The sequence below is a fragment of the Cajanus cajan genome, chromosome 3 (genome assembly GCF_000230855.2).
Source record: "Cajanus cajan strain Asha chromosome 3, NIPB_CcT2T_4, whole genome shotgun sequence".
NCBI lineage: Eukaryota > Viridiplantae > Streptophyta > Magnoliopsida > Fabales > Fabaceae > Cajanus > Cajanus cajan.
This window is the reverse complement of record NC_138519.1, coordinates 52468186-52612364: the sequence shown is the minus strand read 5'-3', so window position 1 is coordinate 52612364 and position 144179 is coordinate 52468186. Positions and strand designations below refer to the sequence as shown.

General features: G+C 38.4%; 3 protein-coding genes across 7 annotated transcripts; 2 read left to right on the top strand and 1 right to left on the bottom strand.

The window, feature by feature from the left end:
- Nucleotides 1-61679: 61679 nt before the first annotated feature.
- LOC145956315 (uncharacterized) lies at nucleotides 61680-62786 on the top strand. Its single transcript, XM_083071897.1, has one exon. The coding sequence runs from the start codon at nucleotides 61680-61682 to the stop codon at nucleotides 62784-62786; it is 1107 nt and encodes a 368-aa protein (XP_082928023.1).
- A 462-nt stretch (nucleotides 62787-63248) lies between these two features.
- LOC145956314 (uncharacterized) lies at nucleotides 63249-63647 on the top strand. Its single transcript, XM_083071896.1, has one exon. It carries the CDS (start codon nucleotides 63249-63251, stop codon nucleotides 63645-63647), a length of 399 nt encoding a protein of 132 aa, XP_082928022.1.
- A 986-nt stretch (nucleotides 63648-64633) lies between these two features.
- Nucleotides 64634-108406, bottom strand: LOC145955780 (uncharacterized). 5 transcript variants are annotated; one of them, XM_083070944.1, is made up of 5 exons: nucleotides 107784-108406; nucleotides 107429-107513; nucleotides 105552-105693; nucleotides 85670-85916; nucleotides 64634-70034 (listed from the first exon to the last, which is right to left on the bottom strand). In XM_083070944.1, the coding sequence occupies exon 5, from the start codon at nucleotides 68822-68824 to the stop codon at nucleotides 66806-66808; it is 2019 nt and encodes a 672-aa protein (XP_082927070.1). In that variant the 5' UTR covers nucleotides 68825-70034; nucleotides 85670-85916; nucleotides 105552-105693; nucleotides 107429-107513; nucleotides 107784-108406; the 3' UTR covers nucleotides 64634-66805. The 5 variants fall into 5 exon arrangements, 2 of the variants coding, with proteins under 2 accessions (XP_082927070.1, XP_082927069.1); XM_083070943.1 differs by having other exon boundaries at nucleotides 107689-108310; XR_014432474.1 differs by lacking the exon at nucleotides 64634-70034 and adding an exon at nucleotides 80388-81529 and having other exon boundaries at nucleotides 107689-108161.
- Between the last annotated feature and the right edge of the window lie 35773 nt (nucleotides 108407-144179).

Sequence of the window (144179 nt, the reverse complement as noted above, 5' to 3'; positions counted from 1 at the left end):
AGAATAACTGAGCCTGGAGAGGCTTGCCGAAATAATACTCCCGCAGAATAACCGAGCCTAGAGAGGCTTGCCGAAACAATACTCATCAGTTTGTACAGAATAACTGAGCCTGGAGAGGCTTGCCGAAACAATACTCATTCAGAATAATTGAGCCTGGAGAGGCTCGCCAAAATAATACTCCACATCAAAGAATAATTGAGCCTGGAGAGGCTCGCAGAAATAATACTCCCCAGAGAAACCTCAACTCAAGCTCACGGAACGAATCCCCAGCAAGAACTATCAAGCAAGATCGTCAAAATCTCCAATGGAAGTACGATCTCCCAAGCAGAATATCCAAGTCAAAGGACTTAAACTTCCTCAGTGAAGATAGCTCTCCAACTCAAGTGTTGAGTGAGGCTAAGCCTGTAGAGGCTTCCTAAATAATACTCTGGGATACATAAGATCCCTCATTCCCCAATCGCCTACTCAGAGGCATCCCTGCAAAAAGAGAAAAATCAAAAAATATCAATAAATATTCCCCAAGCGGAATCCGGCACTCAGCCGAACACTGAACCCCAAATCCCCAGTCGCCTACTCAAGAGGCACCCCTACAAAAGGAGAAAAAATAAATAAATATTCCCCAAGCGGAATCTGGCTTTTCAGCCAAACATCAAGCATCAAGATGATCTGCCTAACAAAAGAGGCCAGTCAAGAAATCAATGACAAAATCCCCAGCGGGTAACAGCCTACACAGAGGCAGCAAAAATCAGAAAATCCAAAAGAGATACCCGAATAAGGATAATCGGGATACTCCACCTACGTCAAAGGACGTCAGCCAAAAATAAGGCATCGCTCAACTCAGAGAGAGAGCATCTGTGTCTACACCCCAAGGAGTCAGAAATTCCCCATGGGTACCAACAATGCAATGCAAGTTGGGGCACAGGAACCTATGAATGACTGCACATCCCCTAGACGGATCCCTGCGTTATCCAGCCCTCAGCGGCACAAAATCAGAAAAACCGTCGAAGCAGCATCGTGGACTGTGGAGACAAAAATCATATCAAATCATTGCCGAAGTGATCAGAAGACACGGAAGCAGCCCCTGGAGAGGGTAAACTCACACTGCTGAATGTTAAGAGGCAGGACCTGGAGAGGGTAAACTCACACTGCTGAATGTTAAGAGGCAGGACCTGGAGAGGGTAAACACACACTGCTGAATGTTAAGAGGCAGGACCTGGAGAGGGCAAACTCACACTGCTGAATGTTAAGAGGCAGAACCTGGAGAGGGTAAACTCACACTGCTAAATGTTAAGAGGCAGGGCCTGGAGAGGCAATACTCAGCTACCTCATGTTGAGAGGTAAAGCCTGGAGAGGCAGTACTCAATCATCAGTGATGTTAACACTGGTGTCTAGCTTCCGGCTCGGGCGTCGAGTGAGGCTAGGTCTGGAGAGACAGTACTCAACCATCAGCGTCGTCAGAGGCACGTTGGTGTTCAACTTCCGGCTCGGGCGTCGAGTGAAGTTGACCCTAGAGAGGGTAAACTTAGCTACCGAGGTTGTCAGAAGCGCCGAGGTATGCAATAACCTGGAGAGGTTACTCAACAATTTTCCACCGGAAGACGCTACAAGTCAGAAGGTTGGCACATCACCCAGACAATTGGGTCAACTCCTTTACTTGTCAGCCGGTACACCAAAAGGCCGTCCGACTAAGTAAAGGGGGGGCAGCTGTAGACCCCTAAAATTGTCCGGGTCGGAAATAAAGCTTGAAGACTCTCGAAGACTGAAGGAAGATCAGCCAGAAGGACTCCTGGAAGGCCCTAGGAGGGTTCTCTGTAGGTCTAGAGGTCTTAGAATAGCTTAAAATAAGGAAGTGGAGGGAATGAAGCCCAATACGGCCGTACTAAACTTAATACGGCCGTATTAAAGCTTCAATATGGCCGCAGTGAACTCAATACGGCGTATTGAAGTTTCTGAAACTTCAATACGGCCGTACTGAAATCAATACGGCCGTATTGAAGCTTCAATACAGCCGCAGTGAACTCAATACGGCCATATTGAAATTTCTGAGCTTCAATACGGCCGTATTGAACTCAATACGGCCGTATTGAAGTTCAAAAATTTCAATACGGCCGTATTGATTCCGTAGCCCGTATTGCGCCTATTCCCTATAAATATGACGTCAATTGGACGTCATTCCACACTTTTGAACATAGTTTTAACCCTCTCCTTGAGTATTCTGGGGTTTTTGAGCAGTGTTCTGCCCTAGAAATCACTCGGAGAGTTGATCCGACGAAGTTCTTGAGCCTCGAGCCATTTTGCTTGAGGATCGAACCTAGTCGAAGGGAAATCCTCCGGATTTCCGTAGTCAAAATTTTATAGGAGGGAGCGAGCGGGCTTGTAGAGCGAGGGAACGCCAAAAAGCTTCCCAGTTTTACGAAATATAAAAGCACGCTTCAAAGGTTTCTTCTTAAAATCCTTCCTTTTACTGCTTTCTGTGTGCATATTTAAACTGTCATCATGTAGATAGTTAATTTATAATTGCTTAGAATAAATAGGGGTAATTTAGTAATTTTACACTGTTATTTTAGAAATAATCTGTCATAGGGAACCCGAGAGGGGCGCTGTGGGGTGCTAACACCTTCCCCACGCGTAACCGACTCCCTTACCCGACTCTGGTTGTAATGGCCAAAGTTGATTTATAAAATCAATTGCCTTATCCCTTTTTCCAATGTTTTGAGTAAAACATTGGTGGCGACTCCATGAACCCTTTTACTACGAAAACCACTAATCCATGGAGGGTCCCGCTTGGGATTAACATGGATTGGTGAGACTTTTAATAAAATTGCTAGTTTGACGAGGTCTCAGTTTGAGAATAAGTCATTCTAGCAATCCACATTTTTAAACAAATAAACGAGTCCAACCATCCTTCGCGAATGCCGAAAGCCCCTGTTTCGGGCCGGTGGCGACACATGTCACTTGGTATGTTGGAATGGGCGTTCCAAACAAGGATCCTTAGGCTTGTTTTATAATTTGGACGACCCGTTCCAGTTTAGGAACGGCCCGTTCCAGTTAAAGCTTTAACCCTCTTTTGAAGAGTTTGGAACGGCCCGTTCCAATCTTGGAACGACCCTTTCCAATCTTGGAACGGCCTGTTCCAAATTAGGGTTATTGGCTTTTTTAAGAACTTGGAACGGCCCGTTCCAAATTGGGAACGACCCGTTCCAAATTGGGAACGGCCCGTTCCGGTTTTGGAACAGCCCGTTCTAGTCTTCTAAAATTAGTTTTTTTGGGCTTTTGGGTCTTCTAAAGTCCTGTCTTATTGTTTGCATGCTTCGGGAGCTCCTTCCCTTTATAACAAAGGTCCATTTCCTTGTTTGTATCCCTCTGGACGAAATTGGGTGTCTACAATAGCATTAAACGCCTAGTTTATGTTTTGTTGTCTTTAAGTTTTGAAGCAATTTATGTTTTAAGCAATTTATGTTTTCAGCAATTTATGTTTTCAGCAATTTATGTTTTCAAGCAATTTATGTTTTCATGCCATTTATGTTTTCAAGCAATTTATGTTTTCAAGTCTTGATTAACTGTACACATTAGGCACTTGCTTGTTAATTTTCCTTTTGAAAAGATCTTTGTGAAAATTTCTTTGTGCAAGGCAAAGGTACAAGGGGGTTTAGAGATTTTTACTTTAAGAGGCTTGGTTATTAAGTGGCTCTTTGTAGCTCACCTCCCTCCATAGTTCAATTTGTACTCTTAGACCTCTAAGTGCCAAGTGTAGCACTTCAAAAATATTATTTTCTTAAAAACTATTTTTGTTTGAAAATACTTTTTGTTTAAAAATGTCTCGAAACTCTAACTATAGTGAAAGTGATGGCTCTCCAAAAAGTCTTTCTTATATCACTAAAGAGCTAAAATCACTTAAACTATGGAGGAAGTAAGAAGCCATTCAAAAAGAGAAAGATAAAATTGAAAGAGAGGCTCAACTTGCTATCCTAGAAGAGGATTTGAGAATTCTTAGACAAAAAGAAGAAAAACTTAAAGAAGAAATGAGAAAACAAAAGAGAAGGAGTAGGAGCTCACAGTATCAATATTCCTCTCCCATGAGAGTCTAACTATGGGAGAACACTATCAACCCCCCTAGGAGAACCATTAAACCTAGGGAAGTCAAAGTTGATCTTCCACAATTCTTTGGAAAAGATGACGTGGAAGTATATTTAGACTAGGAGATGAAAGTGGAGCAATTCTTGGCTTGCCACAAGGTGAGTGAAGAGAGGAAAGTCCCTCTGGCTACCCTTAGCTTCCAAGGGCATGCCATGTATTGGTGGACTACCTTAGAAAGGGAAAGGCGCCTCCATAATGACCCTCCTATCCAATATTGGAATGACCTTAGGAGTGCCATGAGGAGGAGACATATTCCATCATACTATGGAAGGGAGCTTATGAATAAGCTTCAAAGGCTCCAACAAAGAGATATGCCTGTAGAATAGTATAGGCAACAAATGGAGCTTTATATGATGAGGGCAAGTATAAGGGAAGAAGAAGCCACTACTATAGCTAGATTCTTGAGTGGTCTTAACTTAGAGATAAGAGACCAAGTGGAGCTACTACCCTACAGGGACCTAAATGACTTGGTCCAACTTTGTGTCAGGGTAGAACAACAGAAAATGAGAAAATCCTTTTTTAAAAGAGAAAGCTCCCACTCTTCATCCCTAAGGAAAGATCCCAAGAGGGAGGGAAAATCTATTGAAAAGAAGAAAGCTTTTGAACCCTCCAAGGATCTAGTTGGAGAAAAGGACAAAGAAAAAGGGAAGGACACTCCACACACTAGTTCTAGGACTAGTGATATTAAACGCTTTAAGTGTTTAGGTGATGGAAGAGCATGGGCCAAGGGTCCAACCACTAGAGCTATGGCCAGGAGATTACTAGAAGACATGACTGCTTCAAAGCTTAGTGGGCCCAATGGGCTTGGTGGGCCCAATGGGCTTGGTGGGCCTAGGGTGCTCCTCACTTGGGCTTTACTTGTTTAAACACCATGTTTTATTGCGCATACATAGAATAGGGATTTACTTTGTTTTGGACTTGTATTTGACCATAGATTAAGGTTTGTACACTTTGGGCTTATAATTGGGCTTCATGGGCCTTTGGGCTTTTGACACCCAATATTGGGCTCATTCTCTTGTAATTTTTCCTATTCATTGTATTTCATTGACCATTGTATTTAGGTCATTAGTTTAGGATTTAAGGAGGATTACTAGTTTAAGTGAATTAGGCAAAACTAGGTTTAATTTAGTATGCATTTAAGTTGAATTTTGAGTCACATGGATGGCGCCACCTTGGCTGAACATGTGTGACTCAAATTCAACCCTAAATGCACACTAAATCAAACCTAAATACACTTAGCACTCATGGATCCAGTCTTGCACATGTGTGTTAAGATTTGAATTCAAATTCAAAATTTGAATTCGAATCTTGGCGCCACATGTGAAGCCTCCACATTGGCGCCAAGTGTCTCCTAATTCCGGATGCATAAAAGGGTCCCTCCTCACACTTTGTATTCACTTTTGAATATATGAAATTTCTGAACATTCTTCAGCCAAATTTCCCTCAAGAGTCACCGAGAGATATTGCCTTCAAACCCTAGGAAAAGTACCTTAGTTCCTACCTTTTGAAGTGAGCAATCCTTTGTTCCTTAAGCTTGGATGCTTCCATCCATAGTTTAGGTAACCTTAGTCCGAAAACAACCTTCCTTCAAGTGACTTTCAATTCGGTTCTACATCTCCAAAGAAGAGGTCCAAGCATAGGTGAATCCAAGGAGGAGTACATCCATCACTTCTCCTAGTTTCTCCATCAATTTTGGTATCAAGAGCAAGGTTTCTTCATTGGAGATAAGTGTTCTTGAGTTTTGTACCATTTGTCTTGTGTCTTTGGTGTTCTTGTTTGTAATATTTTGAGTTTCTTTTCGGATCTATTAATTCTTGAACACATTCTATCCATATTTGTTGATTGTATTTTGAGTTTCATTCCACAATCAACACATTTAGGTCCTATTTGCTTGTGCATTTTTTGTATTTGTTTGAGTCTCTCATTTCCTTAGCATGTGTCTGTGATTGGACTTCATTACATTGCATTAGTTTTATTTTTGAATCCTTTGTTTTGTCTTAGAAAGTATGTGTAGTTCTTTATATGTTGATAATTCTTAGAATAACTTGTTTAGCCTATTTTTCTTTTGTGTGTCTTCTATTAGTCTCGGATTTTGCTTATATTCCTTGTGCCTACTTATATGTGCTTTTGCTTTACCTATTTGAGTTCATAATTTGCTATTATTTCTAGCAAATTTCTTAGTGTTAGGTTTCCTTTGTGTACTTAAGTTTTCAAATCACTTTCCATAATATTCTTGAAACAACTTTGTGTAACTTGAAAATTTTAAGTGATTCATCTTATTTCTAGTGCACTATTCGTTTTAGATTCAAATTTTAAGAGTTTGGTGGCTGGAAAACAGAGAAATACAGAGCATTATCATTCAAAATAGTTATAAAAAAAAGAGAACAAAAGAATCCAATCTAAAGCTTAAAACTAGTGCACTAGTTCATCAATTTTCACTTGAAATCTTTCAATCTAGTAGTTCCGGTTTCTATACTTTGGATTTGTGAAAAATTTGAAATCAAAAGGCAAGTATCTTCTCTGGAATATGCATTTGAATTTAGAAAAGGAAAAGAATTAAAAAAATATATATATATATAAGTATGAACAAGTAAAAGCCGAGAAGAACAATTAAGAAAATACACTTGATTCCACAAAATTTCTTGGACTACTAGTTTGTTTCTACTTGTTCAATCACTTCCAAATTTTTTTTGTTTTGTTAATCTACTCTAGTTCCTATCTAGGAACCTTCGTAATTGAGTGCTAGCTTTCTTTGGAGTCTTATTTTTTAGCTTTTATTTCTTGGCTATCTTTGAGTCTTGTCTTAAACACTTTATTCTTCAATTTTTGGTATAAGCTTGTTAAATTGTGCTTTTGTTGCTTGTCTTGTTTTCTTTGACTAAAAATTCTGTGCTGGAAGTGGCCTCAAATCCTTGCTTAAGGACCAAACATTGACTCAACTAAAAGTAGGAAAAGAATTGGACACAAAATACTTTAAAATTTGACCTAATTTAGTGACCAAAATTTCCTAAACCTACCTTCACAAGAGTGATCATTCCATTAATCTTGTGAGAAGCCTACATTCATCATATTGTTGTGTTATTTGTTCAGGGTCCAGGAGCAAGCAAAATCAAAGATTAGTGGCGGATTGGAACACTTAAACAAGTGTTGGAAAGTTTGGACAGCAAATCCGTCACTAATTGGTCACTAAAGCCGCCACAAATTTGTTTCTAGTGTAGTTTAAATTTTTGCAATTTCTCTTGTATTTTTAATCAATTTGTAAAGCTTGGAGGGAGTATTAAGAAGCTGGTCAGGTATATCTAACCCTTGGTAGCTCACTCACGTGTAGTACTACTGGAAGTGGCTTGGAAATTTCATATGTTTCAAGCTTCCACTTAGGGCAAAACGACTAGTTGCTTAATCTTGTTTCCTTTGAGTTGTTTGATCTTTAAATTGTTTACTTTATTGTCCTAATTCGACTAGCTTTGTGTAGAATTATTTGTTCACGTTTAGTTCACATTAAAAAACAATTGTGAAAAGCATTCAACATAAAAATCTTTGTGAAAATTTTTGTGGAATTGAAAATACCACAAGGGAGTTTAGTGATTTTCACTTGAAAAGGCGGTTATTAAGTGGATCTTAGTAGCTTACCTCCCTTGATAGTGCAACTTGTACACTTAGACTTCCAAGTGTTATTTTTGTTCCTAGAAAAGACCAAAAATATTTTATCTTTTGCATAGCATATAAACTTCTTATTGCTTAATGATGAGTCATAATTCTCAAAGTGATAGTGACATTGAATCTCCAAAAAGTTTTTCTCAAATTGTTAGGGAGGTTGAGTCACTAAAACTATGGAGAAAACAAGAGGTACTTCAAAAAGAAAAAGAAAATATTGAAAGAGAAGTACAAAATGTTGCTCTTGAGGAAGAGATCAACAAAATTAAGCAACAAGAAGCAAGACTTTTAGAAAAACTTAAAAAGAAAAAGAGTCAAAAAAGTTCCACTAAAAGTTCCAATGCCTCTACAAGCCAAGAGGATATGGGTAGCTTCAATGTTGATGCATATTACCAACCCATGCCTAGAATAGTTATTAAGGAAACGAAAGTTAGGGAATCAAGGGTTGATCTCCCTTACTTTCATGGAAAAGAAGATGTGGATGCCTACTTGGACTGGGAAATGAAAGCTCCCACTCTTCATCCCTAAGGAAAGATCCCAAGAGGGAGGGAAAATCTATTGAAAAGAAGAAAGCTTTTGAACCCTCCAAGGATCTAGTTGGAGAAAATGACAAAGAAAAAGGGAAGGACACTCCACACACTAGTTCTAGGACTAGTGATATTAAACGCTTTAAGTGTTTAGGTGATGGAAGAGCATGAACCAAGGGTCCAACCACAAGAGCTATGGCCAGGAGATTACTAGAAGACATGACTGCTTCAAAGCTTAATGGGCCCAATGGGCTTGGTGGGCCTAGGGTGCTCCTCACTTGGGCTTTACTTGTTTAAACACCATGTTTTATTGCACATTCATAGAATAGGGATTTACTTTGTTTTGGTCTTGTATTTGACCATAGATTAGGGTTTGTACACTTTGGGCTTATAATTGGGCTTCATGGGCCTTTGGGCTTTTGACACCCAATATTGGGCTCATTCTCTTTCTTGTAATTTTTCCTATTCATTGTATTTCATTGACCATTGTATTTAGGTCATTAGTTTAGGATTTAAGGAGGATTACTAGTTTAAGTGAATTAGGCAAAACTAGGTTTAATTTAGTATGCATTTAAGTTGAATTTTGAGTCACATGGATGGCGCCACCTTGGCTGAACATGTGTGACTCAAATTCAACCCTAAATGCACACTAAATCAAACCTAAATACACTTAGCACTCATGGATACGGTCTTGCAAATGTGTGTTAAGATTTGAATTCAAATTCAAAATTTGAATTCAAATCTTGGCACCAGATGTGAAGCCTCCACATTGGCACCAAGTGTCTCCTAATTCCGGATGCATAAAAGGGTCCCTCCTCACAGTTTGTATTCACTTTTGAATATATGAAATTTCTGAACATTCTTCAGCCAAATTTCCCTCAAGAGTCACCGAGAGATATTGCCTTCAAACCCTAGGAAAAGTACCTTAGTTCCTACCTTTTGAAGTGAGCAATCCTTTGTTCCTTAAGCTTGGATGCTTCCATCCATAGTTTAGGTAACCTTAGTCTGAAAACAACCTTCCTTCAAGTGACTTTCAATTCGGTTCTACATCTCCAAAGAAGAGGTCCAAGCATAAGTGAATCCAAGGAGGAGTACATCCATCACTTCTCCTAGTTTCTCCATCATTAGGGAGAGGCCACATTGCCTCCCAATGTCCCACAAAGAAAGTTATGATCATGAGGGGACATGACACTTATAGTAGTCAAGAAGAGACTACTACTTCTTCTAGTGATAGTGAGGAAGAAGCAAGTGAGCATGAGGAAAATGTGGAGGTTACTTTTCCTTTTGAAGGGGAGCTCTTAATGATTAGGAGACTCCTCAACAACCAACCAAGTGGTACTATATCAAAAAGGGAGAATATTTTTCATACAAGATGCAATGTTTCAAATAATGCATGTTCTCTCATTGTTGATAGTGGATCATGGTACAACTATTGTAGCACTAGGTTGGTTGAGAAGTTAGGCTTAACTACTAGTCCCCATCCTAAACCTTATCAACTTCATTGGCTTAATGAGGATAGTGACCTAGTAGTTGACCAACAAGTAAAGGTCAAGCTTTCCATTGGGATGTATGAAGATGAGGTGTTATGTGATATAGTACCAATGAAAGCTTGTTATATCTTGTTAGGAAGGCCATGGCAATATGATAAGAAAACCATGCACAATGGCTTTACTAATAAGATATCCTTTACACATAAGGAAAAGAAATTTGTGCTTCAACCTCTTTCTCCTGAACAGGTGGCTGAGGATCAAGCACAAATGAAACTCAAAAGAGAAGGTGAAAGAAAATTTCAAAAAAAAAAGAAGGAAAGAGAGAAAAAAAAAGTCCATGAAAAGTAGGGACAAAGAGAATTCTAGAGAGAAAGGAGTCCCCTCTCTAGAAGTTGTAATCAAGAGAAAAACATTTCAAAACAAACTCTCTTAATTAAACAACCCTCTTTTATCCTCTTATGTACAGGGACTCTAACTTGCACTACCACATCTAGTGGGCATGAGATTCTTCCAAAGAAGGTTAAAACTCTTTTAAAAGAATTTGATGATCTATTTCCTCCCAAGGGTCCAATGGGCCTTCCTCCTTTAAGAGGAATAGAACATCAAATTGATTTGGTGCTTGGGACTAGCCTACCCAATAGGCCAGCCTATAGGACCAACCCCCAAGAGACCAAAGAAATAGAGTCTCAAGTCCAAGATTTGTTGGACAAGGGCTGGGTTCGAAAGAGCTTAAGTCCTTGTGTTGTTCTAGTGTTGTTGGTTCCCAAGAAGGATGGCAACTAGAGAATGTGTTGTGATAGTAGGGCCATCAACAACATCACTGTGAAATATAGGCATCCCATCCCTAGGCTTGATGACATACTAGATGAGTTTCATGGAGCCATTATATTTTCTAAATTTGATCTTAAAAATGGTTATAATCAAATTATAATAAAAGAAGGTAATGAATGGAAAATCGTTTTCAAGACCAAGTTTGGATTATATGAATAACTTGTGATGCCCTTTGGGCTCACCAATGCTCTTAGTACATTCATACGTCTCATGAATCATGTCCTAAGGGATTGTACAGGTAAGTTTGTTTAGTTTATTTTGATGATATTCTTATATATAGTAGGTGCCTAAGTGATCACATAGGACACTTAAGGCAAGTTTTCAACATTCTTAGGAAAAACCATCTTTTGGTAACTTAGATGGTTGATAGTGATGTGATGAAGAGAGTCACCTTGCCCATGATCTAGGCTCATCAAAGGGGAAAAGATATGTGGACGTTAGGGTGAAGGATGATTTTGGACGTAAAGATGATGAAGGGTGTAGGTGAGGTGTATGGATGCTCAAGTAAGGTTGGCTCACTCCAAGTGAAGGTGGAGGCCACTCTAGGGTTTCACTCTCCAAGGGTGGAGAATGAAGGTGGTTAGCCGAAGTTAACCTAGTGACTAAGGAAGAGATGTTGAGGAAAATAATGCTCACTCAATATCATATAATCCAAAGTATTTACAAGGTGTGGTGCATTGGGTATTTATAGGAGTGGGAGGCATCTAGGGTTGCATTTGGAGAATGCATGGCCAAAATTCACAAGGCAAATGCACTCCAAATGAAATGCAAATTAACCCTAGATGAAACTTGGTGGCCAAGGATGGAATCTTTGGGTTTAGATTGGCTATATCTAGGTGCATGATAAGACCATGCAACCTTTGCCCTCCACTTGGGCCTAAGCCTTCCTAACACCAAAAATAGGTCCAAGAACACCAAAAAAATGCGTCACCTCCTGTTTTAAAACCCTAGCCCAAAATAAAAACCCTAATTATCTAGAGCACCCCATAATACAAGGGTAAAATGGGAAATACAAAAGAAAATAAATCCTATGATTAAGATACCCCAAAATACAAGGGTAAAATTGGAAATACAAGTAAAATAAATTTTATGACTAAAATACCCCAAAGTACAAGGGTAAAATTGGAATAAAGTAATAAAATTCTATACTACTCAAATTGGGCCTAGGAGATGGATCCATACAAGGTATCTCTCCATTCTCCTAGCCATGAACCATGTGATGGGTCTCACATGAAGTACCAAGGATGGTCCTCCATCATCCCCTCCTTTTTGAGAAGGATTTGACTTCAAATCTTTAAGCTCTTCCATTCCATTGATCCTTCAAAAAGATGTGAAACCACAATTAGGGAAGTAAAATACTAAAACTTAGCTATGAAATCCTTGTACACAATTTTTTGAATGAAAGTGTAAGGGTCATTGAGGAAGCCAAAAGGCATAACCATATAAGAAAATTTTCAAAAGTTGTGGTGACCCCATGTAATTCATTCATCAAATCGTCTATCTTAGGGATTGGGTGCCTAGATTTTATTGATGGCTTTCTAAATTGGTGCACATCCTTTATTGCCATCTTTCTTTGGCACCAAAAGAATGAGGATGGCACAAGGGTTAAGGTTCTCTTGAACCTAGCCCTATTTCTTCAAAGGAAAAATTCTTTTTTTATTTTCTTTTCTTTTTGTTTTTGTTTTTGCTTTTCTCCTCCTCATCTTTCTTAGCTTTTAATTTGAGTTGGTCCTCATTCACTTGAGAAGGTGATAGAGGACCCCACACAAATTTCTTTCCCAAGTGTTGGAAACTTATTTTATTGGTGAGGCCATCATGGATTGTTTGCTTGTCAAATTGCCATGGCCTCCCAAGTAATACATGACTAACCTCCAATGGCACTATGTCACACAAAACTTCTTCTTTATAATTGCCAATGGAGATTGGTATGCTTTCTTTTTGGTTAACTACAATACCTCTCTCCTCATTGATCCATTGCATTCTATAAGGTTTAGGATGAGGTTTTGTAGTCAAAGCTAACTTATCAATCAATCTAGTACTATAACAATTTGAAGTAAACCCACTATCTACAATGAGAGAACAAGTGTTATCTAGAATCTTGCATTTTGTTTGAAACAAGTTCTCTCTTTGAGATTGGTCAATGCCACTAGGTTGATTGTTAAGAAGCCTTCTAACCAATAATAATTCTCCTTCACAAGGTATAATTTCTTCCTCAGAATCTATGGCTTCTTCTTCACTACTAGAGGAAGAAGAAGTAGCTTCATCAAGGCTACTATAGTGGTCTTGGGCTTTTAAAACCATAGTTTTCTTTATAGGACATTGGGAAGCAATATGTCCTCTTCCAAGACACTTGAAGCACTTGATTTCACTTGACTTAGACTCTTTGGAAGGTGCTTTAAAAGATGATTTTTCTTTTTCTTTTTCTTTTTCTTTTTCTTCTTTGGGATAAGGTAGGGAAGAGTTGCCCTCCTTCTTAAAACTCTTGGAATAAGAGGGAGTGGATTCTTTTCGAAAAGGTTTTCTTGTAAGTTGATGCTCCACTCTTGAGCAAAGTTGAACAAGTTCATTCAAATATCTATATGGCAAAAGTTCAACTTTATCTCTTATCTCAAGGTTTAGACCACTTTGAAATCTAGATATTGTGGTCCTCTCTTCCTCCCTAATCCCAGCCCTCATCATGAGCAACTCCATAGATTGCCTATATTCTTCCATACTAGAGGACCCTTGTTTCAATCTTTGAAGCTTATCCATAAGCTCTCGGTCATAGTATGGAGGAATATGCCTCCTTCTTAAGGCACTACGGAGCTCATTCCAATATTGGATTGGGGGCTCATGATTTATTCTCCTTTCTTTTTCTAAGGAGGTCTACCAATACATAGCATGCCCTTGGAAGCTAAAGGTTTCTAAAGAAACCTTCCTATCTTCACTCACTCCATGGCAAGAGAAAAGTTGTTCCACTTTCATTTCCCAATCTAAATAATTTTCAACATTATATTTGCCATGAAATGGGGGAAGAGTGATGTTGGGTTCCCTATTGGAAGACTCCCTATGTCTATGTTGCCTTGGGGGTCTTTGATAGTAATCATCATTGTGATGACTACTATAGAAGATATCACTTGGAGGTTGGGTATGATGCCCTTCCTCCTCGGAACACTTAAATTTATCATATGCCTCTTTCCTTTTGAGGTTTAGGAGAAGTGACTCTTGGTTTTGAACCACTAGCCTCTCCTCCCACAGCTAGCCTAGCAAGCAACCTTTTTATCTCTTCATTATTTTTTTCATTTTCTATTTCTCTTCTTCTCAACTCTTCCTCTCTTTTTATATTTTGCTCTTCTTTTTTTCTTAGGTACTATTTTAGTTGCCTAAGTTCATCCCTAACACTAGACCTAGTACTACAAGATTTATGACCATGTACACTAGAATGATCACTCATGTTTGATCCAAAAGGTTTTCACAAAGTTGTTTTTCAAAATGGTTTGAAAAGGTTTTCACAAAGAGTGAGTGATAAAAAAGGTTTTCACAAATGTTTTTCAAGATGCAAGATAGGTAGGAAAAGGCCTAAGTGTACAAAGTGAACTATCAAAGGGAGGTGGACTATTAGGAATCACTTAATAACCAAGCCTTATCAAGTAATAATCACTAAGCCTTTTCCACTTTTCTCACAAAACAAGTTGGCACAACAATAAAGTGTGTGTGTGCACGTTCCCCCTAGTAGGCAAAAGCAAGCCTTCTAAATGGAATTGGACAAATTTTTTTGGAAAACTCTATGTGGGGGAGGCATTCATCTCAAGTTTTTTTGTTCCCTTTTAAAATGACCCTAAACAATGTGGATAAGGACCTATTCACTACTTTGGTTTACCCATTGGTTTATGGGTGGCAAGTAGTAGAATAGACAAGCTTTGTTCCTAGTTTTTCCCAAAGAGTTTTCCAAAAGTGACTAAGGAACTTAGCATCCCTATCGGACATAATAGTCTTGGGTAACCCATGCAAACGGACCACCTCTTTGAAGAAAAGTTTAGCAATATAGCTAGCATCATCTACTTTGTTGCATGGTTTAAAATGAGCCATTTTGCTAAAACGATCCATAACCATAAAGATATAATCAAACCCCCTTTGTGTCCTTGGGAGACCAAGCACAAAATCCATACTAATGTCAACCCAAGGGGAGCTAGCTATAGGAAGAGGGGTGTAGAGTCCATGAGGCATTACTCTTGATTTTTCTTGAAGGCAAGTGATACACTTGGAGCAATGCCTTTGAACGTCCACTCTCATGTGTGGCCAATAAAATTTAGATTTCAAAAGGCTTAGGGTTTTATCAAGCCCAAAATGGCCCATGAGACCTCCCTCATGACTTTCCTTAACCAAAAGCTTTCTAATGGATCCTTGGGGTATACAAAGTTTTCCCATTTTAAAAAGATACCCTCAAGAAGATAGAACCCATCAAAAGGCTTTTGAAGGAATTTGGTGAAGATGGATTGGAAATCTTGATCATCCTCATATAACTCCTTTATATTATAAAAAACAAGGATTTGAGACCCTAAGGAAAAGAGTAATGAGTGCCTTCTAGATAAAGCATCCGCCACCACATTATTCTTTCCCTTTTTATATTTGATAATATAAGGGAATTTCTCAAGATATTCAACCCCCTGGCATGTCTTTTGTTTAACTTATCTTGCCTTCTAATGTACTTAAGTGACTCATGATCGGTGTGTATGATGAATTCCATAGTCACTAAGTGATGCTCCCAAACTTGGAGGGCTTTAATAAGGGCATAAAGCTCTTTGTCATAGGTGGGATAGTTCAAGGTGGCCCGATGAAGTTTTTCACTAAAGTAAGCAATGGGGTGGCCTCCTTGAAGTAACACGACACCTATGCCAAAACCAGATGCATCGCATTCTAGCTCAAAGGTTTGAGCAAAGTTTGGGAGGGCTAGAATGGGTGCATTGGTGAGCTTTTCTTTAAGATCACTGAAAGCTTTTTCTTGGCCTTCACCCCAAATGAAAGGAACATCCTTCTTAACAAGCTCATTAAGAGGGGATGTAAGTGTGGAGAAGTCTTTCACAAATCTTATATAGAAGCTTGCCAAACCATGGAAGCTCCTCACATCTCCCATACTTTTTGGGGTGGGCCAATCTTGGATGACTTTTATTTTCTCAGGGTCAACTTACACTCCCTCTTTGCCAACTATAAAGCCCAAAAAGTTCACATTCTCTTTACAAAAGTGCATTTTTCCAAGTTTTCATAGAGGTGGTTGTCCCTAAGGATTATTAAGACTCCTCTTAGATGTCCAAGATGCTCATATAAGGATTTGCTAAAAACTAGAATGTCATCAAAATAAACAACTACAAATTTTCCTATGCAATCCCTAAGTATATGATTCATTAGACGCATGAAGGTGCTAGGGGCATTGGTGAGTCCAAAAGGAATCACTAACCATTCATACAAACCAAACTTGGTTTTAAAAGTGGTTTTCCATTCATCACCCTCTTTGATTCTAATTTGGTGATAATCACTCTTAAGATCAATTTTGGAGAATATGATGGCCCCGTGTAGCTCATCTAACATATCATCTAGCCTAGGGATTGGGTGCCTATATTTTATGTGATGTTATTGATGGTTCTACAATCCATGCACATCCTCCATTTGCCATCTTTCTTGGGCACTAAAAGAACGAGGACGACACAAGGGCCAAGGATCTTTTGAACCCATCCCTTCTTCAACAGGTCATCAACTTGAGATTTTATCTCTTTGGTCTGTTGAGGGTTAGTCCGATAGGCGGGTCTATTAGGAAGACTAGCTCCCGGTATGAGGTCTATATGATGCTCTATCCCTCTTAAAGGTGGAAGTCTACTTGGAACTTCTTGAGGAAATAGGTCATCAAACTCTTTCAAAAGTATTTGGACCTCTTGAGGTAGAGAATCAAGTTCATGACTAGTGGCAGTGAGTGTCTCTTTGAAACAAAGAAGGTATAAAGGTTGTTCAAGAAAGAGTGTTTTCTTAATATCATTTTTGAGAGATAAGTGACTCTTGTGAACAACTTCTTTAGAGGGGAAACGTGCCTCTAAACTTGATACCTCCTCTTTCATTTCTTTAGTCCTTGAAGAAAGACCTTTTTTTTATTTTTTTAATTTTTGTTTTTGTTTTCTTTGTTTTTCCTCTTTTTCCCTATTGGCTTTCATTTTGATTTGATCCCCACTCACTTGAGAAGGTGATAGAGGACACAAAATGATTTTTCTTCCTAAGTGTTGGAAACTTATCTTATTGGTGAGGCCATCATGGATGGTTTTCTTATCAAATTACCAAGGCCTCCCAAGCAAAACATGACTAGCCTCCAATTGCACTATATCACATAAAACTTCATCCTTATATTTGCCAATGGAGATTGGTATGTTTGCTTGTTGGTTGACTACAATTCCTCCTTCCTCATTAATCCATTTTAATTTATAAGGTCTAGGATGGGGTATTGTAGTTAAGGCCAACTTCTCAACCAATCTAGTGCTACAACAATTGCAACTTGACCCACTATCTACAATGAGAGAACAAGTGTTTTCTAAAACCTTGCATCTTGTGTGAAATAAGTTCTCTCTTTGAGATTGGTCAATATCACTAGTTTGGTTGTTAAGAAGCCTCCTATCCATGAGTAAGTCTCCATTACAAGGTAAGATTTCTTTTTCCAAATCTATGGCTTCATCCTTACTACTTGAAGTAGATGAAGAAGAAGTAGCTTCATCAAGGCTACTATAGTAGTCTTGGCCTCTTAAAATCATGGTTTTCCTTGTGGGACATTGAGAAGCAATATGTCCCCTCCCAAGACACGTAAAGCACTTGATGTCACTTGACTTAGATTCTTTAGAAGGAGCTCTAAGAGAAGATTTTCCTTTTTCTTGTTCTCTTTCTTTTTCTTTGAAATAAGGATTGGAAGAGGATCCCTCATTCTTAAAATTCTTTTAATAAGAGGGAGTTGAGTCTTTTCTAAAACTTTTGCTTTTAAGTTGATGCTCCACTTTTGAACAAAGTTGAACAAGTTCATTTAAATCTCTATAAGGCAAAAGTTCAACTTTGTCTCTTATTTCAAGATTAAGACCACTTTGAAATCTAGAAATGATGGTTCTCTCTTCTTCCCTTATTCCAGCCCTCATCATGAGTAACTCCATTTGTTGCCTACATTCCTCCACACTTAATGACCCTTGTTTTAACCTTTGAAGCTTATCCATAAGCTCACGGTCATAGTATGGGGGAATATGCCTCCTTCTTAAGGCACTACGGAGTTCATTCCAATATTTTATTGGGGGCTCATTGTGCAATCTTCTTTCTTTTTCCAAGGAGGTCCACCAATACATAGCATGCCCTTGGAAGCTAAGGGTTGCTAAAGAAACATTTTTCTCTTCACTTATTCCATGGCAAGAAAAAAGTTGTTCAACTTTCATTTCCCAATCTAAATATGTTTCAACATTGTCTTTGCCATGAAATGAGGGAAGAGTAATGTTAGGTTCCTTATTGGAAGACTCCCTTGATCTTTGTGTTCTTGGTGGCCTTTGATAGTAGTCATCATTGTGATGACTACTATAATGGCTATCACTTGGGGGTTTGTAGGGTGTTGACTACCCTCACTTTCACTTCTAGGGGGTCTCCCCCCATTGCCTCCTTGGGGCCTTGGGTTGGATCCCCCTGTAGACCCCTAAAATTGTCCGGGTCGGAAATAAAGCTTGAAGACTCTCGAAGACTGAAGGAAGATCAGCCAGAAGGACTCCTGGAAGGCCCTAGGAGGGTTCTCTGTAGGTCTAGAGGTCTTAGAATAGCTCAAAATAAGGAAGTGGAGGGAATGAAGCCCAATACGGCCGTACTGAACTTAATACGGCCGTATTGAAGCTTCAATACGGCCGCAGTGAACTCAATACGGCGTATTGAAGTTTCTGAAACTTCAATACGGCCGTACTGAAATCAATACGGCCGTATTGAAGCTTCAATACAGCCGTATTGAACTCAATACGGCCGTATTGAAATTTCTGAACTTCAATACGGCCGTATTGAACTCAATACGGCCGTATTGAAGTTCAAAAATTTCAATACGGCCGTATTGCTTCTGTAGGCCGTATTGCGCCTATTCCCTATAAATATGACGTCAATTGGACGTCATTACACACTTTTCCACTCAGTTTTGACTCCCTCCTTGAGTATTCTGGGGTTTTTGAGCAGTGTTCTGCCCTAGAAATCTCTCTGGGAGTCGATCCGACGAAGTTCTGGAATTCCGAGCACTTAGCTTGGAGATTCGAACCTAGTCGAAGGGAAATCCTCCGGATTTCCATAGTCAAAAGTTTTTAGGAAGGAGCGAGCGAGCTTGTAGAGCGAGGGAACGCCAAAAAGCTTCCCAGTTTTACTCAATATATAAAAGCACGCTTCAAGAGGTTTCTTCTTAAATCCTTCCTTTTACTGCTTTCTGTGTGCATATTTAAACTGTGATCATGTAGATAGTTAATTTATAATTGCTTAGAATAAATAGGGGTAATTTAGTAATTTTACACTGTTATTTTAGAAATAATCTGTCATAGGGAACCCGAAAGGGGCGTTGTGGGGTGCTAACACCTTCCCCACGCGTAACCGACTCCCTTACCCAACTCTGGTTGTAATGGCCAAAGTTGATTTATAAAATCAATTGCCTTATCCCTTTTTCCAATGTTTTGAGTAAAACATTGGTGGCGACTCCACGAACCCTCCTTTTACGAAAACCACTAATCCATGGAGGGTCCCGCTTGGGATTAATATGGATTAGTGAGACTTTTAATAAAATTGCTCGTTTGACGAGGTCTCAGTTTGAGAATAAGTCATTCTAGCAATCCACATTTTTAAACAAATAAACGAGTCCAACCATCCTTCGCGAATGCCGAAAGCCCGTTTCGGGCCGGTGGCGACAGATGGCGACTCCACTGGGGAAGCTTCGAGAGTCAGTCCCATTTAGTGACAGATTGTTTTTAATAAATAATAGTTGAAATTACTTCATTACCCCTCGCTTGTATTATAACATGCTTTATTACATGGCTTTAATAACTGTTGTTTGTTTAAATTCCGCAATTGTTTGAAATACAAACTGTACACAAACCTTTGCACACAACAGTTCCCTCTATACCCGGGGGCATGAGTGGTAATCCATAGGGAGTGGATGTTAGTACGGCCGGTTGATGGGTTTATAGGAGCCTATGAGACCGTTGTCGGAAAAACATCACTCAAGGTGATAACCATGAACTCGAGTCCGACAGTGCGTTGGAACTTTCCATCGACTTACGACGAGAGGAATTGGGTCCCTATAATGGGGGCACCTTGGGGGCCTTTGACCAAGTGAGAACAGTTAGATCCTCCTTGAATATGCACTTTTCTGCAGGAGACCCCCACCTCGTGATTCGCTCGTGACTGTTCGTGGATGAGTGAATTGTTTGTGCATTGACTATGTGACATTGTATGAGCATACATTTGCACCTTTTAAACATACAACATTCTTTTTTAAATAAAAAGAATAAATAGAAATAAAGATCTTCTAGTACATGGTGTTAACATCTACCTTCATTGCATTCATATAGGTAGTTTCCCTTTTCACCCAAAAAATATAAAAAGATACAAAATATTCAAAAGAAAAATATGTATTTACCCAAACCAAGCAATATCATGCATCATCTTAGGAAAATCCTAAAAACATGATAATGCTTAGTTCAATAAACACAATGCATGCATATTCAACATCATCATCTCATGCATATAGATTATGGAGGGATCTAGGAATCATTCATTTCATACATCCCTCCTAGTAATCCATTAATAAACATTAATAAAAAGAAAGAAATAATCGATGCGTATGTTCAAGATGGATCGCACGCCATTTGTTATTAAGTGTAAGCCAACAACCGCGCCAAGCGAGCGCACATCAACTCCGTTGTTGGTAATCAAGACGAACAAAGGGGAAGGTCCAACACCATTAAGGATCACAGTTCCAAGGCCTTTCCCTTACAAATCAAATAAGGTTGTGCCGTGGATATACGACATCCACTCTTCTGCCGACAGCGATATCTCCAACATCGCTGGACTTGGGGGCATGACTAGGAGTGGTAGGATCTACACTCCCGATGATCTTCATAACAAAGCCCCCAAGAATAATGAAAAAGAAGAAAATAAAACCGAGGAAAAAGAATCCGAGGAGGAGACTGACAAGCTGTTAAAATTTATCCGACAGAGCGAGTACTCCATCGTGGATCAACTTCATAGGACGCCAGCAAAGATTACGCTGTTGTCGTTGATCCTATGCTCCGAACCGCATCGGCAAGCTCTGTTGAAAGTCTTGAACGAGGCATACGTGTCGCACACTATCTCCCAAGACGAGTTTGAGGGGATTGTTAGTCACATCAAGGCTAATGATCACCTCACCTTCATCGATGAAGAAATCCCCGCCGAGGGATCAAACCACAACAAGCCCTTGCACATCTCTATAAAGTGCAAGGAGTATCACATCGCTAAAGTCTTGGTAGATAATGGATCTTCCTTGAATGTGATGCCAAAAAGAACGCTCAAGCAATTGGCAATCAAGGGAGTCCAAATGTGCCCGAGCAACATGATCATTCGAGCCTTCGATGGATCTAAAAGAGAAGTGGTGGGAGAGATCAATCTTCCAATCCAAATTGGACCCACTATCTTCAACGTCGAATTTCAAGTGATGGACATTACTCCAACATACAGCTGTCTCCTTGGCCGACCTTGGATTCATGATGCAAAAGCTATTCCTTCTACGCTCCACCAGAAAGTCAAGTTCATAGTGGGTGACAAACTGGTGACCGAACAAGCTAAAGATGACATACTCATCAGCAAGCCATCCAACATACTTTATGTGGATGCAGCAGAGGAAGCTTTAGAAACCGCCTTCCAAGCATTGGAAATCGCCAATGTTGAAACGTTTCCCCGAGAAATGAAGAAGGTAGCTCATACGCTCACAAAGAACGGATACTTGCCAAGACAAGAATTAGGCAAGGACTCCCAAGGAATCCCGGAGCTACCCATTATCAAAGACAATCCGGGGAAACAAGGGTTAAGATACAACCCTAACAAAGATCAAAGGACGAAGAGGAACCAAGATCCTTCTCGACGTTCTTTAAGCCAGATCTTTAGGAAGGCCGGTTCACAATCGTCAAGGCCGGTTGTCGTCATCGAGTGTCCTTTTCCTTCTAATAGGGATGTGTAAATTCGGTGACTATTAGAGATCACTCCTCGGGGATAGCCCGACCCCCGAGCCTCGATAGGGCACATGTTTCCATTATGATTATAATAAAATCATTCTTCATTAATTCTTTATTGCTTCTTTTCTTGCTTGCAATAAAATTCTAAACCACGTCATTTAACCCTGTTTGAATAAACATGAATGAGGTTAAAATCGTCTTAAAAATAATAAACCCACATCATTTTTATGTGGAAGTGTGTGTGTCAGCTTGGAGCACCTTTTCTTGGCATCAATAAGTGCCATCATGGATAAAAGAAATCCTAAAGATAATAAGCTCGGCAGGAAACCCAAAAAGGGGACTGCGCAAAAATAAGAGCAAAAGACCCGCTAGGAATCCCACAAAAGGGTGACCTAGGCAAAAATTAGGGTTACAAAATAATGAACAAAAACAAAAGCCCGCTAAGACATCACAAATGGGTGTTTTAGGCAAAAGTTAGGGCCGTCAAAAAAGAAAAACAAAATAAATCCATGATGGTACCATCAATTGAATTCAACAAGGGGCTCAAGAAAAGCTATCCAAGTTGTCAAAGCACAATCATTAATAACAAAGATGTGCTTAACCTCATAAGTGTTTAAACAAACAAACCTAAACACAATAAGCCTACCATGGCCAGCCATTCTTACAAAATCCATTTTTCAAAAATAAAATAATCCCCTCTAAAACACAAACTTTTGAAAATATATATATCCTTTCCTTCTTTTCTCTCTTGTCCCAACGATTTTTGAATAATCTAGTGGAAACATGGAGATATAGTGGTCAATAGGAGGGTTGACACATCTTCTAAAGAAAGGGAAGAATCATTTGGTTGATGACACCAAAATCAAATATGCATCATTCCTCGGTAACAGAAATCGGCAGAGCACAGTCCGTCTGGAGGAATGGCAAAATCCAAACACAAAAACGCATCGGTTAATTCTTTTGAAAAAAGAATCAAATAGAATTAGGTGCATCATACTGCATACATGCATACAGATGATAGGTGTACTGGAAGATCACTTATTCTCTGTTTATTGAAAAAACAAAAAAATATATAAACTTCAGAAAAAACAATACGCCCGTATCATGTTCAGTACGCCCGTACCAAAATTAGGGTTATGAACAAATTTTCAATTCAATACGGGCATACTGAAATGGATGCGGCCGTATTGGCCATAAAGAAATTTTCAAAGACCTCGTCATGAGGCAACTACATAAATTAGAAAAAATAGGAAAAATTGCTTGTGTATGACAGCAGCAAACAAAATGCAAAGATTCAGAAAATCAACAGCGTCATACAAAATAACTGAGCCTGGAGAGGCTTGCCGAAAGAATACTCTCAAAATAACTGAGCCTGGAGAGGCTTGCCGAAATAATACTCTCAGAATAACTGAGCCTGGAGAGGCTTGCCGAAAGAATACTCTCAAAATAACTGAGCCTGGAGAGGCTTGCCGAAACAATACTCATACAGAATAATTGAGCCTGGAGAGGCTTGCCGAAATAATACTCCTACAAAATAACTGAGCCTGGAGAGGCTTGCCGAAATAATACTCTCTCATAATAACTGAATTTAATTTCTTTAGCACTTTTAATTTCTGTACAGCAAAAGCCAAAAAAATGACAAAAAAGGCAAAAATACAGAAAAAGCCAAAAAACAACAGAAAAGGCAAAAATACAGAAAAAAGCCGAAAATGAAAGGCAAGGATATAGAAAATCCAACAAACAGATTGCACAGAATAACTAAGCCTGGAGAGGCTTGCCGAAATAATACTCCCGCAGAATAACCGAGCCTGGAGAGGCTTGCCGAAACAATACTCATCAGTTCGTACAGAATGATTGAGCCTGGAGAGGCTTGCTGAAAAAATACTTCCTCAGAATAATTAAGCCTGGAGAGGCTTGCAGAAACAATACTCTCTCACCATACAGAATAATTGAGCCTGGAGAGGCTTGCCGAAATAATACTCTCTCAAAATAATTGAGCCTGGAGAGGCTTGCCTAAATAATACTCCCGCAGAATAATTGAGCCTGGAGAGGCTTGCCGAAATAATACTCCTTCAGAATAATTGAGCCTGGAGAGGCTCGCCGAAATAATACTCTTTCATTATAACTAAAGCCTGGAGAGGCTTGCAGAAATAATACTCTCTCAGAATAAATGAGCCTGGAGAGGCTCGCAGAAATAATACTCCCCAGAGAAACCTCAACTCAAGCTCACGGAACGAATCCCCAGCGAGAGCTATCAAAGCAAAATCAACGCAATCCCCAATGGAAGTGCGATCATCCAAACAGTATATACAAGTCAAAGGACTTAACACTTCCTCAGTGGAAGATAGCTCTCCGACTCAAAGCGCTGAGTGAGGCTAAGCCTGCAGAGGCTTCCTAAATAATACTCTGGGATACATAAGATCCCTCATTTCCCCAATCGCCTACTCAGAGGCATCCCTGCAAAAGGAGAAAAATCAAAAAATATCAATAAATATTCCCCAAGCGGAATCCGGCACTCAGCCGAACACTGAACCCCAATTCCTCAGTCGCCTACATAAGAGGCACTCCTTCAAAAGGAAAAATCATAAAAAGATCAATAATTATTCCCCAAGTGGAATCCGGCTCTCAGCCTATCATTGAACATCAAGATGATCTGCCTAACAGAAGAGGCCAATCACAAACCAATGACAAAATCCCCTGGCGGATAACAGCCTACACAGAGGCAACAAAATCCAAAAATTAAAAAGAGTTACCCGAATAAGGATAACCGGGATACTCCACCAACGTCCAAAGGACGTCAGCCAATCATAAGGCACTGCTCATCTCAGAAAGAGCATCTTCGTGTCTACACCCCAAGGAAACAGAAATTCCTCAATGGGCGCCAACTACTCAATGAAAAGTTGGGACACAAGAACCTATGAGTAACTGCACATCCCCTAGACGGATCCCTGCGTTATCCAGCCCTCAGTGGCACAAAAATCAAAAACAATCGTCGAAGCAGCATCGTGGACTGTGGAGACAAAATCAACATCCAGAATCCCCAGCGGATAACAGCCTACACAGAGGCAGCAAAAATCAGAAAATCAAAAAGAGATACCCGAATAAGGATAAACCGGGATACTCCACTCACGTCAAAAGGACGTCAGCCAAACATAAGGCATCGCTCAACTCAAAGAGAGAGCATCTGTGTCTACACCCCAAGGAGTCAAAAATTCCCATGGGTACCAACTAAGCAATGCAAGTTGGGACACAAGAACCTATGAATGACTGCACATCCCCTAGACGGATCCCTGCGTTATCCAGCCCTCAGCGGCACAAAATCAGAAAAACAAACCGTCGAAGCAGCATTGTGGACTGTGGAGACAAACTATACTCAACTACCTCATCTTTGAGAGGCAAAGTCTGGAGAGACGATACTCAAACGAGGTCTGGAGAGACAATACTCAAACAAGGTCTGGAGAGACGATACTCAAACAAGGTCTGGAGAGACAATACTCAAACAAGGTCTGGAGAGACAATACTCAAACGAGGTCTGGAGAGACAATACTCAAACAAGGTCTGGAGAGACGGTACTCAAACGAGGTCTGGAGAGACAATACTCAAACAAGGTCTGGAGAGACGATACTCAAACAAAGTCTGGAGAGACAGTACTCAAACAAGGTCTGGAGAGACAATACTCAAACAAAGTCTGGAGAGACAATACTCAAACAAAGTCTGGAGAGACGGTACTCAAACAAGGTCTGGAGAGACGGTACTCAAACAAAGTCTGGAGAGACGGTACTCAAACAAAGTCTGGAGAGACGGTACTCAAACAAGGTTTGGAGAGACGGTACTCAAGGTCTGGAGAGACAGTACTCAAGGTCTGGAGAGACAGTACTCAAGGTCTGGAGAGACAATACTCAAGGTCTGGAGAGACAATACTCAGCCATCAGCGTCGTCAAAGGCACGTTGGTGTTAAACTTAGCTACCGAGGTTGTCAGAAGCGCCGAGGTATGCAATAACCTGGAGAGGCTACTCAACAATTTTCCCACCTGAAGACACTACAAGTCGGAAGGATGGCACATCACCCGGACAATTGGGTCAACTCCTTTACTTGTCAGCCGGTACACCAAAAGACCGTTTGACTAAGTAAAGGGGGGGCAGCTGTAGACCCCTAAAATTGTCCGGGTCGGAAATAAAGCTTGAAGACTCTCGAAGACTGAAGGAAGATCAGCCAGAAGGACTCCTGGAAGGCCCTAGGAGGGTTCTCTGTAGGTCTAGAGGTCTTAGAATAGCTCAAAATAAGGAAGTGGAGGGAATGAAGCCCAATACGGCCGTACTGAACTTAATACGGCCGTATTGAAGCTTCAATACGGCCGCAGTGAACTCAATACGGCGTATTGAAGTTTCTGAAACTTCAATACGGCCGTACTGAAATCAATACGGCCGTATTGAAGCTTCAATACAGCCGTATTGAACTCAATACGGCCGTATTGAAATTTCTGAACTTCAATACGGCCGTATTGAACTCAATACGGCCGTATTGAAGTTCAAAAATTTCAATACGGCCGTATTGCTTCTGTAGGTCGTATTGCGCCTATTCCCTATAAATATGACGTCAATTGGACGTCATTACACACTTTTCCACTCAGTTTTGACTCCCTCCTTGAGTATTCTGGGGTTTTTGAGCAGTGTTCTGCCCTAGAAATCTCTCTGGGAGTCGATCCGACAAAGTTCTGGAATTCCGAGCACTTAGCTTGGAGATTCGAACCTAGTCGAAGGGAAATCCTCCGGATTTCCATAGTCAAAAGTTTTTAGGAAGGAGCGAGCGAGCTTGTAGAGCGAGGAAACGCCAAAAAGCTTCCCAGTTTTACTCAATATATAAAAGCACGCTTCAAGAGGTTTCTTCTTAAATCCTTCCTTTTACTGCTTTCTGTGTGCATATTTAAACTGTCATCATGTAGATAGTTAATTTATAATTGCTTAGAATAAATAGGGGTAATTTAGTAATTTTACACTGTTATTTTAGAAATAATCTGTCATAGGGAACCCGAAAGGGGCGTTGTGGGGTGCTAACACCTTCCCCACGCGTAACCGACTCCCTTACCCAACTCTGGTTGTAATGGCCAAAGTTGATTTATAAAATCAATTGCCTTATCCCTTTTTCCAATGTTTTGAGTAAAACATTGGTGGCGACTCCACGAACCCTCCTTTTACGAAAACCACTAATCCATGGAGGGTCCCGCTTGGGATTAATATGGATTAGTGAGACTTTTAATAAAATTGCTCGTTTGACGAGGTCTCAGTTTGAGAATAAGTCATTCTAGCAATCCACATTTTTAAACAAATAAACGAGTCCAACCATCCTTCGCGAATGCCGAAAGCCCGTTTCGGGCCGGTGGCGACACCCCCAACTCTCCCCATGACTAGTTTTGCAAGCATTTCTTTTATTTCTTTATTTTTTTTCTCATTTTCTCTCTCTTTTCTCTTATGTTCTTCCTCTCTTTTTTCATTTTCTTCTTCTTTTGTTTTTATGTATTCCCTAAGTTCTCTAAGTTCATCCCTAAGACTATGTCTACTAGTATGGGTATTTTGACCATGTACACTTGAATGATCACTCATCTTTGATCAAGAAAGGTTTTCACAAAGAGGTTCTTGAAAATATTTTCACAAAGAGTGAGTGATAAAAGGTTTTCACAAAAGCTTTTGAGTGAAAGAGTAGTGATAGAAGGCCTAGGTGCACAAAGTGAACTATCAAGGGAGGTGGACTACAAAGAGTCTCTTAAAAACCAAGCCTTTTCAAGTAGGAATCACTAAGCCCCTTTTCACTTTTCTCACAAAAATCAATTTTAGCACAACAAGAGTGAGTGTGTCCAGACCCTTAGTAGGCAACTTTGTAAGCCTGTAAATGAATATACAACAACCTAAGGAATTATACTAACAACTAAGAGAATTAAAGGAAAGAAATAAAGCATATACTAGTCGGAAGTCCTAGGGTGGAAGCTTGAAGTGACCTTAGGGGTTTTCAAGACACTTCCACAAGTACTAACGAATTTACTCCTATAACTAATCAAGTTAAGAGGCCAATTACAACCCAATTGAATGAATAAGGACCAAGATACAAGTGGCCCAATCAAAACAACACAAAAAATTGGCACAAATGAAAGAGTAAAGAAACAAAACACGAAAATTCTTCAAGCTCCAATTTGGTGTTCCCTTCACAATGAACAAACTTGGTTAGTTTCATCCCAATGTATTTAGCACTCTAATTTTGTGATGGTTCCCTCCCAAAGCTCTTTGGATCTCATGGCCAACTCCTCCAACTCAAGCTTCCCCAAAATTGCATGGAAGTGTGGAAGTAGGCTTCATCTACACCAAGTGAAACAAACCAACCAAGAGCAAGAAAGGAGGCCAAGAAATAAAAACTAAAAATGATCAATTAGAAAGGCTAAACTCAAGGGGAATATTGATGAGACAAAACACAAGGAATTCCAAGAAAGACAAGCAAAAAATTAAGACATATTTAAGAAGGCAATCACTGAAAGGAAAATCCTAGAAGGGTTCTAGAATAGAATTAAGTGTTAATGTTCCTTGTCCTTAAATGAAATCAACTAGTGTAAGGTCTCTTCCTTAATGTCAAACCACAGTTTTGGTCATAAAATGGGTCCAAAAATGGTCCAAGTCCAACTCCAAGTGTGCAAGGGTATAATGGTAATTGTCCATAAGTCTAGCAATAATTTCCTTTTGAATTTTTTTTCTCTTGTATTTTTCCAGCCAGCTTTTGGTGCAGCCCCTTGGTCATTTTTTTTTTTAATTTTAACCTTGTTATGTTGCTTGGTTTTTACACTTGTGGGTGAATTAAAAGTAGCATAAAAAGTAGGAGACAAAAAAGACAAGTGGCATGCAAAAAGCAACTTTTGTAAGGTGGAATGTGTCTTGTACTATGTACTAATTTGGTGCAGTTTTTTTCAGCAAACAAACACACATTCTTGGCAGAATTTTCAGCAACAAAACACTACTTGGTTTTCATACAAAGGACAAGGGACAATCATGTGATGATGAACATGTAGGGGTGGCTAACCATGCATGTATAGGAGACAAATCCACATGGAATTCAACAAACTTTTAGAACATGTCATGAACTAAATAACATACATCAATGACCTCTAAGAACATGCAAAATTTTCGGCCAACCACTTAGGAGAGGAAACATGCATCATTCATTTCCATGTTACATACATCAAGTGGATGTGTTATGCATATACTTGGTATTTGGGTGAAAAAGTGAGAGAAACACAAACTTGATACAAAAATTGGACAAATAAGGATTAAAATGGGGTTCATAAAGTGTTCATCATGTTCTTGACAAAATTTTCCAACAAAGGTGAAAATGGAGAAAAGTACACAAGAACCTATTTTAAAGGAAACCTAGAGCACAACAAAGGAAGGCTCATGAATTAACAATGAACCACTCAACAAGAAGACAACATTTTAAGAAATATTTGAGAGGATATCATCAATACATATGAGAAGACATAGACATGACAAGAAACATTTATAAGAGACAAAAGAGAAGAGACAAGTTACCCTTGAAGACAACCATGGCTCTTGATACCACATGATGGAACCAACTTCTCCAGAGGGCTAGTGGTTGATTCCTTCTCTTCTCCAAGGTTGATATGATGTGAAGGATGATCTCTTCAAGGGTATGGAAGTGGAGGATTTGTTGTTTGAGAGGGTGAAGGGTGACGCACAAAATGAAGGAGAGAAATGGATGGTGTTTGGTGGTGTAGCTCCTTTAGGCTAGCTCACTTCACTTAGGATGATGAAGGCCAACCAAGGAAGACCCAAGCTCACTCAAGGAAGAGAGGAGAGGATAGGGGGCCATGGAGTTCCTAGGGGACTAAGGAAAGAATGAAGAGGCACTAGGCTCACTCAATAGCATTAATTTCCAAAGTGGCTACAAGGTGGGTTACCTAGAGTACTTATAAGGAGAGAAAGGCATCTAGGGTTTCTTGGGAGCATTTGGCCAAAATTTTGGAGTCCAAATGCACCCTAAATGAACCCTAAATGCATCCCAAATCAAATGGCTCTCATCCCTCCTAAAAGACTAAAGTACCCTTAGGTCTAAAAAAAGAAAGAAATTGACTTTTGACCTTCAAAATAAGGCTTAAGTCTTAAAATAAATCCTAGGACTAATTTTGCCCCATAATACAAAGGATAAATAAAAATACAAAATAAAATCCTAATATCTAATGTACCCCAAAGTACAAGGGAAAAATAGGAAAAAAAAGCAACCAATTAAGGAGAGGGCTCAAATTCCACACATATGATGATCATGGCCTTTGGTGTGGTGTGTTCTTCATCTTCCTCTACTCTCCTAGCCATGGACCTTGTGATAGGCCCTATATAATGCTTCAAGGATGGTCCTCCATTAATGAACTTAGGGAATTGAAAGAGTACCTAAGAAAAAAAGAAGAGGAAAACATAAAAAGAGAGGAAGAAATTAGAAAAGTGAAAAAGAAAATACAAAGAATAATGAAGAGATAAGGAAATTGGTTGCAAAATTAGTTGTGCGGGGGGGGGGGGGAAGCTAGTGGATCCAAACCAAGGGTCCCTCCAACTAGGTCCCCAAAAGGAAAAGGGGCTAGAATCCCTTCAAGTGTGCATAAGAAGGAATGGCATCATACCCAACCTCACCTCCAAGTGAAAGCCTCTATAGTAGTCATCACAATGATTATTACTATTGAAGACCCCCAAGACAACCTAGACATAGGGAGTCTTCTAATAAGGAACCCAACATTACTCTTCCTTTATTTCATGGCAATGATAATTTGGAAACATATTTAGATTGGGAAATGAAAGTTGAACAACTTTTCTCTTGCCATGGAGTAAGTGAAGGTAGGAAGGTTTCTTTAGAGACCCTTAGCATCCAATGACATTCTATGTATTTGTGGACCTCCTTAGAAAAAGAAAAGAGAATAAATAATGAGCCCTTAATCCAATATTAGAATGAACTCCGTAGTGCCTTGAGAAGGAGGCATATTCCTCCATACTATGAGCGAGAACTTATGGACAAGCTACAAAGGTTGAAACAAGGGTCCTTTAATGTGGAAGAATATAGGCAAACAATGGAGTTGCTAATGGTGAGGGCTGGGATTAGGGAGGAAGATAGGACCACTATCTTTAGATTTCAAAGTGGTCTTAACCTTGAGATAAAAGACAAAGTTGAACTTTTTTCTTATAGAGATTTGAATGAACTTGTTCAACTTTGTTCAAGAGTGGAGCATCAAAAGAAAATATTTTTGAAAAGACTGCACTCCCTCTTATTCCGAGAGTTTTAAAAAGGAGGGTCACTCTTCCCAACCTTATTCAAAAGAAGAAAAGGAAAAGGAAAAGGAAAAAGAAAAATAAAAAGCAAAAGAAAAATCGTCTCTCAAATCATCTTCCAAAGAATCTAAGTTAAGTGAAATCAAGGGCTTCAACTATCTTGGAAGATGACATATTACTTCCTAATCTCCTTCAAAGAAAACTACGATTTTAAAAGCCCAAGATCACTGTAGTAACCTTGATGAAGCGACTTTATCTTTCTCTAGTAGTGAAGATGAAGCCATAGAGTCTTAGGAAGAAATCTTACCTTGTGAAGGAGACCTACTATTGGTTAGAAGGCTTCTTGGCAATCAATCTAGTGATTTGGCCAATCTCAAAGAGATAACTTGTTTCACACAAGATGAAAATTTTAGAAAACACTTGTTCTCTCATTGTAGGTAGTGGGTTTATTTCTAATTTTTGTAGTACTAGATTGGTTGATAAGCTAGCCTTAACTACAAAACCTCATCTTAAACATTATAAAATGCAATGGATCAATGAGGAAAGAGATATTATAGTTAACCAACAAGCAATCATACCAATCTTCCTTGGCAAATATAAGGAAAACGTTTTGTGTGATATAGTGCCATTGGAGGCTAGTCATGTATTGCTTATGAGGCCATGACAATTTGACAAGCAAACAATCCATGATGGCTTCACAAATAAAATAAGTTTCCAACACTTAGGTAAGAAGTTTGTGTGGTGTCCTCTATCACCCTCAAAAGTGAATGAGGACTAACTCAAAGTAAAAGCCAAGACAGAAGAACAGGAGAAAAGTAAAAAAAAAAAGAAAAAAGAAAAGAGTCTTCCCTTTCGAGATAAAGAAGGGCTAGGTTCAAGAGAACCTTAACCCTTATGCCATCCTCATTCTTTTGGTTGAAAAGAAAGATGGCAATGGAGGATGTGAACCAATTATAGAAAGCCATCAATAAATAATGTATAGGAACCCAATACTTAGGATAGATGACATGTTAGATGAATTGCATGAATTAAATTTTTCAAAATTTGCTTATATGCATAGTTGGTGATGCCTTTCGGCCTCCCCAATGCCCGTAGCACTTTCATTCATCAAACAAATCATGTACTTAAGGATTAAGTAGGAAATTTTTAGTAGTTTATTATCCTAATTGTGGTCTTACATCTTTCGAAGGGACCAATGGCATGGATGAGCTTAAAGATTTGAGGTAAAATCCTTCTAAAGAAGGAGGGAATGATGGAGGACCATCCTTAGAGCTTCATGTGGGACCCATCACTAGGTCTATGACTAGGAGATTGGAAGAGGATAGGGGAGCTAAGACATGTTTCTTATGGCTATAAAATATTGATCATTCTCCAAAGCCTTGTTAGCATAGGATTTATTTTTATTCCTATTTTTCCCTTGTCTTTAATTTCCCTTCTACCCTTGTATTTTGGGGTACCTTAGACATAGGATTTATTTTTACTCGTATTTTCCATTTTACCCTTGTATTATGGGGTGCCTTAGATTATAAGATTTATTTTATAGTTAGGGTATTTTATTAAGGTTGGCAACTAGGCCTAGACGTGTTTTTTGGTAGCCTTGGATTTATTTTTGGACTTCGCAAGGTTTAGGCCCAAGTGGAGGGCACCTAGGTTGCATGGTCTTATCATGAACCTATATGTAGCTTAACCAAACACAAAGATTCCATCCTTGGCCACCAAGTTGCATCTAGGGTTAATTTAGGTTTCATTTAAAGTGCATTTGGCTTGCATTATTCGGCCATGCACTCTCAAATGTAACCCTAAACACCTCATCCCTTCTATAAATACCCTAGGCTTTGCTCCCCATGACTTCTAGCTTATTGCTTCTTTTGGAAGATGAGGCCATTTTGTGAACAAAGGTGGGTTCTTGATTGGAGAAGAGAAGAAGAAGAAGAAATAGGAATTGAGAGGTTAGGGTTTGTGTGTGAGAGTTGAGAGAATGTGTGGGTTATATAGAGAATGAGAGTGTTGGGTGAGTTTAATGGCTTAAGAACTAGATTGGGAATATAAAAGGTGCCACTTATGAAGGAAGGTGGGAGGTTGGGAGTTGGCGCAAATATAACCGTTCAAAAACCTGAAAAACCAAGGGTCGTGAAAATAATCGATTATCTATACAAATAATCGATTATTTGTATTAGTAAATTCACTTGAAAATCCCTTTCTACACTAAATAATTGATTATTTCCAGAATAATCAATTATTTCAGAGGCTGTTTTTCAAAATTGCTCCCAAATAATCGATTATTTCCAGAATAATCGATTATTCCAGAGACTTATTCTTTCTAACTTGCCCAGATAATCGATTATTTCCCAAATAATCGATTATCACAAGGACTCAAAGTTTTCTCTTTACCCAGATAATCGATTATTTACAAAATAATCGATTATTTGCTTAGTTTTACTTAAGATAATCGATTATATTTGAAGATAATCGATTATTTCAGAGAAACTTTTCTTTACCTTTTTAAACCTTATAGAACTTTCCTCATCCATTTCAACTCTTAAAAGCTCTATTTTATTAACCACATTTCAATGTTTTATACACACATCAATCAAGTTTTATTCAAACAATCATATTCAAGTGCACATTCACAATTAATTCAATCAAGACTTATTGATTATACCAAGTTCAATTCTCAATTGATTAAACCTTTCTTTTGGTAGACGTTTTGTAAATATATCAGCTAATTGTTTGTTTATTTCAACAAACTCTACCACACAAACATTCTTTTGAACATGATTTCTTAGAAAATGATGCCTTATTTCTATATGTTTTGTCCTTGAATGTAAGATTGGATTCTTTGTGAGATTAATTGCACTTGTGTTCACTACTAGAAGGATTGTATTCTGATGGCATCTTACTTGCATGAACATGAGATGATGAGCAAGGAAGAGGATGCCTACTCCAATGATCAAGTTCTTCAAAGGTGGCACAAGGTTTTAGGGTGGATGATGATAGAATGGGCGAATGGGAAGTAGGGTAGAAGGTGTTTGATGAAAGGCTTGAAAGGTGCACTCTAGGGTTGGCTCACTTCATTGATGATGAATGCCACTTCAAGGGTTTTTCTCTCAAGGTGGAGATGGTAGGGTTTGGCCGAAAATACCCAAGGGAGACTAAGGAAAATATTAAGGCTCAAAGGCTCACTCAATATTATAATTTCCAAAGTGATTACAAGTTGTATAGCCTTGGGTATTTATAGAAGGAAGGAAGCATTAGGGTTGCATTTGAGAGTACCTTGGCCGAAAAATGCAAGCCAAATGCACTTCAAATGAAACCTAAATTAACCCTAGATGCTACTTGGTGTCCAAGGATGGAATCTTTAGGATTGGTTAAGCTACATCTAGGTGCATGATAAGACCATGCATCCTAGGTGCCCTCCACTTGGGCCTAAGCCTTGTCGCAACCCAAAAATTTATGATCTCGCGACTAATGGTTTAAACATCCTTTTGAAAGTCTTATTAATTAAGGAATGCCCGGACACCAGACTAATCCTTAATTAATGGTTTTGAAAAATGAGTTCATGGAGTCGCCACCAATGTTTTACTCAAAACATTGAAAAAATAAAAGGTTTTCTAAAAATCCAATAACGGCCTTGATAACCAGAATTGGGTTCGGGGCTCGGTTACATGTAGGGAAGGTATTAAGCACCCCTCCAACGCCCATAATTGGTACCCTATGATAAAGTTAGCATTATAAATGATAATAATAGAAATATTAAATCCCCTTTTATTAATAATTATTTACATGCTTGAAATTTAAATTATGCAATTAACCCTAAAATATCTACATGATTATTTTTATTACCACAATATTTATTATAGATAAAAAAATAAAAAAAAGAGAGAAAGAGATTAACTGCAATACCTCTTGAATGAGCTCTATTGAATCTTCAAAATAGGAAGATTTTAGGTGCTTTGTGGCAACCTTTCACACTACAATGCCTCACAAAATCTTAAGAAATACAAAAGACAGAGAGAGAGAGAGAAAAAGAGAGAAATTTTGAGCTCTAAGGAGTCTCGACAAAATTTGGGAGTCTTGAGAACTGTGCCTAAGCTGTCTATTTATAGGCATCAAAAATGGTCCAGAACGGCCCGTTCCAAAATCTCTGGCCGTTATGTGTTAATTTTGTAACTAGAACGACCCGTTCTGAAACTAGAACAGCCCGTTCCACAGATAAGATTAACACACAATTTGGTAGACTGGAATGGGCGTTCTAAACGAGGATTTTTAGGCCATTTTAATAACTTGGAATGGCGCGTTCCAATTTTGGAACGTCCCATTCTAGTTAAGATTTTAACACTTTTTTGAGGAGTTTGGAACGGCTCGTTCCAAACTAGGGTTTAAGGCCCTTTTAGGAAGTTGGAACGACTCGTTCCAAATTGGGAACGGCCCATTCTGGTTTTGCAATAGGCGAGGCTACTAAAACTAGATTGTTTGGCTTTTGGGCCTTCTAATATCCTGTCCTGTTGTTGGCATGCTTCGGGAGCTCCTTCCCTTCATAATTTCCTTATTTGTATGCCCTCAGACGAAATTGGGTGTCTACAGCTGCCCTTCTTTACTTGTCCTTTAGAATAGTAATGTGTTGCTTTTCCAAAGGCAAGTAAAGACGTAGACATTTCGTTCGGGTCTTTTCTTCATCTCTTTAGTGTTGGTGCTTCTGCGTTGTTTCAACAAGCTAGTCTAGGATTCATTGACATGTAAAAGGACTACGCATGACTCTAGAAAAAACATAGGATTCAAAAATGAAAACACATGCTATTAATTGTCAATGTCCAATCACGGACTCATGTTATAAGGAATAGAGAGACTCAAACAAAACAAAAATGTATAAGAACAAGAACACCTAGGTGCACAAAACAAATTGATTCAAGAAATTAGGAAACAAGCAAAAATATGAATCAATTAACAATATAAGACATAAGGATCCATCAAAATGTTTAGAAGAACTTGATCCATACAAAAAACACAAGAAGACATGTAATAGAAGGAAGATACAACACGGATTCACACAAAAAGTTTGAAACACATAACCTTAAGAGCACCAAGGCTCTAGATACCAAAAATGATGGAACCACTTGAAGATGATTGTTATTTCTTCAAGTTGAACTATCCAAGACCTTTCTCCTCTTGAGGTTAGACGTGCCAATGAAGAGGAACCTCCTTTGAAGAAGCTTCAATGGAGGATGAAGCACTTGAGAGTGTTCGGCCACTCCTTAGGAGAGTGAAGAAGCTTGAGAAACCAAGCAACAAAGGTTGAAAACCTTTGAGAAAATCCTAAGGAGAATGTTCTCCACGGATTCTAAGTGACTTTGAGAAGAAAGAATTTGTAAAAATTCTGAATTTCATTCATCAAAAGTGAGAGAAAAGGTTGGAGTTATAAATAAATGGAAGGAGGTAGCTTAGGGAGCAAGCTTCTCACTTATCTTGATTGGGAAGCAAGCTAAGGAGAAGCTTGTAGCACAAGCTTCTCAAGGCTTCAAGGAATAAGAAGCAATTTGGCCAAAAGAGTGAAGGGAACTAGGTGGATTGGCTATATTTTGGCTCCTTTAATTAATTTAAAAAATGTTTGATTTGGTCGAGTTAGGTTCATCCAAAAGTAATGAAACCTAACAAGATTAAATCTATGAAAAATTAGGAGCAAAATCAGTCCAATATGTAAAATTTTGCCTAGGCCCAATTATAATCACACCCTCAAGCATTGCTAAATGCCACCCCACTTCTTCTAATGAAAAAATAGAAAATGAGTGTATTAACAAATGAGGTTAAATGGAGTCAAAGTATCCAAGTAACCCATGTCGCAACCCGAAATTTTTTTATCTTGCGACCTATGATTTAGACATCCTTTTTGAAGATCTCATCAATTAAGGAATGCCCGGACACCAGACTAATCCTTAATTAATGGTTTTGAAAATAGGTTCATGAAGTCTCCTCCAATGTTTTACTCAAAACATTGGAAACAAAAAGGTTTTTAAAAGTCTAATAAAGACCTTGATAACTAGAGTTGGTTTTGGGGGTCGATTACGTGTAGGGAAGGTATTAAGCACCTCTACAGCGCCTTCAATCGGTACCCTATGATGAAGTTAATGTGATAAGAATTAATAAATTAAATATTATATCCCTTTTATTAATATTTATTTACATACTATAAATTTAAATTACACGATTGATCCTAAAATGTCTACATGATTGCTTTATTGTAACAAAATTTATCAAAAATAAGAAATAAAAGGAAAAGAAGAAGATTGATTGAAATACCTCTTGAACGAGCTCTATTGAATCTTCAAATATGGAGATTTTTAGGTGCTTTGTGGCAACCTTTCACACTACAATATGCCTCCCAAAACTCAAGAAATACAATAAGAAGGAGAGAGAGTGAAATTTCAAACTCTAAGGAGTTTCGAACAAAATTTTGGTGGCCCTGAGAATTATGCCCACGCGGTCTATTTATAGGCATCAAATGGGTGTTAGAACGGCCCGTTCCAAATTCAGAATGGCCCGTTCTTGATCTAAACGTTATGAGTTAAATTCTTACCCTGGAACGACCTGTTCTGAAACCAGAAGGACCCGTTCTGGGGTTGAGATTAACACAAAAATGCATTGCTAGAATGGCCCGTTCCAAACTAGGTTTTTTTAAGCTATTTAGCAATTTGGAACGACCCGTTTTGGTTTAGGAACGACCCATTCCAGCCTAAGATTTTTAGGCCTTTTTCCTGGTTTGGAACGGCCCGTTGCAGACTAGGTTTTTAGGCTTTTTTTTGGCTTGGAATGGCCCGTTCTGATTTTGGAACAGCCCATTCCAAGCCACTAAAACCAATTTATTTGGGCTTTAGGCCTTCTGATGTCCTATCCTGTTGTTTGCATGCTTCGGGAGCTCCTTCCTTTCATAACAGAGGTCCATTTCCTTGTTTGTATGCCCCTAGACGAAATTGGGTGTCTACATCTGCCCCTCTTTACTTGTCCTTTGGAATAGTAATGTGTTACTTATTTCCAAAGGCAAGTAAAGTCGTAGACATTTCGTCCGAGTCTTCTCTTTATCTATTTGGTGCTTCTGCGTTGTTTCCCTTGGATAGGTGTATTTGCTCGTATCCTCACCCTTTAGAGCAGTTGAGAATTGGTTGCATACTCTATTGGGTAACAAGGTTGACAAAATGTACACCTGATCTTCAGTCTTCGAGTAGAAGCTCCATTGTTTCTCTTGTGATAATGTGTCCCTTTATTCGTAGCTTGTTTAAGAGGGAGTATTTTCGTAGCCTTTCCAAGCTGGACTGATATTTTAATGCTTCAGCCGGCCTCTTCTAAAGGTAGGTAACCCTCTTTTTTGTTGCAGTATTTTCGTAGCCTCTCCAGGCTGTAGTATTTTCGTAGCCTCTCCAAGCTCTAGTATTTTCATAGCCTCTCCAAGCCGTAATATTTTCATAGCCTCTCCAGGTCGTCTGCTGATGATGATGTGATTGCCCCTTTTCTTTAGGGAGGACGTCTGATGAAGACGAGGATTGCTAGTAGGTGGTGCCCTTGTGCTGGCTGGCAAAAAAGTAGATGGTTGACAGGGATTCTGGTGTTGCCCCTACATGTGAGTATTGTGATGCCTTTCCAGGCGTTTTCTTGTGGTAGGTTTTTTTTTTTTTAATTTCATTTTTTAGCTTCGGCTTTTTCATGTTTGAAGCTTTCCTTTTTTTCTATTTTTCTAAATGCTTCGGCTTTTTTCAACATTTACGAAACTTGCCTTTTTTTCATGTTGTTGCTTTTGCTCTTTATTGTCATCATTGGTGGAGGGATCCATTCCCATGATGTTATTTGCTGAATCTTTATTGATGAGTATTATTTTGGAAGCCACTCTTGGCTTTGGTGAGGAAACCATTCCTGGTGGTCTTGGCATTCTCTTGGATTATCCTTCATTTGGTGAAGAAGTAAGGCGTGATGGCCTCTTCATGCTTATAGGCTTGATTATTCTTCCTTGTCCGGTTCTATCCCGTCTTGCTATTTTTGTGTCTTTCTTTTCTTTGTGGCTATATGAAACCACTTGTATGGAATGCCCTTGTTGGGGCTAGGTTTTTTTTTTTTACATGATCTTGGCTCTTAAGGCACTGTCTAGCTATTGATCTTTTTTATGAGTGCTTTGGCCTCTTGATTCCTCCAACAAGTGATGGATAGACACACACAAAGAATGCAAGAATGAAAAAGAAAATGCAAAGCAGGAATGGATTGGATTTTAAATTTTTTTTTTTTAAAAATGAACTTATACCCTTTTGTGCACGCTTGTGCCATATGCATGTTATGCAATGATGCTTCTATGCTAATGCTTAAAATGCAAATTTATTTTTACTTTCAAGAAATTAATCTATGCGCATTGATCAATGACATGAACTATAAGCCTTTAGCCCTTTCGAATTTAGTGTTGCTTATTGAACCCGAGGTTTTTGTAGTTCAGCCCTCTCGCTTGTACCGGATGTGATGTGTTAGCCTTTAGATTAGGTGTACCTAGACTCTGTTCTAGGACACCTCCAACTTTTTCCTGTGTGTGTTCATTGTGCATATTCTGTGTATCTCTCAAATTTATCATAATGCCATATAGGTCAAGAGGAAAGAGAAGAAGGGGATATATACATGTATTTTTTGTAAAAGTTTTGTTAGAAAGAATTTTTTTCAAAAATGGTTTATAGAAGAATGGTTGGCCGAGGTAGGCTAGTGGTTTAGATTGATGAACAAGCACATTCAAAGTGAGGAAATCATTTTTCGCATTAGCTTATTATTTCCTTCAAAGTTAAGCGATGACTTGGAATTGCATATTGATTAAATGATCTTCCCAAGCCGCCTTTTGATTTTCAGCTCGGGATGCTACTTTGTCCTAACTTTTGCCTAGGTTACTTGAGATGTGTTCCCTAGCAGACATTTCTTTTTTTTTTTTTATCCTCACTTTTGCCAAGGCTACCCTTTTTGTTTGTGGGTCTCCTAGTGGACCTTGCCCTAATTTTTGCGTTGCCCTCTCGGTGGATTTCTTGTCGGGCTTTTGTCTTTGCAGCATTTTGATCATTTTTCATTCCTTCATTAAAGGGGGATGCCCCTTGCACTGATTTCATTTGGACTTTTATCCACAAGTCATGCCAAATATGATTGATCTTTATGTGTTTTTTATGGCATATTAAGCAATTGTTTCTAATGACGTCCTTATTTCAAATGTACTTGTACATTTAAGGTTTGTTGACGAGGCTTAGAGTAGATACAAAGGAGAAGAGAAATGAAGTAGAAAAGTGTTTGGCATTAAAATAGAATTTTCAATTCACACGTGCCCATTTAATGTAGCTTGAGGGCCCGGGCATGCCCTAAGTTCGTGATTCGTACACAAAGAAAAAGAAGTTGGTTGCCCCTTAGAGAGGCCTAGGTTATCTAACTGTAGAGCTAGTCTTCCGCTTGCTTGGATGTGGCGCTTCAGAAGATCTCATGTAGAGGGAGGGAACTTTAGAAGATCTCGTGTAGAGGGAGGTCCTTTGGCTTCTTCTCTCGTAAAGGTATTTTAAACTCATATCCTAAGCCTTTCCTAAGAAGTAGGAATGGGTAGAAGTGATGATAGAGCTTTCCATGGAGTCTTGCATCTCAAGAGGAACATTCAAGCTGTCTCTCGATTTTCAGCTCGAACAAACATTGCTTCTCAATTTCTTTTATTCCCTTTGCGAGTTTTCATTCTAGTAGCTTCTTAACAAGCAATGCTTATCTCTTGTTGAAATCATCTTTCAAGAAAACTCTATTCACTTTGCCTTAGTGTTTGAGGGATTCGTCCTCCTCGGGTTCTTTTTATTAGCTTGCAACTCGTTAGGAGTGTGGATCCATCTATTCCTAGTTGTTTCTCCTATTCTTCTTGGATTTCACGGTTGCACGACACGGCTTTATCCTTTTGGGGCAAGAGTTGGTGTGGAGTTCTTTACCTTAAACTCTTTATGCATGGCTTACTTTCCATTATTTTCGACTAACGCACATAGGTTAATTTCCCTTTTTATTCTCATTTATTCTTTTACATGGAGGGATATGTTCTAAATGAATGTAATGCAAAATGTAAAGAAAGTTGAGAATGATAAATATCAGTCTCATTGATTTGTTTATCTATGAATTCTCAAATAGATTTTGACTGTATTAAGCGAGAATCTATATTAGATTCTAAGAAGACTTACTTCAACAAACATATCAAAGCAAGGGTCAAACCATAGTATTTTAAAGATGATTTGGGTTTTTCTTCAAAGTGCAGATACTGTTGTATATTAGAGCATTCACTTTTCTTAACTTTCTATACATACGACAACATAATCCTCCTTAGCTAATAAAATAAAATGAATGAAATTAATGAGCTAATCTAGAATGCATGTCATTTTTTTTTACTAATCTTTATCATGTTTCTATTATCTAAAGGGGAATGATGCATGGAGATGAGATTTCTTTTATTAATTAATTTTATTTTAAAAAGAAACTACCTATATGGTGTTAATGGAATGCTGACCTAAGAATGTACAAAGGAATATAAATTTTTTATTATTATTATTTATTATTTGTTTGCTTATTTTAAAATTCCAATCCATCTTATTAGAATAAAATAATACAAACAAATGCACACACACATGCTCAATCAACGTACACCCACGAACGATCATGTTCAAGAAAAGTGCGTTGTATAGGACGGTTCTAATCTCACTGGTCTTTTAAGGCCCCCAAGGTGCCCCCATTATAAGGACCCAGTATCTCTGTCACCGTCACCTAGCAAACTCTAAGGTCTGTCGCAGTATTTTGGGCTAGAGTAACCATTTATCACCTTGAGTGTGATTTTTGACAAGGCTCGCAGGCTCCAAGGCCAAACTTGGGCCGGTCGTACGTCAACCACTCCCTATATTTAATTCCATCATGCCCCCGAGTGTAGGGGAAACTGTTGTGTGCAAAGGTTTGTGTACAATTTTTAATCAAACAAGTACAAAAATTAAACAGGAAAATAGATATTAGAGCCAAACAAAAAGAACAAACAAAATAAAGGGGAAAAATCTTTAAATTATTATTCTAATTTTATTAACTTCATCATTTATATGGGCCTGACCCTCTTAAAACTTCTCCAGTAGAGTCGCCATTTGTTGTAACCCAAAAATTTTCGATCTTGCGACCTATGGTTTAAACATCCTTTTTGAAGATCTCATCAATTAAGTAATGCCCGGAAACCAGACTACTCCTTAATTAATGGTTTTGAAAATAGTTTCATGGAGTCGTCACCAAGGTTTTACTCAAAACATTGGAAAAAGAAAAGGTTTTTAAAAGTCCAATAAAGGCCTTGATAACCAGAATTGGGTTCGGGGATCGATTACGTGTAAAATGTCTACATGATTGCTTTTATTATAACAAGATTTATCAAAAATAAGAAATAAAAGGAAAAGAATAAGATTGACTGAAATACCTCTTAAACGAGCTCTATTGAATCTTCAAATATGGAGATTTTTAGGTGCTTTGTAGCAACCTTTTACACTACAATATGCCTCCCAAAACTCAAGAAATACAATAAGAAGGAGAGAGAGAAAAATTTTGAACTCTAAGGAGTTTTGAACGAAATTTTGGTGGCCTTGAGAATTGTGCCCAAGCAATCTATCTATAGGCATCAGAAGGGTGCTAGAACAACCCATTCCAAATTCGGAATGGCCCGTTCTGGATCTGAATGTTAGATGTTAAATTCTTACCCTGAAACGACCTATTTTGAAACCAGAACGACCCGTTCTGGGGTTGAGATTAACACAAAAAAGCGTTGCTAGAATGATGCTTTCCAAACTAGGTTTTTTAGGCTATTTAGCGGTTTAGAACGGCCCGTTCTGGTCTAGGAACGGCCTGTTCCAGCCTAAGATTTTTAGGCCTTTTGCCTGGTTTGAAACGACCTTTTCTGGTTTTAGAACGGCCCATTCCAGACTAGGTTTTTAGGCCTTTTTTGTGGATTGGAACGGCCCGTTCTGATTTTGGAACAGCCTGTTCTAGGCCACTAAAACCAATTTATTTGAGCTATAGGCTTTCTAATGTCCTATCCTGTTGTTTGCATGCTTCGGGAGCTCATTCCCTTCTTCATAGAGGTCGATTTCCTTGTTTTTATGCCCCCGGACGAAATATGGTGTCTAGAACCCACCCTAGAATCAATATACAATGACTAATAAAAGGAATTAAAGTGTCTTACAAATACAAAAGAAAAAATAAGCCTATACAAGAAAACTATGTACAAGTTATACACAAATAGAACTAATCCTTCTCTTCATGATAGAGTAGTCCAACTGAAGAGTACCTTGGGCTTAGAAAGCCCACTGGTCTTCAAGATGTCCAACTCTTCTTGTATGCTCCTGGCCATAGCTCTAGTGATTGGGCCCTTGGCCCATGGTCCATCAGAACTTCTAATGATTAGTAGACTCCTTAATAGTCAACCTAGTGGTCTTTATCTCAAAGAGAGAATATTTTTCATACTAAATGTAATGTTTTAAATAAACCATGATCTCTGATTGTAGATAATAGTTCATGGTGTAACTGTTGAATTTAATTACTATGCCACATCCTCAACCTTATCATTTACAATGGCTTAATAAGGATGGATGTTGAGATTCATGGAGTGGTGAATCAACTCAAACTTGGAGAATGAAGGTTTTGATGATAACAAAGTATGGATTATGAGAATCAAAGCTGACCAAGGACATCAACAAGTCAAAAACAAAGTCAAGAAGAAAATATGGCTATTATGTTGTGTAATAGGAGTAGCTCATAAGTTGTATTGTTTTGTTGAGCTTATTTTGCGTGTGTGTGCTTTGTGCATGGGTTAATCTTTGAGACATAAAACAGAGTTTTTGAAAACTGACTCAAAATAATCAATTATCATTAAATATAATCGATTATTCCAGCAATAGGTGAAAAGGATGCCTTGCTGTAATAATCGATTATTGAAATAATCGATTATCCCAGGAATCACTCTCTAGAATAATCGATTATCCTGCAAAATAATCGATTAATCTGTTCTTGATTGATTTCTAGAAATGATGAAGAACAAAATAATCGATTATTCTTTAAAATAATCGATTATCTGGTTCTGAAAATGTTATAAATAGTTTTCACATTTTGAAACTTCAGAACAAGATAGAACAGAGAATCAAAAAGAGAAAAAAGTTATTGTGAAGTCTTTGTGACCGTCTTGGAGTGTTTTCTTTGTGAAACCAAGAAGTAAAACGTTTTTGAAATGTTTTGAGAAAAGATCATCATCATCATCACATTCTTGAAAGAGAAAGATTAAGATTTTCTTCTAAATTCACTATCTGATTTGTTCAGCTTCTAGGTGAATTCATTCCTTTAATTCTTTGTGAATAATTGTAAATCTTGAGTAGGTGTCTCAAATGGTAAGGAATTCTTGTAGTGGGTTTCTACAAGAGGTGCTTTCTTGGGGTCAAGAAAGTGGTTATCTTGAATGTAGGAGTGTATGCATGTGTGGTATGCTTGTAAAACTTCTTCATTAAGATAGTGGAACAAATCTTGATCAGGTTATGATTGAGGACTAGATGTAGGTCACATATGGAGTGGCTGAACCAGGATAAAAGACTTGTGGAATCTTATCTTATCTTTATCTTTTTACTTTGCGTAATATCTTGGTTGTGTGTTAAAAAGAATAATCTTGATTAACATGTTTGTATGCACAACATTGATTTAAATTGAATCAAAGTGTTGCATATTGATTGCTCTTAACTTTGAAGTTTATTAAAGATTAATCAAGAAAGCATATAGGACTCATTTTCATTAACAAGTATTTTAAGGAACTTCTCTGAAAATTCACATTAGAAAAGTTTGAATTGAAATAAAGATCCTAAGAACTTTGAAAATTTTTAAAGAGTCATAGAATCCAATTCACCCCCCCTCTTGGATTGTGCCATTCTTTTCTAACAATGGAGACATAGTAGTTAGTCAACAAGTGAATGTCAATTTTTCCATTGGGAAGTTTGAAGACCAAGTTTTATGTGATATAGTACCAATGAAAGCTTCTCATATTTTGTTAGGAAGACCATGGCAATTTGAAAAGAAAACTATGCACAATGGTCTTACTAATGAAATCACCTTCACTCATAAGGAAAAGAAATTTGTGATTTAGCCTCTCTCACCTCAACAAGTGGCTGAGGATAAAGCACAAATGAAAATCAAAAGAAAAGAAGAAAAAGAAAAAAAGAAATCATTTTGTGTAGGGAAGAGTAAAGAGAAAGATCAATCCTGTAAGGGATTTGTGATTAAAGAGAATTGTTTTATTACTAAAAATTCTATGAAGAAGATTCTCTCTATTCATAAAGATCTTAACTCTTACGCTTATGCTGCCACTAGTCTTGGAGGGGAGATTCACAAATCCATGATTTTTAAAGAAACAAAATCTTAACTTCAAGATTTAGTGAAGAAGAAGTGGACTTCACTTAGTCCTACTTCATGTGCTACTTACTTGGTAGTGCCCAAGGTAGATAACCCTCTATTGTTTAGGACTCTTCCTACCTTAGTTGTTTTAAAAAAGCACCCAATTCTTGGAATATATTAAAAAAGCACCCTCCAAAATTGCTTAGGAAATTTTTTAGTAGTATTTTCATTATTTTCTAGGAAATGCCTAGGTTACCACATAGGGTACTTTAGGCAAGATGTTCTAGTTGTTAAGATTAAGTATTTAGGAGGTTATAGTCTTAAATTTAACACATTTTTAGGGTTTAGTAACATATCTAGACTTTGTTTAGGAGAGGATCCTATTCATTATTCTAGAAGGTCTAGTGTCATTAATTTCTTTATTAGGTTTTATGAAAGGATTCCCCTTAGGATATGTATTTCACATTTATTGATTAACAATGTCACCTCTTATGAATTGTATTATATATTTGTAGGTATGGGTGACCATCATGAAGACTCTCGTGATTTAAGGTCAAATCCTTTTTCAAGAGGGAGGGGGTGATGGAAATATGTCAAGACTAAGGGAACCAAGAGGTGATACATTAAAGGAACCAAGAGGAATGTGATGATTTTTACGACCTTTCAAATGTTTGTAAATGTAGTAGTTACTTGTATAGGTTTATTTTTCCTTTATATTTGTGAGATACTTTGTTTCCTTTTTATAGATCATTGTATAATGAATTTAGAGTAGGTTTTTTGGAGACTTTTACTCCACTTGATCTTGTATTAAAGGTCATTCATTTTTTACTTTTTCAGTAGTAGAAGTGGGGTGGCAAATAGCAAGGCTTGAGGGTGTGTTTAGCAATTGGGCCAGAATTGGGCCTAGGCCAAATTTTACATATTGGACTTGTTTTGCTCCATATTTTCAAGGAATTGATTTAGCTAGGTCTCATCATCATTTGATAAACTTAGCTAAACCAAATCCAAAATCTTTGAAATAAATCAAGTGGAGAAACAAGCCCACGGCTGCCTAGCTATCTCATTTGGCCAAATTGCTTCATGAACCTTGGAGCCTTAGGAAACTTGTGCTACAAGCTTCTAACTTAGCTTGCTTCCCAAGCAAGCTAAGATAGAAGCTTGCTCCACAAGCCTCCTAAACTAGAGTGGACGGTCAAGTTAAGCCAACCATGGTTCACTTGAACCATGGTTAAGCTTAGCTTCCTCCACAAGTTTCATACTTATATATATTCCTAAACCTTTCATTTGTAGACACTTTTGGAGTTAATGTACATAATTTTTCTCTCAAATTTCTCTCTTCCAAGAGCCAAACCCGTGGAGAAATTCTCTCCCTTAGGAACCTTCAAAAAGGACTTTCTCCTTTCTATCTTGGATTCCTACTTATTCTTCTCCTTCAAGAAGAACCAGACCACAAGAGTGGTTTCTAACAAGCTTTGAAGATTGCTTTGGTTCCACCATTGTCACCATTGGAGAACCTCTAAGAGCTAGATTGGACTTAGGGATGGAGCTTGAGGAAGAACAAAAATCACTTCACCAAGTCTCTTCCATTACAAGGTATTTCAATTAATGTTCTTCTCTTTCCCTTATGTACCTCACTTTGATAAATATTATCCTAAACCAATAATCATCATGTAGACATTTCAAAAGTAACCGTATAATTTAAATTTCAAGTATGTAAATAACTTTTAATAAAAATGGATTTAATATTTAATTTATTAATTCTTATCATATTAATTTCATCATTGTAGACACCCAATTTCGTCCGGGGGGCATACAAACAAGGGAATGGACCTCTGTTACGAAGGGAAGGAGCTCCCGAAGCATGCAAACGACAAGATAGGACTTTAGAAGGCCCATTAAGCTAATTTTAAAAGACTGGAACGGGCTGTTCCGAAAACTGGAACGGGCCGTTCCCAATTTGGAACGGGTCGTTCCAAGTTTTTAAAAGAGCCATCAACCCTAATTTGGAACGGGCCGTTCCAAGATTGGAACGGGCCATTCCAAGATTGGAACGGGCCGTTCCAAGATTGGAACGGGCCATTCCAAACTCTTCAAAAGAGGGCTAAACCTATAACTGGAACGGGCCGTTCCTAAACTGGAACGGGCCGTTCCTAAACTGGAACGGGCTGTTCCAAGTTATAAAACAAGCCTAAAGAACCTTGCCCGGAACGCCCGTTCCAGCACAACCAAGTATGTGTTAATTATGTCTCTGGAACCCGTTCCAATTTCAGAACGGGCTGTTCCAGTTACAAATTTAACCCACAATGACCATATCCAGAACGGGCCGTTCCGATTTTGGAACAGGCTGTTCTGCACCCTTTCTAAAGTCTATAAATAGACAGCTGGGGCTCATTTCTCAGGACTCGAAAATTTTGTCCAGACTCCTTAGAGCACGGAATTTCTCTCTTTTTCTCTCTCCCCCTCTCTTTGTATTTCTTGAGATTTTTGTGAGGCATTGTAGTGCGAAGGGTTGCGAAAAAGCACCTAAAATCTTCCTGTTTTGAAGATTCAATAGAGCTCATTCAAGAGGTATTTCAGTTAATCTCTTTCTCCTTTTTTTATTTATTTCTTCTCTATAATAAATATTGTTATAATAAAAATAATCATGTAGTTATTTTAGGATTAATTGTATAATTTAAATTTTAAACATGTAAATAATTATTAATAAAAGGGGATTTAATATTTCTATTATTATTATTTATAATTCTAACTTCATCATAGGGTACCGATTATTTATATTTCTATTATTATTATTTATAATTCTAATTCTGGTTATCAAGGCCATTATTGGACTTTTAAAAAATCTTTTCTTTTTCCAATGTTTTGACTAAAACATTGGTGGCGACTCCATGAACTCATTTTTCAAAACCATTAATTAAGGATTAGTCTGGTGTCCGAGCATTCATTAATTGATGATACTTTTAAAAGGATGTCTAAACCATTAGTCGCAAGATTGAAAAAATCCGGGTTGCGACAGATGGCGACTCCACTGTGGAAGTTTTAAGAAGGTCAGGACCATTTAATTGAAGAAGTTAATAAAATAAAAATAATAATTTAAATATTTTTCCCCTTTACTTTGTTTGCTTTATTTGTTTGGCTTTAATATTTGTTTGTTTGTTTAAATTCTGTACCTGTTTGAATAAAATTGTACACAATCTTTTGCACACAACAGTTCCCCCTACACCCGGGGGCATGAGGGTATTAAATATAGGGAGTGGTTGTCGCACGACCGGCCCAAGTTTGGCCTTGGAGCCTGCGAGCCTTGTCAGAAATCACACTCAAGGTGATAACCGGTTACTCTAGCCCGAAATACTACGACAGGCCTTAGAGTTTGCCAGGTGACGGCGACAGAGATACTGGGTCCCTATAATGGGGGCACCTTGGGGGCCTTAAGACCAATGAGATTAGAACCGTCTTATGCAATGCACTTTTCTCGACAGGGACCACAGACCATGGATTTATACCGCTCGTGGATTATAATTGTTTGAGCATATGATTGTTGCATAGTTGTTTGTATATAAAAAAAAAAGTTCATCTGCCTTTTGTCATATTCCCTTTCTTTTGTCTAAAAATATAAACAAAAATATAGTGAGGCGCTTATATGCTATACATATATTAGAACTGGTAGGAGTACTCGACAAAAATTAGTGCAACCTTTGTCATATCGTAAAATATTACGAAAAGGGGCACCGATGATGACCGACTTTATAAGGATCGGTGTAACCTTTGTCATATCGTAAGATATTACGAAAAGGGACACCTACCTTCATAAGGGCAAGCGTCATCCTGTCAGTAATCTCCTTCCATAGATCTATAAACAAGCATAATAGAAATCCATTGTTATCCCTCGAAGGTGGCTTCTCAACACTCCGTACTCACGAGGACCCAAAAAAGACAAGCTATGGAGGCACTAATGGAAAGGAACCGCGAGCTGAATGAAGAGCTTAGGCAGCTCAAGGAGAAAATGGCTCGAATGTGCGAAACCATGAGCAAGCTCCAACATGATGACTACAGCGCTAGTCATGTAGGAGACGCGTCCAAGGATCACCTAAATGCCTTGGAAGAGAGGTTAAGAGCGGTGGAAGGTCATAGCTTTGACATTCAGGAGGCCGCTAAAATGTGCTTGGTACAGGATATCCAATTCCCGCCCAAGTTCAAAAGTCCTGACTTTCAAAAGTATACGGGATCCAGCTGCCCCAAAATGCATCTGACGATGTACTGCCGAAAGATGGCTGCCCATGTGGACAACGAGAAGCTCCTGATACACTGTTTTCAGGAGAGCTTATCGGATGTGGGCCTCAATTGGTACATGCAGTTGGAGGGAGGAAGGACCCAGAATGGAAGCAGCTCGCCGACGCTTTCTTGCAACGATACAAGTACAATATTGATCTCGTCCCCGACAGGTCTGATTTGCAAGGGTTAAGCAAGAAGGGGGACGAACCTTTCAAAGCTTATGCACAGAGGTGGAGGGAGCTGGCTGCACAAGTAGAGCCCTCGCTTTCTGATAAGGAGATGGTGACCTTGTTCATCAACTCTTTAACCGGCCCCTATTATGATAAGATGATAGGGAATACCTCGACCCTTTTTGCCGACATAGTCACCATAGGCGAAAGGGTGGAGCAGGGTTTGAAGAGCGGTAAAATAGGAAAGGCTCCAGGGAGTTATGACTACAAGAAGTCCTACGGAAAAAAGAAGGAGGATGGGATCAATGCAGTCACCATAGCCACCACCCCTCCAAAGAGTTAAGGCGCGACACAGATCGAGTCATGGAAAGAGAAGACGGTGGACAAAATTCCCACCACTTATGCGGCACTATTACCTCAACTCTTAGAGGCTTCCATGCTGGTACGACTCCCGCCGTCAAAGCAACTCAATCCCCCTTTCCCTTCATGGTACAATCCCGAGGAGCATTGCGATTATCACTCTGGCTCCCCAGGACATTCTGTGGAGCGATGTAAGGCCTTAAATCTTCGAGTCCAAGGCCTAATTGACGCCGAGTGGTTAAAATTTGACACGGACACGCCTAGTATCGACAAGCAGCCGCTTCCCAAGCATGAAGATTAAAGCCCGTGAAACGATGCTGTTGGAAGACTGCCTGAATAGGGATGTCCATTAGGGATTCATGTTTTCTATCATCATGAGTTTTATTATTTCACTATTTTTAACCCACAACTCTGCCCAAGGTTGTGGGTTTCTACAATAAAGGGCTGTAATGAATTTTTTTTCTTTTATAATAAAATACGTCATTTAGAAGTTGTGTTTATCCTATTTTCTCTCTTTATTTTCTTCTTTTCGTCATCCATGCATTAAAATTATAAACCTAAATACAGAACCTAGTGAACATGGCCGAAGGAAACGAAGTTGAGCAAAATCTAAACTTGTGTGATGTACCACTTGAGCATGAGGAGAATCTATCCCCCGAAATGCAAAGGTTGATGAACCAAGAAAATCGTATAATCCAACCATATCAAGAGGAAGTTGAGCAGATTAATCTAGGGCAAGGAGAAGATACAAAGGAAAAATCAATCGGCACGAGGATGGCAAAGGAGGTCAGGAATCAATTAATCGACCTCTTGAAGGAATATGTCGATGTCTTCGCTTGGTCTTATCACGACATTCCAGGATTAGACTGTAGACCCCTAAAATTGTCCGGGTCGGAAATAAAGTTTGAAGACTCTCGAAGACTGAAGGAAGATCAGCCAGAAGGACTCCTGGAAGGCCCTAGGAGGGTTCTCTGTAGGTCTAGAGGTCTTAGAATAGTTCAAAATAAGGAAGTGGAGGGAATGAAGCCCAATACGGCCGTACTGAACTTAATACGGCCGTATTGAAGCTTCAATACGGCCGCAGTGAACTCAATACGGCGTATTGAAGTTTCTGAAACTTCAGTACGGCCGTACTGAAATCAATACGGCCGTATTGAAGTTTCAATACAGCCGCAGTGAACTCAATACGGGCGCATTGAAATTTCTGAATTTCAATACGGCCGTATTGAATTCAATACGGCCGTATTGAAGTTCAAAAATTTCAATACGGCCGTATTGCTTCTGTAGGCCGTATTGCGCCTATTCCCTATAAATATGACGTCAATTGGACGTCATTCCACACTTTCACACTCAGTTTTGACTCCCTCCTTGAGTATTCTGGGGTTTTTGAGCAGTGTTCTGCCCTAGAAATCTCTCTGGGAGTCGATCCGACGAAGTTCTGGAATTCCGAGCACTTAGCTTGGAGATTCGAACCTAGTCGAAGGGAAATCCTCCGGATTTCCATAGTTAAAAGTTTTTAGGAAGGAGCGAGCGAGCTTGTAGAGCGAGGGAACGCCAAAAAGCTTCCCAGTTTTACTCAATATATAAAAGCACGCTTCAAGAGGTTTCTTCTTAAATCCTTCCTTTTACTGCTTTCTGTGTGCATATTTAAACTGTCATCATGTAGATAGTTAATTTATAATCGCTTAGAATAAATAGGGGTAATTTAGTAATTTTACACTGTTATTTTAGAAATAATCTGTCATAGGGAACCCGAAAGGGGCGCTGTGGGGTGCTAACACCTTCCCCACGCGTAACCGACTCCCTTACCCAACTCTGGTTGTAATGGCCAAAGTTGATTTATAAAATCAATTGCCTTATCCCTTTTTCCAATGTTTTGAGTAAAACATTGGTGGCGACTCCACGAACCCTCCTTTTGCGAAAACCACTAATTCATGGAGGGTCCCGCTTGGGATTAATATGGATTGGTGAATCATTTTAATAAAATTGCTCGTTTGACGAGGTCTCAGTTTGAGAATAAGTCATTCTAGCAATCCATAATTTTAAACAAATAAAAGAGTCCAACCATCCTTCGCGAATGCCGAAAGCCTGTTTCGGGCCGGTGGCGACAGATGGCGACTCCACTGGGGAAGCCTCGAGAGTCAGTCCCATTTAGTGACAGATTATTTTAACAAATAATAGTTAAAATTACTTTATTACCCCTTGCTTGTATGATAACATGATTTATTATATGGCTTTAAATAACTGTTGTATGTTTAAATTCCGCAATTGTTTGAAATACAAACTGTACACAAACCTTTGCACACAACAGTTCCCTCTATACCCGGGGGCATGAGTGATTAACCATAGGGAGTGGATGTTAGTACGGCCGGTTGAATGGGTCTATAGGAGCCTATGAGACCGTTGTCGGAAAAACATCACTCAAGGTGATAACCATGAACTCGAGTCCGACAGTGCGTTGGAGCTTTCCATCGACTTACGACGAGAGGAATTGGGTCCCTATAATGGGGGCACCTTGGGGGCCTTTGACCAAGTGAGAACAGTTAGATCCTCCTTGAATATGCACTTTTCTGCAGGAGACCCCTACCTCGTGATTCGCTCGTGACTGTTCGTGGATGAGTGAATTGTTTGTGCATTTTTATGTGACATTGTATGAGCATACATTTGCACCTTTTAAACATACAACATTCTTTTTTAAATAAAAAGAATAAATAGAAATAAAGATCTTCTAGTACATGGTGTTAACATCTACCTTCATTGCATTCATATAGGTAGTTTCCCTTTTCACCCAAAAAATACAAAAAAGATACAAAATATTCAAAAGAAAAAATATGTATTTACCCAAACCAAGCAATATCATGCATCATCTTAGGAAAATCCTAAAAACATGATAATGCTTAGTTCAATAAACACAATGCATGCATATTCAACATCATCATCTCATGCATATAGATCATGGAGGGATCTAGGAATCATTCATTTCATACATCCCTCCTAGTAATTCAGTAATAAACATAAATAAAAAGAAAGGATTAAATCGATGCGTATGTTCAAAAATGGATCGCACGCCGTTCGTCATCAAGTGTAAGCCAACAACCGCGCCAAGCGAGCGCACATCAACTCCGTTGTTGGTAATCAAGACGAATAAAGGGGAAGGTCCGACACCATTAAGGATCACCGCTCCAAGACCTTTCCCCTACGAATCAAATAAGGCTGTGCCGTGGATATACGACATCCACTCTTCTGCCGACAGCGATATCTCCAACATCGCTGGACTTGGGGGCATGACTAGGAGTGGCAGGATCTACACTCCCGAAGATCTTCATGATAAAGCCCCCAAGAATAAAGAAAAAAAAGAAAAGAAAACCGAGGAAAAAGAATCCGAGGAGGAGACAGACGAGCTGTTAAAGTTTATCCAACAGAGCGAGTACTCCATCGTGGATCAACTTCATAGGACGCCAGCAAAGATTACGCTGTTGTCGTTGATCCTAAGTTCCGAACCGCATCGGCAAGCTCTGTCGAAAGTCTTGAACGAGGCATACGTGTCGCACACTATCTCCCAAGACGAGTTTGAGGGGATTGTTAGTCACATCAAGGCTAATGATCACCTCACCTTCATCGATGAAGAAATCCCCGCCGAGGGATCAATCCACAACAAGCCCTTGCACATCTCTGTAAAGTGCAAGGAGTATCACATCGCTAAAGTCTTGGTAGATAATGGATCTTCCTTGAATGTGATGCCAAAAAGAACGCTCAAGCAATTGGCGATCAAGGGAGTCCAAATGCGCCCGAGCAACATGATCGTTCGAACCTTCGATGGATCTAAGAGAGAAGTAGTGGGAGAGATCAATCTTCCAATCCAAATTGGACCCACTATCTTTAATGTCGAATTCCAAGTGATGGACATTACTCCCGCATACAGTTGTCTCCTCGGCCGACCTTGGATTCATGATGCGAAAGCTGTACCTTCTACGCTCCACCAGAAAGTCAAATTCATTGTGGGTGACAAGCTGGTGACTGTACAAGCTGAAGATGATATACTCATCAGTTAGCCATCCACCATACCTTACGTGGATGCAACGGAGGAAGCTTTAGAAACCACCTTCCAAGCATTGGAAATCGCCAATGTCGAAACGTTTCCCCAAGAAATGAAGAAGGTAGCCTCCATGCTCACCAAGAACGGATACTTGCCAGGACAAGGATTAGGCAAGGACTCCCAAGGAATCCCGGAGCTACCCATTATCAAGGATAATCCGGGGAAACAAGGGTTAGGATACAACCCTTATAAAGATCAAAGAACGAAGAGGAATCAAGATCCTTCTCGACGTTCTTTAAGCCAGATCTTTAGGAAGGCCGGTTGACAAGCGTTAAGGCCGGTCGTCGTCGTCAAAATGTTTTTCTCCTTCTAATAGGGATGTGTAAATTCAGTGACTATTAGAGATCACTCCTCGGGGACAGCCCGACCCCCGAGCCTCGATAGGGCACATGTTTCCGCTGCGATTATAATAAAATCATTCTTCATTAATTCTTTATTGCTTCTTTTCTCGCTTGCAATAAAATTCTAGACCACATTATTTTAACCCTGTTTGAATAAACATGAATGAGGTTAAAATCATCTTAATAATAATAAACCCACATCATTTTTATGTGGAAGTGTGTGTGTCAACTTGGAGCACCTTTTCTTGGCCTCAATAAGTGCCGTCATGGATAAAAGAAATCCATTCAGGACAAAAATCCTAAAAAAAACAAAAAGCTCGGCAGGAAACCCAAAAAGGGGGCTGCACAAAAATAAGAGCAAAAGACCCGCTAGGAATCCCACAAAAGGGTGACCTAGGCAAAAATTAGGGTTACAAAATAATGAACAAAAACAAAAGCCCGCTAAGACATCACAAATGGGTGTTTTAGGCAAAAGTTAGGGCCGTCAAAAAAGAAAAACAAAATAAATCCATGATGGTACCATCAATCGAATTCAACAAGGGGCTCAAGAAAAGCTATCCAAGTTGTCAAAACACAATCATTAATAACAAAGATGTGCTTAACCTCATAAGTGTTTAATCAGACTAACCTAAACACTTGAGCCTACCATTGGCCAGCCATTCTTACAAAAACCATTTTTCAAAAATAAAATAATCCCCTCTAAAACACAAACTTTTGAAAAATATACCCTTTCCTTCTTTTCTCTCTTGTCCCAACGATTTTTGAATAATCTAGTGGAAACATGGAGATATAGTGGTCAATAGGAGGGTTGACACATCTTCTAAAGAAAGGGAAGAATCATTTGGTTGATGACACCAAAATCAATTATGCATCATTCCTCGGTAACAGAAATCGGCAGAGCACAGTCCGTCTGGAGGAATGGCAAAATCCAAACACAAAAACGCATCGGTTAATTCTTTTGAAAAAAGAATCAAATAGAATTAGGTGCATCATACTGCATACATGCATACAGATGATAGGTGTACTGGAAGATCACTTATTCTCTGTTTATTGAAAAAACAAAAAATAATAAAAAATATAAATTTCAGAAAAAACAATGCGCCCGTACCATGTTCAGTACACCCATACTAAAATCAGGGTTATGAACAAAATTTCAACTCAACATGGGCGTACTGAAATGGATGCGGCCGTATTGGCCATAAAGAAATTTTCAAAGACCTCGTCATGAGGCAATTGCATAAAAAAGAAAAAATAGAAAAAATTGCTTGTGTATGACAGCAGCAAACAAAATGCAAAGATTCAGAAAATCAACAGCGTCATACAGAATAACTGAGCCTGGAGAGGCTTGCCGAAAAAATACTCTCAGAATAACTGAGCCTGGAGAGGCTTGCCGAAAGAATACTCTCAGAATAACTGAGCCTGGAGAGGCTTGCCGAAACAATACTCCCACAGAATAACTGAGCCTGGAGAGGCTTGCCGAAATAATACTCCTACAAAATAACTGAGCCTGGAGAGGCTTGCCGAAAGAATACTCTCAAAATAACTGAGCCTGGAGAGGCTTGCCGAAATAATACTCTCTCAAAATAATTGAGCCTGGAGAGGCTCGCCGAAATAATACTCTCTCATAATAACTGAGACATTTCTGTACAGAAAAAGCCGAAAAACAACAGAAAAGGCAAAAATACAGAAAAAGCCAAAAAATGACAAAAAAGGCAAAAATACAGAAAAAGCCAAAAAATGACAAAAAAAAAGGCAAACATACAGAAAAAGTCAAAAGTCGACAAAAAAAGACAAAGATTTCACATCTTTCAGAATAACTGAGCCTGGAGAGGCTCGCCGAAATAATACTCTCAGAATAATTGAGCCTGGAGAGGCTTGCTGAAATAATACTCTTTCAGAATAATTGAGCCTGGAGAGGCTTGCAGAAATAATACTTCCTCAGAATAACTAAAGCCTGGAGAGGCTTGCAGAAATAATACTCCCCCAACTGTATAGAATAATTGAGCCTGGAGAGGCTTGCTGAAATAATACTCTCATCAGAATAACTGAGCCTGGAGAGGCTTACTGAAATAATACTCTCTCAGAAATAACTAAGCCTGGAGAGGCTTGCCGAAATAATACTCATACAAAATAACTGAGCTTGGAGAGGCTCACCGAAATAATACTCGACAAATTGTACAGAATAATTGAGCCTGGAGAGGCTCGCAGAAATAATACTCCCCAGAGGAAACCTCAACTCATGCTCTTGGATTCAAAATCCCCAGCAAGAGCTATCAAGCAAGATCGTCAAAATCTCCAATAGAAGCACGATCACCCAAGCAGTATATCTAGTCAAAGGACTTAAAACTTCCTCAGTGAAGATAGCTCTCCAATTCAAGTGTTGAGTGAGTCTAAGCCTGTAGAGGCTTCCTAAATAATACTCTGGGATACATAAGATCCCTCATTCCCCAATCGCTTACTCAGAGGCATCCCTGCAAAAAGAGTAAAATCAAAAATATCAATAACCATTCCCCAAGCGGAATTTGGCACTCAGCCGAACACTGAACTTCAAATCCCCAGTCGCCTACTCAAGAGGCACCCCTTCAAAAAGAGAAAAAATCAAAAAGATCAATAACCATTCCACAAAAGGAATTCGGCATTCAGCCAATCATCAAACATCAAGATAATTCGCCTATTCAGAGGCACTCTTTCAAAAAAGAGAAAAAATCGAAAAGATCAATAATCATTCCCCAAGCGGAATCCGGCTCTCAGCCTATCATTGAACATCAAGATGATCTGCCTAACAGAAGAGGCCAATCACAACCAATGACAAAATCCCCTGGCGGATAACAGCCTACACAGAGGCAACAAAATCCAAAAATTAAAAAGAGTTACCCGAATAAGGATAACCGGGATACTCCACCAACGTCCAAAGGACGTCAGCCAATCATAAGGCACTGCTCATCTCAGAAAGAGCATCTTCGTGTCTACACCCCAAGGAAACAGAAATTCCTCAATGGGCGCCAACTACTCAATGGAAAGTTGGGACACAAGAACCTATGAGTAACTGCACATCCCCTAGACGGATCCCTGCGTTATCCAGCCCTCAGTGGCACAAAAATCAAAAACAATTGTCAAAGCAGCATCGTGGACTGTGGAGACAAAATCAAAATCAACATCCAGAACCCCCAGTGGATAATAGCCTACATAGAGGCTACAAAATCAGAAAATCAAAGAGAGACACCCGAATAAGGATAATCGGGATACTCCACCAACGTCAAAGGACGTCAGCCAAACATAAGGCATCGCTCAACTCAAAGAGAGAGCATCTGTGTCTACACCCCAAGGAGTCAAAAATTCCCCATGGGTACCAACAATGCAATGCAAGTTGGGGCACAAGAACCTATGAATGACTGCACATCCCCTAGACGGATCCCTGCGTTATCCAGCCCTCAGCGGCACAAAATCAGAAAAACCGTCGAAGCAGCATCGTGGACTGTGGAGACAAAAATCATATCAAATCATTGCCGAAGTGATCAGAAGACACGGAAGCAGGCCTGGAGAGGTAATACTCAACTGCTGAATATTAAGAGGCAGGACCTGGAGAGGGTAAACTCACACTGCTGAATGTTAAGAGGCAGGACCTGGAGAGGGTAAACTCACACTGCTGAATGTTAAGAGGCAGGACCTGGAGAGGGTAAACTCACACTGCTGAATGTTAAGAGGCAGGACCTGGAGAGGGTAAACTCGCACTGCTGAATGTTAAGAGGCAGGACCTGGAGAGGGTAAACTCACACTGCTGAATGTTAAGAGGCAGGACCTGGAGAGGGTAAACTCAGCTGCCGATGTTAAGACGCAGTCCCTGGAGAGGGAAAACTCAGCTGCCGATGTTAAGACGCAGTCCCTGGAGAGGGCAAACTCAGCTGCCGATGTTAAGACGCAGTCCCTGGAGAGGGCAAACTCAGCTGCCGATGTTAAGACGCAGTCCCTGGAGAGGGTAAACTCACCTGCCGATGTTAAGACGCAGTCCCTGGAGAGGGTAAACTCAGCTGCCGATGTTAAGACGCAGTCCCTGGAGAGGGTAAACTCGCATTGCCGAAGTGATCAGAAGACACGAACGCAGTCCCTGGAGAGGGTAAACTCACCTGCCGATGTTAAGACGCAGACCCTGGAGAGGGCAAACTCAACTGCCAAATGTTAAGCGGCAGAGCCTGGAGAGGCGGGTACTCAATCATCAGGGTGATGTTAACACACTGGTGTCTAGCTTCCGGCTCGGGCGTCGAGTGAGGCTAGGTCTGGAGAGACGGTACTCAACCATCAGCGTCATCAGAGGTGCGTTGATGTCCAACTTCCGGCTCGGGCGTCGAGTGAAGTTGACCCTGGAGAGGGTAAACTCAGCTACCGAGGATGTCAGAAGCGCCGAGGTATGCACCCACCTGGAGAGGCTACTCAACAATTTTCCGCCGGAAGACATTACAGGTCAGAAGGTCGGCACATCACCCGGACAATTGGGTCAACTCCTTTACTTGTCAGCCGGTACACCAAAAGGCCGTCCGACTAAGTAAAGGGGGGGCAGCTGTAGACCCCTAAAATTGTCCGGGTCGGAAATAAAGTTTGAAGACTCTCGAAGACTGAAGGAAGATCAGCCAGAAGGACTCCTGGAAGGCCCTAGGAGGGTTCTCTGTAGGTCTAGAGGTCTTAGAATAGTTCAAAATAAGGAAGTGGAGGGAATGAAGCCCAATACGGCCGTACTGAACTTAATACGGCCGTATTGAAGTTTCAATACAGCCGCAGTGAACTCAATACGGGCGCATTGAAATTTCTGAATTTCAATACGGCCGTATTGAATTCAATACGGCCGTATTGAAGTTCAAAAATTTCAATACGGCCGTATTGCTTCTGTAGGCCGTATTGCGCCTATTCCCTATAAATATGACGTCAATTGGACGTCATTCCACACTTTCACACTCAGTTTTGACTCCCTCCTTGAGTATTCTGGGGTTTTTGAGCAGTGTTCTGCCCTAGAAATCTCTCTGGGAGTCGATCCGACGAAGTTCTGGAATTCCGAGCACTTAGCTTGGAGATTCGAACCTAGTCGAAGGGAAATCCTCCGGATTTCCATAGTTAAAAGTTTTTAGGAAGGAGCGAGCGAGCTTGTAGAGCGAGGGAACGCCAAAAAGCTTCCCAGTTTTACTCAATATATAAAAGCACGCTTCAAGAGGTTTCTTCTTAAATCCTTCCTTTTACTGCTTTCTGTGTGCATATTTAAACTGTCATCATGTAGATAGTTAATTTATAATCGCTTAGAATAAATAGGGGTAATTTAGTAATTTTACACTGTTATTTTAGAAATAATCTGTCATAGGGAACCCGAAAGGGGCGCTGTGGGGTGCTAACACCTTCCCCACGCGTAACCGACTCCCTTACCCAACTCTGGTTGTAATGGCCAAAGTTGATTTATAAAATCAATTGCCTTATCCCTTTTTCCAATGTTTTGAGTAAAACATTGGTGGCGACTCCACGAACCCTCCTTTTGCGAAAACCACTAATTCATGGAGGGTCCCGCTTGGGATTAATATGGATTGGTGAATCATTTTAATAAAATTGCTCGTTTGACGAGGTCTCAGTTTGAGAATAAGTCATTCTAGCAATCCATAATTTTAAACAAATAAAAGAGTCCAACCATCCTTCGCGAATGCCGAAAGCCTGTTTCGGGCCGGTGGCGACATAGACCACGAAATTGTTGAACACAAATTGCCCATAAAAAACGGGATTCCTCCAGTAAAGCAGAAACTTCGAAGGATCAAACCTGAATGGTCCTTCAAAATAAAGGAAGAAGTCCAAAAACAATTAGATGCTGGATTTTTGGTTGTATATCGGTATCCTGAATGGCTTGCGAACATAGTGCCCGTACTAAAGAAGAATGGGAAGATACGAGTTTGTGTGGACTATCGAGATCTAAATCGAGCCAGTCCTAAAGACGACTTCCCACTACCACACATTGACGTGCTTGTAGACAACACATCTACGAACATTATTTTCTCATTTATGGATGGATATTCGGGATATAACCAGATCAAGATGGCCATTGAAGATCAAGAGAAGACTTCTTTCATCACTCTTTGGGGCACCTTCTGTTACCGGGTGATGCCTTTTGGTTTGAGAAACGCAGGGGCAACCTATCAGAGAGCAATGGTAACCTTGTTTCATGACATGATCCACAAGGAGGTAGTGGTGTATGTAGATGACATGATCGCTAAGTCGAAAGATGAAAATGATCATCTTATCCACCTAAGAAAACTGTTCAATCAGCTTCGTAAGTACAAATTAAAGCTAAATCCTACTAAATGTACTTTCGGAGTCCGATCAGGAAAACTCCTTGGGTTCATCGTTGGTGAAAAGGGGATAGAAGTAGATCTAGACAAAGCCAGAGCCATAATAGAAATGTCGCCCCCTAAGACAAAAAAGGAGGTCAGAGGATTTCTTGGTAGGGTGAATTATATAGCTCGTTTCATATCTCAGTTGACTGACACATGCGCTCCCATCTTTAAACTGCTCCGAAAGAATCAACCCGTGGAATGGAATGAGGAATGCCAAATCGCTTTCGATAAGATTAAGCAATGTCTTATCAATCCACCAATATTGATGCCTCCTATTGAAGGAGAACCTCTCATCCTATACCTCACAGTCTTGGAAAATTCCATGGGATGTATGCTGGGATAGTTAAACAAGACTGGTAATAAAGAAAGAGCTATCTATTACTTGAGCAAGAAGTTTACTGATTACGAAGCTCGGTATTCTCCTTTGGAGAAAACATGTTGCGCCTTGGTGGGGGCCACCTAGCGGCTAAGACAATACATGCTGAGACATACAACCCAGTTAATATCCAAAATGGATCCTATCAAGTACCTACTTGAAAAGTCTGTTCTAGTTGGGATAATTGCCAGATGGCAGGTTTTGCTATCAGAATATGATATTGTATATGTCTCGCAAAAGGCAATCAAAGGTAGTGTCCTGGCCGATCATTTAGCAAATGGACCAACCGAGGATGAACACATGGTCAAGGAGGAATTCCCCGATGAAGAAATATTGACCTTGAAGGATGAGCCAGAAAAGCAAAGTCAAAATGAATCCTGGTCGATGTTCTTCGATGGGGCCTCCAATATAATGGGGCACGGAATAGGAGCCATACTGATATCGTCCCAAGGAAAACATATCCCGGTGACGGCAAGGTTGGACTTTGAATGCACCAACAACATGGTTGAATACGAAGCTTGTATATTGGGTCTACAAGCTGCGCTAGATAACGAAGTCACCAAACTAGAAGTCTACGGTGATTCAGCTTTGGTGATATACCAGCTACGAGATGAATGGGAAACAAAGGACTACAAATTAATCCCCTATCGAGCATACATTCAGGATCTGATGTCTCAATTTGAATCAATTAACTTTGAGCATACCCCGAGAGAGGGGAATCAGTTAGCAGATGTGCTGGCCACACTATCATCCATGTTCGCTATAAAAGAGGGATGTGAAATACCGGTCATCAGAATCAGACGACATGAGACACAAGCTCATTGTTGCACACTGGAGGAAAAGGAAGATGGCCATCCTTGGTATTTTGACATCCATCAATACATCAAAGAAGGGAAATACCCAGTCGGGGCATCTGACAACGACAAGAAAACAATCAGACGAAGGGCTATCGGATTCGTACTACATGAGAACATCTTGTACAAGAAGAGTTTTGATTCCATCCTGTTAAGATGTATTGGTCAGAAGGAGTCTCGATCGTTAATGAAGGAAGTCCACGAAGGAACCTTCGGTACCCATATAGCTGGACAGGTCATGGCCAGAAAGATCATGAGGGCAGGATACTTTTGGTCCACTATGGAGAAGGATTGCATCTCGTATGCTAGGAAATGCCACAAATGCCAAATATACGCTGATAATATCCAAGTCCCACCAAGTGAGCTCAATGTAATGGCCTCGCCCTGACCTTTCTCGATGTGGGGCATGGATGTCATTGGACCCATTGAACCCAAGGCCTCAAATGGACATAGATTCATTCTTGTAGCAGTTGATTACTTCACCAAATGGGTTGAAGCCACGTCATACGCACATGTAACCCGTAAAGTGGAAGTCAATTTCGTCAGAAAAAACATAATATGTCGTTATGGAATACCTGACAAAATTATAACAGACAACAGGTCCAACCTCAACAACAAGATGATGACTGAATTATGTGACTCTTTCAAGATTCAACATCATAACTCCTCCCCTTAAAGGCCAAAAATGAATGGGGCAGTTGAGGCAACCAACAAGAATATCAAGAAGATCATTCAAAAAATGGTCGTTACATATAAAGATTGGCATGAGATGCTACCTTACGCATTGCATGGGTACAGAATATTCGTTCGCACATCGACGGGCGCCACCCCTTTTTCCTTAGTATACGGGATGGAGGCAGTCTTGCCTGTTGAAGTATTTCCTTCTTTGAGATTACTCACGGAGGCAAAGCTCCCAGAAACTGAATGGGTTCAAACCAGATTTGACCAATTAAATCTCATAGAAGAGAAAAGGTTAGACGCCATTTGTCACGGGAAAACATATCAAAGGAGAATCAAGAGAGCCTTCGACAAGAGAGTCCTACCACGACCATTTGAAGAGGGGGATCTAGTAGTCAGGAAACTTCTACCAGCACAGAAAGATAAGATAGGGAAATGGACACCGAACTATGAAGGCTCATACGTGGTCAAGCGAGCCTTTTCTAGAGGAGCATTGATCCTCACTAACATGGATGGTGAAGAACTCGCTTACCCAGTAAACTCTGATGCCGTGAAAAAGTTCTATGCTTAAGCGCAAAAAAAAAAAAAAAAGGCGCTAAAGCAAGACGAATTGACGACCTAGAAGCCCTATCACCCTCTATAGAAGTCAAAAAATTACTTGAAGCAGTGCTAATCATATGACTAGGAGGATGCCAAGCTTCATTTCTTAAAGTCATGATCACTCAAGCCCAGACACCGGCCAACCTCAGTCAGTGTTTCAAAACCTCCTCTTGTAACCCTCCTTTAAATTTTCTAATTGGCAATAAAATACCATTTTTCTTAGTTCTTTCAACCTTTATGTTTAAATGACGTGTTTTGGTATAAAAGAGAAAAATCAAAACAACCCAGCAAAAAAGCAGTTAAATAGATGAGACAATCCTATACGGGCCTCTAAAGTAAGAAAAAGTTATATGTGAATCTTCAGTCAAAAAAAAAGGGGGGGGGGGGGGGTAAAGAGAAGCCACTTGATACCAATAGATTTCTAAAAAGCTTAAACGCATATGTATGGCATATAGAAAAGCGCGCACTTGAAATAAATAACTTTTCACATCAAAAGGGAATTATCCAAAAGGACAGTAGGCTGCAAACATTTTCAATCCATGCATGCATCATGAATAAAATCTCTAAAGAAAACAATCAAGAAGGGAGCCATGTGTGAAGGGGCAAAACCCTTCCCTCACAACAAAGATCAGACAAGGTCAAGTCAATCCATTACAATGACCAGCCATAGACAAAAAAAGGCAAGCTTCGTACATGTTGACAAAAAAAACGAAGCATTTAAAAAAAATATATAGCAGAAAAAAGGCAAGCTTCAAATGTGAAAAAAGCCGAAGCTAAACAAAGAAATGAAAGGAAAAAAAAACCTACAACAAGAAGACGCCTGGAGAGGCATCATAATACTCACCTTGACAAGAACAACAACAAACATTTCCTGCCCGTCCACCTAGGGGCAGTCTTTCATTCCACAACCATCCACCAACATCAAATAACCAATCATCAAAAGGGACTCAGCATTGCGCCTGGAGAGGCATCACAATACTCAAGTGGCAGGGGCAACATTGGAATCCCTGTCAGTCATCCACTTCTCTGCCCACCAACACAGGGGCACATCAAACATCTCCTGCCCGTAGTGAAAGGGTTACCTGACCTTAGTGAAAGGGTTGCTAGATCCCTAAAACTAGTACAAGAACAAAGTTAGTTACCTGACCTTAGAGGAGGCCGGCTGAAGCCTTAAATATCAGTCCAACTTGGAGAGGCTGAGCTACAAAACTACTTCAACAATAAAGTGGGTTACCTGACCTTAGAGGAGGCCGGCTGAAGCCTTAAAATATCAGTCTATCTTGGAGAGGCTCAGCTACGAAACTACTTCAACAAAAAAGTGGGTTACCTGACCTTAGAGGAGGTCGGCTGAAGCCTTAAAATAACAGTCCAGCTTGGAGAGGCTGAGCTACGAAACTACTTCAACAACAAAGTGGGTTACATGACCTTAGTGAAAGGGTTGCTAGATCCCCAAAACTAGTACAAAGTGGGTTACCTGACCTTAGTGAAAGGGTTGCTAGATCCCCAAAACTAGTACAAAATGGGTTACCTGACCTTAGTGAAAGGGTTACAAGATCCTCAAAACTAGTACAAGATCGAAGAGGGTTACCTAACCTCAAAGCGAAAGAAGCTACACATTATCACAAGGGAAACAACTTAGAAGAACTAAAGAGACGAAGTGAAGACCCGGACGAAATGTCTACGTCTTTTCTTGCCTTTGGAAAAGCAACACATTACTATTCCAAAGGACAAGTAAAGAGGGGCAGCTATAGACACCCAATTTCGTCCGGGGGGGCATACAAACAAGGGAATGGACCTCTGTTACGAAGGGAAGGAGCTCCCGAAGCATGCAAACGACAAGATAGGACTTTAGAAGGCCCATTAAGCTAATTTTAAAAGACTGGAACGAGCTGTTCCGAAAACCGGAACGGGCCGTTCCCAATTTCGAACGGGCCGTTCCAAGTTTTTAAAAGAGCCATCAACCCTAATTTGGAACGGGCTGTTCCTAGATTGGAACGGCCGTTCCAAACTCTTCAAAAGAGGGCTAAACCTATAACTGGAACGGGCCGTTACTAAACTGGAACGGGTCGTTCCAAGTTATAAAACAAGCCTAAAGAACCTTGTCCGGAACGCCCGTTCCAGCACAGCCAAGTATGTGTTAATTATGTCTATGGAACGTGCCGTTCCAATTTCAGAACGGGTCGTTCTAGTTACTAATAGCAAAACTAGGAGAAGTGAAGGTAGTTCTTCTCCACGGATTTTCTTAGGCCGGATCTTCTTCAAAGGAGACTTGATTCCACAACTAAGAACACTTGAAGACTATGAACTCACGGATACACTCTTCCAAAGTTTAGGAGGGAAGCATCCAAGCTCAAGCATCAATGGATTCTCACTTCAAAAAGTAGGAAAGTAGACAACTAGCCTAGGGTTTTTGAAGGTGAGAGGTTGGAGACTTTTGAGAGAGGAAACTCGGCCAATGGCTCACAAATTTCTATAATGTTCAAAAGTAAATACAAATGGTGAAGGAAACACTTAAGTAAGGTCGGTTTTGCACACTTTGGGCGCCTAAATCAAAAGGTGACATGTGGCGCCCAAAATTTGAATTCAAATTTGAAATTTGAATTCAAATTTTGGCTCCCATGTGCTACTCCGAAAATTCAGGTACCTAAGGTGCATCTAAGTGTAATTTGGAGTGTCATTTAGGGTTAATTTGAGGTCACATGTTCAGCCACCAAAGGTGCAAAACATGTGACTCAAATGTAACTTAAATGGCTTCCAAATTAAACCTAATTTAACCTAATTAGCCTACTTTAGTATTCCTTGTATTTTCCTAATCTAATGACCTAAATACAATGGTCAAACAAATACAATGGAAAGGAAAAATTACAAGAATGAAAATGAGCCCAATATTGGGTACCAAAAGCCCAAAGGCCCATGAAGCCCAAAACTAGGCCCAACTAGCCTAAAACCTAAAATGCTACTCTATGTGGTCCAAAATACAAGACCAAAATATATGATACCTATACTAACATGATGTATACAAAACATATGAAAAATAGCTATAACAAACTATGGCCCATGAAAAGTTCAACTTGGGCCTTCCCAGGCCCATAAGGCCCATTGGGCCCTGACTGGCCCAAACCTTCATGTCTAGCCAACTCCTCTTGGTTCTTTGAGTATGTCACCTCTTGCACTCCAAAGCATGATTCCATCATCCCCTCCCTCTTGAAAAGGATTTGTCCTCAAATCTCGAGGATGAATGGAAGAAGAAAAATTAACACCTACATATAAAACATGCAAGGAATAAGAAGTAACATTGTAAGAGAAAAGATCATGGATCCTAAGAGGAGTCCTAGTATCTAACCTAACAAAGAAAGATAAAATATTAGACTCTCTAGAAATAGGTTCCTCTTCTAAGCATAACCTAGAAGTAAAACCTAAAAATGTAAGAACACTATGACTAAGACAATGAAAAAACTGATTTTTAAACACTATAACATCTTGCCTAAAGTACCCTAAATGGTATCCTAGGCTTTTCCTAAAATATAAAGAAAATACTACTAAAAAACGTCCTAAACAATTTTGGATTTGATTGTTTATTAGATACTCATAGTCATATAATCTATTTTTGTCTTGTAGGGAAGGAAACATATTAAGTTCAAAAAAATAAGAACTTCCCATAAGATCAAACATAGAATATAGATTATTACAAGTTAGATCTACTAAACAATGTAAACCGAAAATTGGGTGCTTTAGAAAATCCAAAGAAATACTTCCTTCCTTGTGCACCTTCAAGGAAGTAGTATAAGGAGTAACACTAGGAATAGTCCACTCCTTCTTCACTATATCTCTAAGTTGAGAATTCTTGGTTTGAAATTTATTTTGTTTTTCATTCTCAACTCTAAGATAAGTGGCAGCATTAGGACAAGAGTCAAAACTTTTATGAATAAAGAGAGTTCTTTTCAAGTCTTGTTTGGTCATAAAATAACTCTCTTTTGTCACAAATGTCTTAGTGGAGTCCCCTTTATCCACACTCTGTCCTTCTTTCTTTTCTTTGTTTCTTTTCTTTTTCATTTGCTTTTGATCCTCAAACACTTGGGGTGGTGTTAAAGGATTAAAAACAATTTCCTTATTTTTATGAATGAAGGATATTTTGTTAGTGAGGCCATCATGTATAGTTTGTTTATCAAATTGCCATGGCCTACCAAGAAAAATATGACAAGCTTCCATAGGGATCACATCACATAAAACTTTATCTTTATAATCCCCTATAGAAAACTTGACCTTCACTTGTTGATTCACCTCCAATTCCTCACCTTCATTGAGCCAATGAAGTTTGTAAGGGTGAGGGTGAGGAATGGTGGTAAGGGCTAACTTGTGAATCAACCTTGTACTACAACAATTTGAACATGATCCACTATCAACAATGAGAGAACAAGTTCTTTTGGAAACTAAACATCTTGTGTGAAAGATGTTCTCTCTTTGTGATAGTGAAGTGGGACAAGGTTGACTTCCAAGAAGCCTTTTGACCATAAGAAGATCACCATCAACAGGATATAGCTTTTCAATTTGAGGATCTTCCTTACTAGTCTCACTATCACTTGAAGTGGTAGAACTAGATTCATCAAGACTACTATAAATGTCTTGTCCTCTCAAAATCATGACCTTTTTAGTTGGACATTGAGAAGCTATATGGCCTCTCCCAAGACATTTAAAGCATTTGATGTCACTAGTTTTACTACTAGAAGTGACAACATTTTTATCATTTTCTTTTTCTTTTTCTTGACCCTTACTAGAGCTTTTAGAAGAGTCATATTGACCCTCCCTCTTGTAGTCATTCTTGATATAAGAGTTAGCTTGAGTTTTTCCTTTTAAAGAATTTTTCCTTAAATTTTGTTGTTCCACCCTTATACAAAGTTGGACCAAATCATCAAGGTCCCTATAAGGGAGTAACTCAACTCTATCTCTTATATCAAAATTTAGACCACTTAAAAACCTAGCAATGGTCAATCTTTCCTCTTCCCTTATGCCAGCCCTCATGAGATACAACTCCATCTTTTGTCTATACTCCTCAACACTCATATTCTTTTGTTGGAGTCTTTGGAGCTTATCCATAAGCTCCCTACTATAATAAGAAGGTATGTGCCTTCTTCTCATAGCACTCCTCATTGTGAAGTCTTCTCTCTCTCTCTAAGGAGGTCCACCAATACATAGCTTGTCCTTGGAAAGCTAAGGTGGCCAAGGGAACTTTTCTTTCTTCACCTACTTGGTGACAAGTGAAGATTTGCTCCACTTTCATTTCCCAATCCAAGTAGGCATCCACATCTTCTTTTCCATGAAAGTAAGGGAGATCAACCCTTGATTCCCTCACTTTGTGTTCCTTAATGACTCTCCTAGGTGTTGGTTGATAGTAAGCATCCATATGCATACTACCATCATTATCTTGGCTTTGAGAATCATTGGAGCTCTTGGTTGAGCTCCTAGAAGAACCTTTTGGACTTTTATTTTTATTCAATCTTTTCAAAAGTTTTTCTTCCCTTTGCTTAATCTTTTGGATTTCTTGTTCCAAAGCCATGATTTGTACTTCTTTTTCAAGTTTCTCTTTTTGTTTTTGAAGCATCTCATCATTTTTCCAAAGTTTTAGTGCTTCAACCTCCTTGACAATTCTTTCAAAACTTTTAGGAGTATCAAAGTCACTACTACCTTGAGTATGATGACTCATGGTTAAGCAAAAAGAATTTGTATGCTATGCAAAAAGTTATAAAATGTTTTTGGTATTTTCTAGGAATGAAAATAGCACTTGGAAGTCTAAGTGTACAAGTTGCACTATCAAGGGAGGTGAGCTACAAAGAGCCACTTAATAACCAAGCCTTTTCAAGTGGAAATCACTAAACTCCTTTGTGGTATTTCCAATTCCCCAAAACTTTTCACAAAAATTTTGTATGCTTTTTTACAACTTTGTTTGTTTTTGACACTTAACTAAGCGTGAGCAAATAAAACTACACAATTCTAGACGTTTATAGGCAACAAAGTAAAGCAATTAAGTACAAGAAAACTTAAAAAGAAGCAAGTTAAGCAACTAGTCGGATATCCTAAGTGGAAGCTTGAAACATATGAAATTTCCAAGCCACTTCCACTAGTACTACACGTGAGAGTCTATCAAGGATGTAGATATACCTGACCAGCTTCTTAATACTCCCTCCAAGCTTTACAAATTGATTTTAAAATACAAGAGAGATTGCAAAATTTAAACTAGCCTAGAAAGCAATAAATGGCGGTTTTGGTGACCAATTTAGTGACGATTTTTGTTGTGCAAATTTTCCAACACTTAATCAAGTGTTTAATCCGCCACTAATCCTTCAATATGATGCTACTGGACCTGCAAAAGAAACACAACAAAGAGGTTAATGGTGGCTGCCTCACAAGGTGAAAGGAATGGTCACTCAAGTGAAGGAAGTTTAGGAGAAGTTTTGGTCACTAAATTAGGTCAAATTTTTAGGTCTTAGTGTCCAAACTTTTCCTACTCTTTGTTGAGCAATGCTTGATCCTTGAGCAAGGATTTGAGGCCACTTCCAGCACAGGAAAATTATTGAAAGAAAACTAGACAAGCAATAAAGCACAATTTGGAAAGCTTATACCAAAAGTTAAGAGTAATATGATGTATATGACAAGACTCAAAGAGGTTCAACAAGTAAAACTGAAAATTAAGACTCCAAATAAAAGCTAGCACTCAGAGAGAAGAGTTCCTAGATAGGTACTAGAATAGATGAACAAAACAAAAAAAATTTGAAGACAATTGGACAAGTATAGCTAAAGTAGTAGCCAAAACAATAACAAGGAATCAAGTGGATTTTTCAGCTTGTACACCTCTCGGCTTTTTCTTTATAAATTTTTTTCTCTATTTTTTTTTAATTCTTTCTTTTTCCAGTATCAAATTAAGAGTCCAGAGAGTATATTTGCCTTTTGTTTCAAATTTTTCAATGATTCCAAGCTATAGAAACCGATAATACAAATCAGCCAAAAATTAGGTCAAATTTCAAGTAACTTGAATAACTAGTGCACTAGTCTTTAGGTTTTTGGTTTGGATTCCTTTTGAACTCTTTTCTTTTTTATCTTTTGAACACTTTAGGCTCTGTTTTATCTCTGTTTTCAGCCTCTAATTTTTTTAAAATTTGAATCCACAAAAAGAGTGCACTAGAAGTAGGTTTACACTTGAAAATTTGAGTCACAAAAATTTTTATAAGATTTTCAATGGAATGTAATTTGAAAACTTAAGAACATAATAGAAACCTAACTCTAAAGAAACTTGCTAGGACTAATAGCAAATTATGAACACAATAAGGTAAAAGAAAAAACACATATAGGTAGGCAAAAGAGAAACAAAACCGAGAGCAATATGTAGACACAAAATTCAAAATAAAACTAGGTTAAACATGCTATTCAAGGAATTTGCAACATATAAAGACTAAACACAAACTTCTAAGACAAAACAAAGATTCAAAACCAAAATCTAAATGCAATGCATGAGGTCCAATCACGAACACATACAAGAATGGAGAGACTCAAAATAAAATCAAAAAAATAGCACAAGCAAATAATTCCTAAACAAGTTGATTGAGGAAGAAATTCAAGAACAATCAACAATGGATCTATGAACACAAGAACTTCAAAATATAGATCCGAAAATTGAACAACTCAAACATGACAAGACAAGAAACACACAAACACAAAACGGACACAAAATTTTGAAGAACACTTATCTCCTTGAAGACCTTGCTCTTGATACCAAAATTGATAGCAAAACTAGGAGAAGTGAAGGTAGTTCTTCTCCACAGATTTGCTTAGGCCGGATCTTCTTCAAAGGAGACTTGATTCCACAACTAAGAACACTTGAAGACTATGAACTCACGGATACACTCTTCCAAAGTTTAGGAGGGAAGCATCCAAGCTCAAGCATCAATGGATTCTCACTTCAAAAAGTAGGAAAGTAGACAACTAGCCTAGGGTTTTTGAAGGTGAGAGGTTGGAGACTTTTGAGAGAGGAAACTCGGCCAATGGCTCACAAATTTCTATAATGTTCAAAAGTAAATACAAATGGTGAAGGAAACACTTAAGTAAGCTCGGTTTTGCACACTTTGGGCGCCTAAATCAAAAGGTGACATGTGGCGCCCAAAATTTGAATTCAAATTTGAAATTTGAATTCAAATTTGAAATTTGAATTCAAATTTTGGCTCCCATGTGCTACTCCGAAAATTCAGGTACCTAAGGTGCATCTAAGTGTAATTTGGAGTGTCATTTAGGGTTAATTTGAGTGTCGCCACCGGCCCGAAACGGGCTTTCGGCATTCGCGAAGGATGGTTGGACTCGTTTATTTGTTTAAAAATATGGATTGCTAGAATGACGTATTCTCAAACTGAGACCTTGTCAAACGAGCAATTTTATTAAATGATTCACCAATCCATATTAATCCCAAGCGGGACCCTCCATGGATTAGTGGTTTTCGCAAAAGGAGGGTTCGTGGAGTCGCCACCAATGTTTTACTCAAAACATTGGAAAAAGGGATAAGGCAATTGATTTTATAAATCAACTTTGGCCATTACAACCAGAGTTGGGTAAGGGAGTCGGTTACGCGTGGGGAAGGTGTTAGCACCCCACAGCGCCCCTTTCGGGTTCCCTATGACAGATTATTTCTAAAATAACAGCGTAAAATTACTAAATTACCCCTATTTATTATAAGCGATTATAAATTAACTATCTACATGATGACAGTTAAATATACAAACAGAAAGCAGTAAAAGGAAGGATTTTAAGAAGAAAACCTTTGAAGCGTGCTTTTATATATTTCGTAAAACTGGGAAGCTTTTTGGCGTTCCCTCGCTCTACAAGCCCGCTCGCTCCCTCCTATAAAATTTTGACTACGGAAATCCGGAGGATTTCCCTTCGACTAGGTTCGAATCTCCAAGCTAAGTGCTCGGAATTCCAGAACTTCGTCGGATCGACTCCCAGAGAGATTTCTAGGGCAGAACACTGCTCAAAAACCCCAGAATACTCAAGGAGGGAGTCAAAACTGAGTGAAAAAGTGTGGAATGACGTCCAATTGACGTCATATTTATAGGGAATAGGCGCAATACGGCCTACAGGGGCAATACGGCCGTATTGAAATTTTTGAACTTCAATACGGTCGTATTGAAGTTCAATACGGTCGTATTGAAATTCAGAAATTTCAATGCGCCCGTATTGAGTTCGCTGCGGTTGTATTGAAGTGTCAATACGGTCGTATTGACTTCAGTACGGCCGTATTGAAGTTTCAGAAACTTCAATACGCCGTATTGAGTTTACTACGACCGTATTGAAGCTTCAATACGGCCGTATTAAGTTCAGTACGGCCGTATTGGGCTTCATTCCCTCCACTTCCTTATTTTTGAGCTATCCTAAGACCTCTAGACCTACAGAGAACCCTCCCAGGGCCTTCCAGGAGTCCTTCTGGCTGATCTTCCTTCAGTCTTCGAGAGTCTTCAAGCTTTATTTCCGACCCGGACAATTTTAGGGGTCTACAGCTGCCCCCCCTTTACTTAGTCGGACGGCCTTTTGGTGTACCGGCTGACAAGTAAAGGAGTTGACCCAATTGTCCGGGTGTTGCGCCGACCTTCTGACTTGTAGCGTCTTCCGGTGGAAAAATGTTGAGTAGCCTCTCCAGGTGGGTGCATACCTCGGCGCTTCTGACATCCTCGGTAGCTGAGTTTACCCTCTCCAGGGTCAACTTCACTCGACGCTCGAGCCGGAAGTTGGACATCAACGCGCCTCTGATGACGTTGATGGTTGAGTACCGTCTCTCCAGACCTAGCCTCACTCGACGCCCGAGCCGGAAGCTAGACACCAGTGTGTTAACATCACCCTGATGATTGAGTACCGCCTCTCCAGGTTTTGCTATGCTTGCTGCCCAAGCTGGAAGCTGTGAGTACCGCCTCTCCAGGCTTAGCTTCACTCTTTGTTCGAGCCGGAAGCTAAGCATCCTTGTGACGACGGTGGCAGTGTGAGTTTTGCCTCTCCAGGCCTTGCTTTGCTTGTTGCCCAAGCTGGAAGCTGTAAGTACCGTCTCTCCAGGCTTAGCTTCACTCTTTGTTCGAGCCGGAAGCTAAGTACCTTTGTGACAACGGTAAACGGTGAGTACCCCCTTTCCAGAGATAGCTTCGCTCATTGCCCGAGCCGGAAGCTGCATACCTCCGTGTTTGTGACGACGGGGGTAGCGTGAATGTCTCCTTTCCAGGTATTTGTGATGATTTTGTCTCCACAGTCCACGATGCTGCTTCGACGGTTGTTTCTGATTTTGTGCCACTAGGGGCTGGATAACGCAGGGATCCGTCTAGGGGATGTGCAGTTACTCACAGGTTCCTGTGCCCCAACTTGCATTGCATTGTTGGTACCCATGGGGAATTTCTGACTCCTTGGGGTGTAGACACAGATGCTCTTTCTCTCTGAGTTGAGCGATGCCTTATGTTTGGCTGACGTCCTTTGACGTTGGTGGAGTATCCCGGTTCATCCTTATTCGGGTATCTCTTTTTGATTTTCTGATTTTTGCTGCCTCTGTGTAGGCTGTTATCCGCTGGGGATTCTGGATGTTGATTTTGTCTCCACAGTCCACGATGCTGTTTCGACGATTGTCTTTGATTTTTGTGCCACTGAGGGCTGGATAACGCAGGGATCCGTCTAGGGGATGTGCAGTCATTCACAGGTTCCTGTGCCCCAACTTGCATTGCATTGTTGGTACCCTTGGGGAATTTCTGACTCCTTGGGGTATAGACACAGATGCTCTTTCTCTCTGAGTTTGAGCGGTGCCTTATGATTGGCTGACGTCCTTTGGACGTTAGTGGAGTATCCCGGTTTTCCTTATTCGGGTAACTCTTTTTAATTTTTGGATTTTGTTGCCTCTGTGTAGGCTGTTATCCGCTAGGGGATTTTGTCATTGGTTGTGATTGGCTTCTTCTGTTAGGCAGATCATCTTGATGTTCAATGATAGGCTGAGAGCCGGATTCCGCTTGGGGAATGATTATTGATCTTTTCGATTTTTTTCTTTTTTGAAAGAGTGCCTCTGAATAGGCGAATTATCTTGATGTTTGATGATTGGCTGAATGCCGAATTCCTCTTGGGGAATGGTTATTGATCTTTTTGATTTTTTCTCTTTTTAAAGGGGTGCCTCTTGAGTAGGCGACTGGGGATTTGAAGTTCAGTGTTTGGCTAAGTGCCAAATTCCGCTTGGGGAATACTTATTGATATTTTTGATTTTTCTCTTTTTGCAGGGATGCCTCTGAGTAGGCGATTGGGGAATGAGGGATCTTATGTATCCCAGAGTATTATTTAGGAAGCCTCTGCAGGCTTAGCCTCACTCAGCGCTTTGAGTCGGAGAGCTATCTTCCACTGAGGAAGTGTTAAGTCCTTTGACTTGTATATACTGTTTGGATGATCGCACTTCCATTGGGGATTGCGTCGATTTTGCTTTGATAGCTCTCGCTGGGGATTCGTTCCGTGAGTTTGAGTTGAGGTTTCTCTGGGGAGTATTATTTCTGCGAGCCTCTCCAGGCTCATTTATTCTGTACAGTTGGGGGAGTATTATTTCTGCAAGCCTCTCCAGGCTTTAGTTATTCTGAGGAAGTATTATTTCTGCAAGCCTCTCCAGGCTCAATTATTCTGAAAGAGTATTATTTCAGCAAGCCTCTCCAGGCTCAAATATTCTGAGAGTATTATTTCTGCAAGCCTCTCCAGGCTCAAATATTCTGAGAGTATTATTTCTGCAAGCCTCTCCAGGCTTTAGTTATGATGAAAGAGTATTATTTCGGCGAGCCTCTCCAGGCTCAATTATTCTGAAGGAGTATTATTTCGGCAAGCCTCTCCAGGCTCAATTATTCTGCGGGAGTATTATTTAGGCAAGCCTCTCCAGGCTCAGTTATTCTGAGAGAGTATTATTTCGGCGAGCCTCTCCAGGCTCAATTATTCTGTATGATTTGTTGGATTTTCTATATTTTGCCCTTTTTTCGATTTTGGCTTTTTCTGTGTTTTTGCCTTTTTTGTTGAGTTCGGCTTTTTCTGTATTTTTGTTGATTTCTGTATTTTTGCCTTTTTTGTTGGTTTTGGCTTTTTCTGTATAGAAATGTCTCAGTTATTCTGAGAGAGTATTATTTCGGCGAGCCTCTCCAGGCTCAATTATTCTGAGAGAGTATTATTTCGGCGAGCCTCTCCAGGCTCAGTTATTTTGAGAGAGTATTATTTCGGCGAGCCTCTCCAGGCTCATTTATTCTGAGAGTATTCTTTCGGCAAGCCTCTCCAGGCTCAGTTATTTTGTATGATGCTGTTGATTTTCTGAATCTTTGCATTTTGTTTGCTGCTGTCATACACAAGCAATTTTTCCTATTTTTCTATTTTTATGTGGTTGCCTCATGACGAGGTCTTTGAAAATTTCTTTATGGCCAATACGGCCGCATCCATTTCAGTATGCCCGTATTTGAATTGAAAATTTGTTCATAATCCTAATTTTGGTACGGGCGTACTGAACATGATACGGGTGTATTGTTTTTCTGAAGTTTATATATTTTTTTGTTTTTTCAGTAAACAGAGAATAAGTGATCTTCCAGTACACCTATCATCTGTATGCATGTATGCAGTATGATGCACCTAATTCTATTTGATTCTTTTTTCAAAAGAATCAACCGATGCGTTTTTGTGTTTGGATTTTGCCATTCCTCCAGACGGACTGTGCTCTGCCGATTTCTGTTACCGAGGAATGATGCATATTTGATTTTGGTGTCATCAACCAAGTGATTCTTCCCTTTCTTTAAGAGATGTGTCAACCCTCCTATTGACCACTATATCTCCATGTTTCCACTAGATTATTCAAAAATCGTTGGGACAAGAGAGAAAAGAAGGAAAGGATATATATTTTCAAAAGTTTGTGTTTTAGAGGGGATTATTTTATTTTTGAAAAATGGATTTTGTAAGAATGGCTGGCCAAGGTAGGCTTATTGTGTTTAGGTTTGTTTGTTTAAACACTTGTGAGGTTAAGCACATCTTTGTTATTAATGATTGTGCTTTGACAACTTGGATAGCTTTTCTTGAGCCCCTTTGTTGAATTCAATTGATGGTACCATCATGGATTTATTCTGGTTTTTCCTTTTTTGATGGCTCTTACTTTTGCCTAAAACACCCATTTGTGGTGTCTTAGCGGGTTTTTGTTTTTATTCATTATTTTGTAACCCTAATTTTTGCCTAGGTCACCCTTTTGTGGGATTCCTAGCGGGTCTTTTGGTCTTATTTTGTAACCCTAACTTTTGCCTAGGTCACCCTTTTGTGGGATTCCTAGCGGGTCTTTTGGTCTTATTTTGTAACCCTAACTTTTGCCTAGGTCACCCTTTTGTGGGATTCCTAGCGGGTCTTTTGGTCTTTAGGATTTCTTTATCCATGATGGCACTTATTGAGGCCAAGAAAAGGTGCTCCAAGTTGACACACACACTTCCACATAAAAAATGATGTGGGTTTATTATTATTAAGATGATTTTAATCTCATTCATGTTTATTCAAACAGGGTTAAAATAATGTGGTCTAGAATTTTATTGCAAGCGAGAAAAGAAGCAATAAAGAATTAATGAAGAATGATTTTATTATAATCATAATGGAAACATGTGCCCTATCGAGGCTCGGGGGTCGGGCTGTCCCCGAGGAGTGATCTCTAATAGTCACTGAGTCTATACATCCCTATCGGAAGGAGAAAAACATTTTGACGACGACGACCGGCCTTGATGCTTGTGAACCGGCCTTCCTAAAGATCTGGTTTAAAGAACGTCGAGAAGGATCTTGATTCCTCTTCGTTCTTTGATCTTTAACAGGGTTGTATCCTAACCCTTGTTTCCCCGGATTGTCCTTGATAATAGGTAGCTCCGGGATTCCTTGGGAGTACTTGCCCAATCCTTGTCCTAGCAAGTATCCGTTCTTGGTGAGCATGGAGCCACCTTCTTCATTTCTCGGGGAAACGTTTCAACATTGGCAATTTCCAATGCTTGGAAGGCGGTTTCTAAAGCTTCCTCTGCTGCTGCATCCACATAAGGTATGTTGGATGGCTTGCTGATGAGTATGTCATCTTCAGCTTGTACAGTCACCAGCTTGTCACCCACAATGAATTTGACTTTCTGGTGAAGCGTAGAAGGAATAGCTTTTGCATCATGAATCCAAGGTCGGCCGAGGAGACAGCTGTATGCGGGAGTAATGTCCATCACTTGAAATTCGACGTTTAAAGATGGTGGGCCCAATTTGGATTGGGAGATTGACTTCTCCCACCACTTCTCTTTTAGATCCATCGAAGGCTCGAACGATCATGTTGTTCGGGCGCGTTTGGACTCCCTTGATTGCCAATTGCTTGAGCGTTCTTTTTGGCATCACTTTCAAGGAAGATCCATTACCTACCAAGACTTTAACGATGTGCTACTCCTTGCACTTTGTAGAGATGTGCAGGGGCTTGTTATGATTCGGTCCCTCGGCGGGGATTTCTTCATCGGTGAAGGTGAGGTGATCACTAGCCTTGATGTGACTAACAATCCCCTCAAACTTGTCTTGGGAGATAGTGTGCGACACATATGCCTCGTTCAAGACTTTCGACAGAGCTTGCCGATGCGGTTCGGAGCATAGGATCAACGACAACAGCGTAATCTTTGCTGGCGTCCTATGAAGTTGATCCACGATGGAGTACTCGCTCTGTTGGATAAACTTTAACAGCTCGTCTGTCTCCTCCTCGGATTCTTTTTCCTCGGTTTTCTTTTTTTCTTTTTCTTTATTCTTGGGGGCTTTATCATGAAGATCTTCGGGAGTGTAGATCCTGCCACTCCTAGTCATGCCCCCAAGTCCAGCGATGTTGGAGATATCGCTGTCGGCAGAAGAGTGGATGTCGTATATCCACGGCACAGCCTTATTTGATTCGTAGGGGAAAGGTCTTAGAGCGGTGATCCTTAATGGTGTCGGACCTTCCCCTTTATTCGTCTTGATTACCAACAACGGAGTTGATGTGCGCTCGCTTGGCGCGGTTGTTGGCTTACACTTGATGACGAACGGCGTGCGATCCATTTTTGAACATACGCATCGATTTAATCCTTTCTTTTTATTTATGTTTATTACTGAATTACTAGGAGGGATGTATGAAATGAATGATTCCTAGATCCCTCCATGATCTATATGCATGAGATGATGATGTTGAATATGCATGCATTGTGTTTATTGAACTAAGCATTATCATGTTTTTAGGATTTTCCTAAGATGATGCATGATACTGCTTGGTTTGGATAAATATGTATTTTTTCTTTTGGATTTTTGTATATTTTTTTTGTTGTTTGTTTTTTTTTGGGTGAAAAGGGAAACTACCTATATGAATGCAAATGAAGGTAGATGTTAACACCATGTACTAGAAGATCCTTATTTCTATTTATTCTTATTTTAATAGAATAGGAATGTTGTTTGTTTAACAAATGCAAATGTATGCTCATACAATGTCACATAGTCAATGCACAAACAATTCACTCATCCACGAACAGTCACGAGCGAATCACGAGGTAGGGGTATCCTGCAGAAAAAGTGCATATTCAAGGTGGTTCTAACTGTTCTCACCGGTCTGAGGCCCCCAAGGTGCCCCCATTATAGGGACCCAATTCCTCTTGTCGTAAGCCGATGGAAAGCTCCAACGCACTGTCGGACTCGAGTTCATGGTTATCACCTTGAGTGATGCTTTCCGACAACGGTCTCATAGGCTCCTATAAACCCATCAACCGGCCGTACTAACATCCACTCCCTATGGATTACCACTCATGCCCCCGGGTATAGAGGGAACTGTTGTGTGCAAAGGTTTGTGTGCAATTTTATTTCAAACAATTGCGGAAAATTAAACATACAACAGTTATTAAAGCCAAATAGATAAACATGTTATCATACAAGTGAGGGGTAATAAAGTAATTTTAACTATTATTTGTTAAAAATAATCTGTCACTAAATGGGACTGACTCTCGAGGCTTCCCCAGTGGAGTCGCCATCTGTCGCCACCGGCCCGAAACGGGCTTTCGGCATTCGCGAAGGATGGTTGGACTCGTTTATTTGTTTAAAAATATGGATTGCTAGAATGACGTATTCTCAAACTGAGACCTTGTCAAACGAGCAATTTTATTAAATGATTCACCAATCCATATTAATCCCAAGCGGGACCCTCCATGGATTAGTGGTTTTCGCAAAAGGAGGGTTCGTGGAGTCGCCACCAATGTTTTACTCAAAACATTGGAAAAAGGGATAAGGCAATTGATTTTATAAATCAACTTTGGCCATTACAACCAGAGTTGGGTAAGGGAGTCGGTTACGCGTGGGGAAGGTGTTAGCACCCCACAGCGCCCCTTTCGGGTTCCCTATGACAGATTATTTCTAAAATAACAGCGTAAAATTACTAAATTACCCCTATTTATTATAAGCGATTATAAATTAACTATCTACATGATGACAGTTAAATATACAAACAGAAAGCAGTAAAAGGAAGGATTTTAAGAAGAAAACCTTTGAAGCGTGCTTTTATATATTTCGTAAAACTGGGAAGCTTTTTGGCGTTCCCTCGCTCTACAAGCCCGCTCGCTCCCTCCTATAAAATTTTGACTACGGAAATCCGGAGGATTTCCCTTCGACTAGGTTCGAATCTCCAAGCTAAGTGCTCGGAATTCCAGAACTTCGTCGGATCGACTCCCAGAGAGATTTCTAGGGCAGAACACTGCTCAAAAACCCCAGAATACTCAAGGAGGGAGTCAAAACTGAGTGAAAAAGTGTGGAATGACGTCCAATTGACGTCATATTTATAGGGAATAGGCGCAATACGGCCTACAGGGGCAATACGGCCGTATTGAAATTTTTGAACTTCAATACGGTCGTATTGAAGTTCAATACGGTCGTATTGAAATTCAGAAATTTCAATGCGCCCGTATTGAGTTCGCTGCGGTTGTATTGAAGTGTCAATACGGTCGTATTGACTTCAGTACGGCCGTATTGAAGTTTCAGAAACTTCAATACGCCGTATTGAGTTTACTACGACCGTATTGAAGCTTCAATACGGCCGTATTAAGTTCAGTACGGCCGTATTGGGCTTCATTCCCTCCACTTCCTTATTTTTGAGCTATCCTAAGACCTCTAGACCTACAGAGAACCCTCCCAGGGCCTTCCAGGAGTCCTTCTGGCTGATCTTCCTTCAGTCTTCGAGAGTCTTCAAGCTTTATTTCCGACCCGGACAATTTTAGGGGTCTACATTGAGGTCACATGTTCAGCCACCAAAGGTGCAAAACATGTGACTCAAATGTAACTTAAATGGCTTCCAAATTAAACCTAATTTAACCTAATTAGCCTACTTTAGTATTCCTTGTATTTTCCTAATCTAATGACCTAAATACAATGGTCAAACAAATACAATGGAAAGGAAAAATTACAAGAATGAAAATGAGCCCAATATTGGGTACCAAAAGCCCAAAGGCCCATGAAGCCCAAAACTAGGCCCAACTAGCCTAAAACCTAAAATGCTACTCTATGTGGTCCAAAATACAAGACCAAAATATATGATACCTATACTAACATGATGTATACAAAACATATGAAAAATAGCTATAACAAACTATGGCCCATGAAAAGTTCAACTTGGGCCTTCCCAGGCCCATAAGGCCCATTGGGCCCTGACTGGCCCAAACCTTCATGTCTAGCCAACTCCTCTTGGTTCTTTGAGTATGTCACCTCTTGCACTCCAAAGCATGATTCCATCATCCCCACCCTCTTGAAAAGGATTTGTCCTCAAATCTCGAGGATGAATGGAAGAAGAAAAATTAACACCTACATATAAAACATGCAAGGAATAAGAAGTAACATTGTAAGAGAAAAGATCATGGATCCTAAGAGGAGTCCTAGTATCTAACCTAACAAAGAAAGATAAAATATTAGACTCTCTAGAAATAGGTTCCTCTTCTAAGCATAACCTAGAAGTAAAACCTAAAAATGTAAGAACACTATGACTAAGACAATGAAAAAACTGATTTTTAAACACTATAACATCTTGCCTAAAGTACCCTAAATGGTATCCTAGGCTTTTCCTAAAATATAAAGAAAATACTACTAAAAAACGTCCTAAACAATTTTGGATTTGATTGTTTATTAGATACTCATAGTCATATAATCTATTTTTGTCTTGTAGGGAAGGAAACATATTAAGTTCAAAAAAATAAGAACTTCCCAAAAGATCAAACATAGAATATAGATTATTACAAGTTAGATCTACTAAACAATGTAAACCGAAAATTGGGTGCTTTAGAAAATCCAAAGAAATACTTCCTTCCTTGTGCACCTTCAAGGAAGTAGTATAAGGAGTAACACTAGGAATAGTCCACTCCTTCTTCACTATATCTCTAAGTTGAGAATTCTTGGTTTGAAATTTATTTTGTTTTTCATTCTCAACTCTAAGATAAGTGGCAGCATTAGGACAAGAGTCAAAACTTTTATGAATAAAGAGAGTTCTTTTCAAGTCTTGTTTGGTCATAAAATAACTCTCTTTTGTCACAAATGTCTTAGTGGAGTCCCCTTTATCCACACTCTGTCCTTCTTTCTTTTCTTTGTTTCTTTTCTTTTTCATTTGCTTTTGATCCTCAAACACTTGGGGTGGTGTTAAAGGATTAAAAACAATTTCCTTATTTTTATGAATGAAGGATATTTTGTTAGTGAGGCCATCATGTATAGTTTGTTTATCAAATTGCCATGGCCTACCAAGAAAAATATGACAAGCTTCCATAGGGATCACATCACATAAAACTTTATCTTTATAATCCCCTATCTTTATATTTCCATAGGGATCACATCACATAAAACTTTATCTTTAAAAATATGACAAGCTTCCATAGGGATCACATCACATAAAACTTTATCTTTATAATCCCCTATAGAAAACTTTATCTTTATATCTCTACGCGTAACCGACCCCCGAACCCAATTCTGGTTATCAAGGCCATTATTGGACTTTTAAAAAACCTTTTCTTTTTCCAATATTTTGACTAAAACATTGGTGGCGACTCCATGAACTCATTTTTCAAAACCATTAATTAGGGATTAGTCTGGTGTCCGGACATTCCTTAATTGATGAGACTTTTAAAAGGATGTCTAAACCATTAGTCGCGAGATCAGAAAAATCCGGGTTGCGACAATCATAAGGGTACCAATTGAGGGTGTTGTAAGTGTAACGACCCGCCGTGGCCGTCACACTATGAAACAACACTACACACTACTGGAATATATATACTAAAATGGTATAATAAAATATTTACAATAAAGTTGCTAATCAAGCAACCAACATCAATCAATTATATACAACAAAGTATGCTACTATAAGGTAGCCTAAAAAAATATCCATCTCCAGGCACCTCCTATGACCTCTAGCAGCTATCTCCTAGCCTATCCCTGCCCTACTCCCATACAACGTATGATCATCGCAGTCCAAACCACGTGGAAACATGCAAGGGTAAGCTAGAGACAATAAATAACTCATAAATATCAAATATGCAACATAACAACTATATAATCATTTTCACATCCGACACAAAAGACAAACAACACATATATTACACATTTTTCAACAACACATGTTTAAAACAACTTACAACATAACAACACTATCATCATCCTCAACAGGGTCAACATACAACACAATCACAGCTTAACAACATAACAACATAGATACAACTCTTATCAACAACAAATCAACTCATCAACAACTTATGCGTCGTCACGCATTTCAACTCAGAGATCTCCAACAACTGAGGTTGAGTAGTCTAGGTGGCATAAACCCTACCGAATCCAGCATTTGACCTATCTCAACCAGGTCAGGTATAGAACAGCATTAGGAACTCCGAAGAGAACCAGGTATATACAACAATAGGCAATTGCTCAGGTGTGCCACTTAGACTCGGAGGTCCAGTACTACTGTCAGGACAGAAGGGTTTGGGTATGAGCCTACCACGGCCTTGGCTAGTATCACCAATCCATATATGGAGTTAGCCCACCCAGTGTCCTGCAAGTACCATGCACCCTCTAGTACCTAGTCAAAGACTACATCTCTAACTAGATACCTTACTCAATTTGGTCATTCAACCATGACATAGATTGACTACTTCCATGTCGTCCACACAGTATTAAGGGATTCAACTTTAAAACAACTTTCAACTTATCTTCTTAGTACTATGTATCTCAACATAGGACATATATCTTCACCATATGTCCCCAAAATTTCAACTTTACAATAATAGACAGCATAACAACTTTACAACAATAAACATCTGGCCACTTGTAATCGGTATAGCTTGGCCTGGCCCCTATACCGTGGTCACTTTGTACACGTGTGCCTCGACCTTACCCATACACGGGATCAACTAAGTCCTAAAGGAGAGCAACACAATGTCCACTCCAAGGTACAACTTCCCAAGGAGGGTTTTTCAAAAAATTGGGCTCTTAGAGCACCACAACTACCTCAATCCATACAATGGGATGAGCAACTTCGAAAATATCTCCCCTAGTCATAGTGATCAACAACTCATCATCACAGCTTAATCAGCTTAACAACCTAAACAACATACAACTTTTCAACTCATCATCTCAATCAACATTCAACTTGAACAACATAGTTTATCAGCACAACAACTCATCAACATTGTTTAACAACACATCTAAACAACTCAACAACTCATTTCAACTTTCAACAACACAATATTAGCTCAACTCATAATTTACAACTCAATCATCATAAGGTAATCTCTTTTCAACACATGGCACAATATACAACTTTATAGCAACATACAACTCTCCTCTAACAACTCAACAACATAGTCTACTAATAAAATCTATATAAATCTCAACACATATACACACTTTACGTCATGCTTCTCACAACTCACAATATTATCATCATGTACTTCACAACTTTCAACTATATCATCTCATCATATTTCACAACATAAACATGTCCACACATAACTTATAGCAACTTTATCAACTTAATTTCAACATGCTTCAACAATATCATAGATCAACACACAACTTGTAAACAACTTCACAACTTAACTACAACATGCATCTCATTTACACCCCATCTCCATCATGAAAGCATCACCAACAACATCATTAATAAATATTTAATCATATTAGCAACACACAACATTTTCACCTTGTAACAAAACTCATATACAACCAACAAATTTACAATCTAGCTTCCACTAGTGGAAAAAACACTTTTAAAATCGGTCGTTTTTGACTTTTAAAATCGAGTCTCTGACCGATTTTAAAAGAACCAATTTTGAAAAGTGGGACTTTTAACATCGGTCGCTGACCGATTTTAAAAGTTGTTAATTTTTTTTAAATATTTGACTTATTTTAGGAGGATCCCTGAACAAAACTTGCAAACTAATAAAATACCAGACAATTCATATATTTTTAATATACTAAATTACATACAAATAACAATAGTTGGTAAATGTCAACCATATATGTATCAAAGTAACTTACAAATTATGTACATCCTAAACTACAAAATGAGTAAAACTATAATCATAACTCATAGCTAGCCAATGTTTCAATGAAAAATGTAGCCCATTGCTCCCTAATGGTGATAACTTATTCTTTAGTTAAAAATTCTATATTCTGTTTAATTATGAGAATATTCATAACAAAGTTCTTCTTGTATGATATTATTTTAATGAAAAAAATATAATTCCACAATCTCCCTTTTTCACACTATCTTTCTCCTGCAAACCTCTCTCCTTCTCCCGCAAATCCTCTCTAACAATTCACTTTCATAACCAAAAACATGGAAGGTAAAAGAAAAGAGAAAATGAAGAATTGAGGAGTTGAAGAAGAGGAAGAAACAATGTAAGAGAGAAATAGAGAGAATAAAAGCAAAGCATGAAATAATAAAAAGAATAAAAAAAAATAACTTACCTTTCAAAGTAGATTGCAAAGGGGAGAATACAAATGGCAGCAACTGTATAGCGATATGAAACGATAGCAAAGATGAAAGAGCCTTTAACTAGTATGGCCTTTGATAATAGCTGCATCCCACTAATAAAAACTTGCACTAATATCATGCTCCATAAAACCTTCGATGATGAGAGCCATTGTTTCAAAGTTCTCCTAGTCTTCTCCATTTCTCTATGCATTTCACTCATTTTTACCATCTACCATGCATCTAAGGAAAAGAAAGAAACAAGCGCATTATAACAAGGTGGAAGACACAAAATATACTTAACAAAGATGTGTAGGTATATGTGAAGTTATAACACTAGTGAAACTCCAAAATTAAGTGCTAATGAAAACTTTTAAGGTAAATGAAATATGGTGACACATGCGCGCATTAGGGCAAAACTATTATGTTAGGAAACTCTCCGTTTCAACTTGCCAATGGTTTCTCCCATGTTCCCACCGTATTATTTCATTATTTCCGGGCGAACTTTGAGTGTCTGGAATTGCCCTGGAACGACCCCAGAACGGGACGTTCTACAAGTAGAACGGCCTGTACTACTTACAGAACGGCCTATATTGCTTGTAGAACGGCCCGTTCTGAAAGCAGAACGACCCGTTCTGCAAGCAGTACAGGCCGTTCTGCTTGTAGTACAGGCCGTTCTGGGCCCGTTCCAGACTCAAAGTTCACCCAGAAATAACGAAATAATACGTATGAGACGAGAATGTTACCTCGATGTTGTATTCGTCCCAGAAAATGAGAAGCTACACAGTTTAGATGAGAGTCCGAGAGAGTAAGGAGAAGAATATATATGATATTGAAGCAAAATAGAAGAGAATGGAGCAATGGGAGCAGAGATAGTATAATTAACTCTCTGATACTACTTTTAAAATCGGCTGTTCAATAACCGATTTTAAAAGTAATACTTTTAAAATCGGCTACTCAATAGCCGATTTTAAAAGTAGACTTTTAAAATTGGCTGTTTGGAGCGGATTTTAAAAGTCTCACTTTTAAAATCGGCTGTTCAAGAGCTGATTTAAAAAGTCTCACTTTTAAAATCGGCTGTTCAAGAGCCAATTTTAAAAGTAGCGTCAGAGACTTTTAAAATCGGTCATAACGTAGCCGATTTTAAAAGTAATGCCATTATTTACAAAATTGCCACCGCGTCACTTTTAAAATCGGCTACCTAATGACGAATTTTAAAACCCCGATTTTAAAAGCCGTTTTTGTACTAGTGTTCCCTTACCTGAAGATTGGCTCTAAAAGCCAAGAATCTGAAAGGAAGAAGAAGAAGAAGAAGAAGAAATATCCTCCAAAACTTGACTCTTGAACTTCAATTCTCCAAAAATAACTTTTTAGTCCAGAGTCCTTCTCTCTAGAACATCTCTCTAAAACCTTCATTTTCCTCAACTGCCCACAACCTCTATTTATAGAAGTCTAAACTGGACAGAACGGCCCGTTCTAGGCTCCTTCATCATGTGTAAAATTCACATGCAGAATGGTCCGTTCTGAAACCAAAACGGCTCGTTCTGGCACGTCTAGAACGACCCGTTCTAAAATCAGAACGGCCCGTTCTAGAGTGGAATTTAACTCACAATGACCATTTTGGAACGGCCTGTTCCAGTCCAAGATTCATAGGCCTATTTAGTAGTTTGGAACAGCTCGTTCCAGGGTACTAAATCACCCTTGTTTTAGTAATTTGGAACGGCCCGTTCCAATCTAGGAACACCCCGTTCCAGTCTACTAACTACGTTACAATACCCCCCAACAAATAGAAATTTTCGTGCCCGAAAATATACTTACTTGTAAATAAAGAAGGATACTACTCTCTACACAGTTGCTCAATCTCCAAAGTAGTCTCACCAGTAGTTGCATCCCACAAGATCTTCACCAATCTAGTGGACTTGCGCCTCAATTCCTTCAACTTGTAATCAATCGCAGCTACTGGTCTCTTCTCATAAGTCAGGTTCTTCTTGACCTGAATCTCACCCATCTCAGCTACATGACTCGGGACATGGACAGACTTCCTCAACTGTGAAATGTGAAACACATGTTCCCCCTCAGAAAACTCCAAAGGCTTTCAGCTTTTATCAGCATATGACTTCTGTCTACTCTGGGCAATCTTCATACTCTCTTGAATCAACTTTACTTTCTCAGTAGTCTGTAGGACTAACTCAGGCCCAATAACCAATGATTCACTATCTTGGTACCAACATAGAGGAGTCCTATACCTCTTACCATATAGGGCTTAAAACGGTATCATCCCAATACTAGCATGAAAGCTATTGTTATACATGAACTCTACCAGTAGTAAGACTTCCTCCCAACTCCCCAAGTAGTCTAGCACAGAAGCCCTCAACAAATCCTCCAAGGACTGAATTGTCCTCTCTGACTGACCATCTGTTTGTGGATGATAAGCAGAACTAAACCTCAACCTCGTGCCTAAGGCTTGGTGTAAACTCTTCCAAAAATCTGGAAGTGAACCTCGGATCCCTATCTAAAATAATACTGGAAGGCACTCCGTGCAACCGTACTATTTCCTTCACATATAGCTGTGTCAACTTCTGCAAGGATCACTTGATATTGACAGGCAAGAAATGTGCACACTTGTTCAATCTGTCAACCACAACTCAAATAACATCACTATTCCTAGTCGACTTTGGCAATCCATCAATGAAATCCATAGTGATACTATGCAACTTCCACTACAAGATCTCCATCATCTACAATTAAACCACTAGACTTTTGGTGCTCAACCTTAGCCTTCTGACAGGTCAGATAGGCCGCCATATATTCAACAATGCCTCTCTACACTCAGAATCTTGAGGTAGGCAAATTTTGCCCTTAAACCTCAAATCCCATATTCACTCATCTCAAAGCTAACTGCTTTCTCTGTATCCAACAAATTAAGAACCTTCACAATTTCCGAATCTTACAACTACTTCATACCAACTTGCTACAATAACTCACTAGCAATGGTAATCATGCCACAACTAATGTGGTCTTGAGCCAACTTCACATACAGATTCAAATATCTGAATTTCTCAACTAGCTCCAACTCCTTTACCATCAGACTAGACATGTGGATTGACTTCCTACTCAAAGCGTCTGCCACTACATTGGCCTTCCTAGGGTGATACATCAACTGAAATTCATAATATTTTAAAATATTCCATCCACTGTCTCTGTCTCATGTTCAGCTCCTTTTGATCAAGCAATTACTTCAGACTCTTGTAATCACCAAAGACATTAAATCCTGCACTATGAAAATAGTGCATCCATACCTTTAAGGCAAAAACAACTGTTGCCAACTCTAAGTCATGAGTAGGGTAATTCCTCTCATGATTCTTCAATTGCCTTAAAGAATATGCAACTACTATCCTATTCTACATCAACACACACCCCAAACCTAGGTGAGAAACATCACAACACACCTCAAATGGCTCATTAGGATTAGGCAACACCAACATAGGAGAAGTAGTCAATCTTTCTCTTCAACTCTTCCACCTGACACTTCAATTCAACTAATTCTGTTGGGGCCATCCTATAGGGAGCAACCAACACTAGCCTTACACCAGGGACCAGATCAATGTTAAACTCAATCTCCCTAGTAGGAGGTAACCTAGACACCTCATCCAAAAACACCTTCAAAAATTCCCTCACAACTCCTACCTATTGATCACCTTCTCAGTTTCCACACTCACAACAGTAAATAGAATACAACACTCTACTCCATCTCTCAACATCACTTCAGCTTGGCTGGTTGAAATCAACAATTCATCCTCCCCTTAAGGGAAAAACCAACTCCATATTGGCACAATCTATAAGAATGTGATTGGCAGATAACCAATCCATCCCTAAGATTATGTCAATATCCACTAAAGGCAAATAGATCAAGTTCACCATATACTTCCTATCACACATGTCCAAGGGACAACCAACACACATCTTAGAGCCAACAATAGAAACAGAAGCGGGCGTAGACACAAGCAATCTCAACCCCAAATTGAATTCAAGCAAACCCAACTTTTCAGCACATGCATATGAAATAAATGTATGGGAGGCCCTGAGTCAAATAATATCATCATATCCTTACCAGTAGCTTTACCCTTCCCCTTCACTAGATCAGATGAAGTGGAAGCTTCGGCTCCGGTCAAGGCAAACACCCTCCCAGCTGCAATAGATATATCACCCCTCGGGGCACTCTTGGTTTGTCTAGCACCTGCAGGATAACTAGTCGACACGTGACCCATCTGGCCACACCTAAAGCACTTGCACTCGGTATGAGGGCAATCACGAATGAAGTGTCACATCTGTGACATCTAAGAGTGACAGCTCCACTTTGACTCCCACCTCTAGCTGTGTTAGTAGGTTTCCTTGTGACAGGACCCCCCTTGCTGTGATTGGAGCCTATCATAAGGCTTCCTCTAACCTCTACCCCTCTTGGACCCAGCTAGTCCCTCAACAGTCTTCGCCACCTGGTTGCCACCTTCTAATCGCTCAAAAACTTTCGTCTTCTCAACTATGGAAGGAAACTTAGTGATGGCCATAGACACCACCCTCTTTAACTTGTGTTTCAAACCTTCAGCAAACTTTCTGCACTTCCATACTTCAGAGATAGCCTGTGAATAAAAATGAGCCAAATGCTCGGACTCATCGCATAATCTGAGACTATCAAGCTCCCTTGATGCAACTTCATAAACTCCGCTTCCTTGGCATGTCTCACACTCTCAAGGAAATACTTCTTGAGAAACACCCTCTTGAAGCATTCCCAATCAACCACCACCCCTCTAGCAACCAACATCCAATGAGTGCCCCTCTACCAATACTCAACTTCCCCAACCAGCATATAAATGGCATAAGCCAACTTTCTTTCGTGAGAAAATCTCAGCACTGTAAACATCTTCTCCAACATAACTACAACTTGCATCTCATTTACATCCCATCTCCATCATGAAAGCATCACCAACAACATCATTAATAAATATTTAATCATATATTAGCAACACACAACATTTTCAACTTGTAACACAACTCATATACAACCAACAAATTTACAATCTAGCTTCCCTTACTTGAAGATTGGCTCTAAAAGCCAAGAATCTGAAAGGAAGAACAAGAAGAAGAAATATCCTCCAAAACTTGACTCTTGAACTTCAACTCTCCAAAAATAGCTTTCTAGTCCAGAGTCCTTCTCTCTGGAACTTCTCTCTAAAACCTCCATTTTCCTCAACTGCCCACAACCTCTATTTATAGAAGTCTGAACTGGCCAGAACGGCTCATTCCAAATCCAAAATGGCCCGTTCTAGGCTCCTTCATCATGTGTAAAATTCACATGCAGAATGGCTCGTTCTGAAACCAGAATGGTCCATTCTGGCACGTCTAAAATGACTCGTTCTAAAATCAGAACGACCCGTTCTGGAGTGGAATTTAACTCACAATGACCATTTTGGAACGGCCCGTTCCAATCCAAGATTCATAGGCCTATTTAGTAGTTTGGAACGGCCTGTTCCAGTTTGGGAACGGCCCGTTCTGGGCTACTAAATCACCCTTGTTTTAGTAATTTGGAACGGCCCGTTCCAATCTAGGAACGCCTCGTTCTAGTCTACTAACTACGTTATAGTGGGGGTGCTAAATACCTTCCTTTCACGTAACTGACCCCTGAACCCAATTTTGGTTGTTAAGGCCATTATTGGACTTTTGAAAATCTTTTTTTTTTCCAATGTTTTGAGCAAAACATTGGTGGCGACTCCATGAACCATTTTTCAAAACCATTAATTAAGGATTAGTTTGGTCTCCAGGCATTCCTTATTTGATGAAATTTTTCAAAAGGTTGATAGAAAAGAATGGCTTAATCGAAGGGGGGTGAATTGGATTCAATGACACATAAATTTTTTTCAGAGTTTAAGGATCTTTATTTCACTCAAAACTTTTCTAATATGAATTCTTAATGAAGTTAATTGAACCTTTAAAAAATGGGAATGACTCCTATATGAATTCTTGGTTAATCTTTATTGAATTTAGTCGAAGAAATAACTAATATCCTATTGTAATGTTTCAGTTTAAACCATTATTATTCATACAAGCATATCAATCAAGACTAGCCATTTTAGCATTCAATTAAAGATAATTCAAGGTAAGAGATAGAGATGAGAGAAGAATGCAAAGTGTTTTATCCTAGTTCAGCCACTCCACATGTGACCTACATCCAGTCCTCAATCATAACCTGATCAAGATTTGTTCCACTATCTTAATGAAGAAGTTTTACAAGCATACCACACATGCATACACTCCTACATTCAAGATAGACACTTTCTTGCCCCCAAGAAAGCACTTCCTTACCACTTGAGACACCTAGTCAAGATTTCTTTACACTTTACACGAAGAATTAAAGGAACCAATTCACGCTAGTACAAAAATCACTTTTAAAATTGGGGTTTTAAAATCGGCTCATAAGTAGCCGATGTTAAAAGTGACACGGTGGCAATTTTGTAAATAATGACATTCTTTTTTAAATTGGCTACCTTTTAACCGATTTGAAAAGGTCTTTGATAAAATTTTTAAAATCGGTTCTTAAGGAGCTGATGTTAAAAGTAGCTTTTAAAATTAGTTCTTAAGTAGCTGATTTTAAAAGTAAAACTTTTAACATTGGCTCCTTAAGAACAATTTTAAAAGTGCTACTTTTAAAATCGGCTACTTAAGAGCCGATTTTGAAAGCTACTTTTAACATCGGCTCATTATGAACCGATTTTAAAAGTGCTACTTTTAAAATCGGCTAAGCTACTTTTAAAATTGACTACTAAAGAGCCGATTTTAAAAGCTACTTTTAAAATCGGCTCATTAAGCACTTTTAAAATCGGTTCTTAAATAACCGATTTTAAAAATGTCAAAGCCTATATTTATTCACTTTCCCTCCATTCTCTTTGATCATTCTCTCCATTCTCTTTAATCTTTTCCACCATTTCTTTCTTTACTCTCTCTCGCACTCACATCTAAAGTCCCTAACTTCTCATTTTCTTTGCAAGACTACTATATCAAGGTAATATTCTAATTTTTTTCCATGGTAAATTTTGAATCTGGAACAGCCTGTTTTGCAACCAGAACGGTCCATTTTGGTTTTAGTACAGGATGTACTGCAATTAGAACACCTCGTTCTGGTTGTAGTACGGCCCGTTCTGCAATAGGAACAGGCCGTTCTAACTGGAGAACATCAGAATGGCCCATTCTGACTGTAGAATGGCCCATTCTGACTGTAGAACGACCTGTTTTGAATGAAGAACTGTCTGTTCTACAACCATAACGGGCCAATCCGAATTTAGTATGGGCCGTTCCAGACTATAGTTTTAGGCCTTTTGAGAAAACGGGAATGACCTGTGCTAATTTAAAAGTCTAACTTTTAAAATCGGTTTATGCATGACCAATGTTAAAAGTTTTACTTTTAAAATCGGTTGATGCATGACCGATGTTAAAAGTCCCATTTTTTAAAATCGGCTCTTTTAAAATCGATCAGAGAACCGATTTTAAAAGTCGAAAATGACCAATTTTAAAAGTGTTTTTCCACTAGTGTCACCTGGAAGCTGAACAAATCAGACAATAACTTCCTGAAAAATCTTAATCCTTCTCTCCAAGAATGTAGTGATGATGATGATTTCTCTCAAAGCATTTCACAAAAGTTTTTCTTCTTGGTTTCACAAAGAAAACACTCCAAGTAGGTCACAAAGACTTCACAAAATCAATTTTTCTCTCTTTTGCATTCAGTTCATCTCACTTGTCTTGTTTTAAAGAATGAAAATTATTTATATTTTTTCAGACCCAGATAATCGATTATTTCTTAAGATAATCGATTATTTTGTTCATGATTTCTGCAGACCACTCAATAATAGAATAATCAATTATTTTGTTCTTCATGATTTCTGCAGACCACTCAAGAACAAAATAATCGATTATTTTATAGGATAATCAATTATTATAGAGGGTACTTCTTGGAATAATCGATTATTTCTCAAATAATCGATTATTATAGCAAGGTTCCCTAAACCTCTTGCTGGAATAATAGATTATTCATAATGATAATCGATTGTTTTGAGTAAGTTTTCAAAAACTCAATTTCACACTTTTAGAAAACTTTCTAAATCTTTCCAAGTCATTTAGATCATCATAATACGCACTCATAGTCAATTGAGATTAAGATTTACTCTAGCACAAAGCATACACATGCAAAAAATAACTTCAACTAGGCACACAAAGCATAAGAACATATAAGCTATTAATGGACTCCTTCCACCAAGGGGATGATTAGTGACGTTCAAGGTGACGAGGAGTTCCTTGCCAAGGCCAAGATGGTGACCTTCATGATGGACGTTTCTTCAAGGGTGGGGCAATAAGGAAGGTGGGCGTGATGATGATGGTTTTGGGCGAATAGGAAAAATGAAGGGAGGATGGTGTTTTTGGGTGTCTAGTTGGCTCTCTTCACCAAGTGGAGGTGAAGGCCACTCAAGGGAACCCTAAACTCACTCTAGGGAGGAGATAAGAGAGGTAGGCCATGTAGATCTAGTGACTAAGGAGAGGATTTGAGGCAAAAATGCTCACTCAAATTCCTATATTCCAAAGTGTGTACAAGGTGTTAGGCTAAGGGTACTTGTAGTAGTGGGAAAGCATCTAGGGTTGCATTTAGGGTTACATGGCCGTGTAATGCAGCCCAAATGCAACCTAAATGAACCCTAGATGATGTGTGCGTTCCTTCCTACCAAAAGACCAACATACCCTTTGACCTAAAAATAGAAAAAATGGACTTTTGACCTCACAAGTCAAGGTTTAAGCCCAAAAATAAATCCTAAACTAATTTGCCCCATAATACAAAGGCTACATGAAAATACATAATAAAATCCTATTATCTAAAGTACCCCAAAATACAACGGTAAAAAAGGAAATAAAGCAATAAAGTCCTATACTACTCAAAATGGGCCTAGGAGATAGATCAATACTCCCTACTCATGATGAGTATGGCTCTAGGTATGGTGTCTCCTTCATCTTCCTCCATTCTCCTAGCCATGGACCTAGTAATGGGTCCAATATGAAACTCCAAGGGTGGTCCTCCATCAGCTATCCCTATTACATCCTTTATTCTTTCATATCTTCCTTTCTTGACTAGCTTGCCCTTTGCTCTTGGCTTGTATCCTTTGTTATCATCAAAACTTCTCAGATCTTCAGAGCTGAGTTTGATTCATCACCCACGAATCTCAACAATCTCCCCCTTTTTGATGATGAAAAACCAACATGTTTTGCTCAAGTCAAATCAAATGAGATATGAACAGTGCCTTGTAAGTAGACAAACATTCAAAACAAATTGAAAACCTTTCTCTCCTTTTGGACAACATCAAAAACAAACAATGATACTTATAAAAGCAACATGTCCAAGTTTAGAGAAATAGAATTGCAGATTTCATATGTATATATATGCATTAAACAGTCAGTCCAGCTTTCATATCAATGAGTTTGATACCACATATCATATATGAATTTCATACACAATTGATTCAACAAAATATATCAACCATGTTCTCATGAGCATTATCCAAAATGCATTAGCAAATATTAACAAATATGCATCAATTTTATCATAAACGTATACCAATGCTCAAACCAAAATAAGCCAATATCAAAACATAACTAAATTCAAATTTGAACCAGAATTAAATTTTTCAATAAAAACCAAATTTAAACCAAAGCATAATTGTTTAGAAATTAAAACTATTACTACCCAATTCAACCATAGAAGTAAAGATTTTAAAAACTAAAATTTGAACTAGAACTCCTAAAAATAGAAAACCATCCACACATCACTCCGAGTCATCTTGAATCCCTAGCTGGGCCTTAATCCTTGCAATCTCATGATCAAGGTTATCAAACCGATCAAGAATGTCGGAATATTGTAACTCATGCTTCCTTGTCATCTCCATGACAACATCAAGCTTGTTTATTATAATTTGTTCAAACGAAGAAAATGCCTTCAACTCCGATTGGTGCTCTTGCTATGGTTCAAGTTCCACTTGAGGTGGCTGCTCCTCATCATGAGATGGAATACCATCTTCATTAGTTGCAAGTTCAGGTGTAGGTGGTATATCTCCCTTGAATACGCACTTATCTTCTTGCTTCAACATCCCCATGTGATGCAAAGAATATTTTTCAATCTTATTTGAAGCATGGCCCTTGAAGATCTACCCCTGCATTCTCAAATACTTTTGACAATAATAAAGCATAAGGAATTGGACCATCCTCCTTTCTCCTAGCTTTCCAGATACAATCATTCACAACCGAGACCCAGTCAATCTTTTCCTTTTTCTTGATAACATGCATTAGCAAAATATCATCTCTAGACATTTGAGTATGATTATGAAGTCTAGGCTTAAGCATCTAAGCAATTATAAATGAAATTAGCCTAGAGTTTTTCTTCATATTTCTTTGACAATCCCTAAAGGTTGTTAGCTCCTCAAAATCTCCAAAAGTTGAAAGGTTGGGGCTTTGTGCTCCCGGTTCCACTTAACCTAGCCGCTCTGCTCAGGGTTGGTCTGTCAAGCTTTATTAGCTTCCCTTTCACCACCGATTGCATGATTCCACCAATGCTTGAGGCAAAGCACAAGAACAAAGTAAAGGGGAAAATATATTTAAACTATTATTCTTATTATGATAACTTCATCATTTATTTGGGTCTGACCCTCTTTAAGCTTCCCTAGTTGAGTTTCCATTTGTCCTAATCTAAAAAATTCTGATCTTACGAACAATAGTTAAGACTACCTCTTTTTGAAAATTGGTTCATGGAATCGCCACTAATGTTTTACTCAAAACATTGGAAAAATTAAAGATGTTAAAAAAGTTCAATGTTGGTCTTGATAACCAAAATCGGGATCGGGTGTCAGTTACATGTAGGGAAGATATTAAGCACCCCTACAACGCCCTAAATCGGTACCCTATGATGAAGTTAACATAATGAGAATTAATAGTTTAAATATCAAATCCCCTTTATTGATGGTTATTTACATACATGAAATTTAAATTATACGAATTATCCCCTGAGTAGTGCCTAACGCTGTTATTTATAAACATCAGTCTAACTAGAATAGCCTGTTCCAGTTTCAAAATGACCCTTTCTGGGCCATTTCGTTAAGGCCAAAATTTGAATCTAGAATGGCCTATTCTAGAATCAAAATAGCCTATTCTAGATTTGAATTTTGGTCATAACAAACTATGTCAAAATGGCCCATTCCGAATTGTGAACGACCCATTTCGACATAGTATTTCTAAGCCCTTTTTAGGAGTTTGGAACGGCCCGTTCCAGATTGGGAACAGCCCGTTCCGGGCTACTAAATCACCCTTGTTGGGTTTTGATCTTCTGATGTTATATTGTGCCATTTTTGGGCATCCGAGAACTCCTTTTCTTTGTTAAGTCAAACGAAGCAATTCTCAATAAGGTTTTGAATGAGACAAATATAATGCATATTGTTATTTCTAACAAATGTGTTAGTGTCTCAGATAAACATAAGTATAGGAAAGATGAATAATAGAAAAGATATAAAACGAAATCAGGACCAACACAAAAAGGAAATAATGAAGCCTCAAATAATACAAGACCACTGACGATGGACTAATCTAAATTAAAGCATCCTAGATGGAGTAAAAAGTCTGCACAGTTGACCAGACGATTGCATCTGAAGAATGATGAATTGCATATGAAGTCTACTTAATCACAGCAAGAAGCACTACTTATCATCCACACTCTCAGAAGAACACATGAAATCATCAAAAGAAGGAGAATAAAGAAAAGAAAAATGGACTAGCGCTTATGGACAAGTACACCTACCAGTCAGTAAAAGACAACGCCTCTACAACTACAATGCCAGGAAAGTACAGAGATGTTTAAGTCATGATTGAAGCCAGACATAGAAGTAAACAAATGGTACAAAATACTTCGTATAACGTAGATTCGGTGAGCAAACATTTAATGCAAGATCAAATGCATTAAATACAAGATCTATAAAGTTTGGACGAATTAAATCAGAAAATCAAAAGATGGTTGGTCAAGCAACAAGATTAGATCTAAAATAGAAGAACATTCAACAAACACTAGACGAGGTCTATTACGAGTCAAAACCCTGAAGCATCAGACAAAAAGCCAAAACAGGGCTAAACCTGGAACAAGACAAAGATGCATTCAACATTAGATGAAACCAGATGGCCAACTCTAGTAAAAGAACAGCCAAGGCAAGGCACATCTTGAGAAACAGACCAATAAAGCTTATTGAATAGACAAAGCATAATATGCGCACCAGACAACTATGAGGCTAATATCAGACAAAGGTGTGTCAAGAACAACCTCTAGTGCAACATAAGGAATCAGACGAAGCATGCGTCAAAGAACAATAGAAAGTCAACAACATATAAGACGAAGGACAACACAAACTGAAAGACACGTCAGATAAAGAAAAAATTCTATCCATTTGTAATGTTGACCATATCAAAAGGAAGCATTAAACTCAAATGCACAGACCAAAATCACAGGTTGAGACGCATAGGACTAACAGACGCAGATGAAGACTTTCATGAAAGCACATAAAGCATCAAGTCTCAAAGGATAAATTAAGGCATCGTCTATAATCACCTAAATGCTCTCAACATGATAGCGTGATGAAAGAAGAAGAAGAAAAGCACACAAAAGCAAAAGTATGCATGTGTTAGAAAAAGTACATCACTTTTTCAGATAATGAAAACACTCTATAGCTACGTGACAGGAAAAGGATAAAAAGGTTCCTAGGTCTCAACTAAAGTCAGACACTACTGCTAACAAATGAAGAAGACTTCATGCAAGGTCTATAAACGGTAAGAAACATTTAATGCAAGATCTTGAGCATTAAATGAAAGATTAAACTAGTCATGAACGACTACTTCTACTTCAACGGACACTTGCAACGGGCAAATTCAACAACACAATATATATATATCACTATCTCAAACCTTGAAAGGTTGGCCTTTTGGCTGGCCTTTTGGCATTGCATTTTAACAAGAGTGATATCAAGCCCACAAAGCAACGAAACCAGAGATAGAGCATAAAGAGTCAAAAGTACCATAGTGTATTCATCTTTGTAGACTAAGGAGTTCCAAGTGTATCTTAGGAACATGAACCTTAGTCAGTGTACCAACTTATGTATCCTCTCTTTGAGAGTAATCCAAACACTCAATTGTTGTAAGAACTAAGGTTGGATAGCTATAAACCTATGTATCCTCTCTATGAGAGTAATCGAAACACTCAAATAAAACCTGTCTAATTAATACTTGTAAAGCCTGAAGAGGCTAAGGAAAGAATACTTGTAAAGCCTGGAGAGGCTTGTCAAAGAAAACTCGCTAAAAGCCAAAAGTGGCTGATTGAAGAATACTAGCTTCGATGAGTGAAGTTGACGGGCAAGGGGTTGGTTGAGAATACTCAATGAGAGCTAGAAGTGGCTGGTCAAAGAATACTAGCGCTAATGGTGAAGTTAGCGGGCCAGGAGTTGGTCGATAATACTCACTAGGAGCCAAAAGTGGTTGGGTAAAGAATACTAGAGTCTGCGAGTGAAGCTAACGAGCCAAGAGTGGTTGATAATACTTAGGACGAGGAGTGGTCATGACCTGGATGGTCTATAATACTCACTGCGAGCCTGAAAAGGCTGAATAAACAATACTTGTACTTCATTTATTATCTAGTGGAACCCTTCATTTGAAGGAGACTTGACGTAACTTAGTTTGAGTGAACTAGTATAAAAATACTTGCATTACTTTAATGTTTTCAGACGCACTTTATTTGGTCAATTTAATATACCGAAAACTCTGTCTAATGCTTATCGTTTATTAAAACTACCTTTAGACGAAAACCATACTTGTTCAACTGATTTTCTGAAAAGAACAGTTTTCATTTAAGAAGTATTTTCTCTTGGTAGAAAAGGAAACTCTCAGACGTAAAATGTTTTTGGTAAACCAATCCGGGGTAGTTTTTGTTCAGCATTTAGTGATATTATTTTACTGGACGAAAGAAAGTCTGTTTGTGGAAAAAGTTTTTAAAATTCCTTTGTTCACACACATATTCAACCCCCTTTCTATGTGTTTTTCATCTAACATCAGTTGGTATCAGAGCTTGACCCCTTAGGTTGAGCATCTAACAATGCAGGGGTACATAACAATCCATGGAAGAACAATGAACAAAGGAAAGCTGAAGAGCCAAAAAAAAAAAAGACGGATAACTAGTACAAGTTAAACAGGTATCAAATCATCTACTTCAATGAAGCATGTTTTATATGTTATAGGAGTATATCACATCAGATACACAAGGATATTCATATATATTCACCGACCAGATTAGTCTGGATCATACTAGGAACACAAAACACAGCAAACCACTTAGGAAACCTCCCTCGCGTTTGGATATTCAGACCATGCGTCTGAAAATTCAGTCCAGCGTATTCTTAATAAATGACCTTCATCATTAAATGCAGTTAAGTTGGAGACAAACATTCTCCAATTTTAAAAGATTAAAACGTTTGTGTTAATAGATAACTACATTATCGCTTAGGCTTTTCGTTGGAAAAGACAAATCCTTTACCCAATACCCGCATTCAAAGGATGAGTTTGTTAAGCCAATGAATACCAAAACTGTCATTTAGAATTTGCTTTGAAAAGACATATCCTTTACTTCAAATTTAATGCACGCTGCTCGTTACACTACACGAGGAAGACAAGAGGACGCCACGTCATGTGATGAGTCATTATTTTCCCTTATTTTCTTACCTTTCTGTACTTATTTTAATCTCTGATTTGTGCTTAATTGTTGATATTCTGCACTGTTTTCTATTTGGGCTTTAATTGGACCGGTAATTCATATTTTAACTAATTTGAATTTTCTGAATCTAATTATTCCAATTTTTATTTTCAGGGAAGTTTAATAATTATTTGGGCTTGGAATTAATTTTTTCAACTTCAAGAGGAGCTTCCACGTCATCTGCCATGTCACCGATACACCATTTTCCACCTCAGCATTTAATTTCAATTTGTATTCTATTTTATTGTATTTTCGGGTCAAACCTGACTTGGGGGCCCATGTTGACTTTTTTAGGTTTTTTTAGGGTCTTAGGGCAGCCACAAAAAGAGTATCTGGTGTGACCACGAGCTGGCTGCCTTCTCTTTGTTTTTATTTTACGTTTTGCTTCTCCTCTAGCTGAGTTTTACGTTTTGGCTTCCCTTTTGTTGTTTTTACGTTTTGTTCTCCTTCTCTGTTCTGTATCTCCATTATTATTCACGTTTGCCTTCCCAGACACATTTTTTGGGTTTTGTTGGTTGTATTTTGAGACTGCATATTGAATGAGATTATTAGTTTCATTTTCTTCTCCTTCTTCCTTGCATTTTCGTTTTCATTTCAGTTGAATGGAAAGCTAAAACCCTTGGGGTTGGCTCCTTGAGCAGATTGCAATCTCTATTTGAGGTTTTATTCATATTTGTATCTGTGTTCTGCTTGGTTCTTCTTCATTGAACCTCTGAAACATTTTTGAACGTTTTTGACAATGTTCATGCTTAATGAATCAGGTTGCTCACAGGTTGCTTAATCTTGTGGGGAGGTTTGATGTTGTATACGTTTGCTTAATTCGTGTAGGGAAATCCTGAGTTAACCTTTGCTTAGTTGGTTCACTCGGATGGAACAAGGATTAAGTTATGAATAGAGAAATCTTTTGAGAACCAGGGATAAAAGAGTTGCAATCTGAATAGGGAGCCAATCCATTTTTTATTTGTTGTGCTACCTGCGTTTTATTGTGTTTTATTGTGTTATAAACTAAAAAAGACTGAACCAAACCCCCCCTTCATTTTTAAGCCTTTGATAGAGAAAAATGGTCCCTGGGAGACGACCTAGGAGTCACTTCCTAGTACTGCATTTAATTATTTTTATTTGACCGGATACGGCTTCGATCAAATTTGGCGCCGTTGCCGGGGACCATCGATTTCTGTAAAAGGCTGTGTGGCTGCGTGTTTGTGTCTTATTTGTTTTTGTTGTGTTCTATTATGTGTTTTGTGTTTTAGAGTCTCTGTTAAGTTTTGTGTGTTTTGAGTATATCAGTTTCAATGTATTAGTGATGCTTGCATTTTCGTGTGATACTACATGTTATGTTGTGTAATTGTGTTTGTTATTAGTCCCTACAGGTCTAGCAAGCAAGTGTTTTAGTTGAAGAATTCATGTTGTTAAGTCTGATGCAAGTAGAGAGAACCAATGAACAGTAAACTAATGGAACAGTAACTCGAATTTAGTTTTTTGGTGCATTTGTTGTCATGTATTTGTGATAACTGATCTTTATTGCATTTCATAGCTCATTGACCAATTATATTGATTCCATTTGGTGTGCTAAATCATTGTTATGTTGTGTTGAGTTTCAATTCTTGCAAGGTCTATAAGTGTAGAATCAAAAAAATCAGCTGAAAGGATTTCTGCTAGATGAATAGTAAGTGATTTTTTTCCAATTAATTATGACTTTTGGTTTTGATAGCTATACTTGTTATTTTTGCCTCAATTTTTGTGTGGTAACTTCTTTCAACGTATATTTTGTGTGAAAAAAAACCAGAGGCCAAAAGGTGGTCCAGTTTGGAAGTTACAATAATTTGTGAGCTATAACTTCAAACGGGCATAACTTTCGCTCTGATTATTAGAATGAGTTGATTTTTTTTTTTCAAATTGTAGAGAAAAATGAGATCTATGCCCTGCCAATTGAAGGAGTCCAGGACCACTGCAATCCAAAAAGATATATCAGGAATAAGGAAACTTGGTGGAGAGACCTTATATGAGTACTGGGAGAGATTCAAGAAGTTGTGTGCAATCTGTCCTCACCACCAGATTTCTAAGCAGTTGTTGCTGCAATATTTCTATGAGGGGCTGAATAATATGGAGAGGAGTATGATAGATGCTGCAAGTGGTGGAGCACTTGGTGACATGACCCTAGTTGAAGCCAGGCACTTGATAGAAAAAATGGCCTCCAACTCTCAACAATTTAGTACCAGAAATGACAATAAAATTGTCATCCGAGGAGTTCATGATGTGGCCACTGATACAGATAAAAATCTGGAGAGTAAACTTGATGCATTGGTCAACCTGATGACTCAACTTCCTGCAAATCAAAAATCTGCATCTGTAGCAAGGGTCTGCGACCTTTGTTCGTAATCTTGATCCTTACACTCCCTATCCCACACGCTTTGAATTCTCATTACCTTAAACTTTCCCTCTTAATCCCAACACCCTAATCTCTTCAAAATGTTCCTCATCCACTACAATGGCCACATAAATGGAAAACACTAATAGACGCAGACGAAGACTGCCACAAAAACACTTAAAGAATCAAGTCTCAAAGGATAAATTAAGGCTCGTCTATAATCACCTAGATGCTCTCAACATGATAGCGTGATGAAAAAAGAAGAAAAACACGCAAAAGCAAAAACATGCATGTGTTAGAAAAAGTACATCACTTTTTCAGATAACGACAACACTCTACAGCTATGTGACCGAAAAAGGAAAAAAAGGTTCCTAGGTCTCAACCAAAGTCAGACACTGCTACTAACAAATGAAGAAGACTTCACGCAAGGTCTATAAATGGGAAGCAACATTTAATGCAAGATCTTGAGCATTAAATGAAAGATCAAACTAGTCATGAACGACTACTTCTACTTTAACAAACACTTGTAATGGGCAAATTCTACTAGACAATATATAAATCACTATCTCAAACCTTGAAAGGTTGGCTTTTTGGCTGGCCTTTTGGCCTTTCATTTTAACAAGAGTGATATCAAGCCCACAAAGCAACAAAACCAGAGATAGAGCATAAAGATTCAAAGTACCACAGTGTATTCATCTCTGTAGACTAAGGAGTTCCAAGTGTATCTTAGGAACGTGAACCTTAGTCAGTGTACCAAATTGTGTATCCTCTCTGTGAGAGTAGTCCAAACACTCAATCGTTGTAAGAACTAAGGTTGGATACCTTAGTGAGTGTATAAACCTATGTATCCTCTCTATGAGAGTAACCCAAACACTCAAACCAAACCTGTCTAGTTAATACTTGTAAAGCCTAAAGAGGGTAGGGAAAGAATACTTGTAAAGCCTGGAGAGGCTTGTCAAAGAATACTCACTAAGAGCCAGAAGTGGCTGATTAAAAAATACTAGTGTCGATGAGTGAAGTTGACGGGCCAAGAGTTGGTCAAGAATACTCACTAAGAGCCAGAAATGGCTGATCAAAGAATATTAGCGCTAATGGTGAAGTTAGCAGGCTATAAGTTGGTCGATAATACTCACTAGGAGCCAGAAGTGGATGAGTAAAGAATACTAGCATCTACGAGTGAAGCTGACGAGCTAGGAGTGGTTAATAATACTTGGGACCAGGAGTGGTCATGACCTAGATGGTCTATAATACTCACTACGAGCCTGAAGAGGCTAAACAAAAAATACTTGTACTTCATTGATTATCTAGTGGAATCCTTCATTTGAAGGAGACTGGATGTAGCTTAGTTTGAGTGAACTAGTATAAAAATACTTGCATTACTTTAATGTTTTCAGACGCACTTTATTTGGTCGATTTAATATACCGAAAACTTCGTCTAATGCTTATCATTTATTAAAACTACCTTCAGACGAAAATCATACTTGTTTAACTGATTATCCTAAAAGAACATTTTTCGTTTAAGAAGTATTTTCTCTTAGCAGACAACACTACTAGAAAAATTAAAATTAGAGAGGGAAAAAATCCGTCACTAATCTTCAAAAAATCCGTCACAAATAAGTTAGTGACGGAATTTGTGACGAAAATGATTCCGTCACAAAATTTGGCGTCACAAAATATTTAGTGACGGATTATTTTCTCCGTCACAATTAGTGACGGAATTAAATCATCACAAACAATATAATTTTCGTCACTAATTTGTAACAATAAATGTTTAGAAATTAATAAAAATATGTCGCAATTTGTGAGGGATTAAATCCCTCGCAATTTGTGAGGGATTAAATCCCTCGCTATTTGAGAGGGATTAAATCCCTCGCTATTTGAGAGGGATTGAGAGATATGTGAGTCCGTCACAAATTGTGATGACACAAAATCCCTCACAAATTGTGATGAAAGAATCCCTCGCTATTTGAGAGGGATTAAATCCCTCGCTATTTGAGAAGGATTGAGAGGTATGAGAGTCCGTCACAAATTGTGATGAAAGAATCTCTCGCTATTTGAGAGGGATTGTTTGCGACGAAGAAAATCCGTCACAAACTGTGATGCCTATTATTGACTAGAATCCGTCACAATTTGCGACGCCATAATTCCGTCACAATTTGCGACGGATAAAATCCGTCACTAACTGGGTTGAATTCCTCACAAACTGGGCGTCTTTGATGAATTACTTATTAAAAGGTTCTCTGGTAATCGATTACCAGACAATGAATTACTTATTAAAAGGTTCTCTAGTAATCGATTACCCATTTCTCGTAATCGATTACCAGACAATGAAAATTATATGTTCGAAATTTACTTATTAAAAGGTTCTCTGGTAATCGAGTTTAAAATCAACAAGCCATCGAGTTTAAAATTTAAATTCATCTTTGTATCTAAGTAAAACTTTATAAAATTTAAGATCATCAAATTAGTACAACTCAAGCATAAGTGTAAGTTAGCAAGATGTTACATCTAAATTAATTATTAAAAAGATTAAAAATATTTTGTAAAATTTATTGTAGCAATTACATTCAATTATGCCAGGAAAGAAGAGACACTATGTGTTTGAGTGTTTGTCTATTTTTAAAATAAATTAAAATTAAAATAATAAACTCACTTAGTTTTTTCTTTTGTATCTTCGTCTGAATCCTCTGTTGCAGTAGTGCCAGTAATGTTATCTTCCCAAAAGATTCCTTTGCATCTCCGAAAAAGTCTTTCACTTTATCAAGAACGGTTTTTAGTTGATCTTCTGTTGGGAGCTTGAATTCAGAAAAACATAATATATTAGTGGGAGAGTATCCAAAATTATTTAATTAATTAGAAAGTATACATAATGTGGACTATTATCAATAAATCCTAACTCATATATATATATATATATATATATATATATATATATATATAAGGTTTTGAAAATATAAGTTTTGTGTATCTTAAGTTTTAATGAGGAAACTATTGTTTTAAGAGTCTGGTAATCGATTACCTATACATATAATCGATTACCGGACAAATGAAAATCATATGTTCGAAATTTACTTATTAAAAGGTTCTCTGGTAATCGATTACCAAGTATTGTAATCGATTACCAGAGTCTATTATTCTGGACTAAACAATAACATTTGTCTTCTGAAATTTTAATAACAAGTAACTAAGTGTGCTATATAATCCTATCAGCTGCAAACAATCATTGAAAAATGCGTTTATAGTATGTTAATGGAACAATATGTGACATCTAAATAGTCCAAATTCCAAAGTAAAAATTATGTCAAGACAATCTTAAGCACTACTACTAGTAGTAAGCAACACTAGACAAGCAATAAAAGAATTGACAAATTAATTAGTTAGCACCAGTGTCACATATAGCATATATTGGTGCAATTCAGTTTTCACATGCAGTCATATTTTGTGGTTATTGGTTTTCTCAATTTGTGGTTATTAGGATCAGTTGCTGCAATGCTATTGGATCAAATCAGATTTTAACACTCTATTAAGACTACTGTTGTTGTTGTGGCTACTACAAACTTAATATGCTAATACAACATATATATGTATGATAGAGTAAAAATGTAATAAAGCAAACTAGTGAAGCAGAGGTATAAGGGTCCTTTCTCAACTTTAGAAAATGCCTCAGCTTATAATTGAAGGAAAATGACATTTAGGATTATTTATAGTTGAACAAACTAGAAGGAGACATGTAATAACATGAATAGAGTACAAGCAACTATGAAAAATTCATGCAGCTGAAATTAACTTAATGATTCATAAGGTATAAAATGCTTTGAAAGAGTTTAAAGTTTTGAACAGACAATAACCTTTAGAGAGGAGAAATAAGTATGGTCCACAAGTTCTTTATACATCTTTCTTTAACAGGAGTAAAAATCTATGGCACATATATTAGAACATCCATATATGACATACACACCAAAGTGTTTCGTTCCACATCTAGCATATGATATATTCTTCTTAATGACACACCTACAGAATTCTGCAATTTGATTTAATTTCACAACTTCACGTGGTCCTGGGCACATGGTATCCACGCAGCAGTTTCAAACTTACTAAAGCCATGAGGCTCGTCCCAGCATTAGCCAATTGCATTGAAATGACACAAATGAAAATGAAGATTCAAACCATTTTTTTTTATCTCAAGAACAAACACTAAAACGGGAATTTTTGTCTCAATCACACTATCATACGAGCATTGCATATGCTTACATAACCCAGTAATCCCAAGTTCATTTCTCACAGTAGTATAAAAAAAGCTACAACAGAAGAACTAACTCTTCTAAAATTTTCTCCAGATAGCCTTTTCTTATATAGTTCATAATAAACTAAATCAACTCACTTTAGCAAATAGACAATCCAAAAGTAAAATCACAAGTTTGATCAACAGAAGAGTCAATGTCAATCAGACCAACACAAAATCATCTTAAGTTGAAGCAGTAGAATGTTCAGCACTAAGATAAAAAATTAAAAAAAAAATGTTAAACATACCAGCATAATATCCCCGCGGATTCGAATCCAGATACAGTGATTCAAGGGGCTTCACAGGACCCCATAATCTTTTATAAGAGGGACTCTGCAGCACAAATGACAAGAAAAGATTTTGAAACCCAAAAAAAAACAAAAACAAATGCACACACACAAGTAAAGCACAAAAGCTCAGCCAAGGAACCGACAGATCCAAGCCAAGGAACAAAAATCAACATTGGACTAATTTCCGTGAACAAAAACAAAAACAGCATCTGACTAACCCATATGCGGAAAATGACACCGAATGCACACCCTTGAATGTATCACCCTTGTCATTTTCTTGAGCACAGCCAAAATTTTGAAAAGCATACACTACCTAGAACATAGGGGTCACCGCAGCAATTCAAAGAAAACAGGGAAGGAGAAATTGAAGAAGTTGAATAGAAAAGGAGAAATTGGAAAGGAAAAAGGTGAGATCTTTGTGTGATTAGATGATTATGGGGAGAATTGGTTTCTCAAAGATGGGTCTCCAAGAGAACAGGGAATGAAGTGTCGTGGCCGGCGAGGGAGTCTCCAATGTGTGCTAGGGCAAGAGCTAAATTTCGGAGGGAGTCTCGAGTGGAGGGAGCCTGGAATGGAAGGAAAAAGCTAGGCAAGAGCTAAATTTCGGAGGGAGTATCGAATGGAGGGAGTCTCGAATGGAAGGAAAAAGCTAGGGCAAGAGCTGCTAAATTTCGGAGGGAAGAATACCTAAATGAAATTTAATTGTTAAATTTCAGAGGGAAGTAAATGGGTTGGGCTTGGTTTCGAATAATGGGTTTAGGAGCCCAAAAGTGGAAAAAACCCATAAGCCCAATTCATGACAACTTTATTCAGTCAATATTAAATGAAAACATTATAAAAATTATAACTCAAATCATAATAAAATCTCTCTAATATTTATAATAAATATTAAATTTTTAATATTATTTTTATTTTTATTTTTTTGAATAATGTATCAACAAAGGAAACTTTTTATTAGCAAGTGAAAAAGGTAACTTAAAATTTTGTCGCGCATAAACTTTCTTATTTCTCTAAATTTTACCTTCATTTCTAATTACACTTTTTCTTTTTTTTTTGGCATTTTTAATTTTAAGTACTTATGTGTGATGCTTATATGTATTATTTTTTAATGTTATTTAGTTACTTTTTATATTTAATTATTTTTATTTCTTTCTTATACGTGTTAATTTTCTAATTATTTTTTTAAAGTTATTTAGTTACTTTTTATATTTTTATTTTACTTTCAATCAAAATTTAATTATAATAATTTTTCTTTATTTTTAAAATGAAATAACATCCTATAAGTATTTAAATAATTATACATCCAACACTTTAAAATTATATAATTACTTTTTAACATATTCAAATACAAAAGTTTATTAAATTTTAAACACTTATAATATTATAAGATCTTATCATATAAAAACTTATTATATAAGATCTTAAAGAAGTTATTTCTTAAAACATATCATTATTCATTGATCTTATTACATAAAAACTTGTTATATAATATCTTAAATAAGTTATTTCTTAAAATATATTCTTATTCATCGGATGTTTAATAGTAATATAATTTGTTGAAATCTTTAATATTAATATGATTCGTTGAATCTCTAATTAAAACTTACATCGTATAAAATCCAAATTAAAGAAAAAGGTAACAAACACATGTAGGACGACAACTGATAAACAAAAAAAGCATAAAGAGAAAATGAAACACAAAAAGAAAGCAAATTATATATATATATATATATATATAAATATATCATGTAGGATGACAACTGATAAACAAAAAAAGCATAAAGAGAAAATGAAACACAAAAAGAAAGCAAATTATATATATATATATATAAAAGAGGATGGATCTTTTTATTCTAAGAGTTACATAGACTTACTCCATTCAATATCTCATTTTCTCTATCAAATTTCAATGATCTAACCGTTCAATTTAAAATTCTTAATGCATAGATCAAATATGTAAATTGTTAGAAAATTTAAAAATCGTTTGGTACTTCGTTTCATTAATTTTAATCAATGTATAAAATAATTTTATGATTATCCGTCAATTTGAATTAATGAAATGAAGTATCAAATGATTTTCAAATTTTCTAAAAATTTTCAAATTTGATCTATGCATTAACAATTTTAAATTCAACAGTTTGATCGTTAAAATTTAATGTTGAACATGAGTTATTGAATGAAGTAAGTCTATGTAAACTTACTGTTGGAGTAAAAGGATCCCTATTCATATATTAAATTAGGTTATCACATACCATTATATACACTTCATGTCTTTAAATGTTTTAATAAAAAGTAAAATTAATAATTAAAATTTATTTATTTATTTATTTATTTCTTAAGAATTGAAGGTTATAATATTATCCATTATTTTGGAGACAAAAATCAGTTACAAGATGACGTAATATATTTTCCCTTTATCTATATTACTATATAGATAATCAAACAACTATATATTTAACTATTTTTCTTCCATTCATTTTCTCATTACCTATATTTTACTGATTTACTACTTAAATATAAAATTCATAAATTAATTAATAAAATGAAAATTTAATAAATTACTACAACTTGGAGAGATATTTTTTAAATCAATCAAGATTAAGAACAAAAATAATTATTTAGTGTAATTATTTTAAATATAATGTTTTAATTTTTAAATAAAGAACATTTAATCTAGCTAGGAAAAGTTACATTGACCCCTACTTGAAGTTTTTCTAAATGATGTTGTATATATATATTCTCAAATTTTTAAGAAAGAATTAATTTTCTTATTTATTTATTTAATAGTGGCACATACAATTACTACTTATATAAGATAATACTATTTATTTATTTAATAGTGGCACATACAATTACTACTTATATAAGATAATACTATTTTTGGCCTAGTGGCCTACCATGGTCATGTAATCGATTACCAGTGTGTGCCTGCTTGTTTAGAGCTGTCAAAGTGGGCTCCAGCCCGTGGATCAACCCGGCCCACCTTGAAAACGAGCCGGGCCGGGCCAAAAAAATGAAATAATTTATGATAGGTCAAAAAATGTGACCCGGCCCACTTTCGACCCGGCCCACCCGGGTTGAACCCGTGGTGGGCCGGGCGGCCCACCTGACCCACTTACCAACCCATCCCCGAAACCCACTAACAACTCACTTAACTATTTATTATTATATATGCATTATTTTAATAAGATATCATTTTTTTATAGATAAAGATAAAATTAATGTTGAATAATATGAAATTACTATAAATTTATCTATCCAAACCTCTAATAAAATTTAATATTGATGAATAATCACTCTCATGAAAGATTTTTTATTTTTTTTGTTTTAATTTTTTAAAGTTGCACACTTATTAATTTAATTTTAATGTTGTACCCATGATACTTAGTTTAATAATTTTTACTTTAGATTAAATATTATTTTATATTGAAATTTATTTTAAATTATAATTTTTTTTTTAAATAAGGTGGGTTGGTGGGCGGCCCGTTTAGCCCACCAACCCGTGGTGGGTCGGGCCGGGCTAGAAAATTTTGCATAATAAACCTGGTGGGCCGGGCCGGGTTGGCCCACTTAAAAAGGGGGTTGAGGTGGGCCGGGCCAAACGGGCTGGGCTGGCCCGTTTTGATAGCTCTATACTTGTTCAGGTATATGTAATCGATTACATAGTACTGTAATAGATTACCCGTGCGAACTTCACTTATCTGGGTAAAGTGTAATCGGTTACCATGGAATGTAATCGATTACCAGTGCCAAAAATGCACAGAATCTCAAAAGGTGTAATCGATTACCATAGTCATGTAATCGATTACACGACTCCTCTGCACTTAAAAAAGTGCAGTTCGTCTTCTTCCTCACGAAATAACCTCCATAGCCTCCGCGCCCTAACCTCTACAAATTAGCATATCTTCCTCAAATCTCAACGAAATTAAGTCCCGTTTGTTCCATTCTTCATCATTTTCTATTCTCTTCAATTCTACCGATTCGATTTTACAAAACAATCACTCAAATGGCGAAATCATCCAAACGTCATAAGGGTTCTTCGTCACGTTCAACCACCGCCACGTGCCGCCAACAGCCTCCCTCCGACGACGCCCCTACTCCTACGAATCCCATTCCGTACACTGGACGTGCTCTCACTCTGTTCTCCACAGACGAACAACGAGATAAGTACTACCAGTTATTTTCTCAGAGAAATATTGTTGATCCCAAATATATCAGTATTGATTTTTTTGAGGATGAATCTTTTGAGTGTTATACGATTTTTAAGAATTCCGGGTTAGTGGATTTTATGGCTATGAAAAACCCTGTTTATCCGGAATTAGTTAGGGTCTTTTACAACAATTTGGAAATTAGGAATGGAGTTCTTTACAGTGAGGTTAAAAAGATTCCAATAATGATAAATCAGTATCTGTTTCGGGATTTATCAAAATTAAAAGATCAAGGTACTCTGTTTGAGGGAACGATACCGGATACATGGAAACCAGAATATTCCCATCCCAATGCCCGAAGTATGATTTGTGTGGATAATGTTGACATGACTGGAAGATTATTGGCTGGCTCAATGAAATTTGATTATAGAATCATGCATTACATAATTGTTCGGGTACTGCTTCCACGCACGACTAACCTTGCATAGGCTTCAAAAGAGGACTTAATTTTGATTTGGGCTCTAATCACTGGCCGGGAATTTAGCTGGGCTCATCTGATTAGGAGTCGAATGAAGAAGGCCTTGCGGGTTAATGCTTCTCTTCCATACCCACATTTTGTAACTACTATTTTGGAACATTTTAAAGTTCCTTTGGAAGATGAAACCTGGGTTCCAGTTAAGAGGGTCTTTGAGATTGGAGCAAATGCAATTGCTTCCTTTGGGTACAAGAAAACACTGGATAACACCTGGGTCAGGAAGCGGGATTTTCAAGCAGTAGACACTAACGATCGAACTCCGTCACCACCTCCTCAAGATCCTTCATCAGCACTTCTCTCGGATGTTCTCAATGAAATTAGAGATCTCCGGTTCTATGTTGGTGAACGTTTTGATTCTCTTGATACTCGCATGACTCGTCTTGAGGAGGAAGTAAAATCTCTTAGACCTGTCGCCACCGGCCCGAAACGGGCTTTCGGCATTCGCGAAGGATGGTTGGACTCTTTTATTTGTTTAAAAATATGGATTGCTAGAATGACTTATTCTCAAACTGAGACCTCGTCAAACGAGCAATTTTATTAAAAGGCTCACCAATCCATGTTAATCCCAAGCGGGACCCTCCATGGATTAGCGGTTTTCATAAAAAGGAAGGGTTCATGGAGTCGCCACCAATGTTTTACTCAAAACATTGGAAAAAGAAGCTTAAGGCAATCGATTCAAAAATCGACTTCGGCCATTACAACCAGAGTCGGGTAAGGGAGTCGGTTACGTGTGGGGAAGGTGTTAGCACCCCACAACGCCCCTTTCGGGTTCCCTATGACAGATTATTTCTAAAAATAATAGTGCAAAATTACTAAATTACCCCTATTTATTCTAAGCAATTATAAATTAACTATCTACATGATGACAGTTTAATATGCACACAGAAAGCAGTAAAAGAAGGGATTTTTAGAAAAGAAACCTCTTGAAGCGTGCTTTTTATATATCAAGTAAAACTGGGAAGCTTTTTGGCGTTCCCTCGCTCTACAAGTCCGCTCACTCCTTCCTAAAAATAATTTTTGACTATGGAAATCCGGAGGATTTCCCTTCGACTAAGTTCGAATCTCCAAGCTAAATGCTCGGAATTCCAGAACTTCGTCGGATCGACTCCCAGAGAGATTTCTAGGGCAGAACACTGCTCAAAAACCCCAGAATACTCAAGGAGGGAGTCAAAACTGTGTGGAAAAGTGTGAAATGACGTCCCATTGACGTCATATTTATAGGGAAGAGGCTCAATACGGTCTCTGGGAGTCAATACGGTCAACATTGAAATTTTGAACTACAATACGGCCGTATTGAATTCAATACGGCCGTATTGAAGTTCAAAAACCTCAATACGGCCGTATTGAAGTTCAGTGCAGCCGTATTGAATTCAATGCAGCCGTATTGAAGTTCAGAAACTTCAATACGGCCGTATTGAGTTCAGTGCGGCCGTATTGAAGTTCAAAATGTTCAATACGGCCGTACTGAACCTCTGGGAGGCCGTATTGGGCTTCATTCCTCCCACTTTTCTTATTTTAGCTATCCTAAGACCTCTAGACCTATAGAGAACCCTCCTTGGGCCTTCTGGAAGTCCTTCTGGCTGATCTTCCTTCAGTCTTCGAGAGTCTTCAAGCTTTATTTCCGACCCAGACAATTTTAGGGGTCTACAGCTGCCCCCCCTTTACTTAGTCGGACGGCCTTTTGGTGTACCGGCTGACAAGTAAAGGAGTTGACCCAATTGTCCGGGTGATGTGCCAACCTTCTGACTTGTAGTGTCTTCAGGTGGGAAAATTGTTGAGTAGCCTCTCCAGGTTGGTGCATACCTCCGCGCTTCTAGTCACTTTGGTAGCATGAGTCTTGCCCTCTCCAGGGTGAGTTTGCCCTCTCCAGGGTGGCTGAGTTTGCCCTCTCCAGGGTGAGTTTGCCCTCTCCAGGGTGGCTGAGTTTGCCCTCTCCAGGGTGGCTGAGTTTGCCCTCTCCAGGGTGAGTTTGCCCTCTCCAGGGTGAGTTTGCCCTCTCCAGGGTGAGTTTGCCCTCTCTAGGGTGGCTGAGTTTGCCCCTCCAGGGTGAGTTTGCCCTCTCCAGGGTGAGTTTGCCCTCTCCAGGGTGAGTTTGCCCTCTCCAGGGTGGCTGAGTTTGCCCTCTCCAGGGTGAGTTTGCCCTCTCCAGGGTGAGTTTGCCCTCTCCAGGGTGAGTTTGCCCTCTCCAGGGTCTGCGTACCTCCGTGCTTCTGATCACTTTGGTAGCGTGAGTTTGCCCTCTCCAGGGTCTGCGGTTTGCCCTCCCCAGGGTCTGCGTACCTCCGTGCTTCTAGTCACTTTGGTAGCGTGAGTCTTGCCCTCTCCAGGGTCTGCGGTTTGCCCTCCCCAGGGTCTGCCTCCGTGTTCTTGACGACATTGGCAATGTGAGTTTGCCCTCTCCAGGGATCTGAGATGGTTTTTGTCTCCACGGTCCACTATGCTGCTTCGACGTTTTTTCTGATTTTGTGCCACTGAGGGCTGGATAACGCAGGGATCCGTCTAGGGGATGTGCAGTTACTCATAGGTTCTTGTGTCTCAACTTTCCTTTGCGTAGTTGGTACCCATTGAGGAATTTCTGTTTCCTTGGGGTGTAGACACGAAGATGCTCTTTCTGATGTGAGCGATGCCTTATGATTGGCTGACGTCCTTTGACGTTGGTGGAGTATCCCGGTTATCCTTATTCGGGTGACTCTTTTTGTTTTTCTGGTTTTGTCGCCTCTGTGTAGGCTGTTATCCGCTGGGGGATTTTGTCATTGATTGTGATTAGCCTCTTCTGTTAGGCAGATCATCTTGACGCTTAATGTTTGGCCAAAAAGCCAGATTCCATTTGGGGAATGATTATTGATCTTTTGATTTTTTTTCTTTTTGTAGGAATGCCTCTTGAGTAGGCGACTGGGGATTTGGGGATCTTATGTATCCCAGAGTATTATTTAGGAAGCCTCTACAGGCTTAGACTCACTCAACGCCTGAGTTGGAGAGCTATCTTCCACTGAGGAAGTTTTAAGTCCTTTGACTAGATATACTGCTTGGGTGATCGTGTTTCCATTGGGAATTTTGTCGACCTTGCTTTGATAGCTCTCGCTGGGGATTTGTTCCGTGAGCTTGAGTTGGGGTTTCTCTAGGGAGTATTATTTCTGCGAGCCTCTCCAGGCTCAATTATTCTGATGAGAGTATTATTTCGGCAAGCCTCTCCAGGCTCAATTATTCTGAAAGAGTATTATTTCGGCAAGCCTCTCCAGGCTCATTTATTCCGAAGGAGTATTATTTCGGCAAGCCTCTCCAGGCTCAGTTATTCTGAAAGAGTATTATTTCGGCAAGCCTCTCCAGGCTCATTTATTCTGAAGGAGTATTATTTCGGCAAGCCTCTCCAGGCTCAGTTATTCTATATAATTTGTTGGATTTTCTGTATTTTGCCTTTTTGTTGATTTCGGCTTTTTCTGTGTTTTTGCCTTTTTTGTTGATTTTGGCTTTTTCTGTGTTTTTGCCTTTTTTGTTGATTTCGGCTTTTTCTGTATTTTTTGTTGATTTTGGCTTTTTCTGTACAGAAATGTCTCTGAGGAGTATTATTTTGACAAGCCTCTTCAGGCTCAGTTATTCTCAGAGAGTATTATTTTGGCGAGCCTCTCCAGGCTCAATTATTCTGAGAGAGTATTATTTCGGCGAGCCTCTCCAGGCTCAGTTATTCTGCGAGAGTATTATTTCAGCAAGCCTCTCCAGGCTCAGTTATTCTGAGAGAGTATTATTTCGGCAAGCCTCTCCAGGCTTAATTATTCTGAGGAAGTATTTTTTCAGCAAGCCTCTCCAGGCTCAATTATTCTGTACAAACTGAGGAGTATTGTTTGTATCCTTGCCTTTTTTCGTTTTCGGCTTTTGTTGACTGCTGTCATATACAAGCAATTTTCTATTTTTTCTATTTTATGAAATTGCCTCGTGGTAAGGTCTTTAAATGTGCAACTAATGTGTGTGATGCACGCGATGCAAGTTTTTATTTTTGTTCTTTTATTTAGAAAAGTGAATGGCTCTCCCTATCCTCCTTTTCTTGGAGGAATTTCTGTCATCGACGTGAGGGAATATTTTTGTGAGCCTTTTATGCAGGAGATTATGGATTTTATAGGAACCCCTCCAATTTTCTTTATTGACCTATTATTAAGGAATTTCATACAATTTTTTAGAAATACCAATTTAGAGGCATAATCACATGGTCAAGAGAGAAAAGAAATGAATAGATATTTTATTAATATTCACAAGTGTTTTTACAGAAAGATATACAGAAGGAATTTCTGAAGAATGGCTGGCCAGGGTAGGCTATATACATTGGGCTTAACAATTATATCTGTAATTGTTGCTCTTTACATTCCCCTAGTTGCTTCGGGTGAGATGCCTGAGCCAGGAGCGTAGATGCTGCAAGACGCTTGCTTCTAGAAGATAATCACTTGAACCGCCTTTCGGTTTTCGATTCAAGTGACCGTTGCTTGCTTTGCTTTTACATCTTATTCTTTTGCCCCTAACTTTTGCCTAGGACGTATCCTAGCGGGGATAATTTTGCCTTTGTTTTGCCTAGTACCCTTGTACTGGCGGGCTTTTTGTTTTGCCCTAACTTTTGCCTAGGATGCCCTTTTTCGGGTTTTCATCCTAGCGGGCTTATGCAAGCAACGTCTTCAAGCATAGTACTTCTTTACCTCGTCAGCGTTGACTGGGTATCGAAGTTCTTTTCCATCCATGTCTGTGAAGATCAATGCTCCTCCTGAGAAGGCTCGTTTTTCCACGTATGGTCCTCCGTGATTTGGGGCATACTTTCCGATTTTGTCCTTTTGAGTTGGTAGCAATTTCTTCATTACCAACTCTCCCTCATGGTAGACTTGAGGGTGGACTTTCTTGTCAAAAGCCTTTTTTTGATCTTCCTCTAATAGGCTTGACCATGGCATATGGCGTTCAGCCGTTTCTTTTTGATAAGGTTCAACTGGTCGTATCGGCTTTGAACCCATTTTACCTCGGAAAGTTTTGTTTCCATGATTACCCTTAGAGAAGGTATCTTGACTTCGACGGGTAGAACTGCCTCCATCCCATAAACGAGGGAGAATGGAGTAGCTCCTGTAGACGTGCGTACTGAAGTCCTATAACCATGAAGAGCGAAGGGTAACATCTCGTGCCAGTCTTTAAATGAGGCAACCATCATTTGCCCTATTTTCTTGATGTTCTTATTGGTTGCCTTGACTGCCCCATTCATCTTTGGCCGATATGGGGAAGAATTATGGTGTTGGATCTTGAATTCTTGGCACAGTTCTTCCACCATTTTGTTATTCAAATTGGATCCAAAATCAGTGATGATTTATTTCTCCATGCTTCCACTAGATTATTCTAAAATCTTTCGGGACAAGAGAGAAAAGAAAGGAAAGATATTTTTTTGTTCTGAAGTTTGTGTTTTAGAGGGGATTTATTTTTCAAAAATGGTTTTTGTAAGAATGGATGGCCAAGGTAGGCTTATGTGTTTAGGCTTGTTTGATTAAACACTTATGAAGTTAAAAAGTCGTGTTGTGATTCGACAACTTGGATAGCTTCCCTTGAACCTTTCTTGAATTCGGCTCATGGTACCATCATGGATTTCTTTTGTTTTTTGATTGTCCTTATTTTTGCCTAAAACACCCTTTTGTGGCGTTTTAGCGGACCTTTGTTTTTGTTTATTTTTGTAACCCTAACTTTTGCCTAGGTCACCCTTTCGTGGGATTCCTAGCGGGTCTTTTGCTCTTATTTTTGCGCAGTCCCCTTTTTGAGTTTCCTGCCGAGCTTCTTTTATTTTGAAAGATTTCTTTTTACCCATGATGGCATTTGTCAAGGCCAAGGGAAGGTGCTCCAAGTTGTCACACACACCTCCACATAAAAATGATGTGGGTTTATTATTATTAAGATGATTTTAACCTCATTCATGTTTATTCAAACAGGGTTAAAAATAATGTGGTTTAGAATTTTATTATAAGCAAGAAAAGAAGCAATGAAGAATGATTTTATTATAATCATAGCGGAAACATGTGTCCTTATTTCATCACTGATATGGGTCCCAATGTTGACCTCTTATATCTCTCGGCCTTGCCCCAAATTCACAGTCTCCAATTTCTCTTGACGAGTTGGAGTAGGCGAGCTTCTCGTTCTAGCAGTCTTTGCAGATCCGGAGAAATGGTCTCCTCATCACTGTCCAACTCAACCCATTTATCCTCAACTTTCGGATCCCGGTCAAAGCGAACAATTACAGACATAATTATTTTATTGGTTCTGTTTAGGTTTAGAATTATTAATGTTAATGAGGAAAGAGAGAAAAGAACAAATGAGAGAATGATATGTGAAAAATGCCTCTTTATTGATATGTATTAAAACTGTACAAAAACCCTTATTTACATGGAAAGGTTCTCATGATCTCGGGTACTGATCATGAGTCCCTAAAAGAGAAATATGAAGGGGCCCTATCATGGCTTGTTCTTCTCTCTACTCCTGCTGCGGCAGAGGATTCTTGCTCACGTCGGGCGCTGTTGAATCAAAAGTGATCCACCCAGCATCGATAAGGTCTTGGACCTTATTTTTGAGAGCTCTACATTTCTCAGTTGAATGCCCCGATGCCCCCGAATGGTATAGACATTTGTCTTGCGGTTTGTACCAATAGGGATGAGGTGGATCAATCTTCTTTAGTGGAACGTAAGCTAGAAGTTTGGCTTCTACTAGCTTCGGCAGGAGATCGCTGTAGGTGGTCGGAAGTTTATCAAACTTCTTCACAGGGGTGAATTGCGACTTTCCTGACTTCGAAGTGGAAGAAGATGAAGAAATATTTACGGCATTGACTCCTCCCTCCTTCTTCTTCCCGTAGGTCTTCTTGGCTTCAAATGATTGCGAAAGCCCATCTAGCTTCCCACTTTTCAGCCCTTGTTCCACTCTTTCGCCAATGGTGATGATGTCCGAGAAGAGTGTTGTCGTGTTCCCTATCATCTTGTCATAATAGGGACCGGTCAACGAGTTTATGAATAGGGACACCGTCTCCTTATCTGACAGCGGGGGCTCTATTTGTGCCGCCAACTCCCTCCAACGTTGGGCGTACGCCTTGAAGGATTCATCGTTCTTTTTACTCAAGGCTTGAAGATCTGACCTATCGGGTGTTAGGTCGATATTGTATTTGTAGCGCTTGAGAAAGGCGTCGGCCAACTGCCTCCATGTGTGTACTAGATTTCCATCTAGCTGCATATACCAGTTGAGCGCAGTATCGGCTAAGCTCTCTTGGAAGCAATGGATCAAGAGCTTTTCATTTGTGGCATATGCAGCCATTTTGCGACAGTACATGGTGAGATGACTCTTAGGGCAAGTCGATCCCACATATTTTGGGAAATCTGGCACTTTAAATTTGGGAGGGAATTGGATGTCCCTCACCAAGCACATGTCGGCGGCATCTTTGATGTCAAAATCATGCCCCTCCATAACCCTTAGCCGATCCTCAAGAGCATGGAATTGTTCCTTTGAAACCTCGGGCTCTTTAATCATGATCCCCGCCCCAAGGGGTACAGCTCGTGGAGGTTCTTCCTCATGTTCCTCCTCCTCATGATGATGGGACTCATGGTCACTGTGGTGAGACGCATGTACATTATGGTGACGCATGAGTTCCATCATTTGCGCCATTTGTTCTTTGAGCTGTGAGAGCTCGGCTGTAAGCTTCTTATTTTGGTCCTCCAGCGCTTCCATCTTCTTGATTTTCTGCGCGCGTGTGAGGACAGAGAGATGACCAGCCACTTTCTAAAAATGAATATTTAATTTAATTAATTTATGGAATGAATACACTCTCGATGTGAGCTTGATAAGACTCCATCTTTAAGGCGCTGCCTTTTTAAGATGAAGGTTTATCACCCTCCCTAGCCTATGATCTCTCCCCAACGGAGAATCTCAATAGTCATGGGTCCCTTTTACTCACATCGAGAGGGTATTGGTGATCCTAAAATGAATAATTGATGAGGATGCATGAGGTATTATTGATAATGATGCCTATGCTCCTTACTTTTATTATATTTTCACACATTGGTTTTTCCTCTCATGTCATGACATTTTCATGCATGGGGATTATTCTTTAGACCTTATCACGAGGTTATTTATTAATGCACAAACAATTGCACATAAGCATTTACACAAACAATTCACTCATCCACGAACAGTCACGAGCGAATCACGAGGTAGGGGTTTCCTGCAGAAAGGTGCATATTCAAGGTGGTTCTAACTGTTCTCACCGGTCTGAGGCCCCCAAGGTGCCCCCATTATAGGGACCCAATTCCTCTCGTCGTAAGTCGATGGAAAGCTCCAACGCACTGTCGGACTCGAGTTCATGGTTATCACCTTGAGTGATGCTTTCCGACAACGGTCTACGGGCACCTATAGACCCATTCGACAACCGGCCGTACTAACATCCACTCCCTATGGCTTACCACTCATGCCCCCGGGTATAGAGGGAACTGTTGTGTGCAAAGGTTTGTGTGCAGTTTTTATTTCAAACAATTGCGGAAATTTAAACAAACAACAGTTATTAAAAGCCAAATAGGTAAAACGTGTTATCATACAAGCAAGGGGTAATAAAGTAATTTTAACTATTATTTGTTAAAAATAATCTGTCACTAAATGGGACTGACTCTCGAAGCTTCCCCAGTGGAGTCGCCATCTGTCGCCACCGGCCCGAAACGGGCTTTCGGCATTCGCGAAGGATGGTTGGACTCTTTTATTTGTTTAAAAATATGGATTGCTAGAATGACTTATTCTCAAACTGAGACCTCGTCAAACGAGCAATTTTATTAAAAGGCTCACCAATCCATGTTAATCCCAAGCGGGACCCTCCATGGATTAGCGGTTTTCATAAAAAGGAAGGGTTCATGGAGTCGCCACCAATGTTTTACTCAAAACATTGGAAAAAGAAGCTTAAGGCAATCGATTCAAAAATCGACTTCGGCCATTACAACCAGAGTCGGGTAAGGGAGTCGGTTACGTGTGGGGAAGGTGTTAGCACCCCACAACGCCCCTTTCGGGTTCCCTATGACAGATTATTTCTAAAAATAATAGTGCAAAATTACTAAATTACCCCTATTTATTCTAAGCAATTATAAATTAACTATCTACATGATGACAGTTTAATATGCACACAGAAAGCAGTAAAAGAAGGGATTTTTAGAAAAGAAACCTCTTGAAGCGTGCTTTTTATATATCAAGTAAAACTGGGAAGCTTTTTGGCGTTCCCTCGCTCTACAAGCCCGCTCACTCCTTCCTAAAAATAATTTTTGACTATGGAAATCCGGAGGATTTCCCTTCGACTAAGTTCGAATCTCCAAGCTAAATGCTCGGAATTCCAGAACTTCGTCGGATCGACTCCCAGAGAGATTTCTAGGGCAGAACACTGCTCAAAAACCCCAGAATACTCAAGGAGGGAGTCAAAACTGTGTGGAAAAGTGTGAAATGACGTCCCATTGACGTCATATTTATAGGGAAGAGGCTCAATACGGTCTCTGGGAGTCAATACGGTCAACATTGAAATTTTGAACTACAATACGGCCGTATTGAATTCAATACGGCCGTATTGAAGTTCAAAAACCTCAATACGGCCGTATTGAAGTTCAGTGCGGCCGTATTGAAGTTCAGTGCAGCCGTATTGAATTCAATGCAGCCGTATTGAAGTTCAAAAACTTCAATACGGCCGTATTGAGTTCAGTGCGGCCGTATTGAAGTTCAAAATGTTCAATACGGCCGTACTGAACCTCTGGGAGGCCGTATTGGGCTTCATTCCTCCCACTTTTCTTATTTTAGCTATCCTAAGACCTCTAGACCTATAGAGAACCCTCCTTGGGCCTTCTAGAAGTCCTTCTGGCTGATCTTCCTTCAGTCTTCGAGAGTCTTCAAGCTTTATTTCCGACCCGGACAATTTTAGGGGTCTACAAGACCCCCTTCCGAGTAGCTACTTGACTCTCATTATGTTATTTGCTATTTTAGTTTATCTTATGTTTTGGACTATTTTTTAGTCAATTTTTGGATCTTTGATTAGTATGTTTTAGATTAATTCTGCTCGCTTGACTCTGACTATTTTGCTCATAGGACATATTTTACTTTTGTTTCTGAATGGTGTTTGTTTATCTTATTCAATTTTTTTATATATTGTCTCATTCCTTTTGATGTTGCCAAAGGGGGAGAGAAAAGGAAAAAAGGGTCCTGATCAAATATTAGATATTTTGAATTGAACAATTTAATCTGATCATTACAACTGTCTATTTAAAGTCAAATTTTTACAATATAAAAATTAACATCAAACAATGATTTATTAAGGGGGAGACTAAGGGGGAGTGATTGATATACACTGTTTTATGTTTCTTTCCATCTACAGTATGTTGTCATCATCAAAAAGGGGGAGAATGTGGAAGAACGTATATAAAGGATTTTGATGATGCCAAAGAAGTTAAAGAAAACAAGAGGTCAAGTTAAAGCAAGGTGACCAAGAAACAAAAATCTCAAAATATTTTGATAAGTCTTGTCAACCTAGCTTAATATGTAAAAAGAAATCTTTGGAAATATTGCATAAAGTTCTTGGCCATTTAAAATAAAGAATTTCAAAGAAAACCCAAATATGATTTATATTAATAAGGTTTTGAAAATAAAGGTTTTCAATATTTTAAGTTTTAATAAGGCAATTATTGTTTTTAAGAGACTGGTAATCGATTACCATTACATGTAATCGATTACCAAAGGATGAATTTCATATGTTCAAAGTCACTCTTTAAACGTGTTCTGGTAATCGATTACCCTGTTCCATGTAATCGATTACCAGAAGATGAAAATTTCAAAATTTGAATTTAAACTTTACAACGTTCCAATCATTTTGAAACTAAACCGTTGTAATCGATTACCAAGTGTTGTAATCGATTACTAGAGCCTATTTTCTGGAAAATTTTAGAAAGTCACAACTCTTCATGAAAAGTTATGACCTATGAAACAATCATCTATAAATACTAATAATTTTTCAGACAAAGGTTACGAACTCAATTGTGAAAAACTATCTTTACAATCACTTGGCCAAAAATCATTTGCAAATTATCTAAAGAATACTTTAAAAATTATTAAATATTATCTAAATTAATTTTTAAAATTATTAAATATTTAAAAATTGGTTAACATTTTTTTTATAAAATTTTATTTAAAAATCTCAACATATAAATATCTTTTTAAAAGCAATTTTATCATGATAGAATCATATTATCATATCCAAATTAACAATTTAAAATTAAAAAAAAAATTGAATTGACTTATCCAAACAAAATATTTTAACAATGATAGAAATTGAAATCAAAATAATTCAAATATCAAGAATTTCAAATTCCTTGAATTTGTAAAATTACTCATCCAAACACACCATAAGGGAATGCAATTGTAAGAGACAATTATATGAGTAAGATGTTTATTGTATGGATTATAATACTCTGTGGGTTCTTAAGAGAACCTGAGAGAAACAAATAAACTATGTAAGTTATATTTTGCTTTTTGATTGTTCTGTTGTATTCCTAGTTGCGTGAGATGTATGAATATCTATTTAATTCCACAAATACATGAGTTTTGATTTGAATTAAACATGTTTGGTATTTCAATTATGCAAAAGATTATGTTATTCAATTTTTGTTATTTGTGTTATGGTATGTGGGGTAGAGGCTGTCACACAAATGATATATCTTTATTATTAATAAATACATAAAATATATATATATATATATATATATATTATATTTTTATAATATTATTCATAAATTAATATCAATAATATTATTAGTATATTTATACATAAACTAATAATTTGATAAATATAACTTATTATATATTAATATACTTTTACAAAAATATAAATATACATATCTTATATATCTACTATATTTATATTTTTGTAAAAGTATATTAATATATACTAAGTTATATTTATCAAATTATCAATTTACTATAAATATACTAAAAATATTATTGATATTAATTTATTAGCAATATTAAATTATTAACAATATATAAATTTTATTTATTTAGTAATAATAAATATATATCATTTGTTACATTAATAAAAATTATAGTATATGTTAACTTAAATAACCTATTTGTGACGGAATTTTGAGAGGGAACAATCCGTCACTAAATTTTTTCATTTTAGTGACGAAATTTGTGACGGATTTTTTAGAGACGAAGTCCATTCCGTCACAAAATCCGTCACAAACATTTTTTTTATTTAGCGATGAAATTTGTGACGGATTTTTAGAGATGAAAACTTTTCCGTCACAAAATCCGTCACAAATTTTATTTTTTTGATTCAGTGACGAAATTTGTGACGGATTTTTAGAGACAGAATATATTCTGTCACAAAATCCGTCACAAAATTCAATAAATTCTAGTCCGTCACAAAACTTAAAATTCCCTCACAAAATCCGTCACTATTAGCGATGCTATTTTTTCCGTCACAAATATTAATTTTTCTAGTAGTGCAATGAAACTCTCAAATGCAAAATGTTTTTGTTAAACCAATCCTGGGTAGTTTCTGTGTAGCATTCACTGATAGTATTTTACTGGAAGAAAGAGAGTCTGTTTGTTGAAATTTTTTTTAAAATTCCTTTGTTCACACACACATATTCAATCCCCCCCTTCTATGTGTTTTTCATCTAACTTCATTCTTCATAATAAAAGTCTATTTCTTTGTTTTCGTGCCTGAACGAAATTAGGTGTCTATAGTAGGCAACTAAGAAGATGTTTATTTATGTTTTTCAAGGGATATGTTTGTTTGAAGCCAAACACTAGCTTACCCTAGCCATCCATTCTCTCTAAATTTCCCTTTGTAATCCTTCTCAAAGATTTTGATTTATCATAAAGATACCATTTGATGCTTCTGATTCTCTTAAGCTATATTGTTTAAATGATGCGTTTTATTTGTTAAATGGGATGCAAACCATTTTAATAAAATAAAGTAATAAATGAACAACAAGCCCTCATGAGCTCCTAAAAAGAATTTCTCAAGGCGGAAAAAAAAAAGCCTTCGAATAAAGGGAAACATCTAAAGAGGTACATTGCACATATAGATGCAAAAGCATGTGTCCATTATCTGTATAGTAAAAAAAATATCATTTGAAAACGGGAACAAGATTCGAAAAAGTCTTCAATCCATGGATCCATCTACAAAGGGGTCGGGTCCCCCACAACGAGCCAATCAACAAAGACTTCCAAAAAGTTCTTCCATCACCAAAAGAGGCCTAGAGAGGTAGCACAATACTCATACGGTAGGAATAACACCAGAATCCCTACCACACATTTCATTCCCCAATGAAGATAGTTGGAGAGGCATCACAATACTCATCTAGTATGGCATCACTAGCATCCTACTAATCTCAGACTAAAACTGATAGAAAAGAATGGCTCAATCCAAGAGGGGGGTTAATTGGATTCAATGACACTTAAAAATTTTCAGAGTTTAAGGATCTTGATGTCTTTAAAAACTTTTCTAAAATCAATTTCCAATGAAGTATATTGAACCTCTTAGTATATCAGAATGACTCCTATATGATTTCTTGATTACTCTTTATTGAATCAACTTAAAGAACAATTAATATGCAGTGTTTATGTTCTAGTTTAAACCATTTTAATCATACAAGCCTACTAATCAAGACCAGTCATTTTAACATACAATTAAAGATTGTTCAATGTAGGAGATAAGGATGAGAAAAGAGTGCAAAGTATTTTATCCTGGTTCAGCCACTCTACATGTGACCTACATCCAGTCCTCAATCATAACCTGATCAAGATTTGTTCCACTATTTCAATGAAGAAGTTTTACAAGAATACCACACATGCACACACTTCAACACACAAGATAGACCTTTTCTTGCACCCAAGAAAGAACTTGTAGAAACCTACTACAAGAATTCCTTACCACTTGAGAAACCTACTTAAGACTTTTAACACAATACACTAAATTATTAAAGTAATGAATTCACCTGGAAACTGAACAAATCAGACTGTGAATTCTTAACCAATCTTAATTCCTCTTTCCAAGAATGTAGTGATCATGATGATTCTTGTCAAAGCATTTCACAAAATGTTTTACTTCTTGGTTTCACAAAGAAAACTCACCAAAAAGATCACAAATATAAAAAATTTATCACAAAGATATCACAAAATCAATTATCCTCTTCTCTATAAGTTTCTGAATGAGAAAACTATTTTTATAGTTTTTAGCTCTAGATAATCGATTATTTTTAAGGATAATCGATTATTTTGTTCTTCATGAATTCTGGAAATCACTCAAGAAAAGAATAATCGATTATTTTGTAGGATAATCGATTATTCCAGAGAGCACTTTCGGGAATAATTGATTATTTCACTGATAATCGATTATTATAGTAAGGTTTCTCATCCTCTTGAAAAACAAAGTTGAGCTAATCGATTATATTTAGCAATAATCGATTATTTTGAGTTAGATTTCAAAATTCGATTTCACACATTCAAAACCTTTCCAAGTTACTTATCATTATCATACTCACTCTTAGACAATTTAGAATTAAGATTCAAATCAACTGAATACATAAGAACATATAAACTAATCTTATTACATTTGGTATTCATTCATGATCTTCATGTCTTCTCTTTTGTTCATTTCCTTTGTTAGCATCAAAACTCTTAGAACTTGATTCACCATCCATGAATCTCAATAAAAACAGGGGCATTTCAGGCACTCCTTGCCCATCAACCTCAGGGTTTACAAACATTAGTTTAAGGATCATCGCTTAGTATCCACCAAAGGTTATGACATCGACCTTCACAAAAGGCGCCAACATCTACTCATCGATTTAAAGACACCGCCGAGTTCCTCAAATCAATGAGTGACATCGAGGGCACCGTCGTGTACCTCAAGTCAGAACAAAAATCACCACTAAGTATCTGCCAAAGGTTCCGACGTCCACCTTCACGAATGGCGTCAACACTCATCAATTTGAAGACACCACCAAGTTTCTCAAGTCAGTGAGTGGCATCGAGGGCACCGCCAAGTACCTCAAGTCAAAACTAAGGATCACTGTCGAGTATCCGCCAAAGGTTCCAATGTCCACCTTCACAAAGGGCGTCAACACTCATCTTGATTTGAAGACACCGCCGAGTTCCTCAAATCATTGAGAGTGATGAGGTGCTTCTTGAACAAAACCTCATGAATGCTTCATCAAACCTCTTCTCAGATCCTTGGAAGGTTAGCAAGGACTTGAAGAAATTTAGAAGAGGCAAGTGTAGCCAAGGTCACCTAAACTATCTCGGATAGAAGGTGATGAATCCTAATTCTACAAAGAGAGGATCTCAAGTAAGGTAGAAGAAGGATTCTAGGGAGTGACTTCGGAATGGGAGAATTTGAACACTAAAAAGTGAATTCTCATAAAATGATCCAAAGTGCCACAACTCTCGGCAAATGGTGAATTTATAGGGAAAACTAGGGTAAAGGTGCACGTTGGTTTAACCTAAGGTTAAGTTAAACCATGGTATCGTTTACTTAACCTTAGGCGCCAAAATTTGAATTCAAATATTCAAATTTTGGTGCCAACCGGTCACCTCCCCCATGTGCACTCATTTGGATGTAATTTGGTATCCATTTGAGTAGCATTTCGGTCACACCATGTGCATGTGTGCACATGGCCGAAATTCTTACTAAATGCCATACTAATTACATGCAAATGAACATGCACATGCTAACCTAAATTAACCCTAAATTCACATTGCCATAAATGAAAATACTACTCTAGGTGGTCGAAATACAAGGCCCAAAATGCAATACAAGCCCAAGGGCCCAAACCTACACTACTCGTAATCTACTTGGGCTTGAGTCAAAGCCCAACTGAAAAGTATGATGGGCTTCTCTTGAGCATGGGCCCATTCTTCATGTATCTTCTTGGCCATAGCCCTAGTAGTTGGGCCCTTGGCCCATAGGCCTCCTCGATCATCCCCTCCCTATAGAAGAGGATTTGTCCTCAAATCCAAAGCATCCTCCTCTAGGTCAGCAAGTCCTGTAAAAAGAGATAAATCAGATATGTTGAAACTAGGACTAACGCCATACTCAGAGGGAAGATCTAGGACATAAGCATTATTATTTATTCTATTAAGGATTTGAAAGGGTCCATCTCCTCTAGGACTAAGTTTAGACGTTCTTTTGGAAGGAAACCTATCATTCCTAAGGTGAAGCCAAACCCAGTCACCTTCATTAAAAATAACCTCCTTTCTACCCTTGTTATGATATTTTGTGTATTTTTCAGTTTGGGATTGGATATGATTTCTAACCCTCTCATGCAAGTTCTTGACAAATTCATCCCTAGATGTTCCTTCTTTATGGATAAAAGAAGCAACATCGGGAAGAGGTAATAAATCTAAAGGAGTTAGAGGATTGAAACAATAAACAATCTCAAAAGGAGACATGTTGGTTGTTTTATGGACCACCCTATTGTAGGCAAACTCCATATGAGAGAGATAGTCATCCCATGACTTTTTATTGCCTTTGAGGATTGCCCTCAACATAGTCCCAAGAGACCTATTGACCACCTCAATTTGCCCATCAGTTTGTGGGTGAGATGTGGTAGAAAATAGAAGTTTAGTTCCTAGCCTTGCCTATAAAGTTTTCCAAAAGTGGCTAAGGAACTTAACATCTCTATCTGAGACTATAGTTTTAGGTAACCCATGAAGTCTCACTATTTCTTGAAAGAATAATTTAGCAATGTTGCTTGCATCATCCACTTTGTGGCATGGAATAAAGTGTGCCATTTTACTAAAACGGTCCACTACCACAAAGATGGAATCCTTTCGTCTTTGGGTTCTAGGCAAACCAAGGATAAAATCCATGGAAATGTCTACCCAAGGAGCATTGGATATTGGCAACGGGGTGTATAGTCCATGAGGTTTTGTGGTAGATTTAGCTTGAAGACAAGCTATACAACTACTACAAAATCTTTGAACATCTCTTTTCATATGAGGCCAAAAGAATTTCTCTTTTAAGAGTAAAAGAGTCTTCTCAATCCCAAAATGCCCCATGAGCCCACCCTCATGGCTCTCCTTTACCAATAGTTTCCTAATAGATCCTTGGGGAATACAAAGTTTATTTTCTTTAAAAAGAAACCCCTTGGAAATATAGTAACCTTGATAAGGCTTTTGAATACATAAAGAATAAAAGTTAGCAAAATCAAGATCTTTCTCATACAATTCCTTTATGTCATCAAACCCTAGTATTTGAGAACCTAGGATGTTTAACAACACATGTCTTCTTGATAAAGCATCAGCCACTACATTTGTAGAGCCTTTCTTGTACTTGATGACATAAGGAAATTGCTCAAGGTACTCAACCCATTTTGCATGCCTCTTATTTAATTTATGTTGACCCTTCAAGTATTTAAGTGATTCATGATCACTATGAATTACAAACTCCTTGGTCACAAGATAATGTTCCCAAGTTTGAAGGGCTCGAACTAAAACATACAACTCCTTGTCATAGGTAGGGTAGTTCAAGGCAGCCCCATGAAGTTTTTCACTGAAATAGGCTATGGGATGGCCACCTTGTAACAACACAGCTCCTATGCCAAGACCTGAAGCATCACATTCTAGCTCAAAGGTTTTGCTAAAATCAGGGAGAGCTAGAACAGGTGCTTGAGTGAGTTTTTTCTTAAGTTCTTGAAATACTAAGTTATGTTTTTCTTGGCAAAGAAAGACCACATCCTTCTTCACTAACTCATTGAGAGGTGAAGCTAATGTAGAGAAGTTAGGAACAAAACGTCTATTAAAGCTTGTTAATCCATGGAAGCTCCTAACTTCACTCATATTAGTAGGAATAGGCCATTCTTGGATGGCTTTGATTTTCTCGGGGTCCACATGAACCCCTTTTTTACTCACCATAAATCCTTAAAATATAACATTATCCACACAAAAGGTGCACTTGTCTACATTGGCAAACAAGTGATTATCTCTAAGAACAAGTAAGACTTGTCTTAGGTGACCCACATGATCACTTAGACTTTGGCTATAGATTATGATGTCATCAAAATAAACAACTACTAATCTACCAATGCAATCCCTAAGGGCATGATTCATTAGCCTCATGAATGTGCTAGGTTCATTAGTAAGCCCAAATGGAATTACTAACCATTCATATAATCCAAACTTAGTCTTAAAAGCAGTTTTCCACTCATCACCTTCCTAGATTCGAATTTGGTGATATCCACTTTTAAGATCTATTTTGGAAAATATGGATGACCCGTGCAACTCATCAAGCATGTCATCAAGCCTATGAATTGGGTGCCTATATTTTATGGTGATGTTGTTGATGGCCCTACAGTCACAACACATCCTCCATTTTCCATCTTTTTTTGGCACCAATAAAACAGGTACAGTACAAGGGCTTAGACTCTTTTGAATCCAACCCTTATCCAACAAATCTTGTACTTGCTTCTCTATCTCTTTTGTTTCTTGAGGATTTTTCCTATAGGCTGGTCTATTGGGTAGACTAGCCCTAGGCACAAGATCTATTTGATGCTATATTCCCCTAAAAGGTGGAAGTCCCATAGGGCCTTCACTAGGAAATATGTAACCCCCTTTCCAGATTACATATGCTAATTATAACTAATTATTTATGGTTAATAATATTTATATTATTATAATGTGTAGAAAAGATACTTAAACAAATGAATTAAATTTTATCTAATTAAATATTTATTCAATAAAAGTCACTAGATATTACAAACCATTTTTATAACAACTTAGTAAAATAAAACCCCCCATCCCATGCTCTGGATTTTTGCATCTGACCTTCTAACTGCACATCCAATTTTTTTGCATTATGAGATCTCCAATATCTGGGTTTAAAAATATTTATGGGGTTAGACATTTAATTTCATTCATTTCTCACATAAACAAATCAGACAAGTGCATAATAAGTTCATACACTTATCAATACACATAACAAATTGATTTTTCATTAATAATAGTCCAAATAATGCAATGTGATTATGAGAATGAGATGCAGATTTTGACTGAAAATATACTTTTAAAAATCATTTTGACTCAATACTCCATGGAGATTTTCCCTTTTGAGTGTTTAGTGAAGTTAGAGCTTAACATCACTCTGTCTAGTAATTCGGCAATGCCCCACTAAACGCACACAAGTAGACAGTAGTCAGAGTGTTAGTGCACTCCGCAGGCTACCACGACACATAATCAATAAAGATTGGCCATCTATGGGATTGCCCATGCCCAAACACTCCCTAAACCAAAGGTCTATCCCCTAGACCAGAGGTCCCGTCTTACCCATTCTGCTCAAACCCCATTTACTATCTTCTGACATTGGTAGCATAAAACAAATACCTCAGTCAGACTTTCACAACCATATCAAGCTCTCTCTCACTTTATCCTTTTCTTTATCCATCTCGTACTGCCAACTGTCCTTGGCAGTACCCACTATCACAATTCTCAATCAATCTCTTGCCACCAATGTCTCGGATAGTAAACATAAAGAAAAGAATTCACATAAAAAGTATCATTTCAAAATTGCAAAACTTGTTCTTTTTATATCAAATATCCTTGGTACAAAATTCATTTCTCAAATATTTATTATTTTTTTTTGAAATTCTTTTCTTTTTCGCCCCAAAAATATTTTGACTCAAAAATGACATTATGCAATATGCAATATGCATCACAATTAATCTATCACTTCAAAAATTATTCTCAATCAAACTCTTCAAATATAATTCAAACAATTTCAATAGAAACGTTCAATCATAAACAATCAACCACTTCAAGATTCAACCTTAAAACATCAAATTTATCAAAAAGTACAATCAAAACCATATCAACTAACCTAAGGTTCCATGCATCAAAACGTATAAGTAAAGATCAATATTTATTCTACAACTATATAGACATGAATAAAATTAAACATCTAACCCATACCTATTTCTCCAAGCTTTCTAGTTTTCTCCTAATTTCCTTGATTTCTTTTTTCCATACTTTTTTTTTCTTCCTCTTATCTTCTTCCTTTCTTCCCATTTTCTTGAAATTCTTTGTTTACTCCTTGTTTTCCTCCTTGGTTGTGGAAAAGATGGACTATTTTTGGGTGTTTCTTTGGCATTGGTTTATGTCTAGTTGTTAAGGGTTGTTGGTGAGCTTTTTGGTGTGTGGTTTCTCCTATTTATACTAGTCTCCACCTCCATTCTCCAATCTTCTAGATTTGTAGATATTTCTTGATATTTCCTGATATATTATAATAACATAGTGATTAGGTGTCCATTTTGTAGATATTTATAGGACTTTCTAGAATTTCCTTGAATTATTTAAGTATCTTAATGATTAAGTTTCCAATTTATTTAATAATTTGGTGATGAGATGTTCACTTTCTAGAATTTTGTAGAGTTATTTAGTTATCTTGTTGATTAAGTTTTCAATTCATTTTAATTACATGGTGATTATGTGTCCCTTTTTTTTTGTAGAAATTTATAGAACATCCTAGAATTTTGTAGAATTATTTAAATATCTTAATGGTTAAGTATCTAATCAATTCTAGATTTCTATTATGTAGAATTTTATAGAACTTTCTTGATTTATTTGAATATCTTAATAGTTAAGCTTCCAACCCATTTAATCATTTGGTAATTAGATATCTACTTTGGAGAGTTCTGTAGAACTTTCTAGAAATTAATTATAATTTTGAGATACTAATATCATCATTAGAATCTTGACCATTAAAAAAATACAAACTTTTGTCTCTTGATCATCTCTTAATTATGTTAATTAATATTAATTAAATAAATTAGGATTTGCTTATGTGTCATAATTTAATTGGTTGAGACTTGTATTTTAATTTCACCTAACTATACATTTTTATTAATAATTCTAAGCATACTATATCAATGATAAAATTATTATATCCTTTTGAACATTTTTCCACAATTTTCTAGCTTAAGGTTTTAGCAGAATAATTTTTCCTTGTTAAATCCTTAGAGAATTTCTATAAATTTTAATTTAGAGATTTTATCTCTTAACTATATTTATTCTTAATCTACACTCAATAAATTATTATTTAAGTTACAAATTACTTAAATTTTCTTAAATTGAGTTTCTCATATTTTACAGCGTGCTCTCAACGTTGTCCGAGAAATAGTCAAATTAGATAATAAAATACATGTTATTGAATTTAGAAAATTTGGTCAAATAATGCTACATAATTTGATTCACAGTAACTTACGTAATATTTAATATATATAATAATTTGTAGAAACTTATAGATAAATAGTTACAAAATTTAGGATGTTACAAAATACATCATCAAATTCAATCAAAAGATTTTTAACCTCAAGGGGTAGAGAAGTTTCCAAAGAATTTGTGGCAGTGTATGTAAGTGTTCCTCTACACATGAGGATATAAGAAGATGGTTCAAGTAAGAGAGATGTTTGTAAAGTTTAGGTTTCAAGTCTCTCTTCTTGAACTATCTCTAGAGAGAGAACACTAAGCTCTCTAGAATCCTCTTGATTCCTAATTTTTAGAAGTTTTTTTTTTCTTTTTTTTTTATTTTCCTCTCTTTTTTCTTGCTCACGTTTGGTCTTCATTTGTTCTTGATCTTCTATCACTTGTGAAGGTAATAGAGGATGGAGCACAAATTTATTACCCTTATGAGTGAAAGTTATTTTATTAGTTAAGCCATCATGATGTGTTTGCTTATCAAATTGCCATGGCCTACCCAACAAAATATGACAAGCTTCCATGGGAACTACATCACATTTAACTTTATCTTGATAGTTCCCAATGGAAAGCTCTACTTCCACTTGTTGGTTAACCACCATATCCCCATCATTATTGAGCCATTGAAGTTGATAAGGTTTTGGATGGGGTGTGGTAGTTAATCCCAACTTTTCAACCATCCTAGTGCTACAACAATTGCACCAAGATCCACTATCCACAATTAGAGAACAAGCTTTATTGGAAATGTTACACCTTGTGTGAAAAATGTTCTCTCTTTGGGATTGTGTATCACTAGGTTGGTTATTGAGGACCCTTCTCATCATAAGAAGTTCTCCATTGTAAGGATAAGTGACCTCACATGAGTCTTCCTTACTTGCTTCTTCTTCATCTTCACTTGAAGATAGAGAAGTAGTAGCTTCATCTTGGCTACTATAAATGTCTTGGCCCCTCAATATCATAACCTTTTTGTTAGGGCATTGAGAAGCAATGTGGCCTCTCCCAAGACATTTAAAGCACTTTATGTCACTAGATTTGGTGTTAGTGTGTGAGGTGTTTTCTTTTCTTTTTCTTCTTTTGCTTTACCCTTGTCTAGATTTTTTGAGGAGTCAAAAGTATTTTTCTTTTCAAAAGATTTTCCTTCCCTCTTGTAGTCATTCTTGGAATAAGAAGATGTGTATGAGTTTGTTTTGAAATTTTTCCTCGACCTTGAGGCAAAATTGAACCAAGTCATTCAAATCTCTATAAGGTAAAAGCTCAACCTTATCTCTTATTTCAAAAGTTAGACCACTCAAAAATCTAGCAATGGTAATATCCTCTTCTTCTCTAATGTCAGCCCTCATAAAAAATAACTCCATGGTTTGTCTATATTCCTCAACAGTCATTGATGGAGGAGGCCCATGGGCTAAGGGCCCAACTACTAGGGCTATGGCAAGAAGGATGCATGAAGAGTGGGCCCAAGCCCAAGGAAGGCCCATCACTTTATTTTGTTGGGCTTTGTCTCAAGCCCATTAGATTAGGGATAGTGTAGGATTGGGCCTTAGTGCCTTGTATTTTCTTTTGGGCCTTGTATTTCCGGCCATGTAGCTTAGGATTTGCATTTAGAGGCCATGTGAATTTAGGGTTATTTAGGTTGCATGTGCAATTTCATTAGCATGTAATTAAAATCACATTTGAAGTGCATTTCGGCCATGTGCAACACATGCACATGGTGTGATCCGAAATGCAACTCAAATTGATTTCTAATTACATACCAAATGAAGAAGCACATGGTGATCCGGGTTTTAGGCACCAAAATTTGAATTTTGAATTCAAATTTTGGGCGCCTAAGGTTAAGTGAACCTTACCTTGGTTCCACTTAACCTTAGGTTAACCCTAGGTCACTTTAACCTAATTCTTCACTATAAATCACCTTGGCCGAGAATTGTAAGACACTTTTGGAATTAATTGATGAGTTTTCTCTCTTTAGAAATCTCCTTCTCCGAAAGTCACACCTCCTAAACTCTACCCTACATGAGCTCCTCTCCTTGTAGAGTTAGGATCTCTTTCTTCTCCGGACTTGGCTAGAAGCAAGCCTAGGTCACATTGAAGCCAATTGGAGTCTTCTTCCTTGATGTTCTTCTAAGGAATTCCAAGAGGCTTGAAGTGTTCTTGAGATTTCCAAGTGGAATCTTATCAAGTGGTATCAGAGCATTCGGTTCTTCAAGAGATAAGTCATTTTTCTTGTCTTTTGAAGTTTGGATCTGTGACTATCTTCTTCTTGTGTTCATCTTGTGTTCATCTTATTCTTGAGTTTTTGTCACCTAGAGTTTACTCTTTCCTAGATCTAATTTTTGTCTTAAAAATTGATGGATCTAGTATCATGTGCTTGAATGATTCATTTATGCTTTATGACTATATGCTTCCATGAATCATGCTCCATTCTCTTTTGCCTATTAGGAATTTTCTGCCTATGAGCTTTTTGATTTATTTGAGTCATAATTGAAATTTTATTCGGTCATTGCATGTTGAGTACATTTTTATTTTGAATCCATGTCTAGTAGTAATGTGTAGTTCTTGTTATGTTCATCTTTCCTAGCTATGCTTGTTTGATCTGTTTTGAATTTTTTTTTTTTTGAATCGCATCTTGAAAGTATTTTCTGGATTTGGCCGAGATCCTTTAGTCTTGGTATATGCTCATATTTTTTGTTTCAATTTGAGTTCATAAACTACTACTAGTTCATTAGTAGTTTTCTTAGAAATTTTAGGTTTCCTATACTTGAAAATGTCTTAAGAAAATTTTCTCCTTATCCGTGAGTGTTTGATCTTGTGTAACTTGTGTGTGCTGAAAATTTGTGTTTGTATCTCATTTTGAAATTTGAAATTGGAGCCAAAATCGTGCATGTGCCATTCAAAATAGCAAGCATCAAAAGCATGTTGAATGTTCATTACATCTTAACCTAATTTGCTTGTCATTTGGAATTTAAATTTGAATCCGGTTTTGTGTTTCCTTCTAGTGTGACCGAGACTATTGTATTGAATTTTGAAAAGGGAAACTCCTAAGATTAAAAAAATATATATATAGAAGAAAGATCAAAAGAAAATGCAAAATCAAAGTGATTAAAAAAGAAAAAGTGCTAAACCTAAATTTCCAAAAGAAAAAGCCATTTAAGGAGTTTTTGTTACAAGATTTATTCTCGGTTTGATATTGCTTATTTTTACATCATATTTTCAGATTACATTACTTGAGTGTTTTGGTTTTGTGAATCAAATTTTAGAACCTTTCTTATGCCAATTCTTTCTTTTCCTAGCCATTTCTTGTCTTGTGTCATCTATCTTGTCTTCTTCTACTCTACTCATGTCTTCAATAATTATCAAATTTCTTTGTTGTTCATGATCATTGTTTAAACTCAAGTGTGACCTATGTTTTACCTAGCCTATCTCCCTTGAAGCTAGTTCTACAAGGGTCATCAAAAGAGGACTAAGAAAAGGAGGAGGAAAGGACATAGGTGGCTCTCGGATTTGGCTACTCAAAAGCCTAAACACTAAACACTTGTGGCTGGAAACTTTGGTGGTGGCTGGACTTGATCATCCGTGGACATCCTTGGAGTTTAAAATTTGTTTTGTAATTGAATTTAAAAAAAAAATAGAAGCATTAGTGACGGATTTAGAGACCAACTTTTCCTTACTAACTTGAAATTTTGTTACAAATTTGGTCACTAATTCCTCACTAATTCTTGGTGGCTGTTTTTCTTAATTCTTTTAAGCCACTTGTTCTTTGCTGTTTATCTTTGTTCATACCTTGTATTTGGCCATTTAAAGGAGTGTCTTGGGAGTGTCTTTGGTACACAACCATCTCTCCTTAGGTTTACAACTTTCGTTAGTACTTGGTGGGAGTGGTCCTTGATTGATCTTTGGTATCTCTCAAGCTCTCACCCTAGGACACGTTTAGGTAGTTTAAATTCTTGTTTAATACTTATCTTTACTTGCTTTCATACGTCTAGTATATCATAGTTCACAAAACATCAAAAAAATAATTTTCATTGAAAAGAATTTGGTAGAGATTAACTACAAAGGGGATTAGTAATTTTTACTTGAAGAGGCTTGGTTTTTAAGTGGTACTTAGTAGCTCACCTCCCTCCAAAGTTCAATTTGTATACATAATCCTCCAAGTACTTAGTCTTAACCTTGCACAAAAATAATTGATTTTCAAAATTCATTCATCAAAAAGCATCTTTCTCCTATAATGCAAGAGTTTTCTACTCCTCAAAGTGATAGTAATTCAAGTGATTACAATGACTTGTCAAAAGTAACACATGAATTAAAATCACTTAAGCTTTGGAAAAAGCAAGAAGCCAAACAAAAACTTAAAGAAAAACTTGAAAGAGAGGCTCAACTTGCTCTTTTGGAGGAAGAAATTCGTTTATTAAAGGAGAGAGAAGAAAAATTACACCACAAGCACCGAAGTAGACATAGCTCCCAACATAGTTCAACCCTAGGAGAGTCAATGAATGATGATAGCCTTGCTTTAGGAGATCATTATCAACAACCTCCTAGAAGGGTGCATAGGACCCCCAAACCAAGGGAATCTAGGGTAGATCTTCCCTATTTTCATGGAAAAGATGATGTGGAAGGGTACCTAGATTAGGAGATGAAGGTGGAACAAATCTTCACTTGCCCCCAAGTGAGTGAAGAAAGAAAAGTCTCCTTAGCTACCCTAAGCTTCCAAGGTCACGCCATGTATTGGTGGACTTCTCTTGTGAGAGATAGGCGTCTCCATAATGATCCTCCAATTCAATATTGGAATGAATTAAGGAGTGCCTTGAGGAGGAGGCATATTCCCTCTTACTACACTAGGGAGCTTATCAAAAAGCTCCAAAGACTCCATCAAAAAAATATGACTGTGGAAGAGTATAGACAAACGATGGAGTTATATTTGATGAGGGCTGGAATTAGGGAGGAGGAAAATATTACCATTGCTAGGTTTTTGAGTGGTTTAACTTTTGAGATAAGAGATAAGGTTGAGCTTCTCCCTTATAGGGATTTGAATGATTTGGTTCAACTTTGCATAAAGGTTAAACAACAAAATTTGAGAAAAGGTTTTAAAACAAGCTCATCCTCATCTTCTTTCTCTAAGTTTGACTACAAGAGGGAGGGTAAGCAAAATGAATTTGAAAAGAAAAATACTTTTCCCTCCAAAAATCTAGGCAAGGGTAAAGAAAAAGAAAAAGACAAAAAAATCAACACCTCACACACTAGCACTAAGTCTAGCCAATGCAACCTTAGATGCCTCCCACTCCTATAAAAACCCTAGGCTATGCATCATGTAAATACTTTGGAAATTGAATATAAAGAGAGCATTTTTGCCTTTATATCATCCTTAGTCACCCTTGGCTAAATCCGGCCACCACCCATCCTATCTCCACCTTGAGAGCAAAACCCTAGAAGTGGCCTTCATCTACCTTGAAGTGAGCCAAACCCTAGAGTGCCCTCTCACACATTTCATCAAACACCTTCTACCCAACCTCCATTTTCTTCCATTCCATCATCATCCACCCTAAAACCTAGTGCCACCTTTGAAGAACTTGATCCTTGGAGTAGGCGTCCTCTTCCTTGCTCATCATCTCATGTTCATGCAATGCCATCAAAATTTCTTTGAAAATTCATTTTAGAAAAGTTTAGATTGAAATAAAGATCCTAAAAACTCTAAAATTTTTTAAAGTTTCATAGAATCCAATTCACCCCCGTCTTAGATTGAGCCATTCTTTTCTAACAATTGGTATCTAGAGCAAGGTTCTTGAGAGTTTTTCAAGATTTCAAAAATGGCCAATAGCAACCTACCCTATGGTGAGGGTGTGTCTATTCATAGACCTCCTGTTTTCAATGGTGAAAACTATGTCTACTGGAAAATTAGGATGAGAATTTTCATTGAAGCAATTGACATTGTTGTGTGGGATGCAATTGAAAGTGGACCCTATATCCCTATGACAAAAGATGATGATGAGAAGAGAGAAAAACAATGGAGTGAGTGGAGTGATGATGAGAGAAAAAGAGCCCAATATGACTATAGAGCCAAAAACATCATTACATCTACATTGTCTATTGATGAATTCTTTAGAATATCACAATGCAAATCTGCTAAAGAAATGTGGGATACTTTGCAAGTCACTCATGAAAAAACAAGTGATGTAAAGAGATCTAGAAAGCATACTCTCATAAGAGAATATGAATTGTTGAGAATGAACAATGGTGAATCTATTTCTGACTTTCAAAAGAGATTTACACACTTGATAAATCACCTTATTGACCTTGGCAGGAAATTTGAAAAAGAAGAGTTGAATTTGAAAGTGCTGCAATGCTTGGACAGATCATGGCAAGCAAAAGTGACAGCCATAGAAGAATCAAAGGACTTAACCTCATTGACCCTTGCTACTCTCTTTGGGAAGCTAAGAGAGCATGAGCAAAAGCTACATATATTTGAGGAAAATGAACAACAGGACAAGAAGGGCAAGGGAGTGTCACTAAAGGCTTTGAAATCAGCCAAAGGCAAAGAGGTGTGTGAAGAATCAAGCTCCGATGATTCCGAAACTGAGAACTTCAACTTGTTGGTGAAGAAGTTCAGAAAATTCTTAAGGAAAAAAAGAAATTCCCCCTACAAGTTCAATAAAAAGACTAATAAGAAAGAGAAAGCAAGTACATCCTCCTATAATTGCTTTGAGTGTGGAAAACCATGACATATAAAAGCTGAGTGTCCAAACCTCTTGAAGAAGCAACAAGAGGAGAAGAAAATGAAGAAAAATGGAAAAGGGAAGAGAGCCTACATTGCTTGGGAAGACAATGACTCAAGCACAACAAGTGATAAATCTGAATTTGAAGAGAACAACTTGTGTTTGATGGCTAGAGCTGACCAAGACACAAATGTAAGTGACTCTGACCTTGAATCTAATCCGGACTATGATCAACTCCAAGAAGCTTTTATACAAATTCATAAAGAGGCTGTGAAATTAGATGCCTTAAATTCAAAACTTAAAAACAAGCTGAAATGGTATGAAAATGCTTTAATTAAAGTTGAACAAGAGCTTGAGGATTTGAAACATGAGCATGAAAATCTTCAAACTATTTTCAACTTTAGTGAAGCTCATTGTGAAACCTCCTCCTCCTTGTCGCCACCCGCCGAAACGAACCTTGGCATTCGCGACGATGGTTGGACTCTTTTTAAAGGTTGAAAAATGGGATTGTTAGAACGACTTATTCTCAAACTGAGACCTCATCGAACTAACAATTTTATTAAATGATTCACCAATCCATGTTAATCCCAAGCGGGACCCTCCATGGATTAGTGGTTTTCGCAAAAAGAAGGGTTCTTGGAGTCGCCACCAATGTTTTACTCAAAACATTGGAAAAAGATATAAGGCAATTGATTTCATAAATCAACTTTGGCCATTACAACCAGAGTCGGGTAAGGGAGTCGGTTACGTGCGGGGAAGGTGTTAGCACCCCACAACGCCCCTTTCGGGTTCCCTATGACGGATTATTTCATAAATAACAGTGTAAAATTACTAAATTACCCCTATTTATTATAAACGGCTATGAATAAGATATCTACATGATGAATAAATTAAACATGCGATGCAACAATCAGAAAGCAGTAAAAGGAAGGATTTTGAAGAAGAAACCTTTGAAGCGTGCTTTTATATATTCAAATGTTAGGAGGCTTTTTGGCGCTCCCTCCCACTACACGCTCGCTCGCTCCTTCCCTAAAAATTAATCTTTACTATGGAAATCAAAAAGATTTCCCTTCGACTAGTTCGAATTCTCAAGCTAAATGCTCAGAACTCAAGAACTTCGTCGGATCGGCTCTCGGAGAGAATTCTAGGGCAGAACACTGCTCAAAAACCCCAGAATACTCAAGAAGAGAGTCCAAGAAGTGTGGAAAAGTGTGGAATGACGTCCAAATGACGTCCTATATATAGGAGTGAGGCGCAGTACGGCCTCTGACATCAATACGGCCCGTACTGAAGATTTGAACTACAGTACGGCCGTACTGAAGTTCAAAAACTTCAGTATGGCCGTATTGGTTTCAGTACGGCCGTATTGTAGTTCAAATTGTTCAGTACGGCTGTACTGAACTTCTAGGAGGCCGTATTGAGCTTCAATCCTCCCACATCCTTATTTTAAGCTACTCTAAGACCTCTAAACCTACAGATAATCATCCTAGGGTCTTCCAGGAGTCCTTCTGGCTGACTTTCCTTCGGTCTTCGAGAGTCTTCGAGTCTTATTTCCGACCCGGACAATTTTAGGGGTCTACAGCTGCCCCCCCTTTACTTAGTCAAATGGCTTTTTAGTGTACCGGTTACGAAGTAAAGGAGTTGACCCAATTGTCCGGGGAGTAGGCCATCCTTCTGACTTGTAGTGTCTTCCGATGGAAAATTGTTGAGTAGCCTCTCCAGGTTGAGTATTAGTCGTCGCCTCTCCAGGCTCGTGCATACCTCGGTGCTTCTGACAACCTCGGTAGCTGAGTACCGCCTCTCCAGGCTCAACTTCACTCGACGCCCGAGCTGGAAGTTGCCTACCTCCGTGTTTCTGACGACGGGGTAGTGTGAGTATTAGTCGTCGCCTCTCCAGGCTCGTTGCATACCTCGGTGTTTCTGACAACCTCGGTAGCATGAGTTTGCCCTCTCTAGGGTCAGCTTCACTCGACGCCCGAGACGGAAGCTGCGTACCTCCGTGCTTCTGGTCACTTTGGTAACGTGAGTTTGCCCTCTCCAGGGTCAACTTCACTCGACGCCCGAGCTGGAAGTTGTATACCTCCGTGTTTCTGACGACGGGGTAGTGTGAGTATTAGTCGTCGCCTCTCCAGGCTCATTGCATACCTCGGTGTTTCTGACAACCTCGGTAGCATGAGTTTGCCCTCTCCAGGGTCAGCTTCACTCGACGCCCGAGCCGGAAGCTGCGTACCTCCGTGCTTCTGGTCACTTTGGTAACGTGAGTTTGCCCTCTCCAGGGTTAACTTCACTCGACGCCCGAGCTGGAAGTTGTATACCTCCGTGTTTCTGACGACGGGGTATTGTGAGTATTAGTCGTCGCCTCTCCAGGCTCGTTGCATACCTCGGTGTTTCTGACAACCTCGGTAGCATGAGTTTGCCCTCTCCAGGGTCAGCTTCACTCGACGCCCGAGCCGGAAGCTGCGTACCTCCGTGATTCTGGTCACTTTGGTAGTGTGAGTTTGCCCTCTCCAGGGATTTGCGATGATTTTGTCTCCACAGTCCACGATGCTACTTTGACGATTGTTTTTGATTTTGATGCCGCTGAGGGCTGGATAACGCTGGGATCCGTCTAGGGGATGTGCAGTTATTTCATAAGTTCTTGTGTCCCAACTTTCCATTGCGTAGTTGGTACCCACTGGGGAATTTCTGATTCCTTGGGGATGCAGACACAAAGATGCTCTTTCTGATGTGAGCGGTGCCTTATGATTGGCTGACGTCCTTTCAACGTTGGTGGAGTATCCCGGTTATCCTTATTCGGGTGACTTTTTTTGATTTTCTGGTTTTATTGCCTCTGTGTAGGCTGTTATCCACTGGGGGATTCTGTCGTATGATTTTGTCTCCACAGTCCACGATGCTGCTTCGACGGTTATTTTTTATTTTGATGCCGCTGAGGGCTGGATAACGCAGGATCCGTCTAGGGGATGTGCAGTTACTCATAGGTTCTTGTGTCCCAACTTTCCATTGTGTAGTTGGTGTCCACTGGGAAATTCTGTTTCCTTGGGGGTGCAGACACAAAGATGCTCCTTCTGAGGTGAGCGATGCCTTATGATTGGCTGTCGTCCTTTCGACGTTGGTGGAGTATCCCGGTTATCCTTATTCGGGTGACTCTTTTGATTTTCTTGGTTTTGTTGCCTCTGCGTAGGCTGTTATCCGCTGGGAAATTCTGTCTTTAATTTTGATTAGCCTCTTCTGTTAGGCGGATCATCTTGACGTTCAATGATTGGCTGAATGCCGAATTCTGCTTGGGGAATGATTATTGATCTTTTTTGATTTTCTCTTTTTGAAGGAGTGCCTCTGAGTAGGCGAATGATCTTGATGTTCAGTGTTCGGCTGAGTGCCGGATTCCGCTTGGGGAATGGTTATTGATGTTTTTTTGATTTTTTGCTTTTTGAAGGGGTGCCTCTGAGTAGGCGAATGGGGATTGAAGATCTTATGTATCCCAGAGTATTATTTAGAAAGCCTCTTCAGGCTTAGCTTCACTCGTCGCTCGAGTTGGAAAGCTATCTTCCACTGAGGAAGTCTCAGTCCTTTGACTCGGATATTTCGTTTGGATGATCATGCTTCCATTGGGGAATTTTGCTGATCTTGCTTTGATAGCTCTTACTGGGGATTCGACCCAAGAGTGCGAGCTGAGAAGTCTCTGGGGAGTATTATTTCGACAAGCCTCTCCAGGCTCAGTTATTCTGTACAATTGGGGAGTATTATTTCGGCAAGCCTCTCCAGGCTCAGTTATTCTGTACGATGAGGGAGTATTATTTCGGCAAGCCTCTCCAAGCTCAGTTATTCTGTACGATGGGGGAGTATTATTTCGGCAAGCCTCTCCAGGCTCAGTTATTCTGTACGATGGGGGAGTATTATTTCGGCAAGCCTCTCCAGGCTCAGTTATTCTGTATGATGAGGGAGTATTATTTCGGCAAGCCTCTCCAGGCTCAGTTATTCTGTACATTTGTTGGATTTTCTGAATTTTGCCTTTTTTCGTTGATTTCGGCTTTTTCTGTTGGAGGGATCTCAAACACACTCAC

What these genes read in the sequence shown, in the direction of transcription:
- LOC145956315 (XM_083071897.1), top strand. Translation starts at nt 61,680, where the DNA reads ATGGATCCTATCAAGTACCTACTTGAAAAGTCTGTTCTAGTTGGGATA.
- LOC145956314 (XM_083071896.1), top strand. Translation starts at nt 63,249, where the DNA reads ATGGAGGCAGTCTTGCCTGTTGAAGTATTTCCTTCTTTGAGATTACTC.
- LOC145955780 (XM_083070944.1), bottom strand. Translation starts at nt 68,824, where the DNA reads ATGAGGAGTGCTATGAGAAGAAGGCACATACCTTCTTATTATAGTAGG.